We start from the raw sequence: 143,715 nt of genomic DNA, 5'->3' as shown, positions 1-143,715 counted from the left end.
TAGTGAGGTCCTTCACAACTTAGTGAGCCCCTGTTTCAAAATAAAGAATAAAAAATAGGGCTGGGGGCGTACCTTGGAAGTAGAAACCCCCCTGGGTTCATTCTCTAGTACAAAAAAAAAAAAAATCTAGTGGGACAGGCTCCAGGCTGGGCTTTCAGGAATGACCTTCACAACACTGGAGAATTGACTCTCTTGGACAGTTGCTGGCTAAGCCAAGCACAATTAATCAGAAGACTGGGGAAGAGGCTGCTACAACCCCGACTGCCAGCCCCACGTTCCCGACATGTCAGAGATCAGGGTCAAAGTCTGCTGGATCCGTGTAAGCAGGTGGATGCCTGCAGCAACATTACCTCCCTCCCATGCAACTCAGTTCTGAATTCAGGTGCAATGGCATCTCATTGGAATAACTTGAAACACAGCGCTACCAGGGATGGTGGGAAAATGTGGTTTAGCTTCCCAGTCCTTACACTAGAAGGAAGTAATAAAAACCAGAAGAAAGTAAGAACAGATGGTGAGTGCAGCGATCTATGTATCAACAACAAAAAGGTCGGGAGAGAGCTCCGTGCCAGAGCACCTGACTATTAAGCACAAGGCTCTGGGTTTGATTCATAGCACAAAACAAAAACAAACAAAAAAGAGGAAGAAGAGGAAACTTTTCTTTAAGCTGGACAGTAGGATTTGCTCCTACCATTTTTCTTACCTCATCTAATTTTCTTCTTCCTACCCTGTGTGATTAAACTATGAAAGCACCGCCTCCTTGCTTTGGCTCAGAGGTCAACAAACTTTTTATTTAAAAGAACAGAGGGAGCTGGGGGCCGTGGTGGCACACACTTGTAACCCCAGTACTTGGGAGGCTGAGACAGGAGGATTGCAGGTTCAAGGTCAGCCTTGGCAACGAGTGAGACCATGTTTCAAAATAAGAAATAGAATAGGGCTAGGGGTGTAGAGGGTAGCTGGGTGTGGGGGCACACACCTGTAATCCTAGTACTTGGAAGGCTGAAACAGGAGGATCGCAGGTTCAAAGCCAGTCTCAGCCACTTAATGAGAGTCTCAGCAACCTAGCAAGATATCCTGTTTCAAAACAAAAAATAAAAAGAACTGGGATTATAGCTTGGAGGAATGTTCGTTCCTGGGCTCAACCCCCAGTACTCCCCCCCCACATACAAAGACAGAAAGTAAATTTGGGGGGGCTTTTCAAGCTATGTGGTATCTGTCACTATTTATTTTGTCATTGCAACACAAAAGCAGTCACAGACAATATGTAAACAAATTAGTGTGGGCCAAGTAATACTTTATTTATAAAAGAGGGTGGCAGCCGGATATGGTGGCTGTTGCTTCTAGATTTCTCTGCCTATGCTTAACCTCCTGTCCATTGACTCAACAAAAACATGGTGTGGTACATGCCTGCAATCTCAGTACTTGGGAGCCTGAGGCAGAAGGATCGCATATTCAAGAACAGCCTCCATGATGTAGTGAGACTTTTAGCAACCTAGTGAAACCCAGTTTCTACCTAAAAAGGGTTGGGGTTGTTGCTTGTAGGTAAAATGTCCCTGAGTCCAATCCCCAATACCACACACACACACACACACACACACACACACACACACACACAAATATAAATAAACAAAACACCCACATACTTAATGAGCACCTAGTATGTACCAGGCACTGTGCTGGGTTGGGGGATAAAGCAATAAACAAGGCCCTGCTGATGCTCCCTCCCCCTTCCTGCCTGACTCACACCACTCCTATTTAGTTTGGGAGAGCTGCTTGCCCGATCCTTCTTCTTCCCAGCAGGGTTCATTGGTCCTGTGCTCTACCTTGGACCCACATTCTGCTCAATCATCGTCCATGGCTGCACCTGAGTCCCTGCAGCTCCGTGGATGGCCACTGCTCAGGGCTCCCTCTTTTTTGCTTTGCAGGCTCTGGGCCTGTGCAGAATCAACCTGAGGTCAATGCTCACTGAACGATCTTCATGAAGCTTCTGTGGGACTTAGGGCATAGCTCAGCAGTAGAGCGTTTACACAACATGTGTGAGGCCCTGGGGTCCATCCCCAGCACTGCAAAAATAAACAAACAAACAAATAAATAAATAAAAAGTAAATAAGCCTCTGTGGAGGGCCAAGAAAGAAAAAACTAGACAGGGTCACAGGCAGAGGTCTGGGGGAAGAGGCCTTTTTGGTTTCCCATGCAGATAAGAATGTTTTGTTTTGTTTGCAGTACTGGGGATGGAACCCAGAGGACTTCTATCTCTGAGCTACACCCCCAGCCCTATTTTTATTATTCTTTATTTTTTATTTATTTATTTATTTATTTATTTTGTGGTACTGGGGTTCCTGGAAGCCCTTCTACTTCCGGGCTACACTCCCAGACCTATTTTTACATTTTTTTTTTTAAATTTGGAAATAGGGTCTCCTAAGCCAGCGCACATGGCTGGCTTCGAACCTGCGCGATCCTCCTGTCTCTGCCTCCCAAGCACGGGGATTACAAGCGTGCGCCACCACACCCGGCCTTATTCTTTATTTTGAAACAGGGTCTCACTGAGTTGCAAAAGGCCTCACTAAGTAGCTGAGGCTGGCTAGGAACCATGATCCTCCTGTTGCAGCCTTCCGAATGCTGGGATTACAAACGTTCACCACCGTGCCTGACTTCCCGGATAAGAATTTTTGTTTGTTAACTTTCAAGTATGCATGTGAACGCTTTTTGACAAACATTTACATCCCTTCAAACATCACCACGATCAAGACAGAACATTTTCATTATACCTGAAAGTTGTTTGTACTCCTTTGCAGTTGGCAACCTCTCCCTCTCCCCCTAAGCCCTGGCCACATGCAATCATCAGTCTGCTTTTTATTACTACAGATTACTTTTCTCTGTTCTAAAACCTTATATAAATGAGATCATACCTTGTGTGCCATTTTATACCTGGCTTTTTCACTCACATATGTGTGTGCATAATATCAGTAATACATTTCTTTTTATGGCTGAGTAGTATTCCACTTATGGATATACCCTGGTTTGTTTATCTGATGAGAATTTAGGAGAAAAATATACTTCTAACCCCTCCCCTAGGGCTACCATAAGAGATTAGGAGGGCTTTGGTGGCCTCAAATGTGCAGGTTGGCTGAGTCAAGAGTTTTGCATGTTTGAAGACAGCAAGATAGGGAGACTCTTAGCAACTTAGCAAGACTGTCTCAAAACAGAAAATAAGAAGGAGCCAGGCGTGGTGGTGCATGCTTGTAATCCTAATACTTGGGAGGTTGAGACAGAAGGATCCAGGTTTGCAGCCAGCCTCAGCTACTTAGTAAGGCCCTCCACAACTTAGTAAGACCCTGTTTCAAAATAAAGAATAAAGAAATAGGGCTGGGGATGTAGTTCAGGGGTAAGATGCCCTTGGGTTCAATCTCCAGAACCACACATACACACACAAAAAATGTACAGGTTGGATATTATCTCTGAATGAAGTTATCTAGGGAACTGGAGATTGGAAAGCTGCTGAGAGTTGTGACCCTACAGCCACAGGACTCTCTAGATTGAACAGGAATAGTATACCACATGTGGGCAAACCTGTCTTGGAATTTTAAAAATTTAGTAATATAACTGGAGTTTCAAAAAAAAAAAATGAAAGTGGCCCACTATGTCAACCAGGGGTGCCCTTCCTGTAGTCTTTGATCCCAATGATCCACTACCTTAACTTCCCCAAAGTAATCCTTTCTAACTTGCCTGCTGCCCTGTTCCCTCTGATTCGTCTTCCCAGGGGCAGAGGGAGGCTGGTCCCGCCCTCTGCGAGGCACCCACCCACACTAGATCTCTATCAGCATAAGGATAATGGTCCTTCACATCTGGATAACATTTTTCCACTTTACAAAGCACTTTCACAACCATTATCTAGCTGAGCCACAGCCCTGTGAGGGAAGCAGACTGCTTGTTACTCTTATCTACATTTTGCAGATGAAGAAACTGAGGCTCAAAGGAGGTCACTGAACTTCTAGGTCATGCCGCCAGGACCTGGGGGGCTGGGGGAGCTGGGACAAGAGTGGTCCTGTGCACATCCTCCCGCACCTGCGGCTGTCCTGCATTCCTGAAGAGTACAAAATATCGCTTGGGTAACCAACCTTTACTTTTATTTATCTATTTTTGGTACTGAGGATCGAACCCACTGGCATTCTGCCTCCAAACTACACCTCCAGCCCTAGTTTTTATTCTTTACTTTGAAACAGGGTCTCACTAAGTTGTGGAGGGCCTCACTAAGTAGCTGAGGCTGGCCGCCAACCTATGAGCCTCCTATCTCAGCCTCCCAAGTACTGGGATTCCAAGTGTGCGCTACCACACCCGGCTGGGTATCCTCCCTTTATCATCACATCTGCTGAACTCATTGAGGCTGAGCCCCTGAAACATAAGAGACAGACTGAAACATAAGAGACAGACTGTTGAGAAGGTGGTAATAATAGATAACATTTGTTAATATCAAGGCTGGGTCAGGTGCCTTTTAGAGACCTTATCTCTAATACCCCAACTGCCACACTGGTAGAATTATCATGGCTATTTCTTTTGTTGTCATTGTTGTTTTGCTATCCTGGGAATTGAAAGCAGGGATGTTCTACTTTGTGTGTGGGAGAGTACTAGAACTGAACCCAGGGACTACACTCCCAGCCCTATTTTTCTCTCAAAAAAAATTTTTTTTGAAACAATCTCATTAAATTGCTAAGGCTAGCCTCAAACCTGAGACCTACTTGTTTCAGCCTCTCAAGTATTGGGATTACAGGTGTGAGCCACCACACCTGGAGGCATTCTACTTCTAAGATACACTCCCAGCCTTTTTATCTTTTATTTCGAAACAAGGTTTTACTAAGTCGTTGAGGTTGGCCTCAAATCTTTGATCCTCCTATCTTAACCTCTCAAGTAATGGGATTACAGACGTGAGCCACCCCTCACGGCTCCATCGTGCCTATTTCACAGATCAGGAAGCAGCCTCAGAAAAACTAGCGTGTCCAAGGCAAGTTGCAGTATTTCTATAAATTTCCCCAGTCTTTTGTAGGTGTTGGGAACAGTTCACTGTGCACTGGTTTCGAGGTGAGATGTGCCTTGGTTCAAATGCTGGCTCCAGCACCAGCTTGCTCTGTGACCACGAACTCCCAGCCCGTTGTTTGCAGACTAGGAGGAGTAGCCCCTTATTCCCAGAGCGCTCTTCTGAGGATTGAATGTCAGGCCCAGCCAAGGTTTGGCTGGTGGTTAGGCACCAAACCAGATCCAAGAAGGTGAAAGTCCATCAAGCCCAGAGAGGAGCAGGCAGGAAAGCGGTGTGTCTATCCATCCTCTAAGTCTATCCATCGTCTAAGTCTATCCATCGTCTAAGTCTTGTCTGTGAAAGGCCATGCTTTGGTCTCAGTGGTTACCTCTTTGGAGGTGTTATCAGGTGACAGCTTTGGTCTGTAAATGAGCAAGTTACTTACGCATACAAAGTCCTCTGTTGAAGCCAACTTATCTGCCTGTTTACTACAGTTCAACACCTGTTGTTCCTGTCTTCCTTCCTCTCCATCCTGATGCTTAGTAGAATATTCTTCACTGATACCACCCTCCCTCTGTGACCCCTGGCCTGCCCAGTGAGAGCCCCGCCAGAGCGGGCAGTACACGCAAGACCACTCCACCTCGGTGGAATGTGCTGAATGTGAGAGCCAGCATGTCCAACAAGAGAGAGCTTTGGAAATGGAAATTCAGTCATCTAAACAGGGAAGGTGTGCCACGCCCTGCTCCCATCCCAGCCCAAAGGCAGGGTACGCTGTGTACCAAAGCTGTGAGCCAAGGGCGGTGCTGGCCAAGTTGAGGCAAGAGGTGCTCTGCCCTGAGCTCTTCTTCCTTGGGCTCAGCCTAGAGTTTTCAGTGGGATCTTTTCATGGTGACTGGGTGGGCACATTGAGTACAGGGTAGAACACAGACTTTATCATTCGGGATCTGATTTTCCTGCAGGCTCTGGACAAGCTACCTGACTTCCATCTAGCCATCAGCAAGTTCATTTAAAGTATTTACTCCTAGTCTGGCCACAGCGCCAAATCCAGGAATGAACCCAGGCAGACCTCACGGAGCTCTCAGCTAGCCATGGGGACCACCTGCCTTGGTGACAAGTCCTGGCACCTGTGTTGTCTAGCTAGATTTGGATGGGCTATTCATTTATTCATATGGAACCGGACTCAGAGTGCTGGGGTAGCAATGACTGGCTGTGTATGGTGGCTGTGTCACCATCTCTTGTCAGGGAAGAGGGGAGATTTCCTTTAGGTTCCCCCATCTGACTGATCCTCCAGTAAGAAACCTACTTTTGGCCTCTCTTCCCACTTCCTTTGTCTATTTCTAATATTCCTTGGGCTTAGGTCTTGAGCACTCTCTGAGGCCCACGCCACTCTGTCTTTCCAAATCCCAACCTTTGCAGGTATTTCAGTAAAGAATATGTATGTTCGTTCTCTTCCAGTTTGCCTGATTCTTTCTTCTTTTCTTTTTTTGTGGTACTGGGAATTGAACCGAGGGGTAGTCTGCCTCTGAGCTACACCCTGAGCCTTATTTTTATTTTGAAACTGAATGTCACTAAGTTGCAGAGGGCCTCACTCAGTTGTTGAGGCTGGCTGTAAATTAACCTGCGATCCTGTCACAGCCTCCCAAATACTAGAATTATAGGTGTGTGTCCAGTTTGGCTGACTTTTAGAATATCAGAAGACAGATGAATGGAAAGTTCTTACATAAGGTTCTGAATATCCCCTAACATATGCAAATGAACTGAAGACAGTCTAGTGAGCTGCTGGACAGTTAAGAATGCCCTTAGTTGCAGGTGACAGCAAACTCTCCTTCCGTGGCTGGGAAAAAGCCACAGAACAAAGTAGAGTCCTGCGGTTACTGCAGGTGTTCAGAGCCCCTCTTTCATGGAATAGATGTAGGGCTAGGGTCAGGTCAGGGGATGGCAGCCGAGGTTGTACCTATGGTGTTCACACTCAAGGCAGGAAGAAAGTCATCCTGTTTATCAGGAACATAAACACTTGTCCAGAAATCCCCAGCAGGTTCGTTTTTACTTAAGGGCAGTATGGGTTAATTGTGTTCTCCTCCTCCCCTCACCCTGCCCTGGCCCTGCAAAAGATATGTTGGTCTCTTAACTCCCAACATCTCAGAATGTGACCTTATTTGGAGCTAGGTTTTGATACAAAATAATCCAGTTAAAATGAGACCATTAGGGTGGGTTCTAATCCGACATGACTAGTCCTTATAAAAAGAGGAAATCTGGACACAGAGGTAGACGTGCACAGAAAGAAGGCAGGGTACCTAGGTACTGGGAGGAGACAGGCATCTACAAGCCAAAGAGAGGTGCCCAAAGCTGATCCTTCCCCGACAGCCCTTGGAAGGGATCAACCCTGCTCAAGTTCTGATCCAGAACCAGGAGACAAGTCATTTCTGTTGTTTAATCCACCTAACTTATAGTCCTTCATTATGGCAGCTGTAGCAAACTAATACAACTGACCAGACTCTGACATGTGGTTTCTTCTAGTTTCAAGAGGGGCAGAGAAAGCGTGTGTTTATTGGCATATCGCTGTCCTAAACAAAATGGGCACCAAGAGGAGGGCAAGCTGGGCGTGGTGGCTGCCCATGCCTGCAATTCCAGAACTAGAGAGGTTGAGACAGTGACTTAGCAAGACCTGCCGCAACTCAGAGAGACCCTCTTTCAAAATCAAAAATTAGAAAAGGGCTTCAGGTATAGCTCAGAGATAGAATGTCCCTGGGTTCAGTTCCCAGCACGAGAGAGAGAGGAGAAAGAGAGAGAGAGAGAGAGAGAGAGAGAGAGAGAGAGAGAGAGAGAGAGAGAGAGAATGGATATTGAATTATATATTAGCAATAATACCTGCTATTATCCTGGTGATTCAGGGAAAAGAAAGGCCGATCTAGAAGAAAATGAATGAATGAATGAATGATTTCCCGTCCTGTTGATTAGCATAGCAGTTGATCAATAGATACTTCCTAATGACAGAGCGTCTCTATCCATGTGCCACGTACAGAGATACATCAGTGTCTCAGCCCTTCCCTCAGGGACCTCATAGCTACATGGAGGATGCAGAGATCTGTATTTATTGTTGACAAATTGATTGATTGACTTTAAATTCCGTTTAATTTTATCTTTTCCAGTGCTGAGTACCAAACCTGGGGCCTCACACATGCTGGGCAAGTGTTCTTTCACTGAGATGAACTCCTAGCCCAAGATCTATTTCTGTAAACTATATATCCATGTGCTCCAGTAGGTTGAACATGAACAACATAATCTTTCTTTCTCTCTTTCTTTGTTTCCTACTTTCTTCCTTTCTTTCCTTCTTTCTTCTTTTTGTGGTGCTGGAGATTGAACCCAGAAACATTCTATCTGCAAACTATACCTCTAGCCCTATTTATTTTTTATTAGGAAATGGGGTCTTGTGAAGTTACTGAGGGTCTCACTAAATTGCCGAGGCTGGCTTAGAATCTGCACTCCTCCTGCTAAACCTCCCAAGTACTGGGATTACAGGCGGGTGCCACCAGGCCTGGTTTTGGCAACAATATTTATCTCTTTGTCTTAGTTCTCGCCTGCTGAATTGCAGGAAACTTTACCCCAAATTTCTCCCGTTGGCAGAAACTGATAACTTTTTCCCAGTTTCCCTTTCTTCGTTTCAGTAATAAAATCTACGAGTTTCATCTGGGCACATGACCATCCAGCCATATACTAAATTTCTCATCGGCAGCCAGGAATGGTCATATGACTCAACAAGGACTTTGGAAGGTAAATTAAAGTGATGTGTGCAGACGTCCAGGTCATAGGCAAAGGGGCTTGCTCTCTTTCTGCCAGCTCAGAAGTGGTATAACTGCCCCTGTGGCCTCAGACCCAGGATCCAGAGGTGAAAGGATCGTATTTAAGATGACAGAATAATTGGCCATCTTGTTTTAGGAGCAGTGCTTCAAACCTCCCCTGGATTACTTCTTTCTTGAGAAAGGAACAAATTATTATTATTATTATTATTATTATTATTAATTATTATTATTGTTATTATTTTGGTGGTATTGGGGTTCCTGGAAGCCCTTCTATCTCCGGGCTACACTCCTGGACCTATTTTATACTTTTTTATTTGGAAACAGGGTCTCTTAAGCCAGCGCGGCTGGCTTCGAACCTGCACGATCCTCCTGTCTCAGCCTCCCAAGTGCGGGGATTACAAGCATGCGCCACCATGCCCAGCAACAAATTATTTATTTTATTTATTTATTTATTTATTTATTATTATTATTATTATTTTTTTTTTTTTTGCGGGTCTGGGGGTGGAACCCAGGGGCATTCGACCTCCGAGCTACACCTCCTCCCCTATTTTTTATTCTTTCTTTTGAAACTGGGTCTCACTGAGTTGCAGAGGGCCTCACTAAGTAGCTGAGGCTGTCTGCGAACCGCGATCCTCTGGTCTCAGCCTCCCAAATGCTGGGATTACAAGCGTGCACCACCAAGCCCGGCTTAACAAATTATTCTTTTAAAGCCAAAGAGTGTTGTGGGATCTTTGTTATAGTGCTTAGCTATATCTTCATGGATAAATACCCTGAGAATGAAGCAGAAGTCCTATGAACACTTGAAGACATTATTGTCCTCTCTATCCAGCCAGACAAACTGTATGTATGTATGTATGTATGTATGTATGTATGTATGTATGAATGTATGTGGTACTGGGGGTGAAACTGAGGGATATTCTTCCTCTGAGCTATACCCCCAGCCCTATTTTATTCTCTTTATTTTTGAAACAGCTTCATTAAATTGCTGAGGCTGGCTTTAAACCTGTGACCCTCCTGTGTCAGCCTCCCAAGTATTGGGATTACAATCATGTTCCACTACTGCCAGGCCCCAGACACACTTTATTTATTTAATTAACTAATTTATTTATTATTTTTGTGGTACTGGGGATGGAACCCAGGGGCATTCCATCTCCGAGCTACACCCCCAGCCCAGTTTTTTATTCTTTATTTTGAAACAGGGTCTCACTAAGTTTCAGAGGGCCTCATAAGTAGCCGAGGGTGGCTGTGAACCTGCGATCTTCCTGTCTCAGTCTCCCAGATACTGGGATTACAAGCGTGTCCACCGTGCCCGGCTTCCCAGACACATTTCGGATCCATTTAATTGTTCTGGATTTCAGTTGCTCACTAGGACTCAGAGGCTAGGGGTGGAGCTAGATGAGGCAGGAGGAGCACCAGTGAAAACCTTAAGGAGGCTCTTGCTTTCAGGTGCCCACAAGTGTGGGGTTTGCACCAAAAGGGAGTGCCTCCCCATCAGGGAGACTCTGGTACCTTTCCCTAGCCTTAGCTCTGCCAGAAGCCAAAGAATTTCATCAAAAGACTTTAAAATATGCTTGTTCTTTGACCTAACTGCTACTCTCCACTGCTAGGAAATCTTCCTGTGGTAATAAGAAAACAGATTTCTAAACCATATATATGTAATAATATCTTCCATGAAAAAGCATATGAATATATAACTGCAAGGACATGTATCTAAAATACTAACAATTACCTTTTCCCCCCCAGAATTGGGAATTGAACCCAGGGGCATTCTAGCTTCAAGCTATACCCCAGCTCTTTTTTTTTTTTAATTATTCCTTATTTTAATTTTTATTTTTATTATTATTATTTTTGTGGTACTGGAGTTCCTGGAAGCCCTTCTACCTCCGGGCTACACTCCCAGACCTATTTTTACATTTTTTATTTGGAAACAGGGTCTCCTGAGCCAGCGCGCGTGGCTAGCTTCGAACCTGCGCGATCCTCCTGTCTCTGCCTCCCAAGCATGGAGATTACAAGCGTACGCCACCACGCCTGGCTATTTTTTATTTATTTATTTATTTTTTTGGTGGTACTGGAGATGGAACCCAGGGACTTTCTACCCCTGAGCTACACTCCCAGACCTATTTTCTATTTTATTTGGAAATAGAGTCTCACTCAGTTGCAAGAGCCTCACTAAGTAGCTGAGGCTGGCTTCAAACCTCAGCAATCCTCCTGTCTCAGCCTCCCAAGCGCTGCGATTACAAGCTTGCACCACTACCTTTTTTATGTTTTATAAAATTTTTGCATTCAGCAAATGGCATTTTGTAGTTAAGAGGAAATTAGTCTGTTTATTTTTTACCATCCCTCTTTTTTGAATGAGACCCATTAAACTTAATAGCTATCTCTGAACCTACAGACAGGCTGAGACAAGCCTACTGGGGTGCTATCTTCCCTGAGGACATTGTGGGAAGGGATACGATAGCTTCAAGGCACCATGTGATGCTGGGTAGAAACCCATCCAACTTCCACTTCTCTCCTGAATATTCCCTGGCTAGGGCAGGTTAGCGCAGTTACCATCACGTCAGATGGAATATGGTAGGCGGATTTGAGTCCTGACTCTGCTGTAAACAAGTCCCATGACTTCAGGCAAGCCATTCAGTCTCAGTGCTCAAATTTTCACATCCCTAAAATGCAGATAACACGAGTAATTACCTCACTGGGTGGTGTTCTGGATTGAGTAAGAACGTGTACAAAGTGTGGATCACAGCCTGGCACAGGGTGACTCAACGAGAGGCGGGTGCTGGCGTTTTTATGGGCACTCCCATTAGGATGTATCAGTCTGATCTCAAACCCAACATCAGGCTGCTGCACTCTTGATCCTATTTTTTATTCCTTATTTTGAAACAGGGTCTCACTGAGTTGCAATGGGCCTCGCTAAGTAGCTCAGGCTGTCCGTGAACCACAATCCTCCTGTCTCAGCCTCCCAAATGCTGGGATTACAAGCAGGCACCCGGCCCAATTAAATCTTAAACTGCAAATGAGATCTTACCATGGTTCTGTTCAAAATCCTATCTGACTTCCGATTGCACTTAGACCCTGCAAGCTTGCCAGGAGGACCAGCCCCGTGCAACCCCGTCACTCCATTGCAATCTGTCCCCTCTCCTCCACCTATCAGCCTTACAGATCATCTGCTGGTTCTTTGCAAACACCAGCTTTTCGTAGCTTCAGAGACTGCATCTGCTCCTTCCTCCACCTGGTACTCTTCTTTCCCCCCTTATTCTGGATCACTCATGCTCTGCTTTAGGCCTCTGAATGCTCTTTCCATAAAAGAGGCCTTCCCTAACCACAGACTTTAAATTAGCCCTTCCTGTCATTTTCTCTCCCTGTACTTTCCTGCAAGGCATTCTTCACAAACTATAATGATAAACATGTACCTGTATGTTTCTTTAAAGTCTGTCTCCAATACCAAATTAAAAACTTCAGGAAAGCAACAACCATGTTTATTTTGCTAAACTCTATAGCCATAACACCCACTATCATGGCTGGGGCAAAATGCACATTCGATAAAAAAAATTGTTGAAAGAATCAGTTAAGCCAGTTATGGTGATACATGCCTATAACCCCAGCTCCTCTGGAGGCTGAGACAAGAGTGTCACAAATTCAAGGCCAGCCTGGGCAATTTAGCCAGCCCCTGCCTCAAAATAAAATAACAAAGGACTGGAGAGGTAGCTCAATGACAGAGCACCCCCGGGTTCAATCCCTAGCACCACACATACACACACACGAGTTAAAAATCAGGACAAAACATTTCTGAGTGTCAATATATGTGTATATAAACTCATAGTAAACAATATGGAAATTTGGATCAATGAGAACTTATTCTGGGCTGGTTTGGCTCAAGAAACTATCTTGGAGGAGTATTACATCTTTCTACCCATCTATCTGTACATAGCCTTCCATGCATCCATCCACCATCCATGCATCCATGCATCCATCTAATCTACCCACTCATTCACCCATCCACTCATCATTTTACCACTTGTTCACTGAACATCTATTATGCACATTGATTCAAAAGTTGGAAAGAATTTAGATATCCTCTATTCTCTTTCTTCCGCTCTCTCTCTTTGTTTTGTTTTTTTTTTTTGGTGATGGTACTGGGGTTCCTGGAAGCCCTTCTACCTCCAGGCTACACTCCCAGACCTATTTTTACATTTTTAAAATTTGGGAACAGGGTCTCCTAAGCCAGCACACACGGCTGGCTTCGAACCTGCGGGATTCTCCTGTCTCTGCCTCCCAAGCGCGGGGATTACAAGCGTGCGCCACCACGCCCGGCTCTCTCTCTATCTTTTGTTTTCTGGGTACTGGGGTTGAACTCAGAGGTATCCTACCTCCGAGCTACACCCCCAGCTCTATTTCATTTTTTATTTTGAAACAGGGCCTCACTAAGTTGCCTTGAACCTGCGATCCTTTTGCCTCAGCCCCACAAGTACCATGCCACTACCACCAGCTTAGATATACTATATTACAGTAGCTTGTGAACATTTTTGACATTGATCCATGGTAAAAAATAAAAACACACATTTATTTATTTATTTATTTATTTATTTATTTATTTATGGGTCTGGGGATGGAACCCAGGGACATTTGACCTTCGAGCTACACCCCCTTCCCTATATTATATTTTTATTTATTTTTAATTTTTTTTTTGCGGGTCTGGGGATGGAACCCAGTGGCATTCGAACCTCCGAGCTACACTCCCTGCCCTATTTTTTAATTTTAAATTTTGAAACAGGGTCTCATTGAGTTGCAAAGGGCCTCACTAAGTACCTGAGGCTGTCTGTGAACTGCGATCCTCCTGTCTCAGCCTCCCGAATGTTGGGATTACAAGCGTGCGCCACAACGCCTAGCTATGTATTTTTACTTTGAAACAGGGTCTCACTGAGTTGCAGAGGGCCTCACTAAGTACCTGAGGCTGTCTGTGAACCGCGATCCTCCTGTCTCAGCCTCCCACGTGCTGGGATTACAAGCTTGCGCCTCCATGTCTGGCTAAAAATATACATTTATAGTATGGCCAAGTATGTACATATATTTGCATATAACTTAAAAGGTTCATTAAATGGTATCCTTATCATGTGTGGATCGCCCTGTTGTTTTCCAATATTCTATATTTATGAGAAATGCTGATATTAGCTGCTGTGATTGGCAGCTGATGGCTACCAATGATTCCAACCTCCTGGCTGAGATAGATGCAGGCTGACCACTGTCATGATCATGGAGGCATCTCCATTGGGCAGTCCCTACTATGGAAGACCGAGCTTTGTAGGAGGACCTAAAGGGGTATCCACACTCAAAAAAACTAGAACAAGGAGGAAGACACATAAAGGAGAGTTCTGCTCAGGGGAAGAATCAGAGTGGCCACAGATTGCATCCCACTCCCACAGTGGTTAGGACGTGAGGATTTCTCTGTCGGGTGGGGGAGGTAATGGTGCTGGTGTGAGGATGTGGGGTGAGGAGCTCCTGTGAGGATTAAATGAGTAAGCGGGTGTAAAATGCTTAGGACGTGCTGGTGCACACCAAGAGCTACTAAGCATTGTGATCACTGCTGCTTTGTTATTGTCGTCTAGTCCTAGTGCTAGGAGTGTTCATCAGTAACTGTGTGTGTGTGTGTGTGTGTGTGTGTGTGTGTGTGTGTGTGTGTGTATCAAACCCAGGGGCATTCTTCCTTTGAGCTACATCCCCAGCCCCTTTGATATTTTGTTTGTTTGTTTGGAAAGAGGGTCTTGCTATGTTGCTGAGGCTGTTCTCTAACCTGCAGTCCATCTGCTTTAGCCTCCCAAGTACTGGGAGTACAGGCATGCACTGCACTTGGCTCATCTGTAACTTTTGGATGACCAAAGCAGCAGCCCTTCTTAGTCTCTTTCTCACCTCACTTTGGCACAGATCTACCTCTGAAGCCCTCTAGCCTTCTGGGACCAGCCCTGCCCTCTCTGCCCCCAGCTGCTACTCTTTTACTCCCAGATTCTACCTTCAGATGTCCCTCCGGTCTCCCTTCCCAAACCTGGCTACTTCCCATCTCGCTGTCTGTCTCTCTACCTACAACACCCTAGAGATTCTTCTCTTGTGTATTTTCACATAGCGCCTCTGACCTGTGAGACTCTAGATTTGAGCGCCAGCCCTCCTTTCTTTCTGGAGCTCCAGACATCCATTTACTTCCATGACTTTGCAGGACAGCTTCAAATGGATGTCTACTTAACATCATCCCCAACACATCCTAACTTCTGAACCAGCAAGTCCTCCTGCTAGCTTAATCCCATCGGTGGCCTCCATGCCAACAAAACACACACACACACACACACACAGGTTAAAGTACCTGGCAGAAAAAGTGCTGGTTCTTTGGGTCATGCTGTCATTCTACCCTAATAATTAAATTATAGAGATAATGATTCAGCCATAGCAGAATGAAATACTTGTGAAAATAAAAATTTATTTCGACTTCCGGGAAGATGGCGATGGAGAAAAGCGGGGCTTACGATCCCTGCTAACAACCAATCTCTATTACCACAAAATCATCATCTTTCATAGCCAGAAAACACCATCAGCAGAGAAACAAAAAATGTAATTACAAGGGACAGAGAAAAAGAGGGCTGGAAAAATGAGACACCAGAAAGAAACCAGACCGCAGTGCTGCGGCCGGAGCCGCGGCATGAAACGGCATGGGTGCCATCTTCCCTTGCAGCACCAGGCTCCAGAGAGGAGGGGTCTCAGAACGGAGCTCAGAGCCAGAGAGGAGATACACCAGCCTCACGCCCGAGGACGTGGCAGCAGCGCTTTACTGCCAGTGGCAGCGGCGAATTCACCAGACGGCACCAGACCAACGCACTCAACAGCCCACCAGGCTCCAGAGAGGAGCGGCAGATAGCGAGCCGAGGTGAGCTGCTGCAGAACAGCTGGGCAAAATTCGGCAGATTTTTCGGCGCAGGGAGCATCTAAAGCTCCCAGGGTCTGGGCTCAGCACACCCTGCAGACTCAGAGCGGAGCTCAAAACTAGAGAAGAAATACGCCAGCCTCATGGCCGAGGGTGTGGCAGCAGCGCCATATTGTCACCGGCGGCAGCAGCAGCAAATTCACCAAGTCCACTACAGCTCCATCAGCACACTCAACAACAGTGAGTCAAATTGCGGCCCCTAGAGGAGAAATCCCAGTACTGCAATCCCAGGGACTTGACCCAGTGGGGGAGTGGCAGTGGCAGAGATATCACACCATAGGAGAACTCCCAACCTGGCACCCCCTATGGTCTAAAGCAGCCTCGATTGACTCCCTGGGTCTGAGACTCTGCGATACAACCCAGTACAGGAGTAGTGGGAACTGAGATACCACAGACTCGAGATCCAGAGCACCTTAACTGAAGTCTTTGTGACCCAATAGAAGAACCCAGAGAAGGCACAAACTTCTGAAATCATGGGAAAGAGGAATAACAATGGAGCAATGAATGCCCACAACCCCACAACATCAGAACCCGATAAAACAGAAATTCAGAGATTTATAGAAGATCAAATCAGTAAAATAACTGTAGAAATAATAGAGGTGTTTCAAAAAGAATTCAGAGAGAGCCAAAAAGAGATAAAGGATGCAATTAATGAAGTAAAGGCCTCAATTCAAAGTACAAACAACCGATTAGACCACATGGAGAATAGAATCTTGCTCTTAGAAGATGATCACTCCAAAAATGAACGCATAGTTTCTAATTTAGAAAAAAATATCTGACAGCAGTAATCTGACATTGAAGAAATATGGGCCCATTTTAAGAGAGCTAACCTAAGAATAATTGGAATAGAGGAAGGAAAAGAAGGTGAAACCAAAGGGATCAACAATCTCAATAAAAAAACAAAAAAAACCCAATCTCTTCAAGGAAGTAATAGCAGAAAATTTTCCAAACATAGAGCAAGAGGTTGATACACAGGTCCAGGAAATTTATAGAACTCCCTTTAGACAGGATCGGAGAAGAGGATCCCCACGCCACATAATTGTCAAAATGACCAATGTGGAAGCCAAGCAGAGAATCTTAAAGGCAACAAAAACAAAGGGCCAAGTGACATTCAGAGGCAAACCAATTAGAATCACTCCAGACTTCTCAAACCAAGTCACGAGAGCCAGAAAGGCTTGGAGTAACATATTCCAAACTCTGAAAGAAAACAACTTCCAGCCAAAAATTTCCTACCCAGCAAAACTTTCTATCAAATTAGATGGGGAAATAAGAAGCTTCCATGACAAACAGAAACTGAAGGAATTTATGTCTTCAAAACCAGTGCTAGAGAAAATACTCAAAGAGATTAACTACAAAGAAGAAATAGGTAACATACTCCAGAACTAGAGAAACAAGATTTTCCATCCAACAGACAACTAAGATTAGTTATCTGTGGAGATTCATTATTTATGTTAGTCTTTTACCTATCTCTAAATTGTATTGTTTGCTTTTATTGTTGCTAATTTTTAGGATTTCTAGTTGGAATATTAATATACCTTCAGATATAGCATTTGGAAATATTTTATCCCATTCTATCAGTAACTTTTAACTCTGTTTACATTGTCTTTGGATATACAATATTTTTTTATTTTTTAGGGAGTTTGTTTACCCTTCTGTTGCCTGTGCCATTGAAATCATATCCAAGAAATCACTGCCAATTTCAATGTTATGAGGTTTTATGACCCAGATTTTCTTCTAAAAATTTATAGTCTTAATATTTTTATTTAGGTCTTTTATCTATTTTGAGTTAATATTTGTATATGTGTTAGGTAAGGGTCCAATTTTATTCTTTTTCATGTAAGTATTATTTTTCAACAATATTTAGTTAAAAGATTAGTATTTCCTTCACCAAATATTCGTGGAAACCTTGTCAAAAATAACTTGACAATATATGGAAGAATTTATCTCTATGCTTTTATTTAACTCCAGTGGTTTATATATCTGCCTTTATAACAGTACTACACTGTTTCAATTATTGTAGCTTTATAAGGTTTGAAATCAGAAAATATACATCTTCTAGCTTTGTTCTTTTTCAAGATCGTTTTGGGTATCTAGAGTCCATATTCCATATTAGGATAGATTTTTTCTGAAAAATAAATAAATATATATATGATAGTTTCACTTAAAAAAAGGAAAAAAATATTCTCTGGTAAGAAAGAAAGCAAAAAGAAATACTGAAATGTTATCTTTAAGTCATCAAAAGCTTAGTATCAGACAAATGAAACTGTTATGTGAGATTATCATTTTTAATTTTGGATAAATAGCTATAATACTAGATGTCAACCACTAAGCCAAGCATGGGAAGGAGGGATGGGGAGGGAACAGGGTGGGGATTGGGTAGGGGCTAACTGGGTGATGTGTGCATGTATGTCTATAAGAGGTTTTTTTTTTATCCCACTATGATGTATGAATACAGTGCACCAATAAAAAAATTATTTCAAAATAGCAAGACAATGAAAGTCTTCTTTCATAGGAATAAACATATATTCAATGCCACAGTAAACCACATGAATTTGAGATTGGAAAGAATGAGTCATTGAACTTGTAAAAAGATATATTGGCAAAAACATTTACCTGCTTGGAAATTTTACACATCCATATGCCGTGATTTCAGTCCATCCTCTAATTTGGTCCAGAAGCCCTTTATCCACTTTCCTAATACATTGTTATAATTTTGCCTTGAGTTTATCCAGAGGGGACAGTCTCATCTCCAGGTAGTTTGGTAACTTTTATTGGAAACTATGATTGTCCAAAGCTTTTGTTTATAGTAAACTGAAACATGTCCGCAGTGACTTCTTTGAATACATCTAATTCTGCCCTTCAGCATAACAAGGATTATTATATGTGAAAACAGCTTTTAACATGGCTTTCGGGTTCCCTGCAAGTCTTTTCTTTTGCAGCAAAACAGCTGGTTTCTGCAAATAATTGCTGACAGATCCTTGCTTCCTATGGCACCACTTATACACTCTCTCGAGAGCATTCACCTCCACCTGTGCCAGGAGGAGGGTCCCTAAACCAGTGAGAAGCCACTTGACCTGTCTCCCAATGTAGACGCATGCTGCCAGTGTCATACAAGTAGTGGCTCCTGAAGGCTGACATGACAAATCATGCCACATGTCAAGCAACTGTCATCGGTCCACGGTAAAATGAGAACAGCCAGGTAACTTTATTCTGTACAAAACTGTGGTGCGGGTGGTTTACTGGGGACTGAACCCAGGGTGTTGCACTCCGAGCTACACCCCTAGTCTATTTTATTTTTTATTTCAAACAGGATCTTGCTAAGTTGCTAAAGGTCTTGTTAAGCTGCTAAGGCTGGCTTCAACCTATGATCCTCCTATCTCAGTCTCCTAACTACGTGGATTACAGGCATGCATCACCAGGCCCTGTTAAAATTTTTTATTTTGAGACAGTCATGCTAAGTTGCCCAGGCTGACCTCAAATTTGTGTTTCTCCTGCTTTGGCCTCCCCAGTTCCTGGGATTACAGGCATGTGCCACTGTTCCCAGCTAATTTTTGCCTTTTGAATAGCAACATCGTGGGATACTAGGACTCATAAAAGAGACAAAAAAGGAAAATAGTGATAATTCTAATTTTAGGTATAAATATTATTATTGTTATCATCTCAAATTATCTTATGCTGTATTTCTTCATCTCAAAGACTTCTTGAATTATGTTGCTTCCTTACTAAAAAACTTTCTCTCTCTCCCTCTTCCTCTCCCTCTCCCTCTCCCTCCCTCTCTCTCCCTCTCTCTCTCCTTCTCCCTCTCTTTCTCTCTCTCCCTCTCCCTCTCCCTCTCCCTCTCTCTCTCCCTCTCCCTCTCTCTCTCCCTCTCCCTCTCCCTCTCTCTCTCCCTCTCCCTCTCTTTCTCCCTCTGTACTGGTGATTGAACACAGGGATATTCTACTTCTGAGATATAGCCCCAGCCCTTTTAATTTTTTAATTTTTATTTTGGTGGTACTGGGGATAGAACCCAGGGACCTTCTACCTACAGGATACACTCCCAGACCTATTTTATATTTTATTTGGAAACAGGGTCTCAATTTCTGTGAGCCTCACTAAGTAGCTGAGGCTGGCTTCAAACCTGCGTGATCTTCCTGTCTCAGCCTCCCAAGTACTGGGATTATAAGTATGAGCTACCACTCTGGACTCATTTTTTATTTTTTATTTTTTGGTGGTACTGGGGTTCCTGGAAGCCCTTCTACCTCCGGGCTACACTCCCAGACCTATTTTACATTTTTATTTGGAAACAGGTTCTCCTAAGCCAGCACGCACGGCTGGCTTTGAACCTGAGCAATCCTCCTGTCTCAGCCTCCCAAGCGCGGGGATTACAAGTGTGCGCCACCATGCCAAGCTGGACTCATTTTTTAAATTTTATTTTATTTTTTATGGTACTGGAGATTGAGACCACCCCCAGCCAGATTGAGACCTCTGAGATACACCCCCAGCCCTTTTAAAAAAATTCTTTATTTTGAGACAGTGTCTCTCTAAGTTGCAGAGGCCTTACTAAGTAGCGGAGGCTGGCTGAGAACCTGCGATCCTCCTGTCTCAGCCTCCCCAAGTACTGGGGTTACAAGTGTGCATCACCATGCCCAACTCTTTTTTTTTTTTTTTTTCTTTTGGTGGTACTAGGGGTGGAACCCAGGGGCTTTCTACCTCCGGACTATACTATCAGAACTATTTTATACTTTATTTAGAAACAGGGTCTCACTAAATTACTGAGAGCCTAAGTAGCTGAGGCTGGCTTCAAACCTGTGCAATCCTCCAGTCTGATCCACCATGCCCGGCTTTCATTTTTTAAATTTTAAACAGAGTCTTGCTAAAACTGGGCGTGGTGGCACACACTTGTAATCCCCGTGCTTGGGAGGCTGAGACAGGAGGATCGCACAGGTTCGAAGCCAGCCTCAGCTACTTAGTGAGGCTCTCAGCAACTTAGTGAGACCCTGTTTCCAAATTTAAAAAAAACATAGGTCTGGGAGTATAGCCCGAAGGTAGAACTCCCCTGGGTTCCACCCCCAGTACCACAAAACAAACAAACAAACAACAACAACAACAAAAAAAAAAAACAACCCCAGATTCTTGCTAAATTGATGAGACTGCTCTTAAACCTATGATCCTCCTGTCTCAGCCTCCCAAGTACCGGGATTAAAAGTGTGCACGACCATGTCCAGCTCAAAGGTTTTCAAAAGTTCTCCATTACCTACCGTGGGAAACTGTAGAAGTTATGGTCCCCAACGTGTTTCTTTCTCCCTGTAATCACACCCTTGGGTGGCCCTCTCATGCTGACTGGGGGCTTGGCCATGTTTTGGCTAATGAGATAACAATAAATTCGTTTCCCAGCAGAAGTTTGTGCAGTGCTTCTGCTCTGGGGCTGGTCTTTCTGCCTGGGCTGGCTTCGTGGGTGATGAGTGACCGTGTGGAGTCAGCTCAGGTTCCTGGATCAGCATCCTGCTTACTGCCAGACACCCGAGTGTGGCCGCTGTGCGCCACCCAGCCTCCACCCGGGGCCCACAGACTGTAAAGATCAGTCCAGCCATCCCAGACCTGAAGCACTGTCCAGCCAAGCTTCAGAAGTGTGAGGAATAGCACGTTCATCGTTGTAAGCTACTACATTTGGGAATGATTTGTTACCCAGCAAAAGTGAACTAAAATCTCCAGTAAAACCTGCACCAGCTCCTCCTCCTGGCATCAGAAGCTTTCATGACCAGCTCAGCGTACCTCCTCATACCATTCCCACTGCTTTAGCCAAATGAGTGCTTGGTGTTCCCAGGAATGCTTTATGCTCTCTTGCTGCTAAGGCTTTGTTCAGGGAAGCCATCCTCTGGAAATTTGGTCATCTCTTCCCGGTTCCTTTCCCACCATTACTGCTTCTAGGCCTTCTATATCTATTAAAATTCAGCATCCTTTCCTGCACTTGGTGGGCATATCAGGAGCAACTGATATGAAACTCTTCATGCTACCAAACTCCTCTTTCTCTTTGTTGCAATACAAGTCGTGCTCATAGTGGGAGCCGTATTCTCAGTGATGCAGGGGCACTGATGTGAGACTGCAAGAGTGAGTTATTTTATCTACAAACCTTTTTCAACCTTTTTTGTTGTTGTTGAAACAGGGTCTTACTATGTTGCTCAACTGGCCCCAAACCCCCGAGCTCAAGCAATCCTCCCGCCTCAGCCTCTCGAATACCCAAGAGGATAGGCACATACTCACTGCGCCCCACTTTCTTTCAATCATTTACCATCTCCCTAACACTTAACAGACTCCTTGTATAGCATGTAGGACAGGCTTCAAGCACGGTCCTTTATTATGCAACCATAATGGACTAGAATTTAATAACATTCTTTCATTTTAACTGTATTGTGTGTGTGTGTGTGTGTGTGTGTGTGTGTGTGTGTGTGTGTGTGTGTGGTATCAGGGCCTTTCTACCTCCGGACTATACTCCCAGACCTATTTTATGCTTTATTTGGAAATAGGGTCTCACTAAGTTGATGAGAGCATCACTAAGTAGCTAAGGCTGGCTTCGAACCTGTGTGATCCTGCTGTCTCAGCCTCCCAAGTACTGAGATTACAAGCTTGTGCCACCACACCTGGGTAACTGCATTCATTTTTAAGATTACTTTTTAATCTCTAACAAATGATACAAAGTTTTCACATTTGGTAATAATATAAAGGTTTTAAAATTTATTATTATTTATTATTATTATTATTATTATTATTATTATTTTGTGGTACTGGAGATGGAATCTAGGGGTTTTCTACCTCCAGTCTACACTCCCAGACCTATTTTATATTTTATTTTGAAACAGGGTCTCATTAAATTGCTGAGAGCCTCACTAAGTAGCTGAGGCTGGCTTCAAACCTGTATGATCCTCCTGTCTCAGCCTCCTAAGTACCTGAGATTACAAATGTGCGCCGCCATGTAATTTTTTTTTTTTTTTTTTTTTGCGGGTCTGGGGATGGAACCCAGGGCATTCGACCTCTGAGCTACACCCCCTGTCATGTTTTTTAGTCTTTATTTTGAATCAGGGTCTCACTAAGTTGCGGAGGGCCTCACTGAGTAGCTGAGGCTGTCCGCGAACTGCCATCCTCCGATCTCAGCCTCCTGAATGCTGGGATTACAAGCATGTGCTACCATGACCAGTGTAAAGTTTTTTTTGTTTTGTTTTGTTTTTGGTGGTACTAGGGGTGCAACCCAGAGGCTTCCTACCTCTGGGCTATACTCCCAGCCCTATTTTATACTTTATTTGGAAACAGGGTCTCACTAAGTTGCTGAGAGCCTCACTAAGTAGCTGAGGATGGCTTTGAACCTGTGTGATCCTCCTGTCTGAGCCTCCCAAGTGCAAGGATTACAAGCATGTGCCACCATGCCCGGCTGTAAAGTTTTTTTTTTTTTTTAATAAACATTTTGCAAGCCAGGTGTGGTGGCTCATGCCTGTAATCCCAATACTTGGGAAGTTGAGACAGGAGGATCACAGGTTCAAGGACAACTTCAGCTACCCAGGGAGACCTTGCTTCAGAATAAAAAATAAAATAGTGCTGGGGGTGGAGCGTGGAGCTCAGGGGTAGAACATCCATGGATTCAATCCTGAGTAACACACACACACACACACACACACACACACACACACACTGCAGTGGTGGTGGTGGTCACCTGTGATCCTTGCTACCTTAGAGGTTGAGAGAGGAGAATCGCCGGTTCAACCTGTATGGGCAACTTAGACTCTGTCTCAAAATAAAAAATAAAAAGGGGCTAGGGGTGCAGCTCATAAGTAGGATACTCCTGGTTTAAATCCCCAGTACCACAAAAATAAAATAAAATAAAATAAAACTGGGGATTGAACCCAGGGACATTCTACCTCTAAGCTATACCCCCCAAGCCCTGTTTTATCTTTATTTTATTTTTGTGGTACTGGGGATGGAACCAAGGGGCATTCTACCTCCAAGCTATACCCCCAGCCCTATATTTCATTTTGAAACAGGGTCTCACTGAGTTGGAAAGGCCTCACTAATTAGCTGAGGCTGTCCATGAACCATGATCCTCCTGTCTCAACCTCTCAAATGCTAGAATTATAAGTGTGGCACCATGCCCAGTTCTGTTTTATTTAATTTTGAAACAAGGTCTCACTAGGTTGATAAAGTTTCACTATTTGTGGAGGCTGTCCTCAAGCCTCCTCCTGTCTCAGCCTCCCAAATACTGTGAATACAAGCATGTGCCACCACACCCAGCTAAAATAAACATTTTAAAGTTCAAAAGTAAGTCAATTTAACTTGGCATGATGGCGCACACCTATAATCACAGTATTTGGGGCTGAGACAGGAGGATTTCAGGTTGAAAGCCAGCTTCAGCAACTTAGTGAGACCCTGTTTATAGATAGATAGATAGATAGATAGATAGAGAGGGCACTTGTATTTTGTGCTGATTTCTATGGTGTAAATCTTTCCACCATTCCTATTTCAAGTCATCAAGATGAGTACAGTTAGGAGATGTGCAGAATGCACAAATCCTCTGAGCCCGAGAATGACTCAAGGTCACCACTGGGTGGGGCTCAAACACAGCAAAAACTCCCGAAGGTGACGCAGTGACTGAAGTTTGAGAAATGCTTTTATGCAGTCACTTTGGTATAAATCTTACTTCTCATAGTAGACTGTCGGCGCCTGGGGGGCGCTGCTGCTGCTTTTTCATTTCTGCAAACTCCGCAGTACTTGCCCAGGGGCTTCTGATGGTGGAACCTCTCACCAGGCTGAATCTTTTGGAAGGACTGAGTGAACTCCTCTTTAGCCTTAGGACAGCAGAGACTTAGCATGCCCCTGAATTCCTGGCTGTGGGCCCAGGTAGAGGATGCAGGGAGGCAAAGGAGGATGGATGCATGGAGGGTCTGACTCCACATGTCTTCGTATTTTGCTTCTATATAAATGTATTTTCCCCATAAGAGTTGCAAAATAAGGACTGGTATGAGGAGAATGAGCGAGAAAGGAGAACTTAGGGCCGTGTGTTAGTTTACAACACAAGATCTGTAGTTTAGGTTTATTTTGACGAAGTGCCACTGGCTTCAAACCTGTGCTCCTCCTGTCTCCGCCTTTCAAGTGCTGAGATTACAGGCAGGTGCCACCATGCCTGGCCTGAGCTCTTCCTAATTACATTTGCAACGACCCTAACGTCTAAATAAAGTCACGTTCTGAGGGACCAGGGGTTAGGCTCTTAGTACATCTTTTTGGGAGAATAAGATTCAATAATATTCATTAGAGCCCAATATTCATTAATGCCCATAGTTAATGCCCAAGGGAATGAGTGTTTCTTGTTCAACTGCCCAAGCTCCCAGAGGAGGAATTAAATATTCTTTCTTAAGGACTCCACATACTTACTGCATGCTTCTGTTTATTGGTGCATTTCATATTCCTCACTGTCACGGTAGAGGCAGGGCTCATCTCTTTTGTCTTACCAAATTGTCCATCAAGGGCATGGTGAGCCGTCCCTGAAAGAGGTCTAGTGAGGCAGCACCCTTTCAGTGGCTGGCAGGGCTCGGCATGGGCGCTGCACAGAACACGCCATGCATCAGAACTCAAGATAACAAACCAGGCACTTATATATTTTAATTCCTATTTTACAGATGAGAATATGGGGCTTTCAAAAGGCGAAGTAACAGCGTAGCACGAATTATTGTCTAAAAATCCAAATGGCTGGCCCAAGGCAGCATAGGAAAAGTCCCTCATTCTCCACCTTCTTGTGTTCGAAAAAGGCTGATTCAGACCCATCCCTCGAGAAAACCAATTCTGAAACCCGAGTCCTATGGACCTGGGGGTAGGGTCCCGCGCTGGGGTCTGCAAGCCCAAGCCCGCAGGCGCCCGGCTTCCCGAAGCGGCACACAAAGCGGCTTCCCGTGCGCTCGGGAGCGCGCGGCGGGAAGCCGGCGCGCTGATTGGGTGCGCGTGTCCCGGGGCCGGGTGGGGTCCCGCCCCCGCGCGGGTCCCCGGGCAGCGATTGGCGGAGCGGCGGCGAGGCCGACCCGCAGCTCGCACCCCGCCCTGCGCGCGCGGAACTTGCCCGGGGCGCCGGCGGCGGCCGAGGGAGCGTGACTGCGCTGCGCAGGGCGCTAGGAGGCATTGTCGCCGTAAGTGGAGCCGAAAGCTGCCCGGAACCGGGCCACACGCTTCGCGCCCCGCAAAGTAAACGTAGTCTGAGGCTGAGCGTTGCAGGGGCTGGGGGAGAGAGGGAGAGACGTGTTTCGGGTTTGCAGCGTCCCCTCCCCCAGGTCACCCGGTGGAAACGGGCAGCGGCGCGGCGCTGCGGCTCTGCAGTGCCAAGGGCTCTTGCTTACACCCAGCGGCGGGGCCGCGATGGCTCGGGGGAGTGGGCGCAGCTTTTCCAGGGAACAGGAGCCCGGAGGAAGCGCTCCTGGGCTTCCGCTCCTGAGCTTCCGCTCCCGGAGGGGAAAGCCTGAGCTGAGCTGGGAGAGGTTGCTGCGTACTTCGCCCCCCGAGACCACACTTTCGGGGTTTGCTTCTGCTCTGGGGAGCTGCAGACTCCTGCCCGGAGCGCGCCTCTTGGCCCCTGGGCAGCGCGGAGAGCCCCCCGCCCTCTGTGATCACCAGCACACCTTCTGCCTGCTTGATTTTCTCCAGTCCCAATCTGCCAGGCAAGCTGGGGCCCAGCGACGAGGTCCCCAGCCTGGCTGCGGGCACCGGAGTGAGGTGGGCCCTTGGGCGGCAGCCTCCTGGAGTCCTGGGAGGCGCAGTCCGAGGGTGTCAGTCCACAGGCGAGCTAACGCGGGGCTTCCTAAATCCCCAGGCACAAAAACCAGGCGCCGGCGTGTCCCATTCTCACTCCAGCGGGCTCTTTCCTCTGGATGGAAAAGTGGGTCAACTCTCTTCTGACCTCGAATGGGCCTGTAGGACTTCGGGGTCCCAGCGAGCCCTCCGCCCCTCACGTCCCCACCTGCTCTCTGCTTGGCTGGTCGAGAGGCCTGGCTAGAGCCAGCAGCGGGGGCAGCTTGCGCACAGAAGCTCAGGAGGTTCGGGTTTTCAGTCTCAGCCGCTGCCAGGCTCTAAAGTTCCCCGATGACCACACCAGTAACTAAATATAGGAGCAGCTGGTGCAGACCAGGTGTCGCAGCAGCTCCTTTGTGGAGTTCTTGCCGGTAAGGGCTGAGTCGGAAGGTTGTGGTCAGAGTTTAAGTACACCTCACCCCTACCAGCTTTGAATCCAGGTGAAACCAAGTCCCGATGAGGCTGAACCAGAGGGCAGTATCGCCAGCTCCTACAAAGAGGACTTTTCTTCCGGCATTCAATTTGCTATATCCAAACTTCCTGTCTGCACCTGTTTGATGATCACATATTTCTTGGTAACCTTCTTAATGGTTTGTAAAGTCCTTTGTCAAAAATAGCATATCAATACTATGACCCAGTTGAGGAAGGTAGTGTTTCCATTTTAGAAATGGGGCTACTTTACAACATCAGTACCTTTCCCAAACTGGTGGGACTAGTTGCTCTCCTATAGGACAGCTTGATAGGAAGGCCTCTTGTCATCTGGGACAGAGTGGCTGCTTGCTTTCCTTTCTCCTGCATTTCTTTGCATAGCTGTTGCTGGGGTCCCATCTCTGTTGCTTCCCTTGGGTCCATGCCACATGCCTTTGTGGTCCCCTGCGCCTGGTGTCCTGCTGTACTGGCACCAGCTCATTCTGCCTCCCTCTGGGCGGGAAGCTTGTTCTGCTTCATACCCTCTCTATTCCTTTACTTTCCACATGTGGGACTTGCAGAAGACACCAGGAGATTTTTGCTGGATTAATACATTTCCTGGGACCATGCTGAGGAAAGGGAGAATGGAAACTGTGTGGAGACAGCCATACAGGGACCCCGGCGGTGTTTGCCAAGGGATCTCTGATATTTGAAAGTGCTTTCCTTGAAATTTTCTGAGGCTGCCCTCCCAGTGCCTGGTACTGGTGGCTAGGCCTAGCAGTCCATCTAGCTAGAACGTTCCATACCTATGTGGACTGATGGCTCCCATGTTTTCCTCTCTGGGATGTTCTCTGACCCTGATGTTACCACCCCTGCACATGGGGTTGACCAGATGCCTCGAGAAGCCCAGCACATAGGCTTCTGGGGCCCATGGTTTGGTTCTGGTTTCAGGAGGGGTTGCTTTGTGTGCTTTGTTCAAATGATGCTGACATGCAGATTGTGGGTTCACTCGGATTAGTTATATTAATGGGCCCCTCGCAACCTTGGCGCAGCCCTGCCTAGGGGGCTTTGCACTCAGTTGAGGTGGGTCCACAGCTGTCACCTGTATGACTTGGACAGTTTTCTGTGTTTTGAAAAATAATTCCAAACAAAACAAAAAGAATAAGCTGGACATGGCTCATGCTTGTAATTCCAGTACTTGAGAGGCTGAGACAGGAGGATGGCAAGCTTGATGTGGGCCTTCGCAACTTAGCAAGATCCTCAATAACTTAGTGAGACCTTGTTTCAAAATGAAAAAATAGGGCTGGAAGTGTAGCTCAGAGGTAGAATGCCCCTGGGTTAAATCCCCAGTATTACACACACACACACACACACACACACACACACACACACCAAAACCCAGTTTTCTTTAATAACTCCACCCCCAGCCTTTCTCTCAGGGATGCTGTTACATGCTAAATGAATTTCCCCAACCCCCTTTCTTTTTCCTTTGGTCAAACATGCCCTGCCTTGGAGTAAAAGGAGCATTCAGTGAAGTTGGATGATTTTGTCACTGCCTTTGGGGCCCCAGGGTCCACTCCAGCCCCTGCCATCCCAAGATCCAAGTTTGTTCTTCCTAAAGTGGGAAGCCCTCTTCTCCTGTATTGGGCCTTATGCAACATGGCTCTGCCACCTTTCCATCTCACAGCCCTGCCTGTGCCAGAGGGGAAGGTCTTTGTCATGTGGCCTGCGAGAGGGGCTGCCAGGACTTGGGGGAACAATTATCCCTTGTGGGGGAAGAAGAAGTTTGGGGCAAAGGGAAGGTGGTTCCTAGCCAGGTAGCGAGGGTGCTGATTTTACACCTTAGGTGATGACTTCAGATGCCCTTTTGGGGAGCTAGGGCTCATCTGTGCTGTACCCAGAGTATCCTTTGGACTCTTAGGAGCTCTTCTTCCTAGTAAACTATTCTGATACCCAGCTTTTACATGTCATTGCTGGTCATGCTTTATGTCTCCTCTGACCCACACCATAAGACCTCAGAGCTTGTCCCCAGTGGTGAGGATTCCCCCCCCCCCTGCACTGGGGATTAAGCCCAGTGGCATTCTGCCTTCAAGCTACACTCCCATCCCTGGCAGCTGAGATAGGAGGATCTTGGTTTTGCAGCCAGCCTCAGCTACTTAGTGAGGCCATCAGCAATTTAGTGAGACCCTGTTTCAAAGGTAAGGTTTTTAATGGAATTCATAAGTAGCCTAAGCTGCCACACCACCTAGTGGCAGATAGTGGAATTGCAGGAACAGTGCCAGAATAACAGAGGTCAATAGTAGTCCATCCCACCAGAGGTAGCCCAGACCCTAGGCACCTTGGCCATTCCTTCTCTGTTCTGAGGCCAGAATACTATTGGTGATGGTTTTCAGTACGTTCTTCATCAGAGTCACAAATTAGAATTGTGTCCTCTATTTCTTTCCTTCTCTCTTCAGACTATACCTAGTTTGATAAATCATTGTTGATACTTCTTTGATAAATGATAATTGATCAATAATCAGTAAATGATTATTGCTCATCCCCACTGGAGTGGGGAATGAAGGGATCATGGTATAGTGGGAAGATCCCTATGCTGGGAATTCGAAGGCCTGGGACCTTGGTTTCTGTCTAGCTCATTCACTTTTTGTTTTGGGGGGGGGGTCCTCAGTTTTTCCATTCCTAAAGGGATTAGGATAAGTCAATAAGATTCTACCCACATTACTGTGATTCAGGCCTAGGAGGATGGACTTAAAGGCAGCATGGTAAACACATTGGGTCCAGTTAGCCACCTTCCTTCCTATTCTCTACCCTCCTATATTGGCCATCCTTATACAGGTTGCCCAATTAGCACCTGTAGGCATTTGAATTTATGACCTTTTCCAATTTAGACTGTGTGTTCAATTTGTTGTAAGAGTTTCTTGACCTGTATTCAGATTTGACCTAAATGATGTCTGTTGACCACCATCATCATCATTGTGTGTGGGGGGAGACTAAGCATACGTGTTTGTATTTGGTGTGTGATACAGAAAGAGGAGAAGTACAGTAGATAGGTCTGTCCATAGGCTGGAGAAGATGTGTGTATGTGTGGTGTGTGTATATGTGTGTGTTGTGTGTGTTACTGGAGATTGAACCCAGGGCCTTGTACACACTAGGCAAATGCTTTACCACTGAGCTATGCCTCCTTCTCATTTATTATTTTGAGACAGGATCTCACTAAGTTGCCCAGGCTGCCCTCAAATTTGTGAATCTCCTGCCTTAGCTTCCTGAGTAGATGAGATTATGGGCATGCACCACCATGCCCAGCTGTATATATTTCTTTTAAAGCTCATAAACAGAGGAGGGCGTGGTGGTGTACGTTTGTAATCCCAGCATTTGGGAGGCTGAGACAGGAGAATCGCGGTTTGTGGACAACCTCAGTTACTTAGGCCCTTTGCAACTCAGTGAGACCCTGTTTCAAAATAAAGAATAAAAAAAATAGGGCTGGGGGTATTGCTTGGAGGTAGGATGCAGTAGGATGCCCTTGGATTCCATGTCTAGTACCACAAAGTAAATAAATAAATAAATAAATAAATAAATAAATAAATAAATAAATAAAAGCTCATAAACAGCCCAGTGACTTGTACTAAGTCATTAAGTGCTGCTGAAATTCAGAGGGAGGAAAGAACACTTATTTCTGCAGTAATCAGGGAAGACTTCCCGGAGGTGGAGAGATGGAGAGTCTTCATTTCTCAAAGATGAGTTCTGCTGAGTTGTTCGTGCAGTCACCTGGGTGATAAATGGGGATTAGATGCTAGTGTCACGCCTGCACATGTACTGACTGCTTTATCCTCTTAACTACCGTTTATTGAATATTTACGTGTTCTGGCTCTGAGCTAGGCAGATCTGCATGTTTTGTTCAATCAGATCAATTCAGCAAGGTAGGTATTACTAGATCTCCGGTGAAGAAACTGGGACTCGGAGTAGATAAGAAACTCTACCGAGTTTCTCCGCCACTGAATGGCAGAGTTGGCATTCAGCCTGTTTCCAGAGACAGTCTCTTCCACTGTGCCATGCCTCAGGCTTCCAGTATCAGTCTCCTTGGTGAGACACGTGTGCTGATTGCCACTGGCTCTCCTAGGGAGGAAGATGGCCTTGGCTCTCCCTGCCCTGTTGGTGCAGCTGAGCCCGTGGGCCCTTCTTCATGTTTGCTGGGACACCAAGAATAAGCACCTCCTAAGCAGAGCTCTGAGCCCTGTCCCCATACCCGTTTTCTCTGCCCTTTTCATTCTGCCTATGGTGTTCAGGGGAGTTCCTTGAGCTCTTGGTGAAGCTGGGCTCAAGGCCTAGGGGCAAAGAAGGACACTGACCTTGACCTCAAGTTCCTTCATTTTTTTTTTTTTTTTTTTGAGGTACTGGGGATGGAACCCAGGGTCATTCTACCTCTGAGCTACATCCCCAGCCCTATTATTTATTTATTTTTTATTATCTTTTATTTATTTTTTTGGTGGTACTGGGGTTCCTGGAAACCCTTCTACCTCCGGGCTACACTCCCAGACCTATTTTATATTTTTATTTGGAAACAGCGTCTCTTAAGCCAGTGTGGCTGGCTTTGAACCTACACAACCCTCTTGTCTCCGCCTCCCAAGCGGGGGTGGGGGGATTATAAGCGTGCACTACCATGCCTAGCTCCAGCCCTATTTTTTATTCTTCATTTTGAAACAGGGTCTCACTGAGTTGCAAAGGGCCTCACTAAGTAGTAGCTGAGGCTGTCTGCAAACTGTGATCCTCCCGTCTCAGCCTCCCAAATGCTGGGATTACAAGCGTGCACCACCACGCCCGGCTCCTTCTTATCTTCTTGGGGTGCTGCTGTTGGTAATGTAGGTAAACAGTTGGGCACTGGATATGGAGCCTGACCTGATTATTGCCGCTCATTCACTGTGACTTTGTCCAGGTCACTTAGCCACTTTATATGCCTTAGTTTTCTTCTCCTTAATAAACAGGGAGTTGAGGATATTTCTGTCTTTATGTCTTAATACCTTATAATTTTATTATGTCTATGTCTTCAACACCTTACAGTTTTATCTTCCTCCCTCTTCTTTAAGCCCTTTCTCCCTTAGTGATCCAGTTTCCCTTCTCTCATTTCCAGCACCTCCTCCTTTTCTTGAAGATAAACCTAGCATCAGGCTGATAATCAGGTTTGCAGGCTAATCCTGTAACCTTCCCTCCCTATTGGCACTTGGAAAGGGAATTCCTAGAGACCATCCACCTGCCAGACTGTGAGCTCCGGTTTGTCTTGGTGTCCCCACTTTCTGTCTGCAGGAAGGATAGGGTGCTGGCTCAGAGGCTGTGGGATGGAGGGACAGGTGTCTTTCTCCTGTGCTTGGCTGTGCTCTGCCTGTTTCTCAGTGCCCCACCTGGTGAGTCACAGGCCAGTGCGTACCTGAGTCCTTATACCTACCTGGCTACTGATTCAGGTCCAGGCTCTGTGTCTGGTGAGGTCACACATGTCGATCCTCCCAGAAAAGCAGTAGGCCCAGCTGTCTTTCCCCTCTGACAGGCAGATCAGCTCCTGCCAAGACTGAGCTGGATGCGGCTAAGGCTCTGGGCTCCAAGAGAAGAGGGGTGAGTGGCCTGGGGTCGTCCCACGGGCGGCCTGGGCTTGAGGGAGGAGGATGCAGAGGATGCTCCCCTGTCAGGCAGGAGATGCTTCATGGTCTGTATTTTTCCCCAGGCATAGGCCCCTTTGTGAGCAGAGACCAGCCTGGGCGCTGGCAGCAAGACACCCAAGTCTGCATGCTGAAGAAGATGGGTGAGGCTGTGGCCAGAGTTGCAAGGAAGGTCAACGAGACGGTGGAGAGTGGCTCCGACACCCTGGGTGAGTGCAGGCCGGGTTTTTCCAGCTGCCCTGCAAGTGGCTTGTGAAGTCAACTTAGACAGACCTAGAAGGAGATGAAAGAGGATATATGTGTGTACCTTTGTCATGAAGATAAGTGTTTCATGGGATTTTGATTGTGATCATAGCAAGCGTGTGTAGTATGTGGATACTGGGTCCCAGTATAAGACATATTTCTTACCTTGAGTCATGGCCAAAGAGGCTTGTAAAACACCGAGTGATAGAGTCTGCTTGCCCTTGGACTGTGGTGACTATGAGTGTGTGTGTGCCCAGAGCAGCTGCAAACACCAAGCGGGGCTGGCTGAGTAATATGTGTAGACAGGTTCAGGACCTGCACTGGGGGCCTCTGGAGTGTCATTTTGTTGAATTGTTGCAACTTGTGGTGTGGCTAGCCTGTCTCTAGATGAGGAGGAGATGGAGGGGGTGAAGGTAAAGCAATTTTGACGTCACCCAGTTGAGAGGCCCCTTTACATTTTACTATTTTACTTGATGTGTGTGTTTTACTGGAAATTGAACCCAGGAGTACTCTACTACTGAGCTACATCCCCAGCCCTTTGTGTTTTAGGAATTTTTTATTGGGTGTATTGTTATTTTACATCATACTGGGGTACATAATGTCAGAAAAATACATGCATATAACTCTTGTTGCCCTCCCTCACCCCACAGGTCTTTGAGATTGAAATTGGCAATTTTGTATGTGTTCATGACATTAATTCCATTATGCATTCTTTATGACTTTATCTCCCCCCTCCCTTCCCTAGTCACCCTCTGTCATTCCCCTGGAGTCTCTGCTCATCTCTCTAGCTGGGATTGCAGGCATGCACCACCGTGCCCGGCATGTCATATATATCTTTTGCTTTGGATTGGTCATAGCATTTTAGCCCATCAGTCATCCCAAGACTAAGCATTTGAGCAAACCTTCCAATTAACTGAATTCAGCAGATACATATGACAAGCAGCAGGTGTGCAGCGCATCTACCTGTGTATGTGCCTGTGTGTATGAATGGCGCAGGTGTGTGTGCACACACATGTTCACGTGTTCCTGTATGTATTTCACCCACTGGAATGTAAGTACCACAGTGGAGCCACAGGTGTGCTGTGGGAACCCAGAGGAGGAACACACAGTCCTGTCTTAGGGATGATCATGTAAATGGGCAGGTTTTGAACTAAGCCTTTGGTACAGAGAGAGGAATTTCATGTCCATGGTGGTTACTGCCTGAGCAAAGACCCAGACAGGAAAGCTACAGCATTTCTGTGAGTAGCCTCCCATCAGGTGTGTCTGGAATGCAGGCTGAGGCAGGTGTGGTGGCCCTGGAAGAGGAGGCACATTTAGCTTTTAGGATGGGCTTGTTTACTGCCTCGTCCAGGAAGTCCTCAGCCCTACCCCATTTACCCCTTGCTACCTTGCTCCCCTGTAGCACCCATCAGCATCCCTGGAGGGAAGGGCCCTGCAGTTCTTTGCTCCTTATACTCTGTCCCACTCCAGAGCCCAGCACCATGTCAGACAGTGTTAACAACAGGAGGTGCTTGCTGAACTGAGCCAAGGTAAGAAGGGCATGTCCTCTATCAGCAAACTAACTTGGAGATTGCCACTGGCCTTGGAGGGAAGTCTCTGGGGGAGCCGTTGCTGGATTTCTGCATCCATCACTAATGTGGTTGTGCTCACCACAGTGTGTAAGGCTCCCCACCATCAATGCTGTGCTTGACAGCCAGGCTTTGGATCCTGGGTATAAATCTTCACTCTGCCACCTACTAGCTTAGTACCTTAGTAGATTGCTTAACTTATCTGAACCTGAGTTCCTTCATCTATAAGATGAGAATGGCAGTTATGTCTACCTCATCAGGGTGGCTAGGAGTAATTGTAATGTGTGTAAGGTGCTTGGCATGTGGGCAGTTAAGTAAATGGCAGATGTTATTTTTACTTTTTTCTCATCTCTGAAAGCCGGAGGTGAGGCCTAAATGCTGTGGCACAGGCAGGTGTCAGCCAGCAGGTCTCTGCTGGGCCTGCTACACATTACTTTACCAGCAGGGAATTCAGTACAGATCTCCATGGTGAATCACCTGCTCCTACCTGAAGATGTCACAGGGTGGAGGGACACGTGTCTCCATCTCACCCAGATGTGGTAAGGGTGGAGGGGCAGCCTGAGAGTGAGGTGGGCTCCCTTGGGAGGAGGAAGCAATGAGGAGACTGGTGTCCCAGGCAGTGGTGGGAGCAGCCCCTGCCCAGTTGTCACTGCAGCGTGGGAGGAGGTGAGGGGTGGTGGCCAGCAGGCAGACAGCCGGGAAGGCTGTGTTGGCATCTGGGCTTCAGCCTCCATGGGCCAGAGATTCCACATTCAGCTGTCCCATGAGTCAGTTGGGGATGCCTGTGAACTGAGGAGTGGGTGCCTGCTTTGGGTGCAGAGTGTGAGCGGCTAGGGAAGTACTAGTTCCTCGGCACCGTCCGGGATCCATGCCGACCCTGGAACTCAAGCCAGGCCTTTGCCCACCTGGCCCACCCTGCCAGAATACTGCAGAGCCCAGTGGGGATTGGGGTCCTGACTGGCAGGCCCTGGAGCTTGGGCCCCTCCCTACCGTGCAGCCTGGTGCGAGGTCGGTTAGTGCCAGGTCATGAGCGCAGCAAAGTTCTAGTCAGCTTGAGAGACCCTTTAGCCATGGTGGACCTGGACAAAGCTTGAGACTCTCTGTGGTGGGAACTAGGTCTTTAAAGTGAGGGTTGGGGCTGAGGATATAGCTCAGTGTAGAGCACTTGCCGAGTATGCCTGAGGCCCTGTGTTTGATCCCCAGCACCTAATATATGCACATATATATACATACATACACACATATATAGTGTATATATATGTGTGTGTGTGTGTGTGTGTGTGTGTGTGTGTATAGTTAGTTAGTTAGTTAATTGTGTGTATAAACATCTATCTTGTGTATTAAAGTTGGACAGAAGGGGCTTTTTTACCTCTACGGTGGCCAGAGAAGGAGCAAGCTATTAGAGCAGACCATCGTGGGCTGGCTTAATCCTGGCCCTTGGAAAGTGTTGTTGGCCAGGCATGGTGGCACATGCTTGTAATCCCAGCATTTGGGAGACTGAGACAGGAGGATCTGGGTTTGTGGCCAGCCTCAGCTACTTAGTGAGGCCCTCCAGAATTTAGTGAGCCCCTGTTTCAAAAGAAAGACTAAAAGAAAAAAGAGAGAGAGAGAGCTGGGAAGTGTAGCTCAGAGGTAGAAGGCCCCAGTACTGGGGCTTCCATCCCCAGTACTTAAAAAAAAAAGTGTCATTGACCAGGCTTGTGCAGTCTTACAGGTCTGGACTCTGAGCAGTCAGTAGGTATTCAGTGCCAGCTGTGCCCAAGGGGCCGGAGAGCTCCTAAGGTGTGTGCACTAGAGCCCTGGGCCTGAGACCAGCCCATCTCCCGTGAGTCAGCCAGAGGACAGTGGGTGACACCCAGGCTCCTGCTCAGCTGTGACAGATGGACCACAGGTCATGTTCAGAGCAGAGAGATGCTGCTGTGTTAAAACAGTCCAGGAAGCTGTTCTGGAGGAGGTAGGAATCAAACTGGGTCTTGAAAGATAGGTGAGGTCACACAGTATGGTTCTGCTGTAAAACGGCAAGCAATCTGATGCAGCCTAAGCACCCAGCACCAGGAAATGACTAAAATAAATGTTGTCACAGCTATACAATGTTATTTATGTAGCTGTTAAGAATGGTGCATGACATTTTATTGTATGCTTGAGTAAAAATGGGCACATTCTTATATGAATATGCATTGTGGGAAAAAGGATCCTAAACTGTATATACAGTAATATACCAAGTATGTTAAACATGTATCATCTAGAAGAGAAAATCGGTGGAGATAACACAAGATGCAAATGGGAACTGGAAAATACTGTTCTGCATTTTCTAAATATTCTGTGAGGATCATCTCTTCTTTTGGGGGTTATCACTGGGTTGCACAGGTTGGTCTCAAATTCACGATCCTCTTGCCTTAGCTTCCCAACTAGCTGGGGTTAAAGATGTGTACCACCGTGCCCAGCTCCCTGTATTCTTCCTTTTGTGTGTGCATGGTACTAGAAATTGAACCCAGGGGCATTCCGCCTTTGAGCTACATCCCCAGCCCTTTTTATTTTTTATTTTTGAAACAGAGTCTCACTAATTTGCTGAGTCTGTTCTCAAACCTGCCATCCTCCTGTCTCCTGTCTCAATATTGTGATTACAGGCATGTACCATGTATTACTCTTTGTGTGTGTGTGTGTGTGTGTGTGTGTGTGTGTGTGTGGGGGGGTAATGGGAATTGAATGCTCAGGGGCATTCTACCTCTGAGCTACACCCCCAGCCCTATTTTATTTTTCTTTATTTTGAAATAGGGTTTCACTAAGCTATGGAGGGCCTCACTACTAAGTAGCTAAGGCTGGCCACAAACCTGTGATCCTCCTGTCTCAACCTCCCAAGTACTGGGATTACAAGCGTGCCCAGCCTTGTATTACTCTTTTTTTGTGTGGGGGTCTGGGGATGGAACCCAGGGGCATTTGACCTCTGAGCTACACCCCCTACCCTATTTTTATTCTTTATTTTAAAACAGGGTCTCACTGAGTTGCGGAGGGCCTCACTAAGTAGCTGAGGCTGTCTGCGAACCGCGATCCTCCGGTATCAGCCTCCCGAATGCTGGGATTATGTGTGCACCACCATGCCCGGCTTCTTGTATTACTCTTAACCGGAGAGGAGAATAGTTTTGAGGTAAGGTACCACCTGCCACTATAGAAGGTGGAAATAAAAGACAAGATGGAGTAACTGATTCTTTAGGACCACGGCCCTGGGAATAGAGGCTTCCCTGTCCTCTCCTGCTGTGCAGGCTCCCTCCTGCCTTCCTGTGCGCAGGCCTGGTGGGATGGCTGCTCCAAAGCCGCAGCTGGAGTGAGAGAGCCCTTGTCATCCGACGGCGGAGAGCTCAGTTACGGACCGCTCTCACCTTACTCAGGTAGGCGCCCTGTCAGCTCGGCTTGCTCTTCCAGTCAAGGATGCAGCTAGAGCCGGGCTTGCCCCAGCAAGCCTCTCCGTGGGCTTCTTTCCATCTGGGCAGCAGAAGGCCCCCTGGCTTGAGCTGAAGCTACTCTTCTCCCAGCTCCCAGCCCTCCCAGCTCCTTGTACCCCCCCCCCCAGCACCCTCTTCTGGATGCCCTCATGCACTGCTTTCAGGTGCAGATGTCGCTTGGTCAGTTCTACCACTCCTGCAGGGTTTCTGAACGGTGGGTCCTCGGCAACTGGCACAGGAATTGAAAGGGTTCTGGTTAAAAAATGCCTATTCTCCAAAGCTTGTGTGTGTGTGTGTGTGTGTGTGTGTGTGTGTGTGTGTTACTGGGGATTGAGCCTTGAACCATGGGCATTCTACCTCTGAGCTACACCCCCAGTCCTTTTTATTTTTTATGTTGAAACAAGGTCTCGCTAAGTTGCTGAGGCTGACCACGAGCCTGTGATCCTCCTGTCTCAGCCTCCCAAGTACTGGAACTACAGGCATGTGCTACCACACCCAGCTGGATTCTTCCTTTAATATTATTATTTTTAATATGTGTGTGTGGTATTGGGGATTGAACCCAGGGGTGTTCTATCACTGAGATGCCCTACTAGGCCTTTATTTTTATTTTGAGGCAGACTAAGTTAACCATCTTCCTGCCTGCTTCAGCCTTTCAAGGAGCCAGCTGGTCTCACAGGTGTGCACCACTGCACCCAGCTTAGTTTTTTTCTTTGTGAAGTACTATTACATTGTATGGATGTACCATGACCTGTTTACTCCTTCACCTGTTGGAGAACATTTGGATTACTTCCAGGTTTTTTTTTTCTCGTGTGTGTGTGTGTGTGTGTGTGTGTGTGTGTGTGTGTGTGTGTGTGTGTATGGTACTGGGGATGGAATCCAGGGGCATTCTACCTCTGAGCTACACCCCCAACCCGATTTTTATTCTTTTTTGAAACAGGGTCTCACTGAGTTGCAAAGGGCCTAAGTAGCTGAGGCTGTCGCGCGAAATGCGATCCTCCCAAATGCTGGGATTACAAGTGTGTGCCACCACACCCAGCTACTTGATGTTTTTTTTTTTGTGATTGTGGTACTGGGGGGTGTACCCCAGGGGCTTTCTACCTGCGGGCTACACCCAGCCCTATTTTTATAATTTATTTGGAAATAGGGTCTCACTAAGTTGCTGAGAGCCTCACTTAGCAGCTGAGGTTATCTTTGAATCTGTGCGATCCTCCTGATTCAGCCTCCCAAGTGCTGGGACTACAGGTGTGCGCCACCATGCCCGGCTCCTTCTAGTTTTTTAATATAATTAAAGTCTATAAATGTTCATATATGGGTTTCTTTGTGAAGCAAAGTTTCATTTCTCTTGGATTAATACATGGGAGTAGAAATGCTAGGTTACTTGTGGTGAGTGTATATAAGAAACCATTCAGTTGGGTGCAGTGGCACATGCTTGTGATTCTAGTACTTGGGAGGCTGAGACAGAAGGATTGTGGGTTTGGGGGACAGTCTTAGCAACATAGTAAGACTCTCAGCTAGTCAGACCCTGTTTCCAAACAAACAAAAAAAGAGTTGGAGGTGTCATTCAGAGGCAGAATGCCGCTGAGTTCAATCCTCAGTAGCCCCAACAACACACACACACACACACACACACACACACACACACACACACGAAAAATAAAAGAAAGGAAAGAAAAAGTAAAGACAGTAACTATTCCCCTCATTTCCAAAGTTCCGATCCCTTCACATCCTCAGTATGCTTTCTAATTTTATATGTTCTTTTAGCCACATAATGGCATCTCATTGTGGCTTTAATTTATAGCTCTTTGATGAAAATTGATGTTGAAATGAATCTCTTCATGTACTTTGTGGCCATCTGTCTTTGATAAAATGTCTATTCAAATATTTTGGCCATTTCAAAGAATGTGGCTTCTCATTAAGTTTGGAGGGCTCTTTCTATATTCTGGTGCGAGCTTTCAATCAAATGTGTTTTGCTGGTGTGGTTTCCAGCCCCAGCCTTGTCTTTCATCCTCCTAACAGTGTCTTTGGAGGAGCAGACATTTTTAATTTTGATGAAGTCCAATTTATCATTTTTTCTTTTATAGATGGCGCTTTTGGTGTTATATATCTAAGAAACCTTTGCTTAACGCATGATCGCAAAGATTTCCTCCTACCAGAATCATCTGGATATAAGATAAACATACAAATTCATGGTCACCTCTCTAAAGCTTTAAAAGTAGACTATCAGAGGGAAGGCCTGATGATGTGCATTTTAACATGAACTTTGTACAATTCCTCCCTGCCTTGTTTTTTTTTCTTTTCTTTCTCCCATACTGGGGCATTCTACCTCCACCCCAGCCCTTTTTATTTTTTATTTTTGAAACAAGGTTTTACTAAGTTGCTGAGGCTGGCCTTGAACCTGTGATTCTCCTCAACCTCCCAAGTACTGGGATCACAGGAGTGTGCAACTGGCTCCTGTCCTGAATTTTGAGAATCACTGGTTTACTAGGTCCAGTTTGGAATTTCCTTCCCCTTATGGCTTGTGAGAGGATTGGGCAGTAATGTTGCCTGGGTAGGGCTTTGGATGTGTGTGAGTGGGAGTGTGAGGAGAGAGAGATGAACAAATGAATGAGTGAATGAATGAATGAATGAATGGTGGGTGGGTGGGTGGATATGAATGTGATGCATTCATGGGGCTGAGGAAATGAGCAGCTTGTCTGAGAGCCCTGAAATAACTGTTGGGAAGTTGGGTGTGGTGTCGCATGCTTGTAATCCCAGCATTTGGAGAGACAGGAGGATCGCGGTTCAAGGACAGCCTCAGCTACTTAGTGAGGCCCTTTGTAACTCAGTGAGACCCTGTTTCAGAAAATAAAGAATAAAAGGCTGGAGGTGTAGCTCTGAGGTAGAATGCCCCTGGGTTCCATCCCCAGTACCACAAACCAACCAACCAACCAACAAAAAACTGTTGGGAAACCATGGTTAGCATCCCTGCTTTCCTCCCTCTATCCCAGGCTACCTGCGCTTTGGCCAAGTGTGTCTGTCCTCTACTCACCAGCAGATGGCACGCTGTAACCATCCTAGCAGGTGACAAGAACCCGAGCCCTGACCAGGCCGCTGGGTGTGCGCTCCAGGTCCTGACCCGGGCGTCCACTTCGCCTGCTCACTTCCTGTATTTACACTTTGGTCTGACTTCCACAGGGACCTCAGCTTGCAACCCCTTTTTAAAACAAAGGGTACTCAAGAATTGCAGTATTCAGGAAGCAGTTGAACACAAACTGAATCAGAACCCCGCCTTGTCGTAGTTCAAAACCTGTCGCTGGCTTCTTTTTAATAAACACATGCTGAGCACCTGCTATGTGTGCCCTGCCTAGAGCGCCTGCCCCCAGTGTGCCTAGCGCTGCCCCCCCACACCTGGCACTGAGGAAGGGAGCAGCCAGGGGGTAGCGGGAGCAGCTTCTCTGCCCTGCTGGCTGGTGGCCTTGGCCCCAGTTGGAGCTTGTTGGCCTGTGGATCCTGGCCCACAGCCCAGGAGGCTGTCACCGTGGGGGTTGGGAGGGTGGTATTTTGTTTTGTTTTTGTTCTGGATACTGGGGATTGAACCCAGGGGATTCTACCTTTGCACTATACCAAGGTGGTGTTTTGTGTTAGTCTCTGCATCTGGGGTATCTTCGGGGGCAGCCATGTGCAGCCCAGCTCCGAGGGCCTGGGGAGGAAATGGGTTCCTGTCTTTGCTCCACACTGGGGCCGAAGCCTCCTCTACTCTACTGTCCCCACTCCTCTCCTTTCCAGCGCACAGAGTGCAGGTTGGATGGGGAGGCACAGAGGCCGCCACTGCAGAGCCCCTGCTGCTCTCCCGAAAGGACCCTGAGTCACCCTGTGAGCAGCCAGCCCTCCTCCAGCCCGCCCTGCATGGCACAACGTGAGGGAGACAAGGTGTGGTCTCTCTGGCTCCGCCTCCTCATCTGTCAAACGATTGCTGGAGGGCTGGGCCCCTCTCTAAGGCACCTCTGGACATGGGCAATTTCTGGCCCCTTGGGTCTGGAGAGAGTGGGCTGTATGAGTGCTGGCAGTAGCTGCAGAGGCTGCCAATAAATGCTTGTGGGAGAGATCAGGGGCTTGTGAGCCTGGCAAGATGTGCCAACACAGTGAAAGACATGTTGGTGACACCCTGGCAGGGGGTGGTGGGCCGTGAGGCAAATAATCAGTTTGGAAAGGGAAATCAATAGGGCTTCCAGGGAGCCCGACAGCTCTGACAACTTTGCTGGCAGCAAATTGTCATGGTGCTGCAGTCTATGGGGCAGAGTGCAGGACCTGGGCCTGGAGGGGGGGGGTTCCTCTCCTTTCAGAGTGGTATGACTAGTATCAGCCCCCCAGGGGGCCCGTGGGGGCTCTGACTGCTTCTGAACTGGCTCCCAGAGAGGCTGAGGTGTAGAAAAGTGGACACAGCGTGCTATATCCAGTGTTGGGGGTGCAGAGCACACAGCTCGGGAGGCTAGGTGGCAGCTGGGCGGGCTCCGGCAAACCTTGCCCACCATGCCTCGGTCTAGTCGTGTCTCTTTGTTCCCAAGTCTGAGGGGCTCAGTGGGAAGAGTACAGGAGGGGCTGTGGCAGGAGAGGGACCAGCTCCATGGTGGAAGTGGCTCTAGGGAAGGAGGGGAAGCAGATTCACTGTATGGCTCAGCCCTGGCATCTGCTTTTGGACGGATAGTTTATTATTTATTTATTTTTTTGGTGGTACTGGGGGTGGAAACCAGCGGCTTTTCTACCTCCAGGCTATACTTCCAGACCTATTTTATAACTTACCCGGAAACAGGGTCTCACTAAGTTGCCGAGAGCTTCACTAAGTAGCTGAGGCTGGCTTCCAACCTGTGCTATCCTCCTGTCTTAGCTTCCCAAGCTCTGGGATTACAAGCATGCGCCACCACGCCCAGCTGAGGAATATTTTAAATGTGTATTTGTGTGTAGTCTGTGTGCCTAGGGCACAGAAGAACAGTGAGAAGCCAGGCTTCCCTGCCTGGTCCTGTGGTCCCCGGCCCCAGGGTAGCAGTTACGAGCCCTGCTGGGGTCAGGCTGGCTGGCTATGGAATTGGCAGGGTGAGGGTGGTTGGCTGGTGTCCTGTTCGGTTTATAGCAGCGGTGGCAGAGGTCCCTGAAGCCTGTGGGTGTGGCCCAGGTCTCACCATTGGCTTCTTTAACCACCCCCACCCCCTGCCTTGAGTTTTGACTCAATGGCCATGAGCCCGACCGACCCCCATTTCAGCTCTGCTGTGGACCTCAGACTCCTGGAAGGAGAAAGGATAGGTGTGGACGTCAGGGCTGGGGATGGAGCTCAGTTGCAGAGCATGTGCTCAGCATGCACGAAGCCCTGGGCTCAATCCCCAGCGCCATATAAACAAATGAGCAAGAATCCCATTTCCTGCCGCGCAGTCAGAGCAGAGGTCTTAGAGAATCTCTGTTGGGTGAGTGAACAAATTCCTTCATCCCAGGTATACAAATTCCTCATTCTTCTCTCTCAGTTTTCCTTCTCATCTTTCTGTCTGTGGAATAGGCCCAGGTGTGAGAACTGGTTCAACCCTGAGTTGTCTCCAAGGAAGCTCCATGGATGGTGGTGGCCCATTCACAGTGAGGGGACAGAGATCTGGAAGGTGCAGTAACTTACACAGATGCCACAAGCCCTGGTGACAGGTCATGGGGAGTAAGATGATTATATTGGTCGTTCAAGACTTGAGGAATAGAAAGTGAACGGAATAAGGATGAGTTCTGCTTTTATTGTCTTGAGTTGTATGCACAGGAGACATCAGTTAAGCACCCCTGCTAAGGCATGGTGGCCTGGAGGTGGGGGAGGGGCGGGCTCTGGCACAGAGAGGGAGAGGCAGCCGCTGCAGGAGGTGAGACCGAGGTTGGCTTCCGGTTTCAGAGGGTCCACGGCCTCATCGAACATAGTTGGTGCAATGGAGTCCTACCTTCCATAGGAGTTAGGATCTAAAGAGGGTCTGAAGAGTAAAGATAGACTCAAAACACCCGTGAATAATGCTAAGCACGTACACTTGTTCAACACCCAGCCTGTCCCAACTGCTTGGCAACATCTCACAGCAACCCTGTGATTTAATCATTATTCAGCCTAATGAAGTAGCCGTTGCCACTGTCATTTTACAGATGAGGAAATAGGCACAGAAGAGCTAAGCGACTCCGCCAGGGTTTCATCTGCCAAGTGGGGGAGGGAGAGGACTTGAACTCAGGCACTCAAGGACAGAGACTATTGTTCTGATGGTTGAGGGCCCAGAGAAGTCACTGGGTTGTGGAAAGCAAGCCTGTGCTGTGGGGAAATACGTATCTTCAAGCCCCAGAGTCACACGTGACATCTGAATTCTGTGAGCTCCATGAGTGTGGGGGCCACCTCTGCTGTCCCTGACCTGGGTGGTGATGGGCATCCCTGTTGGTTTCTGAAATGAGCGACATGACCTGGCCAAGTTTAGGAAGATCACTGCAGGACAGAGGACGGATTTGAGGTAGCTTTAGGGAGCCCAGGGGAGAAGGGATTTGGTGTCTCCAGGTGAGGCGTTAGGAGGAAGCACAGAGGAGTTGAGAGTGGGTGGGATGGGCAGCTGGTGGGTTGTCTGGGGGCAGTTTGGAACCTGGTTAAACTTCAAATTAGGGAAGTCCAACTGGTTCTAGTGGGGCATGCTTGTAATTGCAGTACTTGGGAGGCTGAGACAGGAGGATCACAAGTCCAAGGCCAGCCTCAGCAATTTAATGAGGCCATCTACAGCTCAGACCCTATTAAAAAATAAAATAGGGCTTGGGTGTAGCTCTGAGGTAGAAAGTCCCTGGGTTCAATCCTCAGTACTACCACAAAAAAAAAAAAAAAAAGGAAAGAAAGAAGTAGAGAAGTCTAAGCCAGGTATGGTGACACACGCCTGTAATCCCAGTACTTAGAAGGCTGAGACAGGAGTATTGCAGGGTTGAGGCCAGCCTCAGAAACTTAGACTTTGTTTCGAAATAAAAAATAAGATAGGACTAGGGGTATAGTTTAGAGGTCAAATGTCCCTGGGTTCAATTCCAAGTACTGAAAGAAGGGAAGTTTAGGACTTTTAGGGTGGACAGGGGGATTTGGATGAGTTGGGGACCAAGGGATACCGGTGAAGAGGTTCAGAGCTGGGGACTGGACAGATGGCACTGCCAGCTGGACTTGGCTTTTCTGCGGAAGAGCCACTGCCCACAGGTTGCCTGCCCGCTCCAGGTGTCACTGGCACTCACAGCAACATATTGGAGGAAAGAAAAACATTCTTTGAAACCTCACGGATAATTACACAGCTTCAAAAAGTGTATGTTGGCAGAGGAGTAAAAATGGCCGACTGCAGTGGGAGAACCAAATAGATAATTTTGTGGCATTAAAAGCATGCGTGGCGTAAGCATAGAAGTGCTAGCTTTGGGGAAATGATTTAACGAGGCTAGTTTACTTAAAGATGATCACAGTAAAAGCAGTAATAAGAGCCGGGCGTGGTGGCACACGCTTATAATTCCAGTACTCGGGAGGCTGAGACAGGAGGATTGTGTAGGTTCAAAGCCAGCCTCAACTACTTAGTGAGGCTCTCAGCAACTTAGTGAGACCTTGTTTCCTATAAAATAGATCTGAGAGTGTAGCCCGGAGGTAGAAAGCCACTGGTTTCATCCCTAGTACCACACACACACACACACACACACACACACACACACACACACACACAGCAATAATAAATGCCGACAATCCTGGTGTAGTGGCACACGGCTATAATCCCAGTACTTGGGAGGCTGAGACAGGTTCTAGGTCAACCTCAGCAACTGAGCAGGATGCTGTTTCGGATTTAAAAACTTTTTTAAATGGGCTGGGCGTGTAGCTTGGAAGTAGAGTAACTTAGCTTCCATTCCCAGTACTACTCCCTCAGATAATAATAATAAATGCTGAGAAATAGGAACCTTTAATATACTGTTGGTGGGATTGTAAATTAGTATAGCCACTATGGAAATCAGTCTGGAGGTTTCTCAAAAGACTAGAATGGAACCACCATATGACCCAGCTATACCCCTCCTTGGAATATTTCTTGATGAATTAAAGTCAGGTTACTATACATGCATTTGTATGTTTATAGCAGCACAATTCACAAGAGCCCATTATGGAACTAACCGGGGTATCCATCAACAGGTGAATGGATAGAGAAAATGTAGTATTTATACCCACTGGAGTTTTACTTAGCCTTAAGGAAGAACAAAATTATGTCATTTGTAGGAAAACGGATGCAGCCAGAGAATACTATGCTAAATGAAGTCAGCCAGTCTCACAAGCCAGAAAGAAAATAGGAAAACAAGAGGAGCTGTAGATAAATGAAGAGAAATCAGAATAGTGGAAGGGTTTGGGGGTGGGAGGTGGGGAGGTAAAAAAGGAGGACTAACTAAGGAAGGAAGCAGTTCAAGGAATCGAACGTCCACGTGTGAAGGTATCACAGCCAGTCTCACTACGTGGACAAGGAAAGGAGGTTGTGGGAGAATGCAAAGGGGATACGTCAAGTGATACGCACACCTATGTGTCTGCCACTTTGAATCTCATTATGATGTATAATTACAGCACACCAGTAAGAGTATAGTTTTTATTTTTTATTTATTTATTTATTTATTTTTGGTGGTACTGGGGTTCCTGGAAGCCCTTCTATGTCTGGGCTACACTCCCAGACCTATTTTTATATTTTTATTTAGAAACGGTCTCAAACCAGCGAGGCTGGCTCCGAACCAGCGCGATCCTCCTGTCTCCGCCTCCCAAGCGTGGGGGTGACAAGCGTGCACCACCACGCCCGGCAAGAGTATATTTTTTAAAACACCTAATACTCCCAGAACTGTAAGTGTGACTCTGGCTGGCAGGACGGAAGTGCCTGTGTGTGTGGGTGCTGGCAAAGCCAGTCATTCTGCTCAGCCCGCGACAATCCCTGAGCCAGCTGCGGATGCACACACAATGAGTAATCTCACTTCTGAGACAGGTCATTATCCTCAAAGACCAGGGTGAACTGAAGAGCCTTTGCGTTGGCACCTGCCTCATCTTGGTTGACTGTGTTTTGTTAAGATGCTTCTATTTGTCACGCTCCGATTTGTCCCCAGGATTCCTTATTTCAACAAGTTCTTTCTGGCAAACATTCACTCACTGTGTTGTGTCTGTCTGCTGAGGACGATGGAAAGTGAGAAAGAGGAAGGAGGGAGCTAATTATGTGCTTGCTCTGCCAGGTGTCCTTTTAGGCTATTGCACTTGCTGTTATTTCTGTCTGAGCCATCCTTTCCCCAGATCTGTGTGCCCTGCTCCTTTTTGTTCTCATGCCCCTAAATCCCTGATTACCGGGCTGAGATTGCCCCCATGCCCAGCCCTGTTACCTGCTGTCCCGTGGCACCGCGGCATTCTCTCCGGTGTATGTTTACTGTTGCTCTCCCGCGCTAGGGCATTGGCCCCGGGCAGCCAGGGGTCATGCTTAGCATCCTGTTCTCGGACCCTGCTAGTGTGTAGTTGGTACCCAGGAAATACTTGCCAAATGAATGATTACATCGGACTTTCTCAGCAGTTCTGGAGAGGTGGTATGCTCTGTCACCCAAAGAAGGGGCAACTGAGACTCCGTGAGCTGCAGGGGTTTGCCTGGTTTCTCACAGCCAGCAAATTTGTGCTGGAATGTGGACTTGAGTCTGTTGGCCTCCTGCGCTCTCTTTCATGTGCCCTCAAGGAGCTCTCTGCCCTGCCAGGAAGCACGAGACACACGTGGTACTAACTCTCACTGTTCATTGAGGGAAAGAGAACCAAAACTTTCACCTAAGGTGCTATAGGACAGGGACCCTAAGCAAGCAAATGTGCAGCTGGGGTTCAAGGGCTGGAGCAATTATCTCCATTGAGGACTTGAGCATTTTACAGACTGGGAGCTCGAGGCCCCGAGAGCGACCAGCCCTGGGTCATTTGGTGAGTGAAGGGCAGCAGCAGATCAGAATTGGGGTCCCCACTCAGGAGGCAATGACTCAAGAGGAAGTCAAGCTCCACCCTTCTCTTACCTCATGTGTGGCTTTGAGCTAAGTCTTAAGTCTAATTCTCCAACAAAAAGGGATTGATAATAACCCCCTTCTTCAGAGGTAGTTGTCAAGACTAAACAAGACAATGTTCAGTGTTGACTGCTGTTATCTTTGGGGAGACCTATAGGCCTGCCCGGGCCTCTCCATGGTCTGGCTTGGCCACAGGGTCTCTGCTGGGGCCAGCTGAGGTCCTTCCAGGGCAGCTGGGGGCCATCCTGTTGGCATTATGGGGGTTGCTGTTTTGATTCCCATTCGTGTTTGCCATGAGTCATGGATTAAATTAAAATAATATCTCAAATTTATGTGTCATGTGGTTGTATTTTGCCTGTGGAATTTCTTTTTGTTTTTTACTTAAATATTGTTTTTTTCCCCCTAGTTATTGACTGGCTTGAGAGGAAAGAGCAGAGATGTTATCAGAAACCCCCAGATCCCATGTTAGCACATGTGGTGGTCCTTGTGAGGTTGCTAGAAGTGCCCTACTAGGTGTCCTCTTCCTCCGACTGGGGACAGTGGAGCTGAAGCACACCTTTGTTCTATATGTGTAAATAAAACAATATGTTTGCATCCTCATACCACCATCTCCTATTTACTAAGCATAAACTGTCTGCCAGGCACCACGCCAAGCACCTTGCAGGCATTTCATTTCATGCTCAGAACAATCTTGTTGGCCAGATCATCTGTCCTCATTTTTAAAAAAAGTTATACTCACCATAAAAATTCACATTTCAAAGTATAGATTCAGTAGATTCCCCCCCCCATATATTCATTAATTTATGTAACATCACCCTGTGTAATTCTAAAACATTTCCACTATCTCCGAAATGAACTCTATATCCATCAACACTTGCTACTTACTTCCCTATCTCCTCCCGCCCCTGGCCACCACTTCATATCTTTGTAGGTTTGCCTCATCTGGACATTTCACAGAGATGGAATCAGATAATATTTGTCCTTTTATAACTGACTTCTTTTGCTTGGCACAGTGTTTTCAGGGTTTAGCCATATTGTAGTTTGTGTCAGGATTGCATTCCTTTTTATGGGAGAATAATATTTTACTGAATGGATATACCAAATTCTGTTCACCCATTCTTCTATTGGAAGGCATTTGGGTTGTTTCCACTTTCAGGCTGTTGTGAACAATGGGGCTGTGGACAGTCACACACGGGTTTGTAAGAGTTCTCATCCTCAGGATACTAAAAAGGACCTGAGCTGGGCTAAGTCATGTGCCTGAGGTTCCACAGCAAGAAAGGGCTGGCCCAGGGAAAGTCTTCATGTGAACCCTGAGGATAGCTTCTTTCTAAGTTCTCTGTCTCTTCTTGTGTCCTTAGAAAATGACCCAATGGGGTATGATGGCCACTGGCAGGAAGCCCAACCCTTAGAAACCCCTTTTAACATTGTGAAATTTTTGTTGTATATTTTACCACAATTAGAAATAAGAGTTAATCATGTCCTTCATCCTATGTTTGGTGTAAGAGGGCAGCTGGACTGGTGAGCAGTGGCTGCTGTGGCTTGGACATGGTTTCAGCTTGTCCCCATGGGATCATGTGTTGGAGGCATGGTCCCCAGTGGGATGGAGAGCTGGTGCAACCTTTAGAAGGTGGAGCTTGGGGGGAAAGTTTTTAGGTCATTGGGCACGCCCCTCAGAGGGTCTAGTTCTTATAACACCCAAATTAGTTCTAGAGAGATGGTTGTTATAACAAGAACCAGCCTGGGCCCTCCCTTGCTGCTCTGGTGTCCTGTCTAGTTCTCTCTCACTCCTGCATATATTTCCACCACTGTGATGCCTGCCACCCACCATCAGACCTTCACCAGAGCTGGTGCCACCAGCCTCCAAAGCTGTGAGCTAACTGAATCTGTTGTCTTCACAAAATACCTGGCCTTTGAGATATTATTATAGTAACAACAACAAAAAAACTAATACCATGGCTATTATCAATATTGTTTATGAAAGAACTCTATGATATTTAAAGCCATTCTGTCAAAGGGGGTCTGAGCCCCCACCCAGTGTCCAAGGGGAACCCTGGGGCCTCTAGTGGAGACTGAAAGAATTTCAGGCTTCAGATTGAAGGCTGCATTACATAACATTTAAGTTTGCTTATTGATAAGAATCCAGGGAATACTTGTTAAAAACAAATTCTTGTCACCATCCCAGAAGCATTCACCGAAGCAGATCCTCTCAGGGTGAGGCTAACGACTAGGCCCTCCAAGTGGTTCTCACTGGCACGTTCTAACCTGTTGAGATTCCATGCAAAAAGATTTCTCATGGGAGGGGTCACATCTGCCACTGACTTCTTCCTGCGACCAGGACAGCTTTACTTCTTGGCTGAGCCACAAGCCCATGTGCCCACCAGCCTGTCCCCAACTCTCACCTCAAGCCCTGCAGCTTTTTGGCAGGGGCTCTGTGACCTCTCTGGCCTCCACTCTTGGGGCTTGTCACTGGGCCCACCTCTCAGCAAGGACACCAGGTGTGCCTCGTGGTCACAGTGCAAGTGCCACCCGCCCTGGCCACAGCGGGAGCTTCTGCTTCCTCCTGGGACTGCGGGACTGCACTTGTTCCAACCTGGTTCTGCCCAGGGCTCACTTTCTGCCAGGTGATCCTTAGAATTAATGAGCTAGCCATTCATAAAGGACTTATGCATTTCAAATAAAAGGTTTCTGTAGTAACACAAAGTACTGTTCTAATTAGAAGTTTGGGGGCATGCGGTTTGGCCTTCTTGCAATAATTATAATTATGAGGATAATTATGCCTGTGTTTAGTACAGGGCCTTCCTCCAGGGATCTTTCTGTTCTTTGCTGCAGCCTGAGCACCAGCAGCTGGGTGCTGGGGAAGGCACACTGCATCCAGCTGCTGTCTAGTGTCAGCGGTGCTGCCCCGTGCAGTTGGTTACTGGCCCATCCCCAAGCCTTCTGGGGTCTGTGAACACGACCCCAAGTAGCACTCAACGACCCCAGAGCCGGGAGCCTTCCTCTCTGAGCATTCCAGGGCCAGAGTGAGGCTCTGGGAAATGCAGAGGGCAGAGCTCGAAGGTGGAGGCCCCGAGCAGAAAAGATTCTTTGGGCCTTTGCTCATGCCATGGCTCCTGGGTTGCCTTCCTTCTGTCCAAATCTCTCACCCACCAGCCTGAATGTTAAGTGTTCTGAATTTCCTAGGCTCAAGGCAGAGTTTCCCATGATAAAGGGCTCTCAAGTCTAAAATTAGGGAAGTCCTGAGCGAATTCCTTTTGCTGGTCGCCCTACTTGAATCTTTGGGCTGAATCTCTGCATTCAGATTCTTCAGTCTCTTCATCTTATCAAAAGGACTTTGGAAAACTTACCTGTTACCTGGGTGTGGTAGCGCACACTTGTAATCCCAGCATTTGGGAGGCTGAGACAGGAGGATCGCTGTTTGAGGACAGCCTCAGCTACTTAGTGAGGCCCTTCACAACTTAGTGAGACCCTGTTTCAAAATTAAGAATAAAAAAATAGGGTTGGGAGGTGTAGCTCAGAGGTAGAATGTCCCTAGGTTCCATCCCTAGTACACAAAACAAAACAAAACAAAAAAACTTACCTGTCCACAGGGACTTCATTTTCCTGCTGTAAGAGTAACTTACAGGTTTGGGAATTAAATGAGTTAGTATATAATATAAAAGGTACCTGGCAGGCCGGGAGGGAACACTTGTAATCCCAGCTCTTGGGAGGCTGAGACAGGAGGATCGCACAGGTTCGAACCCAGCCTCAGCTATTTTGTGAGTCTCTTCGCAACTTAGTGAGACCCTGTTTCCAAATAAAATATAAAACATAGGTCGGGAGTATAGCCCAGAGGTAGAAAAGTCTCTGGATTCCATTCCCAGTAACACACACACACACACACACACACACACACACACACACACACACACAAGTGCCCAGCACATTGTAAATAAGCAATGCTCTTCACTGTTTGTTTTCAGTTGAATGAGACCTTTGAGGTCACCGCCATCCGATCAGCATAGCCTCCCGTCTGAGTTAGGGTCTCTGGGGACCCTGCTTGATGGTGCCGCAGGGCGTGGTGCTCTCTTGTTCACTAGTGAACGCTTCCCTATACGGCTTTTCTGAGGCCCCTTAGAGAATGGGACCCTGTTCTCACTCCCTTTCTCTCCCTCTCTCTCTTTTCTTTATTTTTGGGTAGGGGGATTGAACCTAGGAGTCTTCTACCTCCAAGCTACACCTCTAGACCCTTTTATTTTTATTTATTTATTTATTTATTTTTGATGGTACTGGGATTCCTGGAAGCCCTTCTACCTCCGGGCTACACTCCCAGACCCATTTTTACATTTTTATTTGGAAACAGGGTCTCCTAAGCCAGCGCGCGCGGCTGGCTTCGAACCTGCGCGATCCTCCTGTCTCCGCCTCCCAAGCGCAGGGATTACAAGCGTGTGCCACCACGCCCGGCCTTATTTTTTATTTTGAAACAGGGTCTTGCCAAGTTGCTGAGACTGACCTGAATCCTAGGAACATCTTGTCTCAGCTTCCCAGATACTTTAGGATTAAGGAGTGTGTCACCATGCTTAGTTTATAAATTAATTTCTAAAGCTGATATCACTTTAATATTGTGATATGTCATCAATGAACATATTATATGTCTTCACATATAAATCTATTTTCAAAAGTGTGTTTTGAAGTCAGGCGTGGTGGCTCACGCTTGTAATCCCAGCATTTGGGAGGCTGAGACAGGAGGATCCGGGTTCGTGGCCAGCCTCAGTGTAATTACTTAGGCCCTGTGTAATTGAGTGAGATCCTGTTTCAAAATAAAGAATGAAAAATAGGGCTGGGGGCATAGCTCAGAGGTAGAATGCCCCCGGGTTCCATCCCCAGTACTGAAAAAAAAAAAAAAAGTGTTTTGTGTGTGCTTTTCTACTTCATGTTGATTGGATATATTTCCCATTATGATTGTCTCTCTGCACTTTATGTTGTTGTTGCTGCTGTTTGGAATAGGATCTTTAGGAACTATATTTTATTGCTGATATATAGGAATATTATTGATTTTTGTGTGTTTGGTACTGGGGATGGAACCCAGGGGCATTCTACCTCCAAGCTACACCCCCAGCCCTATTTTTTATTCTTTATTTTGAAACAGGGTCTCACTGAGTTAAAGAGGGCCTCACTGGTTATGAACCTGGATCTTCCTATCTTAGCCTCCCAAATCCAAATGCTGGGACCACAAGTGTGCGAATATTGTTGATTTTTGCCAGATTTCTTTCCTTTTTTTTCTTTCCTTCTCTCCTTCTTCTTTTCTTTCTGTTCTCTCTCTTTTTTTTCTTTCTTGCAGTACTGAGGATTGAACCCAGGGGCCTTCTACCTCTGAGTTACACCTTGAGCTGTATTTTTTATTCTTTATTTTGAAACAGGGTCTCACTTAAGTTGCAGGGGGCCTCACTAAGTAGCTGAGGCTGGCCACGAACCTGTGATCCTCCTGTGTCAGCCTCCCAAGTACTGGGATTACAAGTCTGTGCCCCACCACGGCTTGCGGATTGTTTTTATTAGCCTCTTTACTGGGCTTTCTTTAATTCATGTAGTTTGTCAGATGACTGCTTTGCATTTCTGAGGTCACACAGTCACTTCATATTCATGCGATCCACGTTTTGTGTTTCCCAGGTCTGTATTTTCTGTTTCACTGACTGGGATTTTTAAGATCATGTTTAGGATACTGGCGATCAAAGTTATCCTTATTTTGTTCTTCACATTAGAAGGAAAGCTCTGCCATCTCTTGGTGTTACTCCCAGAATGTGTGATGAGATTTGTCTGCTGACTGTAATTAACAAGAACAACCACAGAAGGAAGCCCTTACCACCAACCAACACCAACCCTTTGTGCTTCTGGTTGAAAGCACCAGATACTTTCTTCGTCTTCTTTTCTTTTCTTTTCTTTTCTTTCTTTCTTTCTTTCTTTCTTTTTTTTTTTTTTTTTTTTTGTTTTGAGGCACCAGGAATGGAACCCAGGGGCATTGTACCTCCGAGCTACACTCCCAGCCCTATTTTTTTTAGTTTTTTAAATTTTTGAAACAGAGTCTCACTGTTGCGAAGGACCTTGCTAAGTAGCTGAGACTGTCTGTGAACTGCAATTCTCCTATCTCCACCTCCTGAATGCTGGGATTACAAGCATGCGCCACTACGCCCAGCTCCCCCACTCACCCTCCCTCCCTCCCTCTCCCCTCCCCTCCCTTCCCTTCCCTTTCCCTCCCTTCTTTCTTTCTTTCTTTCTTTCTTTCTTTCTTTCTTTCTTTCTTTCTTTCTTTCTTTTGTGGTACTGGAGATGGAACCCAGGGGCATTCTACCTCTGAGCTATACCCCCAGCCCTATTTTTTTATTCTTTATTTTGAAACAGAGTCTCACTGAGTTATAAAGGGCCTCACTAAGTAGCTGAGGCTGTCCGCGAAACTGGATCCTCTTGTCTTGACCTCCCAAATGCTGGAATTACGAGCTTGTGCCACCATGCCCTGCTAAACATCAGATATTTTCATTGTTTAAAAGTATTACTCTGCCAGGTGTGGTGGCACACCTTGTAATCCCCACCTTTGGGAGGCTGAGACAGGAGGATCACGCAGGTTCCAAGCCAGCTGTGCTGGCTAAGGAGACCCTGTTTCCAAAAAAATAAAAAAGTATAAAATAGGTCTGGGGTCTGGGAGTGTAGCCCGGAGGTAGAAGGGCTTCCAGGAACCCCAGTAAAACACACACACACACACACACACACACACACACACACACACACACAGAGTATTGCTCTTTCTGGAATCCCATCATGCCCCAAACCCTGAGCCTACAGTCCTGGTTCATTTCTGCCCCAGCTCTTGATCTCTCTCTTCTGAACCCTGACTCCTAGGGATTTGCTCCTCTCTGGCAGGGCTTGGCATCTGCCTTGCCAACCCACTCACCAATGTAAGAGGTGGTGCTGCCATTGGAGTGCAGCAGGGCTGAGGTTACCTGCTGCAGCCCCAAACAGGAGGCATTAGCCATGCTTCTTTCTGTGGAAGTGAACTCAGGGGCATACTACCTCTGAGCTGTCCCCCCTCAGCCCTGTTTTGTTCTTTTTAATTTGAAGCAGGGTCTCACTAAATGGCTGATGGCTTCCCTAAATTACTGAGGCTGGCCTTAAACCTGTGATCCTTTTGTCTCAGCCTACCAAGTCCTAGGATTATAGGTGTATGCCACCACATCTGGCTTAACCATGTTTCTGGGGCAGTTGCCCTGCAGGGAGGCCTATAGACCCTCGGCATCTGGACTTCCCCACCTGTCCCCTTTCTTTCCTCAAACCTCCTTAGTGAGCCCACCAGCACCCCTGCCCTCCCACAACACTGCTAGACTTTTGGCATTGTGCTCTGCTGGTCTTCCCACAACAGTGGGGAAACACAAAAGTGAGTTAATGTAATACAGAGCGAGGAGGTCTCTTTTGCATTCAGTAGCTGGAGCAACAGCTGCTGTCACAGAAGGCTGCAAAGAGGTGGTGGCATTCGAACTGAACTTGGAGCAAAGGTAGAAATTTTATGGAGCAGTTGAGAGAGAAGGCTTTCCATTGTGATCATTTCATATGACTTAGTGTCGTTGCTGTTAGAAACTGAATGTCTAAAGACAATATTTTATTGCTGGCACATAGGAATATTACTGAATTTTTCACATTTGCTTTGGAGAAATCTGCAAAGAGGCCTGAGGGTGGGGGGAAAGATGAGAGTTTGCTGAGCAAGATAGGGCAGTGCTGTCAAGAGTCCAGGATTTGGGAGGGGATCACCAGCAATAGGGGTGCTCCAGGAGGACTTCTGGAAGAGGTGGAATGGGAGCTGCCTTCAAGCATAGAGAGGATTGGAAAGAGAAGGAGAGGGCAGTGGAGGAGGGAAGGAGAAAAATCACATTGGTGGTGCTACAACTACCTGCCAGGTGGTTTGTGAGTCATTATTTGGTTACATTTAATATTCCTGATAGCCCTGTTAGGCAAATGATCATAACCCCCCCTTTTTATTTGGTGGTCTTAGGGATGGAACCCAGGGGCTTTTCTACCTCTGGGATATACTCCCAGACCTCTTTCATACTTTATTTGGAAACAGGGTCTCGCTAAGTTGTTGAGAGCCTCACTAAGTAGCTGAGGCTGGCTTTGAACCTGTGTGATCCTCCTGTCTCGGCCTCCCAAGCACTGAGATTACAAGCGTGCGCCACCACGCCCGGCTGATCATAACGCTATTTTGCAGGTGAAGACACTGAGGCTCAGGGAACTTAAGTGATCTGAATGAGTGGACAACCTAATTTCTGAGCCTGCACACTTTTAGGGTTTCTCTGCTGCCATATACAGATAGATATGCATATATATGTCAACTTTATTGAAATTTAATTTATATACCATACAATTCCTCTACTTCAAGTATCCCACTCAATGCTTTTGATAGAGTATTCATGAAGTTGTACAACTATCACCACAATCCAATTTTAGAACATTTTATGATCCCACAAAGAATCCTCTCCCCTGTGGTTACCATCCCCAATACCCCTCCATGCATCCCTAGGCAATCACTAGCCTACTTTCAGTCTCTGTCGTGGTTTAGATATAGAATGTCAGCCGGGCGTGGTGGCGCACGCTTGTAATCCCCGCGCTTGGGAGGCAGAGACAGGAGGATCGCGCAGGTTCGAAGCCAACCGCGCGCGCTGGATTAGGAGACCCTGTTTCCAAATAAAAATGTAAAAATGGTCTGGGAGTGTAGCCCGGAGGTAGAAGGGCTTCCAGGAACCCCAGTACCACCAAAAAAAAAAAAAAAAAAAAAAAAAAGATATAGAATGTCCCCTGGGAGAGCTCATGTTGGCAAAAATGTGATTGAATTATGAGGGTTCTAATCTCCTTAGTGGATAACTCCATTGATGGATTAATGGATTTCTTGGGTGGTAATGTAGGCAGGGAGGCTGTGGCTAGAGGAGGTGGGTCTCTGGGAGTGTGGCCTTGGGGACTATATATGTCCCCTGCCCCCTGCCCTCTATCTCTGCTTCCTGCTGCCATGCCCTGAGCTCTGCAGACCTGACCCAGTTTAACATGGCTGAGACCTCTGAAACCTCCAGAACTGTGAGCAAATAAATTTTCCTTCCTCTAAGTTGTGTCTTTTAGGTATTTTGGGTCACAGCAGTGAGAATTCTGACTGAAACAGGCTCTGTGGGTTTGCCGGATGTTTCAAATGAATGAAGCCACATGACATTTGGCCTTCCTGACTGACTTCTTCAGCTTGGCATTATTTTCATGGTCTATCTGTTACAGCATCTATCGATACTTCATTTCTTTTTATTGCTGAATAATATTTCTTCTTCTGTACCACAGTAGGATAGTCCATTCCTCAATTGATGGTCATTTGGGTTGTTCTCACTTTCAGGCTATTGTGAATAATGCTGCTGTGAATATGTGTGTATCACTTGTGTCTGTGTGGACTGTACATTTCTTTCTGTTGGTTGTATACATGGGAGTGGCTTCCCTTTGCCATGTGGGAACTCTGTTTAACGACTGCGGAACTGTCAGACTTTTCTGCTTGTCTGAAGCTCGCCTTCAGCATGATAAGACTGGGAGGAAAATCAAACCACAAAGCCTGTGTGTGTTTCATATTTTCAAAGCAGGCTGTTGTAAAGTATTCTTAAGATTACCAGGCATGGTGGTGCATGTAATCCCAGTACTTGGGAAGGCTGATGCTGGAGGATTGCAGGCTCAAGGCCAGGTTTGGCAGCTTAGTGAGACCCTTAGCAACTTAATGAGACCCAGTTTCAAATAAAAAATAAAAAAGGTTGAGGTGCAGCTCAGAGGTCGAATGCCCCTGGGTTCAATTCCCAGTACCAAAAATAAAAGTAAAATAAAATAAAATAAAAAGATGGCAGCAATACCACTGAGTCTTAGAGACTCCAGAGCCCTAAAGGACACTGCTGTGGGTCCTGGCTACCACTGTGTAGGTAGAGTTCTGCCTTCTGTGTTCCAGCTAGTAGGCTGTGATCATAGAGAAGGCACCCTAGGGTTCTTCTTCCTAGAGTTCTTGAATCCTAGGGTTCAGTGTGTGAAGCTGGGACAAATGTGACTTAATGCTGATGGGGGCTCCTAAAGAGAGGCAGGGTCTGAAGCTTGGTACCGGGGACACAGGTGGAGGCCTGGAGGCTGGGGAAGAAGATGGGCTTGGGGTCCCTGGAGGTCTGGAGTAAGTTCTGGAGCAGGTCTGGTGGGTAACTCTGATTCGTCTTTGTCTGGCTGCAGACCTGGCCGAGTGCAAGCTGGTTTCCTTCCCCATTGGCATCTACAAGGTCCTGCGGAATGTCACCGACCAGATCCACCTCATCACACTGGCCAACAACGAGCTCAAGTCCCTCACCAGCAAGTTCATGACCACGTTCAGTCAGCTGCGAGGTAGGCCCGCATCAGCTCAGGCCAGAACGGTGTGGCCAGCCCTCGTCCTTCACATCTGACCAGGTCTGGGGAAACGAGGCCAGAGTCAGTCCCCAGTCAATTAGACCTAAGAAGTCATTCCCAGGGGAGGCTCTCAAGATATTTCTGTGTCTGTCTTCCCTGTAGTCTGGAAATCTCTGGGTCAGCCTCCGCGTCTAGCTGGCTGTGAATCAAGTTGACCAAGGGTCAAGCGTGTGGGTCCTGGGTGGATTCTCTTGTACTGAACAGACCAGCAGGACATTGAAGGCCGGAGACTCAGGAGTAGTTAACTCAGAAACTTTGAACGAGCTCCTTTTCACTCACAGTCTCACATTGTTCTCCTGCACGTTCTCAGTTCAGGAGTGACAGATGCCAGGCATGTTGGCATTTCTCTCTGAGCACACAGAGCAAATGGAGGTGGGTGCTGGAAGGAGGTGGGCAGGAGGCCAGCAGGTGAGAATCGCAGGTTCTCTGGAAATGCTTCTCTGGATGGACGAGCAGCCTGTACCAGCCATTGCTGGATGCCCTCTCCTGGCTCTAGACAACAGTCCCTCCATCCCTCTGCTACCTATGGGGTATGGCGATGGCCTGGGTGCTTGTGTGTTTGCAATATGATAGGGCAGGAGAAATGAAGAGGGCACAGGAGCATAGCAGAGTTGGTTCTAGCATTCCCTGTCTGATAGGACATGAAAAAAGTCCAAGATCCTGTTTAAACGTCCTGGGAGAGCAGGAACACTTTAGCACTTCTATCTCAGAAAGCTGTCTTTAGCAAGCCAGGCTTCCTTGAGGCAGTGCGGGCATTGAGCAGAGCCCAGAAGGGGGAAGGAGGCGTAGAGCCGTAAACTGGTCCAGCAATGGGAAGGAGCGTGTGTGCTGGCTCGGAGGGAGCCAGGCAGGACTTGGAAAGACCACCAAGGTGCACACAGAGGGTGCGGGGTAGGGGTCGGCACGGGTGGTGGCTTCTCAGGGAAGCTCACAGAACTCTTTGCCTTGTGCCTGAAAAGCTTTAACCAGGCTGACTGCTTTCCTTCCCTGGTGGTTGCCTCTTCACACGGCAGAGATGAGTCCTCAGAGCCAGCAAGCTCCTTGGACCAGCAGTTTGCATCCCTGGCTGAAATTAGAATCATCAGAGGAGCTTTTCTGTAAACACTTTTGCCTCTGCTCTACCCCACACTGGACAAGCGAAACCCGAGGAAACCAAGGGTCCAAACAGATTCATCCCGAGTAGCAGGAGGGCCCTGTGGAGCGTGGGTCCCAGTGTCCAGCTGGGGCTCTCTGTCGCCTCTTCACCTGTATCCCTGTCTCCCCACTTCTTCACTAGTCACTCAGCTCTTTTCATTGAGTGGGTCCTGGGCCTGCCAGGCCAGAGGAGTGTGAGCCTAAGGAGATAAACAAAGCCCACCCAGGTGAGAAAAGCAGAGGCCTCTTATCCTGAGCTTACTGTCTGGTAGGGAGTCTGCCCCCAGCGCTTGCCTTTGGCAGAGATGCAGAGGCAGCTGGCGGAACAGGAAAGCTTGGGAGCAGGGAAAGGAAGGCTTGAGTCTGATGGGCAGCAGTTGGCCTGGGAAGCTGCAGCAGCTCGCTAGACGCTGTGCAGCCCGAGTGATGGATGGGTCAGGGGTACATATTTCCCTTTCTCTGGTTGGTCTTTAGTGGGAAGTAGAATAAAAAACGGAGAAGCTCGCAATTATTGAGTCTGGGCCATTTGGGGCCAGCCGTAACAGGGAATCTCATTGGGCTTCTTGCATTGTTGCTACAGGGAGCAGTCTGAATCCCTCCAAATCTGACAGCACATGATGGGCTGGTCTCCTGAGTCAGTTGCAGCAGGTTATGCATCAGAGTTCTACTTTCGTATTGGTGGGCTCATGGCCTGTGTATTCAGTCTCTTCTGGCCTGGCCCGGTGGGGGTGCATAGCTATGTGATAGCATGAGAGCCCCGATTCATGGGGCACCTAGCCCTCCCAGCCCTACACTCTTGGTGTTTGATCCTTGTAACACCCACAGTATTTGGGAATGATGAGAAAAATGAGAGCTAACTGTGGTTCTGAAGGAGCCTCTGGTCTCGTGGGGGAGGTGGATATATGAGCAGACAAGCACATTATAATGCGAGGAGCAGGCCAACGGGCATCGACTGTGGGGCTGTGGCACTGAGAAGGTAGAAGTCAATTCTGTTTCCAGTGAGGGGGAATCAGCAAGACTCCAGAGGAAATTTTTCAAAGTAGGGATTGACAGATGAGTGGGTATTTGCCAAATAAAAAGGAATTTCTGAAGCATCTTAGTCATTTAGAAAACACCTGGAAAAATGGTCCAGGACTGAACACTACAGACCAGAGGGTTAGAGTGTGTCATCAGGGACTGGGCCACGGGAGCCGTCTGGTCCTGGGAGGGTGGTTGGGTAGGCCCTGTAGAAGGCAGAGAGAGGTGTCCCAGCTAGGAGAGGCATCGTGAGTCAAGACGTAGGCCAGTCAAAACATGGCCCATCTCAGAAGCCAAGCTTATCTTCATCCTGATCCTGAGGGAGTTCCTGAGTACCTCTGCCCTCCAGATTGTGTCCCCTCACGAGGGCTGAGTGGGGAGCAGAAGCCACAGGCTATGGAGAGGTTGTGGCTGACTGAGAGCGGGTTGGTGGGGACGAGGTGGCCAGAAAGCCTTGAGCCATTCTGGTCAGTGGGGCTGGGCACCCCCGTGGAGACCAGGTGGTTCTGGCTGGAGGAGACCAGGCCCAGCAGAGCCCAGCCTGTCTGAGCAGGGCCCAGAGGGTATGGGGAGAAGTCACGCTGACCTTCAAGTGGTGTGGACGTGAGGGGTTCTCTTGGGCTTGGGTGTGCTTCCCACTGTGATAGTATAGCAGCGGCTTCTTTGTCCCTTTCTAATGCCTACCCAAAGGTGTGTTTTGGGAGTGCTCCCTGTCAGAGAGATCCCAGCCAGCAACCCAGGGAGGAAGTGCGGGGTCTGGGCTGGTCTGCAGAGAGCTCAGTCCACGCACCAGGCAGCCCTCTGTCCTCCCCAAAGGGATCCCCAGGCCGCAGCTCCTTTGAATGTTCCAGAGAAAACTGTAATTCTCTCCATCACCTCAGCCGGCAGGATTGGTGAGAAGAGGTACCAGCCTTCTCTTTACCTCTGGTGAGCCACCTGGTGTCAGAGGGGTGCAGTGTCATTTCCTCTCTGTGTACCTTGCGGGAGTGGTCTTCATGTCTGGTGCCTGAGGGTGGCTGGGAGCAGAGGGCATGGAGAAGCTAGCAGGATGTAACTTTTTTTAAAAAAAATAATTTCCTGCCTTATTTATTTCTTCCAGAGAATATTTTCTCCCATCTTTAAAGACACAGGTCCCTACCTGGGCTTTGGTGGAGGTCGTGGGGCAGCACCATTAGGTCTGAATTGGGTTGGGGGTGTCCAGTCTTTCCTGGCTTCACGAGATCGATTCCTGACTACCTTGCTGTGAATGGCACAGCTCACAGTAATGAAGCTTCACATAGAGCTTGGGAAGCACATAAGCGTCGAAGACACTTGCTTCAGAAATGTACCTGACAGCTGCGGCCTCCACTATGTTTCGAATGACAGACTTCTTTTTTTTTTTTTTTTTAATTTTATTTTATTGGTGCACTGTATTCATACATCATAGTGGGATACAAACTTTTGTAGACATACATGCACACATCGCCCAGTCAGCCCCCACCCGATCCCTACCCCATTCTCTCCCCATCCCTCCCTCCCATGCTTGGCTTAGTGGTTGACACCTAGTATTATAGCAATTTATCCAAAATTAAAAATGATAATCTCACATAACAGTTTCATTTGTCTGATACCAAGCTTTGATGACTTAAAGATAACATTTCAATATTTCTTTTTGCTTTCTTTCTTACCAGAGAATATTTTTTTCTTTTTTTTAGGTGAAACTATCATATATTTATTTTTCAGAAAAAAATCTATCCTGATATGGAATATGGACTCTAGATACCCAAAACAATCTCGAAGCAAAAACAAAGCTAGAAGATATATATTTTCTGATTTCAAACCATATAAAGCTACAATAATTGAAACAGTGTAGTACTGTTCTAAAGGCAGATATATAGACCATTGGAGTTAAATACAAGCCTAGAGCTAACTTCTTCCCTATATTGTCAAGTTATTTTTGACAAGGTTTCCACGAAGATTTGGTGGTGGAAATAATAATCTTTTAACTAAATATTGTTGAAAAATAATAATTACATGGAAAAGAATAAAATTGGACCCTTACCTAATCCCACATACAAGTATTAACTCAAACTAGATAAAAGACCTAAATATAAATCTTAAGACTATAAACTTTTAGGAGAAAATCTGGGTCATAAAACCTCACAACATTGAAATTGGCAGTGATTTCTTGGATATGATTTCAATGGCACAGGCAACAGAAGAATATACAAACTCCCTAAAAAATAAAAGAAAATATTGTATATCCAAAGACAATGTAAACAGAGTTAAAAGTTACTAATAGAATTGGATAAAATATTTCCAAATGCTATATCTGAAGGTATATTAATATTCCAACTAGAAATCCTAAAAATTAACAACAATAAAGGCAAACAATACAACTTAGAGATAGGTAAAAGACTAACATAAATAATGAATCTCCACAGATAACCAATCTTAGTTGTCTGTTGGATGGAAACTCTTGTTTCTCTGGTTCTGGTGAGTGTTACCTGTTTCTTCTTTGTAGTTAATCTCTTTGAGTATTTTCTCTAGCGCTGGTTTTGAAGACATAAATTCCTTCAGTTTCTGTTTGTCATGGAAGCTTCTTATTTCTCCATCTAATTTGATAGAAAGTTTTGCTGGATAGGACATTTTTGGCTGGAAGTTGTTTTCTTTCAGAGTTTGGAATATGTTACTCCAAGCCCTTCTGGCTCTCATGACTTGGTTTGGGAAGTCTGGAGTGATTCTAATTGGTTTGCCTCTGAATGTCACTTGGCCCTTTGTTTTTGTTGCCTTTAAGATTCTCTGCTTGGCTTCCACATTGGTCATTTTGACAATTATATGGCGTGGGGATCCTCTTCTCGGATCCTGTCTAAAGGGAGTTCTATAAGTTTCCTGGATCTGTGTATCAACCTCTTGCTCTATATTTGGAAAATTTTCTGCTATTACTTCCTTGAAGAGATTGTTGATCCCTTTGGTATCACTTTCTTTTCCCTCCTCTATTCCAATTATTCTTAGGTTAGCTCTCTTAAGATGGGCCCATATTTCTTCAATGTCAGATTCCTGTTGTTGGATATCTTTTTCTAGATTAGAAACTATGCATTCATTTTTGGATTGCTCATCTTCTAAGAGCGAGATTCTGTTCTCCATGTGGTCTAATCGGTTGTTTGTGCTTTGAATTGAGGCCTTTACTTCATTAATTGCATCCTTTATCTCTTTTTGGCTCTCTCTGAGTTCTTTTCGAAGTACCTCTATTATTTCTACAGTTATTTTCCTGATTTGATCTTCTAGAAATCTCTGATTTTCTGTTTTATCAGGTTCTGATGTTGTGGGGTTGTGCACATTCATTACTTCAGTGTTATTCCTCTTTCCCATGATTTCGGAGGTTTGTGCCTTCTCTGGGTTCTTCCCTTGGGTCACTATGGCTTCACTTAAGGTGCTCTGGATCTCGAGTCTGTATTATCTCAGACCCTACTACTCCTTTACTGGGTTGTATCACAGAGTCTCCGACCCAGGGAGTCGATAGAGGCTGCTTTAAACTATGGGGGGTGCCAGGTTGCACGCTCTCCTATGGTGTGATATCTCTGCCACCACCACTCCCTCACTGGGTCAAGTCCCAGGAGGCACAATACTGTGATTTCTCCTCTGTGGCCCGCAATTTGACTCACTGTTCTTGAGTACGTAGATGTAGCTGTACTGGACTCGGTGAATTCACTGCTGCTGCCGCCGCCGGTGGCAATATGGCGCCTCTGCCACGCCCTCGGCCATGAGGCTGGCGTATTTTTTCTTCTCTGGTTTTGATTTCCACTCTGAATCCCTGCAGCGTGTGCTGAGCTCAGCCACTGGGAGCTTTAAATGCTGTCTGCGCCGGAAGATCCCGCCTGGCTGTTCCGCATCGGCTCACCTCGGCTTGCTGTAGCCGTCCGCTGAGTTCGCCGCTGCTGCCGGCAGTATGGCGCTGCTGCCGCGTCCTCGGGCGCGTGTGTCTCCTCTGTGGCCCTGAGCTCTGTTCTCAGTCCGCTTTCTCTCTGGAGCCTGGTGGTTTTTTTGTTTTTCTGGTGATGGTGTTTTCTGGCTATGAAAGGCACTCTTTTTGTGGTAATGGAGATTGGTTGTTAGCGGGACTCTTAAGCCCCGCTTTTCTCGGTCGCCATCTTCCCGGAAGTCAATGACAGACTTCTTAATGGCCTTGTCTTTGGGCACGCACCGGGCGCAGTTCGTGCAGCGATTTGGCTGCACATGGCCTTGGCCTTTTTTGGCACGACCGTTATTCCTTCTTTTTTTGGTCATCTTGGAAGAGAGGACCCAAAAGAGCAGGAAGTAACTTTCACGTAGACAGGCAAGGGCCATTGAGACAGGGCCGGGCCCTCCAGTCTCAAGCCCCACTATCCGCTGTGGGTCAGTCTTAGAGACAATGTGGACAGTGTACCTCAGGACCCAGAAGATCTTATTTCCTAGTGTTCTGGGAAGGGGGAGCCCCCTGGGCATGATGAGTCTCCAAAGCTGGAGACCAAGGGAGACCCTTAGAAAGGACTTCAGGGTGGCCAACTTGAATGTGGTAGGAGACGCTGAAGTCACAGAGTGCTCTTCTGCCTTTATGTCTCACTGCTTCAGCCCACTGGGTTTACTTTTCCTTAGCGGATGTCACCAGATGAATGGGGAAAGAAAAAAGATTCAGAAATGCCCAGGGGAAGCCAGACATCTTGGTTCTAGTCTGGGATCAGTGGGATCTACAATCAAAGGCACACATTTTTTTTTTTTTTTTGGTACTGGAGATGGAACCCAGGGGCCTTCTACTTCCGGGCTACACTCCCAGACCTATTTTATATTTTATTTGGAAGCAGGGTCTCTTAAACCAGCTGAGGTTGGCTTCGAACCTGCACGATCCTCCTGTCTAAGCCTCCCAAGCGTGGGGATTACAAGCGTGCGCCACCACGCCCTGCTAAAGACACACATTTTCTGTTCCTTCAGCATAGCCCACCACTAGAATAGTGGGAGTGTGTGAGGGTCCATTTCTCAGTGTTATCAACAGGGGCAGCCCCCAGTTGCCGATGGTCAGAGCTCCTACCCCAACAAAGACTGGCACAGGTCTCTGTGGTCCCTTCTTTCTGGTCTCCCAAGCTCTGTGCCACATCTCCTTTGCTGTTGGCTCTGCGATTCAGATGCATTTCTGTTCTGCCTCTGCCCTCAACCCACTCCCCATGCATTTCTTTGTGAAGCTCCTCAACTTCATTTTAAAAAAAAAAGTATTTAGCTGGGCATGGTGGTGTATCCTTGTAATCTCAGTACCTGGGAGGCTGAGACAGGAGGAGCGCGGTTTGCAGACAGCCTCAGTGAGGCCCTTTGCAACTCAGTGAGACCCTGTTTCAAAATAAAGAATAAAAAATAGGGCTGGGAGTGTAGCTTGGAGGTAGAATGCCCCTGGGTTCCATGCCCAGTACCACAAAAATAAATAAATAAATAGTATTCTATTTACGTATTTATTTTTGAATAGGACACAGATGCATACAGTACAATCATCTAAAAGTTGAAAAGCGTAATAGGGAAAAATAATCTCTCTTACTCCTGCCCTCAGACATCAGTCTCCTGCCCAGACACAATCACATTGCATTTCTGTACAGCCTGTGCCATGTGAATACAAGAGTACGCATCGCCAGGAGCATTTGTAACACACCCTCTCGGGCAGGCACTGTAAGCACTTTCCAAGTGTAAAAATTAGTTAAACCAAGGAAAATAAAGCAGAGAGTGTAAGTCATGTGTCCAAGGTCACGCATTCCGGCTCCAGATCTAGAACTCCTTCGTAAACTGTGAATGGGAGTGGGGTAACTGTTTTACGTCTTGCTGTTTTGACTTAGTGATATCTTTTAGAAATTGGTTCAGATTGGTACAGTGAGAGCTGCCTTAGTATTTTCTTAGAGCCAGAATGTCCAATACTTCATTTTCACCCCAGACCCAATTATAAGTGTTTTCACCCTTCCCGCTGTGGAGTGGGTGTAGCTTTTGGAAACTTCGGTCCTGTCTCGTTGCCCTCTGGCCCTGTGGGCAGCAGCGTCTTTGTGTGAAGCCATCTCAGCACTGAGGGCTGCTTGAAGGACATTAGTTGCTGGACTTGATGCCTGGCTCTGTCCTCTGGGATCCTTTGCCGGCAGGAGCCTTGGCAGGTGGCACAGGGCCAGAGTCCAGGGGTTGACTGATCCTTGGTGGCAGGTGTCTCGGGAGCTGGCACCGCTGGTCAGCCTCGCCTGTCCCCTAGTGGACTCACAGGGTATCCTCCCTCAGCTGGCGTGGATCCAAGGCCTCTGAGCCAGCCTTGGATGTTGTCCAAGATGAGGCCAATGTGAGCAGTAGTAAGAGGAACTTGGGGTAGGAGAGGGCCATTTAACTGACATTGGAAACCGCAGTGCCATGAGGATAATAAGGAAGGAAATGTCAAGTGCCTGGGGCCGCTCTCAGATGGAACACCTTAGCAGTAGAATAGAATGGGCTCTTATCCCAGAGCCCCCGTCTGTCCTGGAGGCCTGGGTTGTTCAATTTTGAACCCTGAAAGAAGAGAGCAGGGGGAAACGTTGGGAGCTCTCAATGCAGTCCCGAGGACCTGAGGCCTCAGCCCTCTCTTCCCAAGAGAGGGACTATGGGACCCCAGGTGGATGGCCTGGGTGCCAGTACGCCAGGGTGAGGAGCAAAGCCGGGCCTGGCTGCAGCTGTGCAAAGTTGGGAGCTCAGCACAGTAGCTGATGGGGTGACTGGGGCAGTGGGCCACACTTTTCCTTTTCCTCTGAAGTGGAAACAGTAGAGAAAACCACCACTGCCCAGATCAGGCCATGTATCTGAGAAATGAGGTGCATTGGTCTGTTGTGTGTTGATATAACAAAATACCTGAGGCTAGGGAATTTATAAAGAGTTTATTTTGCCTCACACTTCTTTTTTTTTGTGTGTGTGATACTGGGGATTAAACTCAGAGGCATTCTACCTTCAAGCTACACTCCCTGCCTAATTTTATTTCTTATTTGGAAACAGAGTCTCACTAGGTTGATGGGAATTTCACTACTTGCTGAGGCTGTCTTCGAACCTGCAATCCTCTAGTGTCAGCCTCCCAAGTATTGGGATTACATGCATGCACCACCATGCCCAGCTGAATCCACGGACACTCTACCTTTGAACTATACCTCTAGCCCTATTTTATTTTTTATTTTGAAACAGGATCTCACTAAGCTACAGAGGGCCTCACTAAGTTGCTGGGCTAGCCATGAGCCTGTGATCCTCCTGTCTCAGCCTCCCAAGTACTAGCATTACAGGTGTGTGCCACCATGCCCAGCTGGCTCACAATTCTGGTGACTAGAGGTTCCAGACAGTATGGCACTGTGTCCCGTGAAGGACCCCAACCTCAATATGACTGAGAAGCAGAAAGGGTTATAGCCATGTGTAGAAGGGGAAAATGTTTAGGGTGGCCTTAGTTTAGAGCAACAACTCTCTTGAGGACCAATCCACTCCTCAAGATCTGCATGGGTTCCTTCCAAGGGTCGTGACCACACGACCTGTTCACCTCACACGTGGCCTCACTTCTCCAAAGTTCTACTACCTCAACACCACCACATTAGGCACCGGGCTTCTAGGAAAGGAATCTTTGGGGGACCCACTCTAATCACACTAACTGCAGCCTGGGGAACAGCTTCTCCATTGTGATCATATGAGGTTGATGCACACAGATGTCCTGCACAGGGCTTAGCACATGGCAGGTCCCCAGTGAGTAATAGTTCTGTATGATGATGCTGGGGACTCTGTGGGGTATAGTTGTGTTCATAAAAGTCTCTGGCCAAGTAGTCAGGAGGCTGGTTCAGTCATAGAAATCTGTCTCTACACAAGGCATTTCAGTGAGGACAGAGTGGGAGAGATCCCCAAGTCCAGTCCATCAGAGATGGGGAACCTGAAGCTCAAAAGGGGGAAGTGGCTTGTTGGATCTGCCTCCAGGCAGATGCAAGGCTGGGGGTACATTTTGGAGTAGGGAAAGGAGAAGTTGCATTGCATGTGATCTTTGAGGACAGCAGACCTGTGTTCCCACCCCATCTCTGCCATTTAGCAGCAGCAGGATTTGGCCTTAACCATCAAATCTCCTGAGCCTGAGTCATCTTTTCTGCAAAATGGAGGTGAGGCTAGTATTGACCTTGTAGGGAGGTCATGAGCGTTAACAGATACCGTTGCACAGAAAGCATTAGCATAGTCCAGGCTTTGAGAAGGTGCTTGGCAATAATGTTTATTATTTGGGGAGGTTAGGGGTACTGAATATGGCAGATCCTAGACTGGCCAGAGAAGGCAGAGCCAAGTGGGCAGGACCTGGAAGATAGTTCCAAGTCTCAAGCACAAGGCTGTCAGCCTTGAGTTCTTAGATTTGGCAAATAAAAGCACAAGGCCTGCTTAAATTTGAATTTTTAAGTCTGGCATGGTGGCATATGCTTGTAATCTTAGTACTTGAGAAGCTGAGACAGGAAGATGGAAGGTTTGAGGCCGGCCTCACTAACTTAGTGTGACCTTGTTTCAAAATAAAATAAAATAAAATAAAGACAAGGAAAAAATAGAATTTCAAGTAAGTTAATAAATAACATTTTTTGTATGGTATGGGGGATTGAACCCAGGGCCTGTCTACCACCAAGCTATTCCCCTAGCCCTATTTTTTTATTATTTATTTTGAAACAAGGTCTCACTAAGCTGTGGAGGACTTCCTGTCTCAGTATCCCAAGTACTGGTATTGCAAACATGTATCACTACACCAGCATAAATAAGATTTTTACATTAAAAGGTCCTAACTATTTGGGATGTACTTTACTAAAAAATTATTTATTGCTTATCCAAATTTAAAAATCATCTGAGCATTCTACAATTTATTTGGCAGCTTTAAGCCAGCAACACAAAAGCGGGGTCGGCAGTGATAGCCAAAGCAGACTGGCCCAGCGCAGGACCTTGCCGTTCCTGAGAGAGGGCAGGTGTGAGCCAGGGCACCCTATGGTGGCCTCTTCCTGTGCCTAAAAGGATGTGCGCATGCCCTGCTTCGGGCTTAGCCCTGTGCCAGGCCTGGGAGCAGCAGGGAGAATTTGGAGAATTCACGATCATGTCAGCCTGTGACGTCTATATGTCCCTCCATTCACGTGTTCATTTATCCAGCTAATATTTCTTGAGTGTCCTAGTGATGTCCTGGATACATAGGATCCTGGATGAGCCACACTGTTCCTAGCCCTGGAGGCTCCTGGCCTGGTTCTGGGTCCTGGGTCCTGGGTCCTGGCCTGATAACTTGGCCTCAGTCTTTCTTCTTGGAGCCTGACCTGTTCCCGCATGTTTTCTGTACCCAGCCCAGGGGCCTCCCAGGGCACCATTGTTCTCTTCCCTAGACTGTACCTCCCACCACCCCGCCCAGCTGCCTGGGATCCTGCATCCCCAAGTGACTGCTGTGCCTCCCTCCCGCCTGCCGTTCCTTTGGCCCCTGCCCTTTCTTCCTTGGGCACTGCCTTGCTCTCTCTAGGCAGCACCTCCTAACCAGTGGCTCCAGCAGTGGCCTGGCTGGCTGGAGTGGGGAGGTGGGAGCAAGGGTCAGCATATGGCTCTGATGCTCCACGGCCCCAACCCCAGGTTCTCACCCATGGGGCTCAGGTGTCTTTACCAGTGTGTGGGGGCAGGGGGACTGGGGCCTGGATATGCATGACATCTGTTAGTAACTGGGAACTGTTCAAGGCTCCATTGCCTGGCTTTGGAGCTAGAGCTTTCCCTCCAGTGTGTGTGTGTGTGTGTGTGTGTGTGTGTGTGTGTGTGTGTGTGAGAGAGAGAGAGAGAGAGAGAGAGAGAGAGAGAGAGAGAGAGAGAGAGAGATAGATACTGGGGATGGAACCCCAGGGGCACTCTACCTCCAAGCTACACCCCTCGGCTCTATTTTTTAATTCTTTATTTTGAAACAAAGTCTCACTGAGTTGCAAAGGACCTAAGTAGCTGAGGCTGTCTGCAAACCTCCATCCTCCTGTCTCAGCCTCCCTAATGCTGGGATTACAAGTGTGCGCCACCACGCCTGGCTCCCTTTCTTTTGTTGTCTGTCTCTCAGCGTGTCTTGGTACTTTTTTTTTTTCATTTGCTGTTTAATGTTCTAAGAAAGGAAAAGTAAAAATTCTGCGTGAATTTTACCACTCGTCTTTATGTTGTACAATGCCAGTTTTAAATACAATTATCAGAGCATTTAACTCACTTGTGAAATTACACCATTTGTGTTTTGTGGCTCATTGTTGAAGGTGCCTCGAATGGGCCAGAATCAACTCAAGCCAAGCTCATGAGGTTGGAAGGGGAATAGAGATGGTGCCCACTCACAGGTACCTGGGGGCCACCCATGTTGCAGGGTATACATGCACATACTCATAGGTCTGATTGTGGCTAGGTTTCTGCTCTTACCAAATGCTGGGCTGGGCTTCGCCCTGCCATGGGGTGACCGGGGGAAGTTGAGCCACGTGTCTCTCCTTGTGAAGAGCTCCTCCTACCCCATAGCAGACAGGCGACTCCAAGGATCTTTAAGCCTGGGCATCTGGACCTGCTCAGTACTGGGTTAGTCATGGATGAGAGGCTCGCTCCTGCCAAGCCTCAGCCTTGAGCTGGCCACCCACCAAGCGCCCGTGGTGCTGCCAGCACAGGGGCCCTGGGCAGGGGGTGGGGAGACAGGCTGCCACCACACTCCAACCTGAGACAGCACAGGGTGCACATGCCTGACTCTTACCCATCAAGGTCTTGGCTACAGGAAGTCAGCACATCCTGACCCTGTGTCTAGGCCAGGCTTCTGTTGGGAGGGCCTTCATTCTACATTGCTGAGACTGGCGCTTTTTTTTTTTTGGTACTGGAGATTGAACTTAGAGGCATTCTATCTCCAACCTATGCTCCCAGCCCAATTTCATTTCTTTATAAGGAAACAAAATCTCACTAGGTTTCTGAGAGCCTTGCTACATTGCTGAGGCTAGCTTTGAACCTGTGATCCTTCTGTGGCTCCCAAGTACTGGGATTACAAGTGTCTGCCACCATGCCCGGCCTTCATTCTAAAGCCAAAAGCAGGGGACCTCTGCTGGGCTGGTGGGTGGCAGGCCCTGGGCAGTGGTAGGAACATCACACCTCCTCTAGGGTCAGCAAACATGGAATCATCCCTTAGTGGACTTCTTTGAGGCCTGGGCTTCCTCACTGCCCTCCTGGGCCAGCCCCTGGCAGCGGTCACGGTGGTCTCTGTGTGGCCCCTTTCTCATCCTCCTCTCTCTTCCCCACATGGCAGAGCTTCACCTGGAAGGGAATTTCCTGCATCGCCTCCCAAATGAGATCAGCAGCCTGCAGCACCTTAAGACCATAGACCTCTCCCGGAACCAGTTCCAAGACTTCCCTGAGCAGCTTACCACCCTGCCGGCCCTGGAGACCATTAACCTGGAGGAGAACAAAATTGTGGGTGAGTGCACCCCATCCATTTGGCCTGGGGCTGCTGTGTGAGGCTCCGCAGGACACAGGGCTCTGGAGTGTGGCTTAAACAGTGTGTTGGGGAGCTTGGGTGTCCTGGCCCAAGACTTGCTTTTTTTTTTTTTTTTTTGTGGTACTGGGGTTCCTGGAAGCCATTCTATCTCCGGGCTACACTCCCAGACCTATATTTTTAAATATTTTTATTTGGAAACAGGGTCTCTTAAGCCAGCACAGCTGACTTCGAATCTGCATGATCCTTCTGTCTCCACCTCCCAAGCGCGGGGATTACAAGCGTGAGCCACCACGCCCGGCTCACTTGCTTTTGTAGGCAGGTGGACAGTGTTGGCTTTTCCTACAGCTGGGCCACTGTAGGCCACAAGCTTTTCCTCTCTGGGTCTCTGCCAGACTACACTGTCTCAAGACCCTTTAGCTGGACGCTCTATACAGTTACCCTTGGCTCCCCTGCCTTCGCAGCGAGCTCTTCTCTGTGGCTAAGCAAGGACTGCTAGGCAGGTGTGTCCAGGGCAGCCTCTCTGTGGCTCCCAGTGTAAATGTGATCCTCTGTGGCAGCCCAGGCTTCCAGAGCCCCACCACCAGGGAATCAGGGTGTTGGATATGTGCCTTCTGCAAACAGCAGCCCCAGCTGGGTTCTGCTGAGGTCCAGGAGTGGAACCTCCCTCTTCTTGCAGCAGTTACGCACCTCTCTGCCTCATCAGGACCTTGCAGAACTAAGCATCCTCTCCAGCTAGCAGTCTGCTCTCCCCAGAGGGAACTGGGCACCGCCCGGGTGTCTCTGTGTCCTCTCCTTCTCCCCCCCTTACTGCCTTGTTCCTGCTCCGCCCTCTTGCTTTGCCTCTTCCATTAATGCTGTTCTAATGTCACGAGTGTTAATTCTAACCCCCTTCAATTTTGCTCTTCCTTTCATAAGTCCTTTTACAGTCATTATGTCATTTGATTAAAAGCTAGGGTTTTCAAGTGGCTTGGACTGGCTGATGGGGAACAGCCTACCTCGCGCGGTGGTGAGTTCTCATCCATCAGGGATGCTGTAGGCAAGACTCCAGCCCTGGCTGGGTGGAAAGTGGGACAAGCCAGCCTTTGAGGTTCTGCGTGTGTGTGGGTTTTTTTAAATTTATTTAATTTCTTTATTTTTGCAATGCTAGGCATTGGTCCCAGGGACATTTTACCTCTGAGTTACACCTCCAGCCTTATTTTATTTTTTATTTTGAAACTGTCTCACTAAGTTGCAATAACCTCACTATTTTGCTGAGGCTGGCCACAAACCTGTGATCCTCCTGTCTCAGCCTCTCAGGTATTAGGATCATAAGCATGTGCCATCACACCCAGCTCTATTTTTTTTTTTGGGGGGGGGGTACTGGGGATGGAACCCAGGGGCATTCAATCTCTGAGCTACAACCCCTGCCCTATTTTTTTTTTTTATTCTTTAATTTGAAACAGGGTCTCACTGAGTTGTAGAAGTCCTCACTAAGTAGCTGAGGCTGTCCGTGAACCACGATCCTCCAGTCTCAGCCTCCCGAATGCTGGGATTACAAGCATGCGCCACCACGCCCAGCCCCAACTCTATTTTATTTTTTATTTTTGAAACAGGGTCTCACGAAGTTACCTTGCGCTGCTGTCCTTGAACTTATGATCCTCCTGTCTCAGCCTCCTAAGTCCTGGGATTCCTGGGCTATATCATCCGGGTCTGCCGTTTAACAGATGAGTATGTTGAGGCTCAAAGACACCATGAAAGAGCATCAGGTGGCACAGGGAGTCCACAGAAGTTCCCGAGAGAAAAACATATAATTGTAACTCTCAGTCCTGTGTCTGGGATGGGGCTCCCTTGCCTGGCCTCTGAGGAGCCTTTGGGCATGGGCTCTGGTTCGGGCTCATGCTCGTGCTCCTAAGGCCAGTGTCCCTGAGTGGCTTGGCCGTGCCTCTCCAGTCCTGTGGGCCTCTGTGTAGTCTGTAAGCACCTTCTCACTGTGAGGGGCTCCTTCCCATCCTGCTCTGACCACCTAAGTGCCGGCTGCTGAGCCTTTCAGTCCCTGGGGCCCGCCCTGCCTGGTCCTTCCTCCCCTGCCGCTCACTCATGGGGGCACTTTCATGCCTCTGCTTCCTTCTGCTGCTTATCCAAACGGGGCAGGAATGGAGCAAAGGCTGCTGACATCAGTGCCAAGACCAGAGCTGAGCTTGTTGCTAGTAGGCAGGAGGGGCAGAACAAGTGCTGGCCTTCGGCATTCCCACTCCCTGACTCTGGCCTGGAAGACTCACAGCAGCTGTCCGAGCCTTGACCACCCCACAGAGGGTGGCCAGAGATGAGAGGGAGGTGCTCCCTGGGGTGGGGGAATAGATGGAGTGGGCATCTGTGCTGGATGCAGCTCAGGAAGTGACTTTCACCAGCGCTTGGGCAGCACTGGGGCCACACCTCCAAATGTTTCCCTCCCACAAGACCGCTGACATTCCTCAGCAGCCACAGCCAGGCAGCGAGGGCTCGCTGTCGCTTATGGATGTCTCTGCCTTTCTTCAGAGTGATGGCAATAACTCTTCACAGGGTCGCGTCTCACAGCTTACCAAGAACAAGTACGTGCAGTCACAATCTACAGGGCGATCGTCCCCATTTGACAGATGCAGAAACTGAGGCTCTACAAGAGCCACTGAGCCTTTGTGGTCTCGTGCCTATCACACATCTGGCCAGATAAGAAAGATCAGTAACTAGGCTTTTTTCCAGTCAATTCAGCCAGTGACAGACTCCTGCAGCCCAGCCTGGGACAGGTCTGAGGGATACAGAGGTGCCAAGGGAAGGGTTGGAGGAACTGGCCCTGTCAGTAGAGGCTCTGGTTTTCCCCAGCCAGCAGCTATTCCCAGAGGTGCTTGACTGACCCCAGGGAGGTCACTTCACTGCCAGAGGCCTTGCTTATTCTCCCTCTCCCCTCCTCAGCACAAGAGAGGGGGAATATGGAGACAGCCATGTTTCCTTGCTGGAGTACCCTCACTTTTGCCTCTCCCCGATCCATTCTGGTTACTTGGGTGGCTTCTCTACTCCCCAACTAGGAGGGCCCTGCTACACCCTTCATAGCCCAGAGGGAGGGAGGGAGGGGTGCAGGAGTGGGCAGGCTGCTGGGCTGGGCTATAATCACAGTGAAGGCCAGGCCTGCACACCCTTCATTATGGAAATGGCATTGCACTGTTATCTGGTTGTAGCTAATGTCCTGCAGGATCCCGTTAAGATAATTGTAGCAGAGCTTGAGATGACTTCAGAATGACTTATCTTTTCCTTCAGAACCCTCAGAGCGTGAAGAAAAGAAAAACCACAAAATTTTTATGAGAAATAACTTTGAAACACATTGCGTTGCCTTAGCGTCTTAATATAGTAAGTAGAGAACAGACAGCTGTGAGACAAGCCCCCAAGTACATCGGAAGGACACCACCCGAGGGGCCTCCGAAAGGTGCCTTGGCCGGCTCCAGAACTACCTGGAGGCCTGCCACACCCCAGAACTGCCAGGATCAACCCAGACACCCTCTTGTGCCCACACAGTAACATCACCTGTTCTTCCTCCACACTTTGAGCTATTTTGGGGGGAGAGGAGGAACGATGTTCCTTTCGTGGAAGAGAAGGGCTGGGACCGCCACAGGGCATCATGTGGGACAGGGACACTTCCATCTGTTTTCCGAGACCCCAGAAGGTGGTGATGCCTGTCCTTGGTGCTTAGTGGTGGCCGAATGCCCTCAGTTCTCATACCTGTGTAGCAGGTGATTGCCCTTGCCAACGATGCTTTGTGTAGTCAGCCCTCTGGTCAGTGTGTGTGACCCTTCTCTGACCCTGAGGCAGGTCATTTCCTCTCCTCTTTGGAGCCACCTGCTCCCCACCCCCATGGGCACTGAAGATAACATCTGACATACAACAGGTACTTGGTTGGGAACACCATGTAGAGGGTGAATTTCAAAGCCTGGAAGCTCTTCCAGAATAACTGAGATGTAAGAGGATAGATTATATCAAGTTGAAGGTAATGATCCACTAGTGAATTATAATGTCAGATTAGTGGGTTGAGATCATCAATTTCTAAATGGAATAAAATAGAATGGAAAATGCCAGGGTACATCATACACAGCACAGTAATTACCGTTTTGTGCCTTTTAATTTCAGTTTTACTATGTGTACGCACAGGTAGAGATTCTGGGTCATATTGTAAAATTTTAGATCTGACTGTGGATCATGATGGAAAAATATGAAAAGGTACTCCTATAAGCCATCCTTTAGTGCTCTGAGAGTTTGCTGTCCACCAGCCTAGCCGCCTGTCCTCCCCAGCTCATGCCCCAAGCCCACCGTGCAGTCTTCTTTCCTCTCTCCCCACCCCACCCTACCCACCCAGCACGGCCTGTGTTCTCTGTCTGGAAGTCCTTCTCCTTGTTCTTTCTGTGTGGCCAAATTTTTCAAGTCTGAAGGTCTGGGGCTGGTTCAGATGAACAGAAAACAAAGCAGGTCAAGGCACCTCTTCCTTCCCCAGGCGGGCCCTGACAGACACACAGCAGCAGATGCCTTCCACCCAGATGGGTCCTCAGGGACTGGCTTTTCAGGTCATGGTTGTTTTCTTTGGACATTCCTAAGAGAGAGAAAAAGGTTTCTAGCTTAGAGTATTTGTTCAGACAATAGTCATTTACAAGTTTCTAGGATATGAGATGGTTCCTATATTTTCCAAACCAGAATGATACCATTATCCCTTCATATCTACAAGAAATTGGTTCTAAGACCCTGGAGGTTACCAAAATGTACAGATGTTCAAAGTTCCTCATATAAAAAGGAGATTATTTGCATATAATTTATGTCAATACCCCCATAACACTTTAAATCATCTCTAAACTACTTAGAATGCCTAACTCAATATAAATGCTGTGTACAGAGTTATTTTACTGCATTGTTTGGGGAGTAATGACAAGAAAAAAGGCCTGTACAGTCTCGGTACAGATGCATTTTTTTTCTGAATATTTTTTATCTATGGTTGCTTTAATCTTGTGTGTATGTGTGTGTGTTACTGGGGACTGAACCCAGAGGCATTCTACCTCTGAGCTACACTCCTGGCCTATTTTGTTTCTATTTTGAAACAGGGTCTCTCTAGGTTAATGAGAATCTTACTGAGGCTGTCCTCAAACCTGTGATCCTCCTGCCTCAGCCTCCCAAACACTAGGGTTACAAGTGTGCACAACCACACCTGGCTCTTTGGTTGAATGATTGGATGCAGAACACATGGACATGGAGGGAGGGCTGACTAGATGTGGAAGTTTTAAAGTATTTATAAGCATGACTGCTTGGGGAAGTATGGTTTCTGGGGAAGCAGGGACCACAGAGTCAAATGAGCTGCAAACCCTGACCTAAAGTTGCTTACAGATGTTAATGTGAGCAGATGTTAGACTGCTAGGCAGGACATGGCAGAGGAGATCAGTGGTACTATGGCCTACAAGAGAGAGGCTGGCTGTCCGTGTGTCCTGGTGGGATGGAGCTCCTGGGAGGATGTAGGGAGGGTCTCTGAGGAGGCGGGACAGTCCGCTGGACCACAAGCAATGACAGGGCTGTGACGGGCCACCCATCTTGTACAGATGAAGGAGCCAGCTCTTTTGTCCCAGCAGTCAACACGCATGCTTGAAGGTGGGTGCAAGGGCATCATTAAGCCCCCCCACCACTTGTCCATAAGTACTTGATGCTGCATAGTAATTCACTGCCAGGACATGTGGGGGTGAAAAGAAAATCACATCTTAGTGAGACTTCATTTTGCTAAGCAGAGAACGGTTTCAGTTAAGCAAGGATTTAACTTTCCGTAACCATCAATTCTCTATTTTTCTTGCCTCTATGCACCCACTGTGTTCCAGAGAGAGCAAAAATACATAGGAAAACAAGTCTTTCTGAAGAATTTAATAAACTAGAAACAGCCAGCATCTGTGCTGTATAGGAATGCTTTGGGCTCTCCTTTGCTTCGTTATTCCCTTGTACTATGTTGCTTCTTACTATCCTAGCCAGTATTTCTCAAAGTGAGATCCCAGGACCAGCAGCAGCAGCAGCAGCAGCTGAGAACAGCTAAGAAATGCACATTCTCAGGCTCTACCCGAGACCTACTCAGTCCAAAACTCAGGTGAGCAGTCTGTGTTAACAAGCTGCCTCCCTCCCCAGGCAATTCAGATGATGCATGCTGAAATTTGAGAATCTCTGCTTTTGGGCTCTCGTTTCTCAAGCTACCACCCACAGGTCAGCAGCACGAACATCCCTTGGGAGCTTGACAGACATTCAGAACCTCAGTCTCTGCCTCCTGAATCAGAATCTGTACCTGAACAAGATCCCCAGGGGATTCCTGTGCATAACAGAGAAGGGCTGGTTCAGGGCATTTTCTGAAGAAAACAGCAGCATCTCAGGGCGGCTCACTTTTTATGGCCTCACTGTCCCCCCCCCCCCAAGCAGAACTATTCCTTTCAAGTGCAGAATGGAGGAAGCATACTCCTTGATGCCCACAGCCCAATGCTTCTGAAGTACCAATTGAATTGCACATTCCAGGGTTCTTTCCACACACTTTGAGAATCAAAATTTCTGGGATGGTAGAGAGAAGAGATGAAGGATGCCACGTGCTTGCTGGGCCCCCAAAACTGTTTGGTTTGTAGAGCTTGTGGGTTCCATGGGGATGAGCTTTCCTTGGCCGGAGTCCCCTTGTTATGGTCACACGGCAAGGCCTTGGTTGCTGGCATTTTATGATGGGGTGATTAGCAAAATCAAACAAACATGTTTCTTCCTGGAGCTTCCTGCCCGCCATCCAAGACTGTCAGCTCTTAAGAAAGTGAAAGCAGAGAAACTGGTGTCTTGCCCTCCTCTCCCTTTCCCCATGGCTGCCAGGCTGCTGTGTGTGGATTTGATGCGCTGTAGCCTCTAGCACCCATAGCTGACTGCTTGGTAGCCTCTTCTTAGAACTACAAACATCTGACTCATTGCATCTTTTGAGCTGCAGCATTTCTTCTTTGTGCTCCTTGGGGTTTAGCCAGACCCTGGTCTTTGCTGGTCAAAGATGCAAGGTGCTGTAGGACCCGCTCCTAAGCAGATCTCTGGTTAAAGGTAGACTGAGCCATGGCCTCAAGTCCTCTGAGAGGTCCGGGCTGCTGGCCGCCCTGCAGACCTGACAGCCCTCGGGAGAATGGGGGCAGCAGGAAATAAGGAATCTTGGTTCCTGGGCCAGCTGGCCAGGGAAGGTTGCCTTTCTGGAGGATTCTGAGTGGCCATGCTCACAGCATTGCCTCCTGCGAGGCCAGATAGTGGCTGAGAGGGAGCCTTCAAATCTCCCAGCCTGCCCTCAGTCCCTCCCCTGAGCTCGGACCATAGACCTCGAGGCTTCTCAGTGTGTCCCTGGGCCTATCTGCTGCTCTCCTCTAGAAGCATGCTGCTCTGCCATTCCTGGTCCTACTCTCAAGTCTCATTTGGCTCACAGAGGGGAGTCAGATCATTTCTGCCAAAGAGGTAATTGGTAGTTGAGGGATTTCCCACTTACCACTTTAAGAATAGTGGAAATGATGCTGCCCGGGGACCAGAAGATCTATATTTGGGTCTCAGCTAACACAATCAGTGTGAAGTCATGTAACTGAAAACACTTTCTCATCTGAAAAATAGCAAGAGTAGCCCTAGCCCCCTTTTTTCTCACCTAATATATACAAGGGATCTGAAAGGGGGTGTGGTGGTGCACACTTGTAATCCCAGTACTTAGGAGGCTGAGACCCTTGGGAGGATCTCAGGTTCATGGCCAGCCTCAGCTACTTAGTGAGTCCTTCTGCAACTTTGTGAGATCCTGTTTCAAAAAATAAAAGTAAAAAATAGGACTGGGGATATCACTGAGAGGTATAATGCCCCTGGGTTCAATCCCCAGTTCCACACATACACACACACACACACACACACACACACACACACAAAAGGATTTGAGATGGTCACTTGGCATCTGAGAAGGAGCGATCATGGTCAGGCAATGACTCTCTGGGCTGGCACATCTAGATGACAAGACCAAACCAAACTGTGACACTTCTCTGCTGCCCCTGAATCTGGGGCTCCAAGCCTGTCTTGCTGGGAAATGGAGTCTTTTTCCTGGACATGGGCTTGAAATTGCCTACTGGGCACAGCCAGCTTTCCAGACTCTGAGCTTTGCCCTGATCCCTGTGTGCTAAGCATCCCAGGACCCAGGGAAGGATAGCTTATGCTCCAAGGTGGTAGCCACCTGCATGTACTACTGATTCGAGCCCTCCGGCTGCACTCACCAGCAAGCACCTGCGGAGCCCTGAGCTGAACCCGCAGGCATCACGCAGTTGGTATGAGCATCCATCGGGCTAACAAACACGTGGGGAAGCCATCATTACACAAACAGTGTAGGGCCTGCCGATTGTGCAGCCGTGTGGAGAGAGAGGTCTGGAGTAAACAAACAGGCTTCCACAGCAATTAGAGCAAATTAGATGTGGTGCCGAGGCTCCAGGTTGATAGCTGCTCCTGCTTGCTACCACTGTCACAAGCTTAGTCTCTGCCCAGATGGCATCATCTGCGCCAACCGCTGTGTGGTGACGGCTGATGAACCAGAACCTCTCATTCCTCAGGGGACTGCTGGCACTCTGCTGGCAGCACACAGGCAAACAGGGAGAAGTTCTTTGACACTTATTTACAACACAACAGAACACCTTCCAGCTCCATTCACACACCGGCCTCCAATACTTTCTATCTCTGGCTCTGTCTAGACTGCTGGAGAGCAGCTTAATGCTCTGGGTCTTCAAGCCCAGCCAGGAAAGGATGCCTTTAATCAGGGTGTAATAGGCTTATGGAGGCACTGATGCAGGTTGAGAGTTGAGTGTCCTACATTGTGCCAGGCACTGAGCTGAGGCAAAGTTGAACGAATCACACAGCCTGTTCTTCAGGTTCCTGGCATCTTCAGCTATAGTAACTGGTATTCAGGGACTGTCCACATGCCGCCCAGCATTTCCCTAAGCTTCCTTCAAGGATGCTCTTGTTTAATCCTCACTACACCCATGAGAGACAGGAAAGTTGGAGAACTTGGCCAAGGTCATGCAGTGTGAGCAGAACTAAGATCCTAACCCAAGCTATTTGACTCCAGGGCTCCAGTCATTCAGCACATTGCTTTGCACAGGAAGAAAAGAGTCTTACACATGAGCCATAGGAGGATAGAAGGCAGCAGTAGGATTATGGCAGAAGTGCACAACTCTGGAAGGAGACTCCCTTAGAGCGGAGAGAAACGTATAAGGTAACAAAGTAGTTTTGCTAAGGTCCCATAAGCCATCAGCCTGGTCCTGAGAGGCCCTGTCAGCTCAGGCCCACATGGCCAGCAGGGGAGCAGTGTCCTTGCATAGAAGTGATCTCTAAGTATTTTGCCATCTTTTCTCAGTTCTCCTCATGGAAAAGACCAATGGCGCTTAAACTAGTTGCACGTTCAAATCAGCCTGCAAGCTTTTAAATACCTTGTCTAGAACACATCCCAAGTAAGTCAGAATCTCTAATGGTGGGATTTATGACTTGTGGCTTTCTAAAACTCTCCAGACAATTCCAACATGTAGGCAAGACAGAAAATTGAGGTGGATCAGAGCTTCAATCAGTATCCTTTTACCCCAGATGTGGGATCTCTTTGCTATTTGGAGGAACATATAAAACCCAGCCTGGAGAGGCAGTGCCATAAACACGCACTGCTAAAAACTTTATTTCAGCCCCTGGAGAAGCTGTAACACTCCCCTCCCATGTCTTCTAAAGTGTGTATGTAGCTACATGAGGACAAGAACTGTGACAAGCCCAGACTGGGACCCATGGTTGGCAGGGAGGTAGCAGAGCAGAGTCTATGGACTTGGCATCTCTCCTCTACCTGCCTAGACCCTGGACCCTGGGCATGGTCTGCTGCCTCAGGTCCACAAGACCCCATCTCCTGATTTCCCTGTATCATAAGCTGCTCACCTAGCATTTCTAGAAGAAACATTAACAATAAGCATTAGGCAGCTGAGAACAAACAAATAGCAAAACACTGGGCCAGTCTTAAAGTGTAAGTTTATGCCGAAGAATCCCAGCTTATGTGAAGAGGAGCAGGCCTGAGCTTTGCCAACTCTTACTTGGGAACCTGCAGTTCCCTCCCCATGCCCCTGCCATGCACTACACACCTTGGCCAGCCAGTGGCATGCTGGAGGATCTTACCTTGGCTGCTCAAAATTAGCCACGGTAAGAGTATTTACACCATGCAAATAAAAATGGACAAATGCTGCAGTTCATAATTGAACTGCTTTCCCCCAAGGAGGCTGGCTTCAGCCACTTAGCAAGGCCCTCAGCAACTTAGCAGGACCCTGTTTCAAAATAAAAACATAAAATGGGGTTGGGATGTAGCTCAGAGGTAGAATGCCTCTGGGTTCAATTCCCAGTACCAAAAAAACAAAAGGCAAACATTAGCCAGCACACCAGGGCTCCACCCTCCGCACTTTCTTGCCCCTAGTTCTCCGGCTGCTTCTTGGCATCATGGGGTGGGGGGCTACACCCCCATCCCCATCTCTATTTCACCTCCCCTTCAGCTCATATTATTTGCCATAAGCTTGTCCTTGGGCAGTGCCCTAACTCATCCTACCTGATACGTATCCTGGACACTGTGTGTGTGTGTGTGTGTGTGTGTGTGTGTGTGTGTGTGTGTGTGTGTGTGGTACCAGGAATAGAACTCAGGGGCATTCTACCTCTGAGCTAGACCCCCCACCCCTACTTTTTATTTTTTATTTTATTTTATTTTATTTTTTTTTGGTACTGGGGTTCCTGGAAGCCCTCCTACTTCCGGGCTACACTCCCATACCTATTTTATATTTTTGAAACAGGGTCTCTTACGCCAGCGCGGCTGGCTTCGAACCTGCGCGATCCTCCTGTCTCCGCCTCCCAAGCGCGGGGATTACAAGCGTGCGCCACCACGCCCGGCTCTTATTTTTTATTTTAAAACAGAGTCTCAAGCCAGGCATGGTGGCGCACGCTTGTAATCCCCGCGCTTGGGAAACAGAGACAGGAGGATCGCGTAGGTTCGAAGCCAGTCGTGCACGCTGGTTTAGGAGACCCTGTTTCCAAATAAAAATGTAAGAATAGGTCTGGGAGTATAGCCTGGAGGTAGAAGGGCTTCTAGGAACCCCAGTACCACCAAAAAAAAAAAAAAACCCAAAAAACAGTCTCACTGAGTTGCTAAGGGCCTCACTAAGTAGCTGAGGCTGTCTACAAACCGCGATCCTCCTGTCTCAGTCTCTCAAATGCTGTGATCACAAGCATGCACCACCACACCCGGTTCCTGGGCGCTTTTCTTATTTTTCCAATTGTAAAGAAGGTCTTATTCCTCTGGTGAGCAGAAAGATTTGTACAGTTGCATCAGCAACCTTAATTTCCAAGCATGGAGGATTTAAGAAGGCGCCATCCGCACCCCAGGAGAACCCTTAGGGGAGGCTGTTACTTCTCCATCCTGCATCTCTGTCACCCAGCAGACCAGGCACTTGGCACCTGCCAGCAGAAGAGGCAGGTCTAGTCCTAGCAGAGCGTGAGACACACATGCACCAATGGCTGTGAGAGAAGGAGTGGCAGGTCCTTGAGAAGTGACAGGGAAATTGTTCTCTCTGAGGCCCTCTGGAGCTCTAAGTGAGAGCCTGGAAATGTGCAGGCCTTCCCACAGTGGGAGGAGGGTGAGCGCAGAGGAGGGGAAGATAGCCGCCGGGCGGGTGCGTGGGCCTGGCAATTTGACTCATTCATTCAGCTGCTTCCAGAGCGGCCAGGAAGGCTGTTATTTCTGAGGAGAAGTGTTGTGATCAGGCTTTTGATTGCATGTCAGATTTGGGCACAGGGAGTCTCTGGGAAGAAAGGCTGTGGCAGATGGCCCTGTTCCATGCCCATCAGCCCACCTTTGCTGACCAGCCTGGGGCAAGGAGGAGGAAGTGGGAGCCAGGGCTTTTCTCTGCTTTTCTTACCCTGAAATTCGCCTCTCAGGAGAAAAGAGGTGTCTCTAGGTTCGTTGGTGGATTCTTAAAACACTCCAGGCTTCCCATCCTCTTAGTAGGGCTACCAGCCACACTTTGCACCTTGGTAAGTCCACTCTCCTTGGAGAGCACCTAAGCATCCCCTTGATGTCCCCCATGGCCCCACCCTACAGGCCATGAGGCAAAAGGACCATCTTAAAGATGAGAGGCGAGGTTCGGGGTCTTGTCTGAAGTTGCATGGCTTTAAATGGCAAAGCCAAGACTGGTCTGGACTCTAGCAGTAGGCTTGGAGCTGCCGGTCCCACCCAGCCTTCCCTGAAGTAACTCAGCTTGCAGGATTAGCAAGTTGTTCCCTAAGGGTAGTAGCCCTTCCTTCCTTCCTTCCTTCCTTCCTTCCTTCCTTCCTTCCTTCCTTCCTTCCTCCCTCCCTCCCTCCCTCCCTCCCTCCCTTCTTTCCTTCTTCCTTCCTTCCTTTCCTCTTCCTTCTCCTCCTTCTTCTCCTCCTCCTCCTCCTTGTGTGTGTTTTGCTGGTCATTAAATCCAGGAGCATCTTACCTCTGAGCTACACCCCCAGAACTATTTTTAATTTAGAAATGGGGACTCACTAAGCTGCCGATAGCCTCACACTAAGTTGCTGAGGCTGGCTCTAAACCTTCGATTCTCCTGTCTCAGCCTCCCAAGTACTGGGATTGTAGGTGTATGTCACCATGCCCATCAGGGGCTCTTCTATTTTGGTTGGCTTCCTGCACCACCCTGCCAGGGCGCTCAGGCCTTGCTGAGGAGGGGGAGGCTTAGTCACTTTCCCCCGCCCCGCTCCCATCCCACCTCAAGCGTGGTGTGTGGAATGTGTAGAGTGTGGCCCAGAAGCCTCCCTGTTCCAAGTACCTGTCCCTGCCAGGTTACTAGAGTTTACTGTTTGTCTCCAGTGGCGTTTTGAGCAGGTGGGAAGCTCAGCTTAGCATGGCATTCTTGATCTTAGTTGTTTTGGCCTTGAGCACCAAGCCTTGAGGCTGAGAGTGTGTTCACTCTGGCTCCTGGCCAGCCTGGATTCTTGGAATTCTCAGGCCATGCTGGATCATCCCTTTTGGATCCTGGGGATCTGTGTCCTTTTGAGTCATGAGGAACTGCATTCTGGGACACTCATTTTATAATTGCCTTGCCTTTTGGCCAGTCCACAGGTGCAAAACAAGTTCACCAGTCAGTAGCGCTAAAGACCAGTGTGATGCAGTCCATCTGACCTCAGGGAAATGTTCTGTAAATACTGCTCACGCCAGTTCTGCTTTCATTGAGTGCCCCAGACTTCCCAGAGAGGGGGGAGTTCATGCTGGCCGGAGGGTGAGATGGTGTGCCGTTTATCCCGGATGGGGTCCTGTCCGGGGCACTGGCTGCTGAGGCTTCACAGCCAAAACCTGTCACCAGCTCCCTCCATGTACTTGGGGAACATGGGGAAGTTAAGAGAATCTTATTCCTGGCTTCATGAAAGGATCCTAGAATCTCACGTCCTACATTCTGTAGACATAGGCTGAAGGCATTGGAAATGACCCCACAGCACTTTGTAGACACAGCCTTTCATTCCCCCAAATAGTGAAAAGCGGGAAACAAGTCAAAGGTCCAACAACAGGAACAGGAGCCAAAGCGGCACACTCACGCCATCCCCGCAGCGGCGCCGTCAAAACGTCACTGGTTTGCAACCGGAAAAGACATTTACAATATGTCATGAGGACAAGCGTGTTATGACATGGTATCTATATACTTAGTCACTTCTAAACACATCAAAAAGTTGGGAAAGAGACAAGCATCATGGTGTGTGCTTGTAATCCTAGTACTTGATGGGCAGAGACAGAAGGATCGCAGGTTTGAGGCCAGCCTCAGCTACTTAGCAGGACCCTCAACAGCTTAGTGAGAAATAAAAAATAAAATAGGGCTGGTAGTATAACTCAAAGATAGACTTCCCCTGGGTCCATCCCTAGTACCATGTATAACACACACACACACACACACACACACACACACACACACACACAGTGAAAAGGCCACAGACCATTGTATTAACAGTGATTAATTCCAAGCGGTGGTGATAATATTTTTGTTTGTCAATATTTTTTCATTCTCTTCATTGCACCACTAATGATGAAGGGCATGTGTCCACCACCACATTGGTCCACTGAGGCCTGGCCTTGTCTGACAAATGTGCAGGGAATAGGTCAGGCTGGGGATGGATTCCAGTTCTTGGATGTAGCTGTGGCCGCAGAGTTGATTGAACACAGCGATAGTGGGTCCTCTGTGTGCAAAGTCCAGGGAGGTCTCTAGCCTGAAGAAACTTAGAGTCTAGGTGGAGAGGTAAAACATTCATCCCACAGGCCATGACCACCCGTGGACACTGCCAGGTCTCACATTTACAAGAGTTAACACAGTATCCAGAGGCTGCTTGTGCACCTGGTGGAGTGAGGTGCAAAGCTTTTGAAGTGTGCAGGGGCCAGAGGGCAAGGCCTTTGAGCTGGAATTCAAGGAGTGGCAGGACACGGGTGGCTGAGGGTTAGAGTGCAGCCCATAGTTCTAAGGGCAACGCTGAGGCTCCTGTCCTTTCCAGGTGGATCAAAGCTCAAAGGCCCGGCTTCTGTGATCACAGTACTGTGACATGCCATGGGGACACTTATTTCAAGCTTTGCTTTCCCCATCCACAAAATGCAGATCATTTCATGCCCTCCTCTCCACCCTCCAGCCATCTCCCTGTCTTGTTGGGATGCTGTGAGCAAAAATCCTCTCTAAGCCTTACCTGGAAACTCCCAAGCCTCTCAGGCTTATCACTTGCTAGTCCAACTGCTCCGGTTTGTTGATTCTGCCAACTTTGACATGGTCTGATGGTCTCATTGCTCCTGTCTCTAAGTTACCTGAGTGACTGTAGCAGTTCAGTCAGGGGGAAAGAACACAGCTAAGCCCTGCTCTGCACCTGTGAGGGCTGTCGCTATCCTTTAGCAGGGTGTCAGAGAACGCCGCAGACCCTGCAGAAACCAGCTTCACCATGGATGTGTATAGATGGGCTGAGACCCAGGCAGCACTGTGCTCAGTAACCCAGGAGTCACGGGGACTTGCTCCAAGGTGGGGCTGCAGCTGGCTCCGTGCCAGGCCCAGCACACCCGGGGAAGTGGCACTGCAGGGAGGTCTTCCTGTCCCCAGGAGCATTGGCTACTGACCGCCCTGACTCAGGGACAGAGGAGCCATGGAGTCCTGCAGAGGAAGGGACTTAGCAGCTGTCAAGGTCAACCTCATCGCTGGAGAAGCTGAGGCAGCAGTCGTCCTGGTGACAGGAAGGGAGATGGTTGCTTAGCCGGTCTGGGCTGCCATCTCTGAGATGCAGGGGTCTTGAGGTTAACCTGCCCATCATGACTACCAGCTGGGGGCCTGTCCAAGGAGACTGAGCTCTGGCATTGGCTTTGCCCCTCAGAGTTGAGGGGTGGAGTCCTAGGCTTTGGGATCAAGGTCTGTCCTGCCTCTGCCACTTACTGGCCTGGTGAGTCTGGCTACACAGAATCTGAGGCTCGGTTTCCTTATCTGCAAAGTGAATCATGTTGAGGAACCACCTGGAGCAGGACCTCAAATATTAGTTCCCAGAAGTGGCCTCTATTGCTGGGCCCACTAAGACAAAGTGCTAACCGCCCCTGGCCTTGATTTCCTTCTCTGTTCCCTGGAGGTTGGCACTTGTGAAATGACTTTTCTTCTTAAAGGCCAAATGCAAGGGCTTTTTCTGATTCTGGGTGATTCCAGCAGGGGATGGTATCCCCTACCCCTGCTGCTAGCTGTGCTGTTTGGGAAGATGAAGAGTTCAAGGTATCAGCCCTTGTCTTGCTCATCATATTGGTAGAAAAGATAGGGACTCTACTTGAAAGAAGACAGCCAACAACTACCAGAGGCACTTCACTTTGGCCCCCATTGGAAGGAAGGAAGGAAGGAAGGAAGGAAGGAAGGAAGGAAGGAAGGAAGGAAGGGAGGGAGGGAAGGAAGGGGAGAGGCGTACAAACAGGCTGAAGGGGCTCCCACTGGGCAAATCTGGGACAGTTTGGGCAACAAATTAATAAATGGAGTAATGAATTATACATTACCAAAGACATGAGTCCACATTAATAATAAATAGATAAAGATTCCAGCTTACAGAGGAATGCTGAGGGGCTGCTAGTGATGGGAAAGCGTTGTTTTGCAGCCACCATGAAGGTCAGATCAGGCAAGGGTCGTGGGTGGATGCCAAATCCAGGGCAAGGGATGCTAGACGTTAGTGAGAAGCAGGATACTTACCTGCCCTCCAAATGTATTCCCACAGACTTCTTGTTAATTGCAAGAGAAGAAAAAAATTAAACAGTGGAGAAATTTAGTGCCAATTGAGCAAAATTAAAATTAGGGATGGACCTTGTAAGGCTCCCAGGGGTGTACCAAGAAGCACATCCCACTGGGCAGCCCTTCAGATAAAGGTGGGCGCTCCCAATCTCATCATGACAAACACACAAAGGACTGTCCATTTTCCAGATTAGGAAACTAAGGTACAGGGAAGAAGTAAAAGTTAGTAAAAGCCACGGGTGCGCACCTGTAATTCCCAGTACTTGGGAGGCTGAGACAGGAGGATCGCAGGTTCAAAGGCAGCCTCCGCAAGTAGTGAGCCTCTCATCAACCTAGTGAGACCCTTTTTCAAAGTATAAATAAATAAAAGGGCTGGGGGGGGTGTAGCTTGGAGGCATAATGCCCCTGGGTTCAGTCCTCAATACTACAGTAAGTAAATAAATATAAAAATAAAAAGAGCTGGGGGTATAGCTCAGAGATAGAATGCCTCTGGGTTTAATCCCTAGTACTCCAAAAAAAATTCTGAGCTTCATGCATATAATATTCTCAGTTTCTAAACAGTTATATTGAGATGTAATTTGCATATGATACGTTTCACACATTTAAAGTGTGTAATTCAGCGGATTTGGCATGGTATAACTTTAATTTTTTAAATTTTGATACTGTGAATAAAATAAAGTTTGCCATTTGAAGCATACTTCTCAGTGGCTTAATCACTTTGCAGTGCTATGCAGTCATTATCACCATCCATTTCTGAAACGTTTCCATTACTCCAACAGAAACTAACTATTAAGCAGTAACTGCCACCACCCCTTCTCCCTGCCCCTGGTGACCTCTGTTCTACTTTCTGTCTTGATGAATTTGACTGTTGTAGATGCCGCAGAAGTCGTGTTGTATGGTATGTGTCCTTCCGCGCCTGCCTGCTTTCATTAGCACAGCATTTCCTGCTCTGTACCATCCGTGTATGCCAGGCTCTGTACAGCCATGTATGCCAGGCCCTGTACAGCCATGTATGCCAGGCCCTGTACAGCCATGTATGCCAGGCTCTGTACAGCCATGTATGCCAGGCCCTGTACAGCCATGTATGCCAGGCTCTGTACCAGCCATGTATGCCAGGCTCTGTACCAGCCATGTATGCCAGGCCCTGTACAGCCATGTATGCCAGGCCCTGTATAGCCATGTATGCCAGGCTCTGTACAGCCATGTATGCCAGGCTCTGTGCAGCCATGTATGCCAAGTTCTATACAGCCACGTATGCCAGGCTCTGTACAGCCATGTATGCCAGGCCCTGTACCATCCATGTATGCCAGGCCCTGTGCAGCCCTGTTTGCCAGGCTCTGTGCAGCCATGTATGCCAAGCTCTGTACCAGCCATGTATGCCAGGCTCTGTACAGCCATGTATGCCATGCCCTGTACCAGCCATGTATTCCAGGTCTTGTGCAGCCATGTATGCCAGGCTCTGTGCAGCCATGTGTGCCAAGCTCTGTACCAGCCATGTATGCCAGGCTCTGTGCAGCCATGTATGCCAGGCCGTATACCAGTCATGTATGCCAGGCTCTGTACCAGCCATGTATGCCAGGCTCTATACCATCCATGTATGCCAGGTTCTATACAGCCATGTATGCCAGGCTCTGTACAGCCATGTATGCCAGGCCCTGTACCAGCCACGTATGCCAGGCCCTGTGCAGCCCTGTTTGCCAGGCTCTGTACAGCCATGTATGCCAGGCTCTGTACCAGCCATGTATACCCGGTCCTGTACAGCCATGTATGCCAGGCTGGGTGTGGTGGTGCACACTTGTGATCCCTGCGCTTGGGAGGCTGAGACAGGAGGATTATGCAGGTTCAAAGCCAGCCTCAGCTCTGTAGTGAGGCTCTCAGCAATTTAGCAAGACTCTCTTTCCAAATAAAATATAAAATAGTTCTGTGAATGTAGCCCAGAGGTAGAAGGCCTCTGGGTCCCATCCCCAGTACCACCAAAAAAAAAAAAAAAAAATTTAAATAAATAAATAAATAAATAAATAAATATAAAAAGACTAAATAATAGGGCTGGGGGTGTAGCTCAGAGATACAATGCCCCTGGGTTCTATCCCTGGTATTGAAGAAAGAAAAAAAAAGATGGCTTATGTGGCAATGCCAACTCTAACTTTTTGAGACACCTGGTTCTTATTTCTAAGATGCTGCCCTCCATGTGGCTGGGATCTCCTGGAGGTCCATGACCCACACACACATTGCACACAGCTGGACACCTGTGTGCAGTGGGCAGTGGAGAGCTGCTGCTGCTCCTCACCACCATGCACTCCATGTCTCCTTGTTGCAATGTCCTTCCTCCCCACCTGCTTGCTCCCAGCCCCTAACCTGTCGCCTCTCTCCCAGCAGATGTGCCAGTGGAGAAGCTGGCCGCCATGCCAGCTCTGCGCACCGTCAACCTCCGCTTCAACCCGCTGAACGCTGAAGTGCGTGTGATCGCCCCGCCACTCATCAAGTTTGACATGCTCACGTCTCCAGAGGGCGTGCGGGCCCCTCCACCTTAGGCCACCCTCCTCGTGCCATCCAGCAAGGGACAGAGCTGCTGGCCTGGCACCCTGAGAGGAGGGAGGCCCGCCGGCCTGTGAAGGCCAAGTTTGGGAAACGGGGTGGGTGGGCCAATCAGCGTGTGGTGGGAGGGGTGCAGCCAGCCCAGGATAGCTAGCTTAGAGTGGTAGTGGGGCTTGGAATGCCCAGAGGGAGGAGACGAGGCAGGGCTCGAGCACTGGGTATTCATAGGTGCTGTGCAAACTTGGGCAGACCTCCTGCCCTCTCTGAGCCTTGTTGCTGGGGAGGAAGGTGGTAGAGGAGAGCTTTTGCCTCCTTTGGGCTCCTTAGAGATTTCACCTCCAGATCACACTCTGAGACCCCAAATGAGCATTGCTGAGTGTTTTCTGGGCCCCTGTGGGTTTGAGGCCTTGTTGCTAGTGCTGAGAGCCAGGTGCTGCCCTAAGAGGAGAAGACAATCTCCATCTATTTCTTTCTGAGAACTGAACTGTCAAGGGCCTCATCCTCAACCATCTGGGCCTCTGGATTGGCAGGAGCTTCAACAGGAGTCCTTGGAATTGCTGCAGAGTATGACCCTGTTGCAGGGCAAGAGTGTCTACAAAGGAGCCTGAGGATCACCTGGCCGGACACTGGGAAGCAAGTTCTGCCCTTCCTTGTGATGAAGAAATCAGCAGGCAGGAAGTTCTGAGCACTCCATCTCTCCCTGGGGAGCGGCCAGGTGTGCCTGATCCTCATCCCGGAGCTGCAGGAGAGGTGGCCATTTGTGCCCGTGGCTCTGGTCTGAAGTAACTAGGCGGTCACTCTCACCACACTCCCTCTAACAGCAGCCTGGCTGCCTTCGTGGCCCCCTGGGGCAGAAGCCACTGTGGACCACTGGATTTGTAACCAGCCAGCTCCCAGGCCACCACCCATATCCCTGATGACCTAGCCATTGCAAGGTCCTCAACCTTCTGTCTCAGGTGCGGCAGGCAATAAGGTGGCCAGCCACCCTTGCCTCCCCCAGACTGAGGGTTTCTTAGGATGTGGGCATTCAGTGCTAAAAGGGGAACAGTATCAGGCAAGCAGAAATGGCCAGTCCCCTACCAGGAGAGGGCAGGGGCTACTGCTTCCTGGTAAAACCTGTGCTTTGGAGAACCCCTGACCTCCGCGGTCTCATCTTGGAGCAGGCAGACTCGGGTTGCCCAAACCCCACCTGCTCTGCACCTCTGCTTTCGTCAGTGGAGGCTCCAGAGGCCCCAGGACTTGGGCAGAATGAGGCTTCTCCCACTCACTCAGAATGCCGCCCCAGTGTGGCCCTCCTTTGGCTCTCCTGGCTCTCAGGTTGGACCTTTGTTGGCCGTCACTGAGCACTCAGTGTCCCAAGAGGGACCTGTTCACTCTGTTCATGCCCCAAGCCATTTGGCCACTCCAGGAAGAGGGTCTCCGGGGTGAAGAGGTCAGCACACGATCTCCAGGGCCACTGAGTTCAGCTGTGGACACTGCCGGCACATGGGGTTTAGCAGGTGCAGGCCAGCCTGGGCCGGCCACCCGCCCTGTGTTCTGTGATGGGCTTTCTTCTTGCTGAAGAGGAGGATGCTTCTCTGGAATGCACAGACACATCGTTTGGCCCAGAGCCTTGCACCTCGAAGCATGATCTGTGACTAGCAACAGCAGCTTCACCTGGAGGCCTGTTAGACTAATGCAGTGTCTCTGGCCTCCTGCGTCAGAATCTGCTTTTTAACATCTCCTCCAGCTGATTCCTACAAGTACTTTATAGTTTGAGAAGCGAGGGTCTGGGGTAACCCTGGGTGCATTCTCGTTCTCAGAGCCAAGGGTAAAGGCTTCCTTGGTTCTCCCCCTGCACCTCCAGGGATCTGAGTCTGTGCTCATCCTCCTCCTAACCCAGCCCTGGGAGACCCGCGGCCTCTTGGCTCTTTCAGGTCTGCATGACACTCGCAGTGAAAGAGGCGACCGCAGGCACTAGGAGATGAGGGCAGGTGCGCCTGGCCCTCTGGACCTGCCTCTCTGGTTCAGCCCTGCCTGCCAAGCTGCTTGCTGCCCCAGGCCCTTTGAAGGGGTTGCTTCTGGAAGTTGTTTTCTGCTCTATGTGAACAGTAAGCCTTTGGCTCTGGGAAAGCTTGGGCAGTCAGAGAAGCACCCTAATCCGGGCTCACAGTGTGAGTGAGCCCCTTAGCTTCGGTCTGCAATAAAGAATGTGTTGGTTTCAGCTGCCTGGTTTTTGTTTGGTTCATTCTCCCCACACACACCTCCAGGAAGCAAGGTGTGACCAGCTCACCTGGGAAGAGAGACCGCCCCACTTGGGGAAAGCAGGAGGTCAAGGGTGCTAGACTGAGGTAACCCTCAGAATAGTCACAGGTGGGCCCAGGCACAGCCAAGCAGAACCGATGCGTGGCCAGCAGCTGGGTGGCCCTGGGGGAGGATAGAGACCCACTGCCAACAGCAGCTCCCCTATTGGTGCCAGGCACTTCACCCTTAGGAATTTGTTCCTCTGAACTCATGGTTCTCAAAGGGGGTCTCTGGGCAGGCAGCATCAGTGCCACCAGGAAGCTGGTCAGAAATACAAATTCTTACCCATATCTCAGACCTATGGTCAGAAACCCAGGTATGGGGCCCCTCACTACATTTGAACAGAACTTCAGGTGGTTCTGAGGCCCACTCCATAAAAGAACCACGTTCTGGGTTCAAGATTAAGTCAGGTTTGGTTTTTTAAATCTGAAAGGACAGCTTGAGTTGGTCTTGAATTCTAGACCAGATAGTCCATGCTTTCTATTTAACAAACAGAGCTTAGTGGGCAATGTCTACGTATGTTACAGATATTAACTCATTTATTCCTTAGCTAGCTTTGTGATTTGGACAAGCCCCTTTCCCTCTCCAGGACTGTTTGCCAGCTGTAATATAAAGGGATGCACTAGAAGATCCCCAAGGGCCTTTCTGGATCTCGTGTGGTCACCAGATCTCGGATCCTGAGGGCCCAGCTATCATTCTAACTGTTCCCTGTGGGTGGCCCCTCCCCCGCCCCAGGCTCACAGGGAGGACTCCTTCACAGCCTCCTGTCCAATGCTGGTTCACACAGGTCACCAGGCCTACCTAATGCTCCCACAGGCTCTTCCTGTCACAAGACTGAGTTTTACCGGCAGTTTTTTCCTAGGGTGTTGGGTGGGATCTGAGGTTTTAGGTAGGGCTTTTCATGCAGGGGACAGAGCCTAGATTAGGATTGGGTAAAGATCATGACGTGGTTTAGGATCTGTGGACACAGCAATGAGAGTTTTTGTTTATTTTTGTACTGAGACTGAACCCAGGGATATTCCGCCTCCAAGCTACACCACCAGCCCTTTTTATTTATTTATTTTTTTATTTTGAAACAGGGTCTCTCTGAGACTAGCCTTGAACCTACAATCCTCCTGTCCCAGCCTTCCAAGTACTGAGATTACAGGCATATGCCACCGGATCCCATCAGCAAGGAAGGAGGATTTTGAGGCAAAGGGTTCAAAGCATCTTGGGGTAGAAACTCTCCTTTGGCGCTTTTCAGAGTTGAGCAGCTTGATGTCGCTCTAAGTGACTCTTACAGAAAGCTTCTGGAATGAACAAAAATTATTTACCACCTTTACTTCCCAGATAAGAGTCTCCTAGAATAGCGTGGTTATATTGAAAACAGCGGTAAAGTAATGAAGTTGCAATAGATGGTAAGCTGTGTAGGGTAGAGATTTTGATTGTGAATTTCCCCAGATACCCTGTTGGACCCCAGAGCCCTGCTCTGAAGCCACTCTACCTGAACTATGCCTGTCCTGTCTCAGAAAGCCAGCCAGGGAGGTAGGGAGCAGTTCTTGGCAGGGCGAATTGGCAGTCACCCCAGAAAGCCTCAGCAGATCTCTGGGAGAGATGCCAAGACCAGAAAGGGCAGCCTGGGAGAGGAGCGCAGCTCAGGGCCACAGGGCAGGGAAACCTCCTGGGCCTTCGAGCAGCCAGACTGTTCTGACTAGTGTCTCGGGGAGACACAGCCACAAGCGCTCATGGAGTGCCTAGTGTTGACTGGCTGTAGGAAGGCTCTTGTATGTTTCCTTGTTTACTACTAGCAGTGCCCTTCGAGGTGCCTGCTGCAGCGATGAGGAGCCAGGCTGAGCGGGTTTGTGTGTGACTGGGAAGGGGCAGGGCTTTGGCTCGGTGACGCTGGACTGTATTGCTGCTCCAGGTCCAGGACCTTGGCCGTGAGCACCAGGCCTCTCACGAGGTGACATGATAGGACAAGTGACCCATCACTTTCTCCAGCTGACAAAGCCTCTCCAAGTCTTTACCTACCTCATCTATAAATGGGTGCCAACACTGCCATATTCCTAATGCCAGCACCCAGTGCCAGTTAACGATACAGGATGCAGGTAAGAACATCAGCCTTAGGTCATTTACTGCACCTGCCAGCTTCCTCTCACAGCTACTTTCACCTGCCTTGGTGGGCCGAGACTTTGGCATCCAGCTGACAACCTGGCCTCTCTTGTGAGGATGCAGAGCTGTGTGCTAACCAGCACTGAAGCCTGGTTGGAGGCTGAAGGGGATTTGGTTCCATAGGAAGTGAGGGATGGGTAGTTCTCTGCTTATCCCATCTTCATAGTTAAGGAACCTACAAATGATCTATCTCAGGCCTCGGAGGACAACTAGTGAGGCTGGGTGCCTTCAGATTCATACCACAGAGGCATCCGAGCACCTTCCTTCCTGTAGGTGGGAAGCACCTGGGTTAGGGTGCCTCTTCCAGGGTGGGCATGGAGACTGCCTCAGTGCACAGCTCTGGTGGCAGATCATTCACAACACAGTCTCTACAACTGGCACCAGTTACACAGAAAACAGTATACCCACTGAAGTTGTGCAAGGAGTGGTACTGCCTCTCTGGACTACAAGAGAATCAATCAGCTGGCCAGATCCGCCGGAGCACCCAGGAAACCAGATTCTGGACCTATGCACAGCCCATACCCTAAACAGTCCCTGTGGACCCTCCATACAGCATATGAGGGATACTCCTAGGTCCTATCACTCATCTTGTCTTGAGTCCTGAATGGCTCTCCGTCCCTTCACTGTAGAACTAGGCCTTAGAATGGTCTTCTAGGCTCGGTGTCATCTGCCCGTTATTTCTCTGGTCTCTTTCAGTACTCAAAAGACGCACTGCAAGACACAGCTGCTCCCCCAGCGCCCCAAGTGAGCTCATGCCTCGAGGCCTTTGCATTGGCTTCCCTTCCCCGTATTCCACTGGCCAACTCCCTCATGTCCTTCAGGTTTTTGCTCAAATCAAGAGCTACCCTAACCACTCCTACTGCAGCTTCTCCATTCCATCCCGCGTACCTTTATCTCCCTAAACCAGTTCAACTTTTTCTTTCTCCACAGGACTTATATCTAGTATTCTCTATACTTATTTTGTTTATTGCCTGTTTAATCCTACTAGAATCTCTCGGTCTCGCCTATATCTCTAGCTCTTGAGCAATGCCCGGCACATAGTAGGTACACAATGTTTACTGAATGGCTGAATAGGTGGATGGTGATGCACACTGAAGTTGGAAGACCTCTGCTTTTGAGAGAATCTGTCTGATAGGGCCACTATACCAGCGAGTTCAGATCCCATCTTAAATGCCTGTGAGTTGGCTTCCACAGGACTGAAAACAGAAAATCCTCCGCGGTTTGGTCTTCCCAGACTCTCACAAGCCATGGTATTGTGGCTGGGGTTTTTTGTAAGTAGAGTAACCAGGAGCCACAGTTGGCTCCTGAGAGTGGCTCCTCAGGTGGGGCCTGCGAGTGGATGGGCAGTCCTCCAACCCTGTCTTCTGCCCTCACCGCCTGAAATCCCACTATTATTAAATCACTGCTTTTGGTCAAAGATTGCCTTCTCTCTGTGATCTAATATTAACCCCTGTCAGAATTGAGAAGAGAATTCCTTGAGATCGAGTTGAGGGGTTGGACAAACCCTTGATACTCAAATGGTCCTGAGATCATCAGTATCAATAGCATTTGGGGGCGGGATGTTAGAAATGGGAGATTCTTGGGCTCTGAGTGTGGCTCAATGGTAGAGTACTTACTTAGCATGTGGGAGGCCCTGGGTTCTATCCCAGCACCAAAAAAAAAAAAAAAAAAGAGTCTAGGTCTGTCTCCAAATTGCTTTTAAAAAACATCTGCAGCCAGGCGTGGTGGCGCACGCTTGTAATCCCCGCGCTTGGGAGGCAGAGACAGGAGGATCGCACAGGTTCGAAGCCAGCCGCGCGTGCTGGCTTAGGAGACCCTGTTTCCAAATAAAAAATATAAAAATAGGTCTGGGAGTGTAGCCCGGAGGTAGAAGGGCTTCCAGGAACCCCAGTACCACCAAAACAAAACAAAACAAAAAAACCCAAAAACATCTGCATAAGCCAAGCATGGTGGCGCAGGCTTGTAATCCCCACGCTTGGGAAGCAGAGACAGGAGGATCACGCAGGTTCGAAGCCAGCCTCGCTGGCTTAAGATACCGTTTCCAAATAAAAATATAAAAATAGGTATGGGAGTGTAGCCCGGAGGTAGAAGGGTTTCCAGGAACCCCAGTACCACCAAAAACAAAAACAACAACAAAAAAAAATCCATCTGCATGTAGCCAGGCGTGGTGGCACACCCTTGTAATCCCAGTGCTTGGGAGGCTGAGACAGGAGGATCGCACAGGTTCAAAGCCAGGCTCAGCTACTTAGTGAGGCTCTCAGCAACTTAGTGAGACCCTGTTTCCAAATAAAGTATAAAATAGGTCTGGGAGTATAGCCCAGAAGTAGAAAAAGCTCCTGGATTCCACCCCCAGTACCACACACACACACACACACACACACACACACACACACATCTGCATTTGAGTAAGGGACATGAATATTCTACAAGACAACAGTAGCCACAAATGTCCTACCAGGCAATTTGGGGACACAAATCCACAGGTTGACATTTAACTTCACAGAGCCTGTGCCTTTAATTAATAATAATGAGCAAAATTACAATGGCACATTGTCAAGGTAGGCCTGTTAAACTGCTTCGCGCCTTTATCTACCATCTGGGTCTCTTTCCTAGGTCTGGAGTAACTAACAGATTCTGCCTCATAGCAGGTGGCTTTTGAGTGCTAGCCTTTCTGGGACTGAGTTTATCAACTGCTGTGTGTTTCTGTTAGAGAAAGGGCTGGAGCCATCCAGTGCTTGAGGGGAAGGGAAATAACCAGAGGTGCGACAAGGATTAGAGGAGACATGGCGGCAGCAGCTCACTGTGCATCTGCAGCCGGCTAAGGGCTTTCTACTTACCCTCTCATTGAATCTCCACAACCACAGGGGAGGTGGTGACTATCTTTGTTTCCATTGCATAAATGATGAGCACTTAGCCAAGGTCAGCAACAAGTGGGGCCGGGTTGGGTTGGAGGGTAACTCTAGACCTTTCGACCAGAGTTCATGCACATCTCTTAGAATCTGTAGGCAGGGCCTAGACAAGGTTTATATAAGGTGCCATCTAAGATGGATGAGGCCTCGGGGCTGTCCCCAGCCACCCCAGAGAACTTCCCATCTCGTCCACCTTGTCCTAACCACTCTCCCTAGAGATGTGTTTTTCCTGACACAGAAGCCTGAGTCCTTCTTGGCCCAGTATCCACCCCAGAACTCTCCCCCATCAGTACCTCAAGTGCAGACCTCAGCCAGAGATCTGGGCTTCCTCAGTGTGTCCCTGTTCCTAGGGTCTCCCCCAGTCCCTATTCAGGAAGACCCCCTGAAGCTGGATTCTCCAAAGGAGAAGGTGGACGGTCAGTGAAATCTCTCTTCTGTCCAAACCTCTCTGGCTTCAAAGATGGAACACTAAGGTTTTGAGGGAGTGTTCCAGACTGTTCCAGAAGCAAATGGAGTGACTTGCCCAAGAGAGTGCTGGGAGTTGGTTGCAGAACCCAGGCAAACGCCCAGGTCTGCAGCCATCGCTGGGTCCTGGTGTCTAGGAGCTCACCAGCTTGGAATTCTTGGCTTCTCCTCTGGTTTCCGTGGCCCTGGGAGTGAGTCGGCGGCCATTAGAGCCCTCACCTGTCATCTATAAATGCAGGTAACAATGCTGATCTGCTTCCTTGGGGAAAGCTCACTAGGAAGCACTTTAGGACATTTTGAAGGAAATTCTCCTAGGAGGTTGATTCAGGAGACTAATAGGTGCCTCCTGGCTCCCAGGAAGGGACCTCACCCCTGTCTGGGTCTCAGCTTCTCAGCAGCTCCCTGGCCTTACTATTCATCTTACTTCCCATCCCCACCTCCATTGGCTAATGCTGCAAAAACTGGCAGTCAGCATGCTGGGGATCTGATTCCCAGCAGCCACATTTCTACCACCCTGAGACACCCCTTCCCCTTCCCCAGGGATTTTAAGCCTTTTCAAAATGGCAGCTACCCTAGTGGCCTTCCTTGGCCCAAAGGTATGTGTGCATTTCCAGCCAGGGAGAGAGTGAGTCTCCCATCGGAGATACCTGGCATCCCGACCACGTGGGAGCTATCCTACGGGGCACTCTTTGGCTTCCTGCCAACCCTTCTCCTGGCACCTACCAACTCTTTCAAGCATCTCAGAACACACCTCCAACTCTGCTTAGAGAGAGCATGCATGCGTGAGGATGGCACAGGCCTCGTGCATTCCATCCACACCCAGAGAGGGAGCGCCTGTGCCTGGGAAGAAGGCTGGGCTGGAGCATACTGTAGTGAACGGGAAGGGATCCGCTCTTGGAGGATGCCGTGGACTGAATGTTTATGTACCCCTCAAACTGATATTTTGACAGCCTAGCCCCTACCTGTGTGATTATTGGAGCATGAGGGAAGTAATTAACATTAAATGAGGTCTTAAGGATGGGGTCTGGATTCCCTAGGATTAGTGTCCTTCTAAAAGATACCAGTGGAAGACAATACTGCTTCTGTGTATCTATTCAAAAGAATGGAAACCAAACTACGAAACTAATGCATGTGTAATCTATGTTCATAACTGCACAATTTTCCATAGCCAAACTATGGAACCAGGCCGGGCATGGTGGCACACGCTTGTAATCCCAGCATTGGGAGGCTGAGACAGGAGGATCACAGCTTGCAGACAGCCTCAGCTACTACTTAGTGAGACCCTCTGCAATTTGGTGAAACCCTGTTTCAAAATAAAGAATAAAAAATAGGGCTGAGGGTGTAGCTTGGAGATGGAATGCTACTGGGTTCCATCCCCAGTACCACAAAAAAAAAAAAAAAAATCTATGGAACCAGCCGAGATGTTCATCAACAGGTGGGTGAATGGATTATAAAACTATGGGATATGTACACAATGGAATTTTACTCAGCCATAAAGAAAAACAAAATTATGTCATTTACAGGGAAATAGATGAAACCGGAGAACATTATACTAAGTGAGATTAGTCAGTCACAAAAAATAAGAAATTGGATGCTCTCCCTAATATGTGAAAGTTAGGGAGAAAATGATCATAGGAAGAACTCAAAGGATGAACTCTAGACAAAAAAGGAAAAAACATAGATGAGTAAATAAGGCGACCTAACTCAGGGGGCTGGGAGGAGGAAGAGGGAAATCCCCTAATGCACATGATGTACATTAACAAACATGTCAAAGTCAATCACTAAGCCAAACATGAGATGAAGGGAGGGAGGAGGGTATGGGGTGGGAACTGAGTAAGGACTAATTGGGCGATGTGTGCAAGTATGCCTCTACCATCTTGTATTCCATTGTACAACTACAACACACCAATAAAAAATTTAAAAAAAGATACCAGTGAATGTCTCCCTCCTGTACACACATGAAGGATAGTCCATGGGACAGTACAGTGAGACACAGTACCTAGAACTCAGGACGAGAGCCCTAACCAGAAACTAAATAGGCTGAAACCTTTATCTTGGACTTAGCAGCCTCCAGTACTGGGTGAAAGACATTTCTGTGAAGCCCCGCAGCCCATGGTATTTTGTTATGACACCCCAGAGAGCTGAAGGCAAAGGAATAGGGTCACAGCCGAGCTGGGAGATGGGCCTGGGAAGAGAAATATTGCTAGAATGTTGCAGGCAGTGCGCCTCATGCTGCTACATGCTGGAAGCACCTGCAGGTCTTCACCCACTAACTGATCTGGTCTCCACTTGTGGATTGAATTGGTGTGGAGTGTGACCTCAGCACCGGGAGGGTGGGTGTTAAAATCTCCCTGGTTACTCTAAAATGCAGCAAGGTTGGGGAACCACCAGCCCAAGCTATTCTAGAGATGTAGGGGCAAAGAGGGGATGGGCCAGTGGGCAGGTGAGAGGGGTGGACAGGAGCACCCAGGCATTGGGCAGGGCACGGGCAAAGGCAATGGCCAGCAAAGGGGACTGAGAGGTGCTCCTGGAGGGGAAAGTCCGGTGATGGAGGAGGAGACAGTAGGATTCAAGGCAGACGGGGTCAAGAGTGGCTTGTATGACCCGTGGAGGCTTCGGGTTTAAACCAAGAGGCACCAAGAAGCCCACAGGGGAACACAAGCAGAGAAGGGACACAATGACATTTGGGGAGCACCTGGGGATAGTATGGTGGGTGGCCAAGGCAAAGCTTTCGGTCATACGCTTTCTTCTGTGTCTCCCACCGATGACCATGAGCACTTGGGGGTCAGGACCCTGTGGAAGGGGAAAAGCCAAGAAGGGCTGTGGCAGTAATGCTCTCTACCTTGACCATGCATTAGAATCGCCTGGGGACTTTTGAGGATGCACGGATGCTCAGGTCCTATCCACCAGGAATGGATGTGATTCCATTGGTCTGGTCCCATCAGATCAAGCGGGAGAAGAGTGGCCTGCACATCGGCACTGGTGATTTTCTTTAAAGCTCCCCTTGTGACTCTAATGTGTGAACCAGGACTGGGAGCCACTGGCCTCTAGAACTTTAGGAGTTCTCACAAGCAAACCCCTGACCCCCGCCGGAAGAAGGGTGGATCACTCACTTCCTTAGAGCATTCACTTGTCTAGAACTTGGGATTTTCATTCACATGACAAAAAATCTGTGTGGTGTCTGTTGGATGATGACAGGCTGAGGATGATGGGAAAGCGGTGTTTACTAATTAGGGACCGTTAGTTGAGCATCTAGTATGTGCTGGTCAGAAACTTTTTTTTCTTTTGTGATAGTGGGGATCATCTACCTCTGAGCTACACACCAGCCCTATTTATTTATTTATTTATTTATTTATTTTTATTTATTTATTTTGGTGGTACTGGGGCTCCTGGAAGCCCTTCTACCTCCGGGATACATTCCCACGGGCTACACTCCCAGACCTATTTTTTAACTTTTTTTTTTTTTTTTTTTTAATGTGGAAACAGTGTCTCTAAAGCCAGCAAGGCTGGCTCCGAACAAGCGTGATCCTCCTGTCTTCGCCTCCCAAGCGTCGGGATTAAAAGCGTGCACCACCACGCCCGGCTATTTATTTATTTTTGAAACAGGGTCTCACTAAGTTGCAGCAGGCCTTGCTAAGTTGCTGAGGCTGGCCTTGAACCTCCTGTCTCAGCCTCTCAAGTACTGAGATCATAAGTGCCACTATGCCCTACCTGGTTGGAAACTTTGACATCATCGCATTTACTGCCCCCGAAAAAATCATTCTAAAAGTGCAAAAACTGGGACTCAGGTACAAATAAATGTCTGGCGAGGGCCTGGGATGCTTAATTCCAAAGCCAGCGGTCATCTTCCAAGGCCTTGTCCCCATTTTCCCGGGAGAGCTCAGAGCCGACCGACCTGCTCGCCCCCTGCCCCTGCCATCCCCTGCCACCACCCCTCACTCCCCCCAGGTCCTCCTGCGGCCCACGGCTGCGTCGAATGGCCCTCTCAGGAGCGCCCAGAATCCTGGACCCCGGGCTGCCTGCCTGAGGGTCAGGCTGGGGCGGCGACGGTGAATGGCTGGACCGAGGCTGGGCGGCACGCAGGTCAGGGCGAGGGAGTTAGCGCGCGGGCTCCGAGGCTGCAGGGACGGCGAGGCGCGCCCGGCACTTCGGAGGGTGCTAGGTCCCAGAGAGTTGCATGGGGAACGCGCGCCTGGGCGCCCTCGCCGGGCAGGCACAGGTGTGCGGGTGCCATGGCGACGGCGCGGCGCGAGCCCCCTCCTGGCGTCTGGTCCCGGAGGCGTGAGGCGGCAGAGTCCGGCGGGCAGCAGCTAAGCGCCAGAGCGCCAGCTGGGGTCGGGGTCCCGGGGCAGCCGGGCCAGGGCGGGGTGGGGCCCGGAGCGCCCCCTGCCCGGCCGGCCGGACCGCAGAGGCAGCACGCAGGCCCGGACGCAGACGCCCCTGCGGACCTGAGCGCCCCGCAGGCTGCTCCTTCCATCTGAGACTGTCCCGGTGCCGGCAGGAGCAGGCAGCATGGAGGGTGAGCGACCCCGGGGCTGGGGCGGTGCGGGGTGCTGACTGAGGAGCAGGGGGCCACGGGAGAGGAAGGAGGGCTGATCATCCGTGCTGCCCAGAACCTGTCCCAGCGACAGAGACACCGAAAGAGGAAGACCTGGGGATCCCTTTATATCCACGGTGTGTCTGTTGTGGGTGGATGGGGGAGAGCGACAGAGACCTGAGAGTCCTCTATGTCTATGGTGTGTCTGAGTGTGAGTGAGTGAGTGTGTGTGTGTGTGTGTGTGTGTGTGTGTGTGTGTAACAGAGACTAGACTTGAGAATGCCTCTGTGTTCCCGGCAAGTGTGTGCCTGTGGGTGCGGGTGTGGTGGCTCCTATTTGGGAGGCTGAGACGGAGACAGAGAGAAAAAGAGAGATAAAGCTGAGAGTGCCATTTGGTCCGTGGTTTGTGCGTGTATAACAAGCACACAGTCCCTCACACCTGAACAGAGGCTCATTTGAAACCAGATGAGGACAGCTTGGTTATTAGATTTAGGGGAATTGTCACCAACTTTGCTTGCAGGGGTGGGAGTAGTAGAGGAGATAGAATTCTAGAAGCGATCACCATGCAGAGAGAATTTCTCTCTGGGAAAGGGGAGGTAAGGACCTAACCTTCAGGAATTTAAGGGGCAGTGGCACAAGGCACAGGCTGCTTGCTCCAGCCTGGTCAAGTGGAAGTCAGGACCCCTCTGTGAGCCTGTATTTAGGGAGTGAGGCTTATGCAAGGAAGCTGGATAACGGAGGGCTGGACCTCTCAGGTCTCTGAGATGGTGCCCAAACCTTTCCGTGCCACCAGTTTCTCATCTTTTGAATGGAGGAGCTTGTATTCAATTGGCTTCACAGGGTGGCCAAGAGCATGAAAGAAGACAAAGGCGCACCAGGAGGAGAAGCTGCTACCAGAGGTAACAAAAGCCCGACATGCTGGCTGCCTTCAGGAGTGAAAGAAGGCTTTAGAGGAGATCATGTGAGGCTGCCCTTTGCAGCTTTCCCGAGAGCCAGGGTTTGAAAGGCACACAGGGATGTGAGGAGGAATGTGTGAAGAGGATGAAGCTGGGAGACCAGCAGGTCTGGAAGAACAGTGCGAGTAAAACGCTGAAGCCCCGAGGTTGGAGTGGGGCATCAGCAAAGAGCTTTTGAAGTCTAAGCAAGGGCCAGGAGAAGGAATCAGCTCAGAGCTGGGGGCAGGAGACCACGCAGGGCAGGGCATCACACTGCGAAATAAAGGGCAAAAGGAGGAAATTGAACCGCAAGATAGGAAAGCAACGGGAAGAAGGCGCCCCCCACCTACAGTAAGTTCACACTCGACACCCAGACACAAGACAGCCCAGGGAGGGAGGGTCATTTGCAGATGTAATCGTTGCCTAGAGGAAATTACAGAGAATGAAAAAAGTGCCAGAGAACTGAAGCTGGGCTTATGTACTGATGTAAAAGGGAGGGGATATGATATCTTTTATAAACCTCTAAACTGCTAAGATTAATGTTGAATCTATTAAAATTCCAGAGAAAATGATGGAATGCATAATGAACACTTAGCCAATAAAGCAATCACATAGCTCAGAGTTTTTCAAAAGGAACCGTCTGGAGCTGGGTGTAGTGGCGCACGCTTGTAATCCCAGTGCTTGGGAGGCTGAGACAGCAGGATCGCACAGGTTCGAAGCCAGCCTCAGCTACTGAGTGAGGTTCTCAGCAACTTAGTGAGACCCTGTTTCCAAATAGAATATAAAATAGGTCTGGGAGTATAGTCTGGAGGTAGAAAGCCCCTGGGTTCCATCCCCAGTACCACCAATAAATAAATAAAAAATAAATAAACAAATAAATAAAAAGGGAGCTGCCTTGCACACTTGGGAATCTGTGTGCCCGAGCATGCTCACCAGTGCAAAGTTGGAAACCATCTAGATGCCTGTAAATTAAGTAAATTAAATAAAAGATTATCCCCTTTATGCAAAATCACGTGGAATTATTATTGGAGAGATGTTTATAAAATACATATGCAAAGAGATAGTCACAAGCATCTTTATTTTTTATTTTTTTATTTTTTGTGGGTCTGGGGATGGAACCCAGGGGGATTTGACCTCCGAGCTACACCCCCTACCCTATTTTTTATTCTTTATTTTGAAACCGGGTCTCACTGAGTTGCAGAGGGCCTCACTAAGTAGCTGAGGCTGTCCGCGAACCACCATCCTCCAGGTTTCAGCCTCCCAAATGCGGGGATTACAAGCATGCGCCACCACGCCCGGCTAGTCACAAGCATCTTTATTTGACTTTTCCAGCTTCTGAAAATGTACCCAAAGACAAAGACTTGGGTATAGGGCATTCATTTGGAAACCGATGAGAGGAAGAAGAAGTGAGGAAAGGAGGAGAGTGAGACAGGAAAGGGGAAAAAGGCAGGAAATAGCTTACCTAGTGTGTGAGGCACTGGGTTCCTTCCCCAGCACTGCCTAAAAAGGAAGGAAGGAAGGAAGGAAGGAAGGAAGGAAGGAAGGAAGGAAGGAAGGAAGGAGTAATGAGTGTATTAATGAACTAGTTTTAGCTGTGGGCAGCTGGGGTTCCATATGCTAGGGACGATGGGAGAAGAGTGCAGAATGCCCTGGTGATTTTCCCCACATGAGATGAGTTGCTGTTTTTGCCCTTCCCGCTGGTTGAAAGTTCCTCTGCTTCTTCAGTTCTGAGTTGTTCCTGTTTGGGGGTTCAGAGAAACCAATGCCAAGAGGCCCCCGGGTGCAGGTTTGCTGGGGCAGTGGCAGTGCAAAGGAATGTCCACCCTGGCTAAAACCTTTGGGCTGAAGGAGGTCTGCAAATCAGCTTGGCCACAAGGGCTTGCAGGTTAGATTTCAGGGATGTTTACTGTCTCTTTTGTCATGCTCACCACTGTTTTACAAGCATGTCTTTTTAAATAAAAAATGAAACAAAACAAGAAATATTTTCAGAGCCCAGAATATAGCTCAATGGTAGAGCACTTGCCTAGCATGTGTGAGGTCTCGAATTTGATGCCCTGCACTAGGAAACAAAACTTTTTTTTTTTTTTAAATGTAGCATTCATCAGTAGCTTGTATAAATGCTGGTCGAAAACAATTCAGGCTAAGCCTACCAAATTTCCTTTTTCAGACTGAGTTTCTGAAAGGCAAAAAGAATTATAGTGGTTCAATGGGATCCTGCAAAGATCTTTCATGAAAATCTTGTGACCTGTTGAGAGCTGTGGGAAGGATGCTGGAGGATGGACAGTGAAGGTTTTATTAATACTTGATAGCAGTCTCTGGGTTCCTGAGAGGAAAAATAAGAGGCATGCTTATCAAATCTGCGGTTAGGAGACATAACACCCACAGGGCAATAAATTCAGGATTTCAAGTCGTCAGGACATACTGAAATGCTGGGTTGAAAGCAAGAAAACAAAATGTAAATGTACACAAAATGTAAGGTCCTGAGTTTAGGTACAAAACACCGGGAGCCTCTTCCTGCTTCTGAAAATGTACCCAAAGACAAGAACTTGGGTATAGGGAATAAATTTGGAAACCGATGAGAGGAAGCAGAAGTGAGGAAAGGAGGAGAACGAGACAGGAAAGGGGAAAAAGGCAGGAAATAGGTGCGTTAGGCCAGGGATGAGGCTCAGTGATAGAGAGCTTACCTAGCGTGTGAGGCATTGGGTTCCTTCCCCAGCACTGCCAAAAAAGGAAAGGAAAGGAAGGAAGGAAGGAAACCAAACCAGAATCAGAGTTGAAGTAAGATAGTTCATCTCATTATCCAGCTTAAGTGTATGTGTGTGGTGACTGGAAATAGGGCCTGGAGGGGCCTTTGAGAGCCCAGAAGCCTTCTCTTAAGCCTTAAAACAGATTCTGCCATCTACTGAGCCCCTGCATAGTTGGCATCTGAGCAGTAACCCATCCACCTGCTCCCCTGAGCCCTGAGTGTGGTGTAGGTCCTAGGATGAGTCAGCAGGACAGCAAATGGGCTCTACTCCCCAGTCCCATCACGGCCCCAGCACTAGGTAGTGGCTTCCTGGGAGCCCCTGGTGGCCTGCACAGCTGCCTATCCAGCCTGGAGCTCTGTGGTTGAGAGAGACCATAGCACAGTGAGTGAAACTGTCACCCTGGCTCATTTCTATCAGTTGTACTTAAGACAAACATAAGAGAATTCCATCTCTTCTCAACAGCTTTTTTTTTCCCCTCTCTCTCATTACCAACCATCAAGAGCTTTGCATTTTCTGATTTAAGGTTTGACTCCTTTTGAAATGCCCAAAGAGACAGACAGCACTGCGAGCTCTTATGAGTCATTTCCTCAGCCATGTGAAGAAATTTATCAAAGTCTTTCCTAAACAAGATCCTGCTAAGGATGGGGAGAGAACATAAGTAACCGGGGAGTGCGGATGCTGAGACTCTGGGTGGTGGTGCCTGGCTGGGAAGCGGTAGGTGGAGGAAGAATGATCCCAAGGGGTTAGGTGTCCTCTTTCATTACTTCTCAGATGAGCCCAGACTAGCTCTGGTTCTTCCTCTGGCCACTGTTTTTTTTTTTTTTTTTTTTTTCTTCTTCTTCTTCTTCTTCTTCTTCTTCTTCTTCTTCTTCTTCTTCTTCTTGTCTTGTAAAGTCTTTTTTTTGTAATAATTTTTTTATTGGTGCACTGTATTCATACATCATAATGGTATAAAGAAAATACTTTTGTAGACATACATGCACACATCGCCCAGTTAGCCCCCACCCGATCCCCACCCCGTTCCCTCCCCATCCCTCCTTCCCACTTCCAGCCAAAAATTTTCTACCCAGCAAAACTTTCTATCAAATTAGATGGGGAAATAAGAAGCTTCCATGACAAACAGAAACTGAAGGAATTTATGTCTTCAAAACCAGCGCTAGAGAAAATACTCAAAGAGATTAACTACAAAGAAGAAATAGGTAACATACACCAGAACCAGAGAAACAAGATTTTCCATCCAACAGACAACTAAGATTGGTTATCTGTGGAGATTCATTATTTATGTTAGTCTTTTACCTATCTCTAAATTGTATTGTTTGCTTTTATTGTTGCTAATTTTTAGGATTTCTAGTTGGGATATTAATATACCTTCAGATATAGCATTTGGAAATATTTTATCCCATTCTATCAGTAACTTTTAACTCTGTTTACATTGTCTTTGGATATACAATATTTTTTTATTTTTTAGGGAGTTTGTTTACCCTTCTGTTGCCTGTGCCATTGAAATCATAACCAAGAAATCACTGCCAATTTCAATGTTGTGAGGTTTTATGACCCAGATTTTCTTCTAAAAGTTTATAGTATTAAGATTTATATTTAGGTCTTTTATCTATTTTGAGTTAATATTTGTATATGGTGTTAGGTAAGGGTCCAATTTTATTCTTTTTCATGTATTATTTTTCAACAATATTTAGTTAAAAGATTATTATTTCCTCCACCAAATGTTCGTGGAAACCTTGTCAAAAATAACTTGACAATATATGGAAGAATTTATCTCTAGGTTTTTATTTAACTCCAATGGTTTATATATCTGCCTTTAGAACAGTACTACACTATTTCAATTATTGTAGCTTTATATGGTTTGAAATCAGAAAATATACATCTTCTAGCTTTGTTCTTTTTCGAGATCATTTTGGGTATCTAGAGTCCATATTCTATATTAGAATAGATTTTTTTCTGAAAAATAAATAAATAAATGTATGATAGTTTCACCTAAAAAAAAAAAAGAAAGAAAAAAATATTCTCTGGTAAGAAAGAAAGCAAAAAGAAATATTGAAATGTTATCTTTAAGTCATCAAAAGCTTGGTATCAGACAAATGAAACTGTTATGTGAGATTATCATTTTTAATTTTAGATAAATTGCTATAACACTAGATGTTTTCTTCTTCTTTGGACAAGTATTTAGTTGATACATGCAGTGTTCATGGTGTCAGCTTTGTAGCAGGAGCCTCAGGGAGGCAAGGACCCCTCCAAATCAAGGATCCCTAGCTGCTGCTAATGGACACTGGAGGTGTTTGTCGATGACTAATGGTACTCAGAGAAAATGTGAGAGTGGGAAATAGCAGAGCCAGAGTAGGAACTTAAAGTCATAGAAGATCCCTTCTTATTTGATGCCCCAAACCTAGAATCAAGCAAATGGGGGCTTGCCATTGCTGCACCATATATTCTAAGAATAAGTTTCTTTGTCTTTGAGCTTTGATTTTCCTGTGACATGAAAATAATTCTCAGCCGGGCGTGGTGGCGCACGCTTGTAATCCCCGCGCTTGGGAGGCAGAGACAGGAGGATCGCGCAGGTTCGAAGCCAGCCGCGCGCGCTGGCTTAGGAGACCCTGTTTCCAAATAAAAATGTAAAAATAGGTCTGGGAGTGTAGCCCAGAGGTAGAAGGGCTTCCAGGAACCCCAGTACCACCAAATAATAATAATAATAATAATAATAATAATAATAATAATAATTCTCCTTTTTGAGCCGGGTGTGGTGGCACATGCTTGTAATTTCAGCATTTGGGAGGCTGAGACAGGAGGATCATGGTTCATGAACAGCTTCAGCTACTTAGTGAGGCCCTTTGCAACTCAGTAAGACCCTGTTTCAAAATAAAGAATAAAAAATAGGACTGTGGGTGTAGCTCAGAGGTAGAATGCCCCTGGGTTCCGTCTCCATCACCACACACACACACACACACACACAAAAAGAATTCTCCTTTTCTTGTCAGAGATAGCTCAGTGCTGTGTAGAATGTATTTCAAGAGCCAGGCATGGTGGCATATGCTTGTAATCCCAGCATGTGGGAGGCTGAGACAGGAGGATTGAAGTTTCAGGGCCAGCCTCAGCTACTTAGTGAGGTTCTCTGCAACTTAGTGAGAGCCTGTTTCAAAATAAAGAATTAAAAAAAAAATAGGGCCTGGCGTGGTGGCGCACGCTTATAATCCCCGTGTTTGGTTGGGAGACAGAGACAGGAGATCGCGCAGGTTCGAAGCCAGCCGCGCTGGCTTAAGAGACCCTGTTTCCAAATAAAATACATAAAATAGGTCTGGAAGTATAGCCCAGAGGTAGAAGGGCTTCCAGGAACCCCAGTACCACCAAAATTTAAAATAATAAAATAAAGTAAATAGGGCTTGGGGTGCAGCTTGGAGGTAGAATGCCCTTGGGTTCAATCCCTAGTTCTCCCCAAAAAAAGAATGTAATTTCAACAGTAATGAAAATATTTATAGCAGAGTAGTCTAAAGCTAAAGCAGTACTTGGAGGAAAATCTGTAGTCTTTAGAACCTATGTGAATTACCAACATTAATTAATCATCTCTGCATTCTAGGTCATGTGCCAGGCAGCTAGCATTCTAAGCGGGATTGGCCATGGCTTTTCCCCCCTAAGGCACATTTATTTTAGTGGAAGGGAAAACCCCTCTATACCTGGCCGAAATGGGAAGTGAAATGTGACAGCACTACGGATAGGTTGGATAGGCAGACGCTGAAGAAGCGGCAGCCATAGGTCCAGAAAGGGTGCTCCAGACCACAGCTTTAGCTCTACCAAGAGCAAGAGAGAAGACAAGCCGGGCATGGTGGCGCCCATTTGTAATCCCTGCACTTGAGAGGCTGAAACTGGAGGATCAGTCTCAGCTACTTAGTGAGGTCCTTTGCAACTCAGTGCGACCTTGTTCCAAAAATAAGAAGGCTAAAAAAACAATAGGGCTGGGGTGTAAGTCGGAGGTTGAATGTCTCCGGGTTCCATCCCATTGCTGGAGAGAGAAAGAGAGAGAGAGAGAGAGAGAGAGAGAGAGAGAGAGAGAGAGAGAGAGAGAGAGAGAGAGATATTAAAACAGAGCCTCAAGTCGGTCGTGGTGGCACATGCTTGTAATCCTAGCATTTGGGAGGCTGAGACAGGAGGATCCAGGTTCGTGGACAGCCTCAACTACTACTTAGTGAGGCCCTTTACAACTCAGTGAGACCCTGTTTCAAAATAAAGAATAAAAAATAGGACTCGGGGGTAGCTCGGAGATAGAATGCCCCTGGGTTCAATCCCCAGTACTACAAAAAACAAAAAACAGTCTCACTAGATTGCTGAGAGATTTGCTGCCCTTGAACTTGCATCCTCCTGTCTCAGCCTCCCAAGTCCTGGGGTTACAGGTGTGTGCCACCACACTCTGCTTTACCCTCGCTTTCTAAGGTTGGACATTTCTTTCAATGGACTGAGAATACAGACTCGATATGTGATAAAGGCAATTCAGTTTTCACTGAGAGGGAAATGACCAGTGAAGACCAGAATCTTTTCTGAATACAGGTTCTAGTGGGTAAAACTGAGGAAAGCAGAGAGCTTCTGGGGAAACAAGGTAAAAGACTCCAGATAAGACAAGGAAAAGCACAAAAAAGGAGGGGGGGGGCTTAGTCAGGAGCCTCTGTTGGCTGCCCCGGCAACTTGGCCTTAAAATCTTTGGCCTTTTCCAACCCAGATGGTTCTTGGAAGGCCACCTGCTCCTGCTCACCAAGAAGGCTTGCGAAGCCCATGCTGCTGTGCCGAGTGCTGAGAGGCGGGTGTGGCTCTGTCTGTGGGAGGGCACTGGGGGTTGCAGGCCTCAGGAAGCTCCTTGCTCCTGGATCCTCGCCACAGCACCTGTACCTCCTAAGCAACTGGCCCAGGCTTGCTTCCTTGGGAAAAAATTCAAATGAGTTGGCACATCCCTATGGCCCCTAGGCTCCCCCACGGCTGCCTGGCAGATGACTATGCGTTGCCGATGTAGCCCATGAGTGTGTGAGGCCCTTTATTTTTATTTTAATCTTTTTAATCTTATGTGCTTCTATTGATGCATTACAGTCTCACATAACGTCAATCACATTGACAATGGCATACGTGCACACAACACTTGACGCGCCCTCCCCAGGAGGCTCTTTATAATTTACTCTGAAATCCCTCTGAGCCTGATGACAAGCCCATTAGGTGGGAAAAGGTGAGAAGCCCGTGTCACCCACAATTGAGAGCTAAGGAGGACCTGTAGATGAGCTGGACCTCTCCGGTTCACACAGGCATACAAAGGGTGACAATGGGGATTAGAGACCCCCATCATCAGTCCCTGACCCCCCCAAAATAAGTATACTTCTCATCAAAACTGTATAAGTGCAGGCGTGGTGGCGCACACTTGTAATTCCAGTACTTGGGAGTCTGAGACAGGATGATCGCAGGTTCACGGCCAGCCTCAGCTACTTAGGGAGACCCTCTGCAACTGAGACCATTTCAAAATAAAAAAGAAAATAGGGCCAGGAGTATGGCTCAGAGGTGGAATGCCAAGACACAGAGGTTGCAAGCAACAGAGACTGGAGCTGCTTCACATAAGCAACGGTGGGGATCTACTGGAAGGGGCTGGGTAGCTCATTCCATGGGAGGGGATCCTGGGTTCCTAGGACCCAGAGTCCCATCCCAGACAAAAGAGGTCAAATTTGCCATCCTTTAGCTAAGGGTGGGTGCAGAATCCGGGTAGACGGTTCCTCAAAAGCGGCATACAAGGAGGACTGGCTTCCCAAGGGAGAAGTCACCATGCTGGAAAAATAATAATGGAGGCCAAATGCGCCAAATCTCCCGTGCTTGGTCTTCCCTTGAAAATATGTCAGGTATTGAGTATTCTTTTTTATTATTTATTTATTTTTTGTTTGTTTTTGCAATACTGGGGATTGAACCCAAGGGCATTCTACCTCTGAGCTACACCCTCAGCCTTATTTTTTATTCTTTATTTTGAAACAGAGTCTCACTAAGTTGTGGAAGGCCTCACAAAGCAGCTGAGGCTGGTTGCAAACCCATGATTCTCCTGCCTCAGCCTCCCGAGTATTGTCGTTACAAGCGTGCACTACCATGCCCGGCTTTGAATATTCTTTGAGGGAGAAGATCCAGCAATTTCAAAGGCGATAAATTCCTTCTGGACAGGGACCATTTTGTAGTGTTTCAAGAGAAAGTCCTGGCAAAGTTCATGGGAGATGAATTAAAATGCTGGGGTTTTCCCTAAGTTGCTGAGGTTGGCCTCGGACCTGCGGTCCTCCTGTCTCAGACCAAGTACCTGAATTACCTTAGCTGGGTGCGCCAACACCACACCCAGCTAAGGGAGCTTTTTTTTTTTTTTTTTTAAATAAGAGTGCCTAAACACCACTGCCAAAATTCTGATTTATTTGGTGATAGTATGTGTGCATGGGGAGTGTACATTGTTAAAAGGCAATTGATTTTGATATGAATCAGGGTTGAGAAACATTGGCTAATGTAGTCAGTATTTAATCACACACACAAAAGTTTCCTTCTGATTAGAAAACTCAATTGCAAGTTATAAATAAAAGGAAATAAAAATCAATAAAAGAAACACCACCCCTTGTGGACAAACATCGTTAATTTTTTTTTTTTTTTTGAGGTACTGGGGATGGAACCCAGGGGCATTCTACCTCTGAGTGACGCTCCCAGCCCTATTTTTTATTTTATTTTATTTTATGTTTTGGTGGTACTGGGTTTCCTGGAAGCCTTTCTACCTCCGGGCCATACTCCCAGACCTATTTTATTTTTGGAAACAGGGTCTCCTAAGCCAGTGCGGCTGGTTTCGAATCTGCGTGATCCTCCTGTCTCCGCTTCCCAAGCGCGGGGATTACAAGCGTGCGCCACCATGCCTGGCTTTATTCTTATTTTGAAACAGGGTCTCACTGAGTTACAAAAGCCTCACTAAGTAGTTGAGGCTGGCCGCGGACTGTGATCCTCCTGTCTCAGCCTCCCAAATGCCGAGATTATAAACCTGTGCCACCACGCCCGGATCCAAACTTTTTTTTTTTTTTTTTTTTTGTGGTGCTGGAGATGGAACCCAGAGGCTTTCTACCTTTGGGCTATACTCCCAGACCTATTTTGTATTTTATTTGGAAACAGAGTCTCACTAAGTTGCTGAGAGCCTCACTAAGTAGCTGAGGCTGGCTTCGAACCTGTGCAATCCTCCCGTCTCAGCCTCCCAAGTACTGGGATTTCATGCGTGCGCCACCACGCCCGGCTAACATCGTTCATTTTTAAAAAATTCATCTGCAGTTCACACAAACACACATGCTTTTATACAAAACAGGGATCTACAATACATACATACATATATATATATATATATATATATATATATATATATGCACACACACATTTTGTAACTGTTGCAACCCATGAGCAATATTTTCCCCCATGCCACTACACCTCATCTGATAAACATCTGACTGGAATCTCCAGCCTGGGAGTGGGTCCCTTGTTCAGTGCTGGATGGATGAGCCTCGCTGAGAAGGCTCAGTTGATTGCCTGCCCCCTGCAGTGCACAATCACAACCAGAACTCCCTGAGCACTTTTCATGTTTGCCAATCTAACTGATGAAAAGGTTAACCTAATGTCCTTTTTAAAATGCCATTTCTTCCATTACCAATGAGTTTGAACTTTTTGGTTCATGCAGTCATTAGCCATTTGTCCTATTTTTGTGTGTGTGATTTTGCCCTTGGCAGCCCTCAAATGATGTTCTTTAGAGGATCCAGTGCCAGAATTCACCTGAAGGTTCTCAGGAGTGGTGATGCATGGGTGAATCCAGGTCTTGGATCTGTGGCTGAGCTCCCATGTGTTACCAGGAGACACCAGCAGGTGGCAACAACGACGCCCTTATCTGCTGGAGGGCTGTGAACTCAGGGGTATGCCCAACTCCTTTGGGACTAAGCCCCTTCCTTTGGAATTGCTTTTTTTTCTTTGTGGTACAGGAGGTGGAACCCAGGGGCATTCTACCTCCAAGCTACACCCCCAGCCCTAGTTTTTATTCTTTTACATTTTTGAAATAGGGTCTCACAGAGTTGGAAAAGGCCTCACTAAGTAGCTTGGGCTATTCACAAATCGTGATCCTCTGGTCTCAGCCTCCCAAATGCTGGAATTACAAGCATCTACCACCATGCCTGGCTTTAGAATTGCTTTTTTCTCATTCATCTTTCGGGTGTAGAGAGCCCCAGGCTAAGAGTATTGTAAAAATGCCATGCTCGCATCCATTGTATAATCAAACACTCTTAGGACTGTTGCTACTAAGCTGGCCTGCATTGAGTGCCCAGTGCACCCATGTGCTCCAAGCTCTCTTCACATGTCATCTGCTTTCCAATAAGAGGGTCACTTAACTATTTTATCTGGTTTTTCTTTGTAGTACTTGAGATTGAATTCAAGGGGGTTTCTCCTCTGACCTATACTTCCAGCCCTCCTTCCTCCTCTTCCTCCTCCTCCTCCTCTTCCTCCTCCACCTCCTCTTCCTCCTCCACCTCCTCTTCCTCCTCCTCCTCCTCTTCCTCCTCCTCCTCCTCCTCCTCCTTCGTACTGGGAATTGAACCCAGAAGCATTCTACCTCTGAGCTACATCCCCAGACCTATTTTTATTTATTTTTTATTTATTATTATTATTATTTTTTGGTGGTACTGGGGGTAGAACCTAGAGGCTTTCTACCTCCGGGCTATACTCCCAGACCTATTTTTTTATACTTTATTTGGAAATAGGGTCTCACTAAGTTGCTGAGGGCCTCACTAAGTAGCTGAGGCTGGCTTCGAACCTGTGCGATCCTCCTGTCTCAGCCTCCCAAGCGCGGGGATTACAAGCGTGTGCCACCTGCCTGGCCTTTTATTTCTTATTTAGAAACAGAATCTCACTAAATTGTAGAGGGCCTCAAAAAGTTGCTGAGGCTGGCTGCGAACCTGCGATCCTCCTGTCTCAACCTCTCGTGTCCTGAGATTAGAAGTGTTCACCACCATGCCTGGCTCTTATTTTTATTCTGAAACAGGGTTGCCAGACATGGTGGCACATGCTTGTAATTCCAGTACTTGGGAGGCCAAGACAGGAAGATCATAGGTTTGCAGCCAGCCTCAGCCACTTAGTGAGGACCTCCACAACTTAGTGAAACCCTGGTGTAAAATAAGGAATTAAAGATAGAGCTAGGGGTATAGTTTGGAAGTAGAATGCCCCTGGGTTCAATCCCCAGTACCCAAAAAAAAAAAGAAGAAAAGAAAGAGAGAAAGGAAGAGAAGAAAGAAAGAAAGAAAGAAAGAAAGAAAGAAAGAAAGAAAGAAAAGTCTTGCTAAATTATCATGTGCTGATTCAAACCTGTAATCCTCCTGTCTCGGTCTCCCAAATACTGGGATTACAGGTGTGTCCCTCCGCATCCAACTCCTCCATTTTAGCCACGAGGAGTCTGGTTCCAGAGGTGTGCCATGACCTACCCTAAGTCATAGCCAGGAAATATGTTTCCTTTTTTTTTTTTTTTGAACTGGAGATTGCACCCCAACCCCACCTTTCAGTGACCTGGAACCTGATTGTGGAGATCATCATAGTGGCCCTAGAGAGAGCCACCGTCACATACTGAGACCTCCAGGAAGCTCCTCCGGTAGGGGAATGGCTTAATTGGGTTCAGCAGATGAAGATTTTACAGGACATAGCCACAAGGGCACCTGTCGGCTCCCAGGAAGGATGAGTGTAGAGTGTTAATGAGGCACTGGCTGCTGCCTGGAGCTCAGGAGGTGAGCAGGCTAGTCGAGGGGATTGCCTGGAATTAGAAGGAGCATCTCCTCCTTGAGGAAGGATCTGTGTACACTGGAAGCTGGGCTAAGTCTAAGAGGCAGATGCTCAGGCTCGGCTGAGGCACTAGAGATGGGCAGCGCTGCTCGTCGACACTTCCCTGGGATAGACTCAGGAAATGACCAAGCGAAGAAGGGAGTGGGGGAAGCAGAGAGGCTGGAGTCTAGCCTGAAAGGGTCTAGCAATTTCCTCTGCCCATCCACACCCACAGACGTCCCCAGTCATGAGGACTTCTTCAGGGTTGATTTTGAGGTTCAGCAGGGTGAGCTACCTGGAGAGTGATCCCAACAGGCCCTGTGATCCCACGACAAGTGATGCCTTTCCTGTTTTTTTGTTCATTTGTGTCTGTGTTTCTGTTTTGTTTTGTACTGAGATTGAACCCAGGGGTGTTGTTCTATCTCTCTGCCTATTTATTTATTTATTTATTTATTATGAGACTCGACCCACCCAAGGGCATGCTACAGCTGAGCTAGACCCTCAGGCTTAATTATTTTTTATCTTGAGACAGGATCCTTCTATGTTGCCCAGACCTGGCCTCAGACTTGCCACCCTCCTGCCTCAGCCTCCCGAGTAGCTGGGGTTAGAAGTGTGTACCACCATACTTGGCTCCTGGGGCTTTTTCTGGAGGACCTAGAGAAGGCCTAAGGATGGCTTTCAAAATGGCATCACCTGCTTTGAGCAGGACCCTGTCACATGGCTCAGGATCCATTCTTCCTTCCTTCCTTCCTTCCTTCCTTCCTTCCTTCCTTCCTTCCTTCCTTCCCTACTTCCTACAAATATTTATGTGCTCCATTAGTGGGACGTGTGTGTGTGTGTGTGTGTGTGTGTGTGTGTGTGTGTGTGTGTTACTGGAGATTGAACCCAGGGGTATTCTACCTCCGAATTCCACCCCCAGCCTTATTTTTTTATTCTTTACTTTGAAGCAGGGTCTCACTAAGTAGCTGAGGCTGGTTGGGAGCCTATGATCCTCCGGTCTCAGTTTCCTAAGTACTGGGATTTTAAGTGTGCACCACCACACCCCACTTAATTATTTATTGAACAGTTTCTATGACCATGCACTGACAAGATGCCAGGGACACTGCCACCAGCAAGACAGAAGAGGTCCTTGCTCTCCAGGAGCTGACTTTTAAGCATGAGTTGGGGGAAGGGACAATAATCCTGAAAACAAATAAAATATGAACAGATTGAAACATAAAGAGAATACTGTGAGAGATATTGGAGGCGCATCTACTTTAAATTATCAAGTTGGACTTCTCTGGAAAGACATTTAAGCTGAGAGCCAAAGGAGGGGAAAAGCACAGGTGTAAGGGCCGAGAGGATGTCAAAGTGGCCCGAGCATAAGGGACATGGGAATGAGCACTGCTAGAAGCCGGGGAGCTGTCATCAGGGATCAGATCACGCGGCCCGTTGGAGGCTGTGATCAATCATGACGGTTGTGTTTATTTGTGTGTGTGGTGTTAGAGGTTGAAGCCAGGGGCATTCTACCACTGAGCTACACCCCAGACCCCTTTCATTGGTGCATACCACCACGTCCAGCTGTGGGTTGTATTTCAAATGCAATTGGGGTCTAGGCAATAGTCATTAGTGGCCACTGGAACTTTAAGTGAAAAGCTGATGGGGAGCTTGACAGTGGGGGATCACACTGACATCACCACAGATCAAGCTTAGCATCACAAGACAGAAGCTGATCAAGCCTCGAAATCTAATTCTTGATTACAGGAAACACGGCACAGAGTGTGTAAAATATCATCACAAGGAAGCAATCAGCAATATCCAGTCTGCCGGAAATTCTACAAATAATCCAGCCTCCATAACAAATTGCAGAGGGGAAAATGAACACGGGAGTAACCTGTAAACTGAGACTTAGGCACCACAACAACCAAATGCAATATGGGAAGGTGGTTTATTTCATAAAATTAACCCTATTAAATCACACTTGCTGATCCAGACCCCTTTGCAGTGGAATCTTGCTGTTTTATCAGAGTGTGGAAGCTGTTTCTCCACTGGCTTGAATCTGGGCTGCCCTTTGGTCTGCTTTGGCCAACAGAATGTGGAACAGGTGGTGTGAAAAATTCCAGCCTATTACTTCTTCGGTTTCTCTCTCAGAACCCTGACAGCACCATTCTCTGAAGAAACCCAGTCTGGCCTCCTAGAGGATGAGAAGCCATGGGGAGAACCGAGACATCCTAGCCAGTAGCCACTGACCACCAACTACGTGAGGGAGGCTGTCCTGGACCTTCTGGCCCCATTCAAGCCATCAGATGGCTGCAGCTTGCATGAGGGATCTCGAAAGAGACCTGGAGGAGGACCACCCAGGTGCCAGCCATGGTGCCATGCCACTGGGGTGGTTTTTACCACATAATAATAATTAAAGAAACAAAAACATCATTTGGACTCTCACTCACACAAACTACTTTTAAAAATTAAGAAACAAGCTAGGCACAAGCCTATAATTCCAGTACTTGGGAGACGGAAGTGGGAGGATCTCAGATTCAAAGCCAGTGGATGGTAATTTAGCAAGACCCAAAATAAAAAGGGCTGGGGCTGGGCATGGTGGTGCACACTTGTAATCCCAGCATTCAGAAGGCTGAGACCAGAGGATCGCAGTTCGTCGACAGCCTCAGCCACTTAGTGAGGCTCTTTGCAATTCAGTGAGACCCTGTTTCAAAATAAAGAATAAAAGCCAGGCATGGTGGCACATGCTTGGAAGGCGGAGACAGGAGGATCGCGCAGGTTCGAAGCCAGCCGTGCTGTCTTAAGACACCCTGTTTCCAAATAAAATATAAAATAGGTCTGGGAGTGTAGCCCGGAGGGAGAAGGGTTTCCAGGAACCCCAGTACCACCACCAAAAAATTTAAAAAATTATAAATAAATAAATAAATAAATAAATAAAAAGGGCTGGGGATATAGCTCAGTGGTAGACACCCCTGAGTTCAATCCCCAGTACCACATACCCACACACAAAAAAATTATAAAAATTTTTGAGAATTTTGGATGTTGGATGGTAGATACTTGATAATATTATAGCATACTTGTTAATTATATTAGGTATGATAATGATGCGATCACACCTTAGGGTTCTTATTTTTCAGAGACACGAACTGAATATTTGTAGATAAAATAAATGATGACTGTTATTTCTTCCAAATAATCCAAAAAGAGTGGCAGTATGGATGAAACAATTTTGGCCATGGGAATTCTTTATACTATTCTCTCTTGCAGTGGTTTATTCAACTGTTCAGTCTTAGATATGTTCACTTTAATTACCTCTCTTGTACATGTATGACATTTCCTATAGTCTAATAAAGATGTCTGAGTGCAACTGGAAGCCCTTGAAAGTCGTAAGCGAGGAGTATCATCATCTCTTACCATGTACCAGAGCTGTCTGGCTTCTTTAAGCCTACCAGCAGGCCCCCCACCACCAGAGTGCCCCCTGTGGCCCCTGCTGGTCCCCACAGCCCTCGTGGTGCCAGCTCATTGGCCCTGCTCCCCCAGGTGTCTCAAGCCCCAGGTCCCAAGCCTCTAGCAGGCCTCCTGGCCAGTGGCTGAGCTCTAGGTACAACAGAAAAAGACTCCACAGAGACTCTCCGTCCCCTGGAATGGGACACATTCAGTCCCAGAGGAAGACAGGAGGAAAGTTTGTGAGACAACATCTGAGTCACCACAGCTAACGACTTCCCAGAAGAGCTGTGGTCAGACACTGTGCAGCTCTCTTTGAAACACCTCTGGGGAAACACACACTCAAGCCTGGTCCTGAGTCACACACACAACGCCGGGCCACCTCTGCTGGAGACTCACTGTGGGACAAGCGGCCACAAGATGCTGCTCCCACCTTCAGACCTGTAGGTTTGAGGAGAGGGAGCGGTGCCTGGCAAGAGCTAAAGCCATGGAAGAGGGGGTCTTAGCCCATTGTCTGTTGCTACAACAAAAATACCAAGACCCAGTAATTTATAAAGAATAGGAGGTTTCTGTTTGTTTGTTTTGGTACTGGGGACTGAACCAAGGGGTGTTCTACCCCCAAGCTACACCTCTAACTCTTTTTATTTATTAATTTAATTTTTGTGGTACTGGAGATGGAATCCAGGGGCATTCTACCTCCAAGCTACACCCCCAGCCCTATTTTTTATTCTTTATTTGGAAACAGGGTCCCACTGAGTTGCGAAGGGCCTAAGTATCTGAAGCTGTCCTCGAACCGCGATCCTCCTGTTTCAGCCTCCCAAATGCTGGGATTACAAGCGTGCGCACCATGCCCAGCTTTTATTTCTTATTTTGCAACAGGATCTCACTAAGTTGCTAGGGTCTCACTAAATTGCTGAGGCTGTCCTCAACCCTGTGATCCTTCTGTCTCAGCCTCCCAAGCACTGGGTTTACAGGGGGTGCATCTTCTGCCTGGCTTAAGAATACAGATTATTTAGCTCATGGTTTGAAGGCTGGGAAGACTGAGAACATGGTGTCAGCATCTGGCAAGAGCCTCATGTTTCTTCCTAGCATGATAAAGGCATCACACGGTGCAACAGAGCAAGCATGCTAGCTCAGGTCTCTTTTCTTCTTATACAGCCTCTAATACCATCATAGAGGCCCCGCCCTATGACCTCCTCTAACCCTAATTACCTCCCAAAGGTAAATACTATTACTATATGATTTTGGGGATTAAGATTCCAACACACAAACTTTTAGAAGATACATTCAAACCATAGTGAGGAGTCACTCAACAGGATTGAGCTGTGCCCGTGGGCAGGAGGGAGACGGCTGTTGGCAGAATAGGGCCAGGAGGGAGGGAGTCAAAATACTAACTCCCTGGCCTTTCTCATCTCCTGCCCTTCTGTCTGCTCCAGCACCTCTCAGTGGCTGAACCTAGCCGGAAGCCGAAGGGCAAGGGAGCCTGGGTAATGTGGTCCTTAGAAGTTAGAGTCCAGCCAGGCATGGTGGATGTCATCCCATTACTTGGAAGGCTGAGACAGAAAGATTGCAGGTTTGAGGCTGGCCTCAGCAACTTAGTGAGACCCTCTACAACTTATTGAGACCTATTTCAAAATATAAAATAAAATAGGGCTGAAGGTTCAACCCCCAGTACCACAAAAAGAAGAAGGAGAAAGAGAAGGAAGAAGAGGAGGAGGAGGAGATGAAGAGGAGAGTCCTTCTGAAGTGCAGAGTGAGGCCCAGAGCATGGAGCTGGATGGGGTTGGAGAGAAGTGTTGATGGAGAATAACCAGCATTGGGGAAAGAGCCCTGGCAGGATGGGTGCGGGATAAGGGTTGGAGTGCTCTTGAGTTGGAAGTTGTGAATTGGTGGTGCGTCCAGGTGCCTTTGGAGCTGAGCGGTGATCAGGGCACTGGAGTATGCTCAGGGTGCGGCAGGCGGGAGGGTCCCCTCTCTAGTAGTAAAGTAGGTCATCTCTTCTTTGCCTTCGGTCCTGACTCCTATGTTCCCTTGCTCCTAGGGGAGCCCTCCCAGCCTCCCAATGGCAGCTGGCCCCCAAGTCTGAATGTGAGTGATGCCGAAGCCACCCCAGCTGCAAACCTCACCTTCTCCTCCTACTACCAGCACTCCTCGCCTGTGGCGGCCATGTTCATCGTGGCCTATGTGCTCATCTTCCTCCTCTGCATGGTGGGCAACGCCCTGGTCTGCTTCACTGTGCTTCGGAACCGGCACATGCGCACCGTCACCAACATGTTCATCCTCAACCTGGCTGTCAGCGACCTGCTGGTGGGCATTTTCTGCATGCCCACCACCCTGGTGGACAACCTCATCACTGGTGAGTGTGGGCAAGGGACAGCAGGGGTACCCCTGCCCCCCACTTCTGCTCTTGAGTCCAAGCTTGAAACAGAAGCTTGGAGACAGAGATCACTGCCAGATGCCATTGTCTCAGACTCCCAAGAGGGTATTGTGGCTGAGGGATTAGACGCAATGAATTAATCATTTTCTTTGTGCCAAGTATCATGTTACTTATGCATTATTTTAACTAATCCCTGCAGCAATCCAGTGAGGCGTGCTTTGTTATTATCCTCATTTTAAGGGTGAGGAAACATGCTCAGAATGAGGAAGGGACTGATTCATAGTTACACAGCTTCTGAGTGTCGTGGCTCATGTCCTCACGCCCCCATTTTTAATCACTATACCTTTGGTCTCACTCTCCCAAGTAGCTCCCAAGGGCAGAACTAGTACCAGTGGGAAGAAGTATTAGGGAAACAGGTTTCCTCTGAATAAGGATCTAAAAAACCACTCATTTAAACTATTCTCCCAAAGAAGTAGACCTGTCCTGTAGATAACAAGCTTCCTGTTACTGAGAGTGTCAAGTAGAGACTGGTCAGGCCCTTAACAGGGATTTATAGAAATTATTTAAACAAAACCAGACCATCTGTCCTCTAAATTCTTGCCCGTGCCTCCTGCAGATGTCAGAATGTCCCCACCATCACTCACATACTCTTGTGATCAGCCTTTCTTGTTTTAGAATCCGGGTTCCATGGACTCCAGGTGGAGAGGGATGGGTTTCCCAAGCTGTGGAGACCCCTGCTGGTCTGAGCTTGCAGATTCTGAGCTCAGAGCTCCCAGCAGCTCCCAGGGGCTCAGACAGCTCCCCCATCTGGAGTGACTCACCTGGCTTTGGCCAGAGGCAGCCACAGCCCATGTTTCTGTAGTTTCTGGAACCCAGGAAGTGGGGCCAGGGCAGAGCCAGCTCTCCTCGGCAGTCCTAGCCCTGCCTGGTGGATTCCCTGATTCCCTCAGGAATGCAAAAACCATGCATCCTTCATCTTCCAACACCCACCCCCCACACACATGCACTCATAAACATGTTTAGAGATGCTCACACATACGTGCACATAAACACCCAGTCAGCAGTGACTAGTAAGGCCACCAGCTGGGCACACTGGTGTCTACCAGTCCTTTCACACACCTGCATTTTAAAAATTGCTAGGACAGGCAAACAGTCACGTGATTCAATAGAAGATACCAAAGGGACCCAGTGAAAAATCTGCCTTTCTCCCCTCTCCTCGGTCTTGCAACTCTTCTCCTGGGAAGATGTTTCCAGTTTTTTGTATCTTTTTCTAAAAATATTTTATTTAGTGTGTGTGAGTGTGCGTGTGCATGTGCGTATGTGTGTGTGGCAATAGGGATTGAACTCAGGGGCATTCTATCTTCAAGTTACCCTGCTTTATATTTTATTTTGAAACAGAGTTTTGCTAGATTAATGAAGGTCTCACTGTTTGCTGAGTCTGTCCTCAAACCTGCCATTCTCCTGTTACAGCCTCCCAAGAACTGGGATTACAACAAGCATGTGCCACCATGCCTGGCTAACATTTAATTTAAATTCAGGCAAATTAAAGGAATGGTAACTTTCCAAACAATCAATTTTATGCCTAGTTTCCCTGCCTCTGTGTTCAATCTCTGGTACAAAAAAAAAAAAAAAAAAAATATATATATATATATATATATATATATATATATATATATACACACACACACATACATATATGTTATGTATATTGTAAATAAAATTTATTAAAATAATTTTTCTAAGTTAAGATTTTATATTAATAAAGGAAGCCAGACATGGTAGCACATATTTGTAATCCCAGCATTTGAGAGGCTGAGATAGGAGGATCGAGGTTTGTGGCCAGCCTCAGCTACTTAGTGAGGCCCTCTGCAACTCAGTGAGACCCTGTTTCAAAATAAAGAATAAAAAATGGGGCTTGGGGGTATAGGGTTTTGTACTGCAAATAAAATAAAATAAAATAAAATAAAGGAGTTTCCCACTTTTTTTCCCAAAACTGTTTAGAATTGCAGTTGTATGATTACACTACAATTTATCTTTCATGGTATTTAGCTTGCTTCTAATATAATTCTGCAATTAAATAAAACTTCACTCCCTCCCTCCCTTCTTCCTTCCTCTCTCTTTCCCTCCCTCCCTCTCTCCTTTCTTTCCTTCCCTCCCTCTTTCCTTTTTTTCTTTCCTTCTTTTCTCACTCAACTGCAGAGGGTTGAATTGTTCATGCTACAGTTTGGTTTTTTTTGGTTTTTTTTTTTTTCTGTGTGTGTGTGTATGCGTGGTTCTGGGGATTGAACCCAGGGGCATTGTACCTCTGAGCTACATCCCCAGCCCTATGTTTTATTTTCTTTCTTTCTTTCTTTCTTTCTTTCTTTCTTTCTTTCTTTCTTTCTTTCTTTCTTTCTTTCTTTCTTGTAGCACTTGGGGTTGAACCCAGAGGCTTTCTACCTCCGGACTATATGCCCAGACCTATTTTATATTTTATTTGGAAACAGGGTCTCAATATGTTGCTGAGAGCCTCACTAAGTAGCTGAGGCTGGCTTTGATCCTCCTGTCTTGGCCTCCCAAGCACGGGGATTACTAGCGTGCGCCACCAAGCCCGGCTTATTTTTTCTTTTTCTTTTTCTTTTCTTTTCTTTTTTTTTTTTTTTGTGGTACTGTGGATGGAACCCAGGGGCTTTCTACCTCTGGGCTACACCCCCAGACCTATTTTATATTTTATTTGGAAACAGGGTCTCGTAAGCCAGCTGAGGCTAGCTTCAAACCTGTGCAATCCTCCTGTCTCAGCCTCCCAAGTGCGGGGATTGTAAGCGTGCGCCACCACGCCCGGTTTATTTTTTATTTTGAAACAGGGTCTCACTAGGTTGTGGAGGGCCTCACTAAGTAGCTGAGGCTGGCTGTAAACCCAAATCCTCCTGTCTCAGCCCCCCAAGTACTTGGATTACAAGCATGTGCTACCATGCCTGGCTCATGCTACATTTCATGGACCTATCTGACCTTGTCGTGAAGCCCCTCACTGTTGTGAAGTTGACTCGGGAGGTTCTACCACTGAGCTATATCTCAGCCCTTTTTATTTTTAATTTTGAGACAGAGTCTCACTAAGTCACCCAGGCTGGCCATGAACTTGATCCTCTTCCCTCTGCCTCCCAGGTGGTTGGGATTACACCCAAGTTGTCAAGTTTTGATGAAAACAGGCATATGGCTACCATCACAATCAAGATACAGAAAATTTTCATCACAAGAAGCGCCCCCTTGTTCTTTTGCTGTGGCCTCTCCCTCCGTCCCCTGGCACAATCAATGCTTTTTCTGTAAGGACAGAAAATAGAGTTTGGCTTTTGCAAGAATATCATGTAAATAGAACCATACAATGCATAACTGAATATGGGTAGCTAGTTTGTTTTTCTTTTATTTTGAAATAATCTAAATTAAAGGAAATTTGCAACACTAGTAGAGAGATTTCCACGTACTCTTCTTTTGCCTTCCCCGAATGTTAATATCCTAAATAACCTTAAAATAATGAAGAAAATTAGAAAATAAGTATTGATATACTACTAACTAAGCTGAAGACTATTTGAATTTCACTAGTTTTTTTTTCCACAAATATTATTTTTAGGGGCTGGAGCTATAATTTAGAGAGACATAATACTGAATGTTGAAGTTCCAGATGATCAAAATCTCTAAATTAGCATAAGATCCCAAAATCAAAATCTGAAAAATATCTGGGCATGATGGAACACACTTGTAATTCAAGTACTTGGGAGGCTGAAATAGGAGGATTACAGTTTCAAAGCCAGCCTTGACAACTTAGGGAGTCTCTCTGCAACCTAGTGAGACCCTGTTTCCAAGTAAGAAATAGAATTGGGCTGTGGGGTTAGCTCAGAGGTAGAATGCCTCTGGGTTCAATCCCCAGTGCTACAGAAAAATCTGGAAAATATTCTTGAAAAATTCTGTAGGCCCGCCTGGCGTGGTGGTGCTATAATGCCAGTACTTGGGAGGCTGAGACAGAAGGATCACAGGTTAGAAGCCAGCCTCAGTAATTTAGTGAAGCTCTCAGAAACATAGTGAGAGCCTGTTGACCAATCTCAGAAGTTTAGCAAGACTCTCAGCAAGACCCTGTTAAAAATAAATTAATTAATTAAATGAAGAGCTGAGGGTATAGCTCAGAGGTAGAATGCCCTGTGTTCAATCCCTAGTACCACACACATACACAAAAAGACACTTATTCACATTCGTAAAAGGAAACTTATTTGAGAAACACACACAAAAAATGGCAATCCTATGAAGAAGCTAGGATGGAAATAGAAACAAAAGGGCATGGAGTCAGATGAGGAGGAAAAACACAGTAGAATAGTGGAAGGAGACTGGAGGAGGGGGCAGTTCAAGTGCTTCTGTCTTGCATGAACGTTTCACTCCAGCCTCTGTAACATGGATGGGGGAGAGAGCGGGTGGGATGTGATGGGAAACAGACCAAGAGATGTGCGTATGTAAGAATGTCTCACTGTGATGTATTATCACAATGCCCCAATGAAAGGATGTATAAAAAAATGACGGCCCACTTCAAAGGCTACTTTACACAATACAATTGGCAGTAACAACACACACAGTTTTGCAAGCATACACACTGAGGTCTACTACTGACTGCTGCTGCATGGATAGTTTTGAGCAGATGAATCATATTCATAAAAGTAGGTCAAAAGCAAAATGTATAAACACGAATCACTAAGCCTGGTAATGATGTGTACCCCAGCTTTATGATGACAGTCATTTTGGTCATTTGAAATATTATGACAGCTCCATGTGGTGGTGCACACTTGTAATCCCTGTCCTTGGAGGCTGAAACAGGAGGATTAGGGCTGGAAGTAGAATGCCCGAGTTCAGTCCCTAACACACACACACACACACACACATACACACACGCACGCACACACACACACACAAGAGATGATAGACAATTTAAGTGTTGTGGCTCGATTGATTCAAAGCCATGGATTGCGGCTGCACATGCAGTCAGCTAAAGAGATAAGCTCTTGAGAAATGTCATCCTTCACACATGCAAATGTACGAATTGGCCAGGTCTTCATTTACTGAGGACATTTCTTTTTTTTTTTTATAATGCAAAAGTTTTTATTTTAAGATGCACTCTGGGCATTAAGACTGTGGCTAATACATTGTGATAACAGCATTTAATTTGTTATGAATAAAGTTGTGGAGTAGATGAGGTTTGATCAAAGACACATTTTAACCACCCAGGCGGTCCACAGTACAAAGCACATAATCCAAGTACCAGCTCTGACACAACATTTGATTCAATTAGTCCATCTGAAGGAAACTAATCAGGGAGAGTGTGTTGTTCCCGGAAAGCCATTGTACAGAAACGGGGAGCCAAGCTTCTGGCCTCTGTGAGACAGTCCATGACATCTATATTTCCATCTATCATGCTATTACATTTGGGTGCATTAAGCAGATGTGCAGCCTATTGTGCATGAAACAGCACATTGGCCGTTCCATTTAGATTGACTAATGCAGCCTTGAATGAGTACGTGGCTCTCAAGACTTCTCTCCAGTGATTCTCACATACATGTCACTCTGATTATAAGGATGCAGGCTTAGTTTTTAGAATTGTGGGCATTTTTTTAAATTTATTTTTATTGGTGCATTGTAATCATACATCACATTGGAATACAAGACTTGAGAGGATATACAAGCACATATCATCCAATTAGCCCTCATCCACTCCCCATCCCATTCCCTCCCCCTCCCTGGATCCCATGCTTGTTTAGTGATTAACTTTGATACATTTGTTTATGTACCTCCTGAGTTTTAAAGAGGCTCCATCCTCCCCTATTCCATACCCTCTGATTGGTCACCTTAGTTGCTTCACTATAGGGCCCTTTCTATAACTCGACCACTTCCTGTTGCCCCTTTCCTCCTAGTTATTGCTGATTAGGGGAAGCATCTGGTTTTTATTTTCTGCGATATTTCTCTGTGCATGCCACGTTGCAAGTACCGATCCCACTCTTGACGGCCCCAGTAATGGCCTGGCTACCCGGTGAACTGATCCAGACCTTGCTGGCTCAAGCAGCGGCCTTGCCTCATGAGAGGCCCCAATTCTGGCCTCGCTGGCCCCCACACCGGCCTAACCCCTCGGCTGGCTCCGATCCCAGCCTCGGTGGCCCCAGCACTGGCCTTGCCTCACGGCAGACTCTGATGCCGGCCTCACTGGCCCCGGCACCAGCCTAACCCCTCGGCAGGCTCCAATCCTGGCCTCGGAGGCCCCAGCACCGGCCTTGCCTCATGGCAGGCTCCGATCCCGGCCTCGGAGGCCTTAGTAGTGGCCGTGCCTCATGGTAGGCTCCAATCCCAGCCTCACTGGCCCCGGCACCAGCCTTACCCCTCGGCAGGCTCCAATCCAGGCCTCAAGGGCCCCAGCACCGGCCTTGCCTCACGGCAGACTCCGATCCCGGCCTCGCTGGCCCCCACACCGACCTAACCCCTCGGCAGGCTCCGATCCTGGCCTCGGAGGCCTCAGTAATGGCCTTGCCTCAAGGCAGGCTCCAATGCCGACCGCTGGCCCTGGCACCTAAGCGCTGGCCAGCTTTTAAGATCATTAACTATATTTTGAAGTCTTGCGTTGCAATGAGTATCTACTTGCTTTCTTTAAGGGCATGTCTCTCCACTGAGAGTACATTAGCATTCATTTCCTATAAGCGGATCTTCTCCACCTAGTGTACTCTGACTTACACATTCATCTCCTCTGGAAACACCCTCCCAAACACTCAAAATAATGCTCAGCCAGATTTCTAGGTATTTGTTTTGCCTGGTGTGATGCAAGTATCTGCAGGCAGCTGAAAACACTCACCCCTGTCCCAGATGTCTGCTTCCAATCTCCTCTAGAGCCTTCTTTGATGGGAATTTTGGGTTTTTACTTATTTATTTTCTGTGGTACTGGGGATTGAACCCAGGGGCATTCTGCCTCTGAGCCACACCCGCAGCCCTTTATATATTTTGTTTCAAAACAGGGCCATGCTAGGTTGCTGAGTCTTTCTTCAACCTGCACTCCTCCTGTCTCAGCCTCCCATGCAATGGGATTACAGATGTGCGCCACCACAGTTAGTGGAACTGTGTTTTTTTTGTTGTTGTTTTTGGTTTTGGTGGTACTGAGGTTCCTGGAAACCCTTCTACCTCCGGGCTACACTCCCAGACCTATTTTTATACTTTTTAAATTTGGAAACAGGGTTTCTTAAGCCAGCGCTTCGAACCTGTGTGATCTTCCTGTCTCCGCCTCCCAAGTGCGGGGATTACAAGCGTGCGTCACCACGCCCAGCTGGTACTGTGTTTTTTTTTTAATATCAATTTTCATGGTTGCAGCATTCAGGATTTTAATCTTTCAGAATTGTGATTTTGGGGATTTTAGACATTCGGGATTTTAGTCTTTTTAATGTTCTGGATTGTGCTGTTCAATATTATGACTGGCACCTCTTTCCCAAGATCTACTCGGGGTCATACATTGCATTTGTTTTCCTAGTTTCCTCCAATTTGTAACAGGCCCTTGGTCTTTTTCTTCATGTCCTTGACACATTTGAAGAGTACTGATCAATTATTTTTCAGAATGTTATGTGATTTAGGCTGGTCTTATGGCCTTTTCCCCATAATTAGATCCAGTTTGCCCATTTTTGGCAAGAATACTCCAGAAGTGCATCGAGAAGGCACATGATTATTAATTACAGTGTTTACTTTGATTGCCTGATTAAAGTGGTGTCTCTCAGGTTTTTTCAACTGGAAAGCAATTATTTTTTCCTTTATAATTAATAAGCATCTTATAGGGAAATGCTTAGAGACTATGCAAATGTCCTATTTCTCATTATACTTTCACCCACTAATTTTATCATGCATCAGTGGCTCCTGCCTGCAACAATTATTATGTCATGCTTCCTAAGCAATGGTTTTCTCCTTACATCATTCCTTCTACATTTACTAATTGGAATTATACTCTGGGTTTTAATTCCAATCTGCCATTATTTATCTCATGGCTTAAATGGTACCAATTTGGGCTATTGGGGGCTTACTTCCAGGTGGCTCCCATGCCTTTATAACTTCTACCGGGATTTATTTAGTATTTCCTTATTTTCTGGCACCACAAAATGTTCCAGGCTCATCCTGTATTTTCCTTGCATCAGTCCTGGAATCAGCCATTTCTCTAAGAAGCCCTGTTTCTTTTAATTGGAGAATATTTAAAAATCAAGACCTGGTTCCAGGTATACTCATTGATTGCTGCTGGAATGTTATAGCTTCTAGGCCCTCTCAGGGGGCAAAGCTAGGAAATCTATATATGCAGAGAAACGTAGCACACATATATTTATTTCTTTTTAAAAATAGTTTTATTGGTACATTATAGTAGCAACATACATGCCCACCACCCCTGGTGGTGTTTCCACCCTGGCTCCCTCCCCATTCATCCTCCACCTTCCCTATACAGAGCATGAGATTGACACTGCTATTCTCATATATGGACATAATGTAATGGAAGGGGCTCCTTCACTGATCCTCCCTCTCCCCCACCTTCCCCTAGACCACCTCCCTGGCTCCACTTGAGTTTCTCCTCCACTATCTGAAGTTCCTCTGGTGTCCCGATGACTCCCTAGATTCTACAGATGAGAGAAAATATATGACCCTTCACTTTCTGTGACTGACTAATCTCATTTAACATAATATTCTCCAAGTCCATCCATTTTCCTGCAAATTACATAACTTTGTTCTTCTTTACTGCTGAGTAGAATTCCCTTGTGTGTATTTCCCACAACTTTGTAATCCATTCATCTGTTGATGGATACCTAGGTTGGTTGCATAATTTGGCTACTGTGAATTGTGCTGCTATGAACATAGATATGCACATATTACTGGAATTCTCTGATTTCAGTCCCTTTGGAAAGATACACAGGAGTGGTATAGTTGAACATATATTTTATTTCTATATCCAGCCATTCGTGTGTGTGTGTGTGTGTGTGTGTGTGTGTGTGTGTGTGTGTGTTGTACTGAGGACTGAATCCAGGGGCATTCTATCTCTGAGATAACCCCCAGCCCTATTTGATTTTGAAACAGGGTGTTACTAAATTGCTGAGGCCGTTCTTGAACCTGCGATCCTCCTATCTGTGCCTTCCAAGTATTGAGATTACAGGCGTGCTCCATCATTCCTGGTTTCTTGAGTTCATACTGATACTTCTGATAACAATCCAATATTACAAGATTTGTTTTAATTTTCTCCTTTTCCTTATTTGTAATTTCTGTCTCAGATGATGGCAACTCTACCTCTATTTATCCGTAATATATTTACTTACTCATTAGATCGGTATGCACATAAGATAGTTTCTGTGATACTGATTTCCCCTTTTTCCTATAATTAGATCCAGCTTATATTTTGGGGGGTCAGGAATACTGCAAATTTATCAGTGAGAATATGGAATTTGTATATAGGTCTTGTAGTAAAAAATGCCAATTTCCAATGTTAAATTAGTATCTTCTTCACCCTTTTCAATATAGTTAAATTATTAATTTGTAATGCAATTAGGTTTATTTGTTATTATTTGATTTCTACTTTGGAGTCCTCCCCAATATCCTGATAATTGTTTATATTTTGAATATGTGAAACATTACCACAGTTCTAAAACACCAGGGCCATACAAAGGAATATATTCATAGAAACATCAGCTCCCAGTCATCTCACTACCCCAGTCCCAAAACCCAAGTCTGACTCTCAGCACTAATCCATATAATTTAAGGTCAAAGAGACTGTAAAGTAGCTGGGCCTGGTGGCACATGATTATAATCTCAGTACTTGGTAGGCTGAGACAGAGGATTGAAGGTTCGAGGCCAGCCTCAACAATTTAGCAAGACCCTCCACAACTTCGCAAGGCCTTGTCTCAAAATAAAAAGGGCTTGGGGTAGTTTGGAGGTAGAGCACCTGGGTTCCATCCCCAGTACCAAAAAGGAGAGAGGATAAGTTAATTGCCCACTCAATTTTTCCATCTGTAAAAAGGGGGTGATGAAGCTGGGTGTGGTGGTGCATGCCTATAATCCCAGTACTTGGGAGGCTGAGACAGGAGAATCATAGGTTCAAAGCCAGCCTCAGTAAGTAGTGAGACTCTCATCAACCTAGTGAGACCCTGTTTCAACATAAAAATAAAATGGGACTGGGAGTGTAGCTTGGAGGTAGAACACCGCTGGTTTCAATCCCCAGTATCACAGAAAGAGGGCAATGATAGTAGGGTTGTTATGAGGATAGAATGATCTAGAACCTGGAGCAGTACTAGAGGAGCAGATAGTCGGGCCAGGCTGGATGGACCTGAAGTTCATGGAGAAAAATCACCTGTCCATTTAAGGACCGTCTTTCTAACGGCCATCACTGTCCATGTTGACAAGGGGTGCTTGCTTCCTCAGTCCACAAGAGTGAAAGCAGAGAGCAGTGACCCTCAGCAGAAAGAGGATGAAAGACCCAGGCTCAGAGGGTCTTGGGTGGGCAGCTCTCACCTGTGGGCCTCTGTCATTGCAGGGTGGCCCTTCGACAATGCCACATGCAAGATGAGCGGCTTGGTGCAGGGGATGTCCGTGTCAGCCTCCGTTTTCACGCTGGTGGCCATCGCTGTGGAGAGGTGAGGGGTTTCCCTGGACCAACGGGGACTGGTGCTGAGAGGAGCCTCTGCCTCCTTCTGGAAGGTGGAGCTGAATCCTGAACCATGAAGGGAGGGAATTGGAGGGAGGGTTGTAGGTCATTGCCTTCTAGACTGGGGAACCTTCTGGAAGGCCTGGAGACAGCTCCTGAGGGGGCTTAATAGGGATTCCAGGCCTGTGAGGAGTTTGAGGACAGAGCTTGTTTCCTGAGCAGTGAGAATCCTGCCTCCTTTAACATGGAGCCAGGGGAACCAGAGGGAAGGGACCAGGCTTGCAGGGGTGGGCTCATTATGGCTGAGAAGGAAGGTTTCTCTCTGTTCCTCACTACCCTGCTGCCTACTTGCTGGTCCCTGGAAGTTCAGGCCTTAATCCCCAGCTCCACCCCATCTCCACCCCTCTGTTCCTTCACAGTCAGATGGTATCTCTGATAAGCATGGTTCCATTAATGTGGCCAGAGGTATGGAATAGAGCTGAGGATCAGGGAAGCTTTGAGCCAGTGCCGAGCCCACAAGTCTTCCTTATTCCACTACAGCTAGTCCTCCTCCCACTCAGCATCTTCAGAGCGGTCACGGCTCCCTTGGGAACTTTCCCCCAGGAAGCAGGAGGTGGGCAGTTCAGCTGGACATGGTCTGTCTTCATAATTGCCTTGCTGTGAGGTGTTGGGTAAGTCATTAGTTGATAGAGTAAGGTCATGCAGGTTGAGCAGCAAGGCTTGGAGTCAGGGAGTTAGGCAAGGGGCAAGACACAGGTTAATGGGGTGAAAATCAGCTCTGCACTTGTGTTCCAGCAGCACAGGTTCTGCCCATGAGAAGCCAGTGACTTTGTGAAAAAGTCTCTTTGATCGGTGGCACAGGCCTGTAATCCCAGTACCTGAGAGGCTGAGACAGAAGGATTGCAGGTTCAAGACCAGTCTCAGCAACTTAGTGAAACCCTGCTTCAAAATAAAAATAAAAGCTGGGCGTGGTGACTCACACTTGTAATCCCAGCATTTGGGAGGCTGAGCTGGGTAGTGAGGCCCTTTGCAACTCAGTGAGACCCTATTTCCAAATAAAGAATAAAAAAATAGGACTGGGAGTGTAGCTCGGAGGTAGAATGCCCCTGGGTTCCAGTCCCAGTACCAGAAAATAATAAATAAATAAATAAATAAATAAATAAATAAATAAATAAATGGATGGATGGATGGATGGATAGCTGGACATGGTAGCGCACACTTGAAATCCCAGTACTCCTGAGACAGGAAGATTGCAGGTTTGTGGCCAGCCTCAGCTACTTGGTGAGGCCCTATGCAATTTGGTGAGACTCTGTTTCAAAATAAAGAATAAAAATTAGGACTAGGCATGGTGGCACATGCTTGTAATCCCAACATTTGGGAGGCTGAGACAGGAGGATTGTGGTTCATGGACAGCCTCAGCTACTTAGGCTATTTGCAACTCAGTGAAACCCTGTTTCAAAAAATAAAAAGAATAAAAATATAGGAACGGGGTGTAGCTCGGAGGTAGAATGCCCCTGGGTTCCATCCCCAGTACTGCAAAAATAAAATAAAATAAAAAATAGGGCCGGGGTGTGCCTCGGAGGTAGAATGACCCTGGACTCAATCCCCAGTACCACAAAACAAAATAAAAACAACTGGAGGTAGAATGTTCCTGGGTTCAATCCCTAATACCAAAAAAGGAAAGATTTGGGGGTTGTGTGTGTGTGTGTGTGTGGTACTGGGGATTAAACCCATTAAACCCATGGGCATTCTACCTTCAAGTTACACCCCAGCCTTTTTTTTTTTTTTTTTTAGTTTGAAACAAGATCTCATTACCAGGATTGTAGGAATGTGGCACCATGTCCGGACAAGAAAGAAAGTTTCTTTGCCTCTCAGGGCCAGGTTCCTCCTCCATGAAACAAATAAGCTTTACTAAATGGTTCTCAGGTGTTGGTTTCCTGGTGTTAGTATAGGAGAAAATGCTTTCTGGAGGGTAGAAGCCACTCCTCTTATTATTAAACATTCAAAATGCCTGTAGAAATGTGGTGATCTTGCTTCATCCTGAGGACAACCCTGTGGAGTAGGTCCTACCACTGGCCTCACTTTGCAGACAATGAAACTGAGTTCTGGAAAGATTTTTGAGTCACTGGCCCTTTTCGTCACTGATGCATGCATATATCTAAACACAGTAGAGGAATACTGAGATGAAAAGTCATGGCACCTGCCCTCCAAAGTGTATCCTTGAGCAATGGTCTTTGAACCACATTTAAGGGGGCAGGTTTTCCCTTCCTCCATTTCCAGCAGCAGCTCATAACCCTGGCTGCACACTCGAGTCACCCCTGGAGCTTGCTTTTTTTTTTTTTTTTTTTTTTTTTCAGTACTGGGGATTGAACTCAGGGGTATCCTACCTCTGAAGGACATTCCCAGCCCTATTTTTAAATTCTTTATTTTGAAACAGGGTCTCACTAAGTTGCAGAGGACCTTGTTAAGTAGCGGGGGCTGGCTGCGAACCTGCGATCCTCCTGTCTCAGCCTTCCAAGTTCTAGGATTACAAACCTGTGCCACTATGCCTGTCTCCCCAGGAGCTTAAACAAACAAACAAACAACAGTGCTAAACCCTGTCCCAGATTAATCACATTGGAATCTTTAACAGGAGAAATAGGCACAGGAGTCTGGATGCATGTGTATATATACACACACGTATGATTTATATCATATATAAAATATACATATTTTAATGCTTCAAGGCGAGTCTAACCCACAACAAGGATTTAAAGCTATTTATTTACGTGGCATAGCGGAGCAAGACAAATCTGGGTTCCAGTGCGGACCTTGTTACTTGCTGGCTGTGTGACCTTGAGCCAGTTGGTTTCAACCTCTGCGTTCCAGTTTCAGCTCCGCGGGTGAGAAGCCAATTTGCTTGCAAACTCGCCTAATCCACGTCTAAGCTGTCCTCTGAATGTCAAGTGTCCTCCCCCTCCCGCTCTTAACGAGCTCCCCCCCACCCCGGGTCCAGACCCTCCCTGACCCCGGCCTCCCTCCCTTCCTCTCCGGTGCAGGTTCCGCTGCATCGTGCACCCTTTCCGCGAGAAGCTGACCCTGCGGAAGGCGCTGGTCACCATCGCGGTCATCTGGGCCTTGGCGCTGCTCATCATGTGCCCCTCGGCCGTCACGCTGACCGTCACGCGCGAGGAGCACCACTTCATGGTGGACGCCCGCAACCGCTCCTATCCGCTCTACTCGTGCTGGGAGGCCTGGCCCGAGAAGGGCATGCGCAAGGTCTACACCGCCGTGCTCTTCGCGCACATCTACCTGGCGCCGCTGGCGCTCATGGTGGTCATGTACGCCCGCATCGCGCGCAAGCTGTGCAAGGCGGCGGGCCCGGCCCGCGAGGCCACGGAGGGGGTGGCCGAGGGCGGGCGCGGGGCGCGGCGCAAGGCCAGGGTGGTGCACATGCTGGTGGTGGTGGCGCTGTTCTTCACGCTGTCCTGGCTGCCGCTCTGGGCGCTGCTGCTGCTCATCGACTACGGGCAGCTCAGCGAGCCGCAGCTGCACCTGCTCTCGGTCTACGCCTTCCCCTTCGCGCACTGGCTGGCCTTCTTCAACAGCAGCGCCAACCCCATCATCTATGGCTACTTCAATGAGAACTTCCGCCGCGGCTTCCAGGCGGCCTTCCGTGCCCAGCTCTGCCCGCTGCCCTGGGCCAGGCATCCCGGATCCTACTCGGAGCGGCCCGGCGGGGTCCTGCGTAGGAGAGTCTTGGTGGAGGTGCAGCCCAGCGACTCTGGCCTGCCTTCGGAGTCCCGCCCCAGCAGTGGAGCCCCCAGGCCCGGCCGCCTCCCGCTGAGGAATGGGCGGGTGGCCCACCAGAGCTTGCCTGAGGAGGGGGCTGGTTGCTCCCATCAGCCCCTCACCGTACCAGCCTGGAACATCTGAGGTGGTCCAGGCGAGGCAGGCCGCTGCCTGTGGCCTCTACTGAGCAGGCGATGCCTGGATGGAGCAGCGTGGAGTTAAAAAGGTGTGGAGACACATCCTTCGCTAAAACAAGGCAGTGGGCAGCTGCTGGTGATGCCTTCACCACCTCTCCTTCAGATGGAGAGGGAGGGGCTGACTTTCCCTGACACCCCCCTTCTATGTAGTAGACTTGACCACCATCTCATTGAACTCTCACATCACGTTGGGCTTTTTTATCCCTCTTCTACAGATGTAGAAACTGAGGCCCAGGAGAGGAGAGGTGACTAATCTGTCTCAGTTGGAAATCCCACTTGAACCTGTCAGCCTGACCCCAGTGCCTGCATGTTTTTTGCCATCTCCAAAAGAGTGAAATGTGGGAATCCCAGTTAGACAAGAAGCAAAAAACAGCCTGTGTTTTGAGATTTTGAGTCATGGCATGTAGTTCCCTATGCTCTTACTCTTGCCAAAGACACTCCCCTTGGCCCTTTTCTGGGAGAACAGTGTGCCCCTCCCGCCAGATGTGTTGGTCTGTCTTGTTCCAAGAAGTGCCCAGGGCCATTCTCTTCCAGGAGGTCACAACTGCACAGTCCCAGGAGGAGCCTTGGGAAGCCTCAGTTACAGGGCACTCTGGGCCCGAGTCTAGAAAAGGGAGCAGAGGTCCCTCTTTTACCACCAGACTCAGGACATAAAATGCAACAGGCAGGTGTGAAGCCACATGGAGGTGTCTGTTATTTACCAGTGGACAAGGAGGAAGGGAAGAGACAGTACACCTTCCACGCTAGAAAACACGTCTGCTTGCCAAGAGGATAAAGCTGGCCGGCTGAAACTACAGCCAGGATGCTCTATGGGGGCTCCTGAACATAAACACTAAACCCCTTCCCAAAACAGATGACTCATACCATAAGGACTGGGGACAGGGAGATTCCGTGTTCATGTCAGCTCTCACCCAGTGTCGTGCATCCCCTTGAAGAGTGAGACTTTTCTCCAAGAAGAAGGAGGAAATGGGGTTGCCTCTGGTGGCTCTTGTGCAACCCCAACAATCCCCCTCACATCCATTCCTGCTATTGCTAGAAATCAAGTGAATAAAAAGAACGATTTCCAGGGATCAGGGCTCTGGGGCTCTGATTGTTTCTTTAATCAACACAACGACTTGACCCTGTTTATTGCATTACTGTATTCTAAGCACTAGGTACGGGGGGCAGAAGAAAATGACTGGCAGAAGCACATGTCCAAGCATCTCTCTGGACACCCTATCATTTGATTTATACAAATAAGGTTGAAGATGCTGGTGCTGACATTTTACAAAGTGAGGCCCAAATGGGTCAAAATCACAAGGCCACGGAGGGGCAGGACTTGGGTGAGAATGTGTCTTGTTCGTTCTTATGTTGTATCCTGCCTTTCGGAGAAAGTGAAATTCCATAAAGGTTTCGTCTAATGGTGAAATGGAACATTCATGGAGTCAGAATCCTGGTGCCCATGCTCTTGGCCTGAGAAATGAAAGTCTATTGTGTTTGCTCCTGAAATTTCCTGCCTGAGGTGCTCTGTGTGTAATATGTATAACCAAGTCCTGAGCAGGCTGCCTAGACCCCCCGTGACCCCGTCCTGGCCAAGAGTCTGGGAGTGATGGATGAGGGTCTCAGACAGGGTACGCCATCTTGCCCCTCAGTGGCCTTAGTTGGTGCCATGCAAGACCCTCATGTTGGACAGGTCTAAGAGTTGCTGGTTGTTTATCAGAAGAACTCTAAATCCAGGCTCTAAAATTAGACCAAACAAAGGTCCCTATGGCTGGCTGGGAGCTGTCTGCAGACACCATCCGGATTCTTCTCCTCTTCAGCACAGCCGCCCAAAGCACAAAATAACAACCTTTACAGTAGGAAAGCGGAAGTGAATGGGACCAAGGCACTCACAGAAACCAACCTTTCCACCACGCCATCTTTATTTTCTCCCAAAGACACCATGTTTCCAGAGGTTGTGTTGGTCTCGCCAAAACTGTATAGGTCACAATTCATGTATTTTTCTGTTATTTTTATTGCTTTTTTCTTTCTTTCTTTTCTTTCTTCTTCTTCTTTTTTTTTTTTTATTTTGGTGGCACTGGGGTTCCTGGAAGCCCTTCTACCTCTGGACTACACTCCCAGACCTATTTTAGACTTCTTTTTTATTTGGAAACAGGGTCTCTTAAGCCAGTGCGGCTGGTTTTGAACCTGCGCAATCCTCCTGTCTCCGCCTCCCAAGTGCAGAGAGTACAAGTGTGCGCCACCACGCCCGGCATTTTTATTTCTTAAAAAAAAAAAAAATCAGACACCCAGGCTTGGTGGTGCATGCTTGTAATCCCAGCATTTGGGAGGCTGAGACAGGAGGATCACACAGGTTCAAAGCCAGACTCAGATATTAGGGCTCTCAGCAACTTAGTGAGGCCCTGTTTCCAAACAGAATAAAAAATTGGGCTGGGGTGTATCTTGGAGTTAGAAAAGCCCCTGAGTTCCACCCCCAGTACCACAAAAAAAAAAAAAAAACCAAAAAAAAAAACCAGAGGTGATGCCTGTCTGTGCAGAGACTTGAATGATGCGAGCGATGATGTGACCTGATGTTTTGTGATGCTGCGAGGTCTTGTGAACATGTGGGGAGCTTGTCTGTTTCTTTGTTTATGTGGTGAAACATACACAACATAAAACTTGCCATTTAATCTTTTTTTATATATATACTGGAGGTGGAACCCAGGGGCTTTACTACCTCCAGGGTGTACACCCAGACCTATTTTATACTTTTTTTTTTTTTGAAATAGGGTCTCACTAAGTTGCTGAGAGCCTCACTAAGTAGCTGAGGCTGGCTTTGAACCTGTGTGATCCTCCTGTCTCAGCCTCCCAAGTGCTGGGATTACAAGCGTGCGCCACCACGCCCAGCCATTTTAATAATTTTTAAGTGACAGTTTAATGGCATTAAATTCATTCACACTGTTGTGTATCTAATCCCACTATCCATTTCCAAAACTCTTTCATCATTCCAAACAGAAGCTCTGCACCCATTAAACCCTAGCTTCCCATTTCCTTCCCGCTCCTCCCAGCCCGTAGTAGCTACCATTCTACTTTCCGACCATGAATTCAAGTGTTCAAGATACCTCATATAGTGGAATCACACACATCTATCCTTTGTGAATGATTTCCTCCACTCAACACAATGTTTCCAAAGTTCATCCATGCTGTGGCAATGTCAGAATTTTCTTCCTTTAGTTTCGTGGTGAGGAGGATTGAACCCAGGGCCTCACAAGTGCGAGGCAAGTGCTCTACACTGAGACTCATCCCCACTCCTTCCTTTTTAAGCCTAAAAAACATTCTACTGTCTGTACATTCCACATGTTGCCCACACATTCATTTTGTTTTGTTGGTCATGACAAACACTGTGTGGATCCTTTAGATAATGAGTGAAGCTCCTGAGGACAGACACCCCAAGAGCTCTTTTACATTTATGAGTGGCTGAGCATGGGCTCCAAGGACAGCGGTGATGTCTCATTCCCCTGTGCCTACCCCAACTGCTCTGTGCTTCCACTGGGCTTCGCTTCTTGATTCGAGTGGCTAACAACTGTATGTTTCCCCTCACAGGATATTTTTATGAAGCTATTTTTAAAAATTATAACTTTATTATTTTCACTTGATTCCTGTGTCCTGACACCTGGGCCCTTGGAGAGCCCTGTACGACCAAGTCACCCTAGGGCAGGCAACATGGGCCTGCCTCGACCTGCCATCCTCTGCCTATGGCTTGGTCGGGTCTCCTGGGGTGACTGCCCTTTCAGAGGGCGGTGATGGGGGAAGAGGGCCAGAGGCTGTTGACACTGAATGCCCCCACCCCAGAGGGGCTCTTGGAGGGACTCTGTGTCCTGTGGGGCCATGAGCAACAAGAGCGGTTATTCTCATGGCGGCTCTCCACTGATGAATGGCTCCTTGACTTCCCAAGACCAAGCGGCACCCAACTGACCAGCGTGAGCTGGAGCCATGGGCCCGCCCCGGCCCCACAAACCACAGTCTGACCAGCCCTGGGCTTCGGACTTTCTCCTGGAGCCTGGTGGATGCACGAGTTGATTTGGATTGGAATGGACGGTGGAGTTGGCGGAGGAGGGCCAGAGCCCCCTACCATTAACCTCCTGTGTATTCATCCCAAAATCAAAGTGAGAGCCAAACCAAGGGCGGCATGGACAAAGCGTTGCTATTAAGCTCTGTACCTTCTTGCATCCGTTCCCTCAGCTCACCCCTCAGAAGTGCCACCACGGAAAGATAGATGAGGAAGAGGTGACCCAAATGGGCTCCGTTACAAGCAAACAATGTTGAATCGAAATAGATTCCTTGTTGAATAACCCAATTATTATTAGTTTTTTTCCCTCTACAAAAGCATTACATAATCACTGCGGAAATTTTACAAGATTTAGGTAAGACAAGAAAACTAAAAGCCCCTAAATCCTACACTAGTAAAGCACAGAGTAATTTTCTATGCCTATCTGTATATTTTAAGTTTCTGAAAAAACTTCACTAACGCATAATTTGCATGTAGTAAAATTAACCCATTTAACCTTTTTTATGTGTGTGTGTGGGATGGAACCCAGGGGCATTCTATCTCTGAGCTATATACACATAGCCCTATTTTACCCCCAGCTGAGGCTGGCCGTGAACCTGTGATTCTCCTGTCTCAGCTTCCCAAGTACTGGGATGACAAGTATGTACCACCATGCCTGGAAAATTCACCAATCTTAAATGTATGTTCAGTGAATGTTAACAATTATATACAGTTGTGTGGCCACCACTATGCTCAAGATATTTCCATCATCCCCAAAAGTTCCCTTGTGTGACTTTATAGTCAAATGGGCAGAGATGCCTACTTCTGCTCCCAGAAAACTACCCATCTGACTTCAGAATGTCACGTCCCTGGAATCAGACAGGATATATAGCCTTTTGAGTGGCTTCTTTCACTTGGCATGATGTTTCTGAGATCCATTCATGTTGGAGCCTTTATCAGCTCATTTCTTTTTACTGCTGAGACACTGTATCACTGTATCCCACTGTACGTACCTATGGGAACACATTTTGTTTATCCATTCACTGGCTGATAGTCATTTGGGTCATCACGTTTTTTACTATCATGGATCATGCTGCTATGAACATTCATGTACAAGTCTTTATACATATGTATATTTTCATTTTTTTAGGTAAACACCTAGGAGTGATGGCTAGTTGCTGGATTTCAAGTGTATGTGTAAGAAACTGCCAAAGCTTTTTCTAAAAGTGTTAATTACCATTTTTCATTTATACCAACAGTGTGTGAGAGTTCCAGTTGTTTCCATCCTTGTCAACACTTAGTAGTATCAGTCTTTTTAATGCGTCCCTGATGACTGGTGATGCTGGGTATCTTTTCATGTACTTATTGGCCAGTTTCATGTCTTTTATTGTAAAGTATCTTCGAATCTGTCTTTTTAAATATTATTATATTGTATAGACTTTAGAACAAAATTTTACCTAAACTTAAACAGACCTGTCACTAATAGATGATAATTATATTTCTGGTGAACTTGAAATATTTATTCAATGCCTGTTAAAAGCCAAGCATGGTACACCAAGTGCTTTGTGTCTGTTATTTATTTCTCACAACTGAACATAAGTACCGTGTAGACAGGATCTACATCTACTTCACTTACCCCTGTGGACTCAGATTTAGGGTGTAAGAGGCAGTCAACAAATGACAGTTGAATAAATGCTGCAATTAAATAAATAGGTATTTATTATTCTAATATTATAGATGGGAAAACCAGGGATCAAAGAACTTAAGTAAGCCAGGCATGGTGGCGTACACATGTAATCTATGTACCTAGGAGGCTGAGACAAGAGGGTCACACGTTCATGGCTAGCCTCATCGACTTAGTGAGACCCAAATAAAAATAAAAATAAAAATAAAATAATAGTTAAAAGGGCTGGGGTATAACTTAGAAGTAGAATGCCCCTGGGTTCCATCCTCGCTACCGGAAAAAAAAGAAAAATGAAAGAAGTTAAGTAACGTGATGTAGGTCATATAACTAGGAGGAGCTAAACTTGGGACTCATATCTTCTTCTATTTGGCCACAAAGCTCATGTTTTTGCTTTTCCTCCTACATTTGGGAAACCAAGGTTCAGAATAAAAGCCAGAGGCCTGATGGAGCTGGGCACAGTAGCACACACCTGTAATCCTGGCTACTCAGGAAGCTGAGTAGCAGCTTGAGGAAGGAGAATGAAAAGTTCAAGGCCAGCCTGAAAAACACTAATTACTAAGACTTTGTCTCAAATAAATAAATAAAAATATCTGGCTATACCACTCCTGGGTATCTTTTGATCCCAGTATTTGGAAGGCTGAAACAGGAGAATCCGGGTTTGCAGCCAGCCTCAGCTACTTAGTGAGGCCTTCCGCAACTTAGTGAGACCCTGTTTCAAAATAAAGAATAAAAAGTCGGGCTGAGGGTGTAGCTCAGAGGTAGAATGCCTCTGGGTTCAATCCCCAGCACCACACACAAAAAAAAAAAAAAAAAAAAAAGCAAGCAAGGAGGCCGAAATCAGAGTAATAATGTTCACTGTGAATTGTAGCCAAATTATGCAACCAATGTAGGTGTCTATCAAAAGATGAGTGGATTACAAAATTATGGGATATACACACAATGAAATTCTACTCAGCAATAAAAAAAAACAAAATTATGT

General features: G+C 47.5%; 2 protein-coding genes across 4 annotated transcripts; both read left to right on the top strand.

Annotated features, from left to right (window-relative positions):
• Positions 1-25,856: 25,856 nt before the first annotated feature.
• Positions 25,857-90,777, top strand: LRRC20 (leucine rich repeat containing 20; the record flags this gene model as incomplete). Of its 3 annotated transcripts, XM_080695371.1 has the most annotated exons (5): positions 25,857-25,918; positions 32,694-32,831; positions 58,136-58,285; positions 71,757-71,924; positions 90,623-90,777. In XM_080695371.1, 4 exons carry the CDS (start codon positions 32,750-32,752, stop codon positions 90,775-90,777), a joined length of 555 nt encoding a protein of 184 aa, XP_080551497.1. The 3 variants fall into 3 exon arrangements, with proteins under 3 accessions (XP_080551497.1, XP_080551495.1, XP_080551496.1); XM_080695369.1 differs by lacking the exons at positions 25,857-25,918; positions 58,136-58,285 and having other exon boundaries at positions 32,750-32,831; XM_080695370.1 differs by lacking the exons at positions 25,857-25,918; positions 71,757-71,924 and having other exon boundaries at positions 32,750-32,831.
• Positions 90,778-103,282: 12,505 nt separating this feature from the next.
• NPFFR1 (neuropeptide FF receptor 1) lies at positions 103,283-136,993 on the top strand (the record flags this gene model as incomplete). Its single annotated transcript, XM_080694818.1, has 4 exons — positions 103,283-103,337; positions 122,095-122,409; positions 132,968-133,067; positions 136,117-136,993. The coding sequence occupies 4 exons, from the start codon at positions 103,283-103,285 to the stop codon at positions 136,991-136,993; spliced, it is 1,347 nt and encodes a 448-aa protein (XP_080550944.1).
• Between the last annotated feature and the right edge of the window lie 6,722 nt (positions 136,994-143,715).

Source organism: Muscardinus avellanarius (genome assembly GCF_963383645.1).
Source record: "Muscardinus avellanarius genome assembly, chromosome: 4".
In the NCBI taxonomy this organism is placed as follows: domain Eukaryota; kingdom Metazoa; phylum Chordata; class Mammalia; order Rodentia; family Gliridae; genus Muscardinus; species Muscardinus avellanarius.
Note: the sequence above shows the minus strand (reverse complement) of the source record. Positions and strands in the feature narration are given on the sequence as shown.